Source organism: Colius striatus, chromosome 1, assembly GCF_028858725.1.
Source record: "Colius striatus isolate bColStr4 chromosome 1, bColStr4.1.hap1, whole genome shotgun sequence".
NCBI classification, from domain to species: domain Eukaryota; kingdom Metazoa; phylum Chordata; class Aves; order Coliiformes; family Coliidae; genus Colius; species Colius striatus.
The window spans coordinates 60,849,544-60,965,776 of NC_084759.1; the positions used below are offsets into that span (position 1 = coordinate 60,849,544).

The window sequence follows — 116,233 nt, forward strand, 5'->3', positions numbered from 1 at the left end:
GTTTCTCTCAGTCCTGATCTACTTACAATCATCTGATGCTTATTACAATCGTGATTTGTCTTTGAGCAGATCCATCCAGTTAGGATTAAGCTTGGACAACTAACCTAATTCAGGCTTGTAACTTAAATCAGGGTTTCTGTATAGATTTCTTGTGAAATGAAATAATTCTTTTAACTCCTGACCATTAATAAATCAATATAAAATATTGAGAATGTTTGTCACTGTGTTTCTGGGAGATACTGAGTTTGTTTGTAACAGCTTTTAGGTTTGGTAGGACATGTTTCCATTCATATCTGTTTCTGAGATTTCTCCCCACTCCAGCTTCTCCTTATATGTCGTGGGATTTTAGTAAATGCAATTTCAGTTAACAACTTCTCTAAATTACACTATGGGAGCCTTTTCTAAACTTTGTTAGAGAGAACGTTCTGATAGAGTAACCTGAAAGTGAAATATAAGCACACCTATCCAATTCTAACAAGCATAAAAATGATGCAGGCAAAAGATTGTACCTAAACTTTATTCTCATCTCATCCACATAGTAAAAGTAAGATTCATTATTTTCTTGTATTTCATCATAGAATCATAGAATGGTAGGGGTTGGAAGGGACCTTTAGAGATCATCTAGTCCAGTCCCCCTGCAGAAGCAGGGTCACCTAGATCAGGTTGCATAGGAACATGTCCAGGCAGGTCTTGAAGACCTCCAAGGAAGGAGACTCCACAACTCCTCTGGGCAGCCTGTGCCAGGGCTCCCTCACCTGAACAGTGAAATAGTTTTTTCTTATGTTTAAGTGGAACTTTTTGTGTTCCAGCTTCATCCCATTACCCCTTGTCCTGTTTCTATCTACTATAGAAAAAAGGGATGTTCCAACCTCCTGACCCACCCTTTAGATATTTATAAATGTTAATAAGATCTCCCCTCAGTCTCCTCCAGACTAAACAGCCCCAGTTTCTGCAGCCTTTCCTCATATGAAAGATGTTCCATTCCCCTGATCATCTTGGTGGCCCTGTGCTGGACTCTCTCCAGCAGTTCTCTGTCCCTCTTGAGTTCTAATATTTCAAGAATACTAGAATATTCTTGGACTAATTGTGTATTTCATGGAGTTTTGGACAGGTTTTCTCTCAGCATTTTTCCTCTACAAGAGCCCTGTGGAATCTGTGGGTGTGAAAAGACCAAGTTCTGTGTCTTTAATGTCTCAGCTATAGTTACTTTTCATTTCAAATCAACCTCAAGCTGACTCTTTACTGATTTAGCCTAGTGACTACCCTCTGGCGTGGATTAATGTTTGACAACTTGTTTTTGATAATCAACACAAGCAGCTTGCCATAATTCAGCATTTATGTAGGGTTCTAAGAAAGCTCAAGACTAGCTGTACCAGCTTAATCAGCAGTCAGTGCTACCTTCTTACAGTATATGGATGTTCAACACTATAAAACAGATTACATTCCAGATTAGAAGCAGCTTTTATGTTTATTTTTAATATGTGCAAAAAGGTTGTTTTGTTCAATAATGTAGCGTGAGTCCAATTTAGCTTTCTGTTTGTACTACCATTCTGAACAAAATAAATAAGTGATCAGAGATATTTTATGAAGCATACTTTAAACATAAAAATCTAAACAACATTTTACTTTTCTTCCCCCTCATTTAATTTCTACTGTTGCTGCTAATATGCTGACACCGAAAGATACGTGTGGCACTTGCACTTTCTTGAAGAGACTGAGATTTAGTTTGTATGTACCTGTTCAATGCAATTCCCCATATAATTTTGCTAGACTTTTATATCCTTCATGTGAGATCTCTCCTGCTGTCCTCTAAACTTTTATTGGGGTTTCCCTGGTGCTTCTGATACTGAAATTTCTCTGCAGAAGCTCCCACCTGCTGGGACTCCAGGGAAAATTATGGTAGATACAGATCCCACAGTTGGACTCCTGTGTGGTGTGTATATGGTGGGATCTTGAAGAGCTAGGCATGGAGGTGTTACATTTTCTTGTCTAGTAGATGCACTTTTTTCCTGAAATACGAGATGACGCAGAAACAGCTATAGCAGTGGCAGCGGCGCATCAGCAGATGTGAAGAATAACTTGTATTGACAAGCAGAAGAAGTAGAGGAGAAACACTAAAACAATGTTGATTCTGCTACCAGAGCCTCCTATACCGTACAGTTAGGAGGGATACATGGCCCTATAATGTGAACCTTTCATTGTTGCATTGAATGTGAAGATGTAAGGAAGGGCCAGTAAATAATTGTTAGGATTTGGAGGAAAAATCACAGTAGGAGGTTTGAGAGGTCCCATAAAGATAAGGCTCCTGTACAAACAAAGAGATGAAAGAAGCAGTGAGAACACTCAACAATGATGAGAGTGATAGCAGCTTAATTTAATAATTCACAGGAAAACTTAAAGTTATTGTACTAAAATGCTGTGAGAGTTCCAGAGAACAAAAGGAAGAGTTGGAGAGAGCGTACAGATATAAGTCATCACTGCTGCTTCTGTGGCCAGTGCGCAACACCCTGCCTGCAGTCAGAAACAGACCTGGAAATAAAACATGAAATAAATAACCTCTGTTTCATTGTCATGATTTTGTTGATTCTGTCAGGCTCTCTGCAGTCATTTAAAGATAATTGTGGAGGTGTTACCCATTGAATGTTACTGTTTATGTGATGTGAAACGAGAGAGAGGAGCAGTCTACTTGGTTCTGCCAACTGATACTCAAAGAATATTACCATCTTCAAAGTGCTACCTAATTTGCTGATGCTGAACAAAGCAGAGAAGAAATCCTTCTAATAGGAGCTTTTATTATAGTAATGCCAACGGCAAGGGAAAATATCCAGATTATTTTCCTGGAGATAGAGGCTGCTGCTGTTTGGAAAACACAGTATTACACCATCTGTTTCCTTCTGATTGTGCACTGCCATAGCCATTGTTGTGATTAATTTCTTTGCTTCTAGGCACAAATTTGCCTACTCAAAAGAAGATTAAAAGCTTGTTTTGTGGACAGAGATGTAGCTAATGGCTAGCTTTCAGTAGGATTGTGTGTACTTAGCAACTTTACAACTCAAGTCATCAATCTTTTGTGTGCATTTGATACATGAAGAAAGCAAGGAGTACATCCTCTTGCTTTATTGTAATAATCCTCTGCACAAATTATTGGTCGAGTTTCCATGGTGTGTCACCACACACTCAAAACACTGTTGGAACAAAGAGTCCGTTTGCACAAAATCATAGAATCATTTAGGTTGGAAAAGACCCTTACAATCACCGAGTCTGTAAACTCAGCACTGCCAGGGCCGTCACTACGCACTGTCCCTATATGCCACAAGTCATTTAAATACCTCCAGGGATGATGACTCCACCACTGCCCTGGCCAGCCTGGTCCAATGCCTGACAACCCTTTTAGTGAGAAGATTTTTCCTGTTAAAAGATTTTTCCTAATATCCAATGTGAACCTCCCTTGGCACAACTTGAGGTCGTTTCCTCATGTCCTGTCTACCTCATTTTCTGACTGGTGGCTGTGCTGCTGGGAACAGATGCATAGTTTTGTCAGCACCCAATAGATTGTCAAATCAGATCCTTGGGTTGTGAGGCTGATGTGCCCCAAAAGCCTCAAACTAGTAGTACCCTGCCAGGCAGGAGGAAAGCCTTGATGGTTGGGAATTGCAGTAGATGACTCCTGGTGACCTTTGGTGCCTCCACTGGGAAGCTCAGCAGAGAGGAGCAACTAGCAGTGTTATCTCTCCAGATGCTGTTAGTCCCCTGTATCTGACTGGAACTATTTGTGCCCCCTAGTGACGAGCAGCACAAGAAAATGTGAAATTCCTCTTTTGTTTGTACCCTGAGTATCTAGTATAATGGCAGTGTGTATCATGGTGGTTTTCCATCACTAAGCTGTTCCTTTCCTTCCATTTAATTCCTTAATTATTTAAATAAGCCTGGTAGGCCTAATGGATTTGGTGAACAAGTGATATTTACCTGAAGTGCATAATCCCATCTTTATTTTGATACTTCTCTTGATCATCACAATTGAAGATTGTCATGTTTGCCTGTGATTTCATGTGGAAAGTTGAACATTTTCCAGCTAAAACTGTTATGATTCTGCTCTTTTAACAAGGTGTGTCCAAACTAGTATTTTGTGGTAAGTTATTTAATATTTACTTCAGTGGGAATTAACCAAAGGTTGTCTGTTTAAATTTGCTTTCAGCGTAACAGTTGATACACTGTATTTCAAAACACTTCTTCAGTTTGATCTGCATAGTGGTATGTATTGGGGCTGTGGCAGATCTGTGGCCATACAGGACATAGTTAAACAGAACCGAGAGGAAAATGTTTACTGCCAAGTAAAGCAGCATTATCAATTTCCTCTCTCCTGCACTGAAAGAGACAGGGGGAACAGACAGTGTAGGGTTTCCTGATATGTTTTAAGAATGCCTGGGATTCATTTCCCCTCCCTTCCTTCCTATTATTTGTTAACTCCCAGGAAGATTCAGGTTTTTCTTCTGAGACCTCTCTGCTCACATATTCTGGAAACAGGCTTTGCCTTTGAGAGACTCGGTCCTCGAAGTGCAGGGGGTGGAAGAGGAGGTGGATTCACAGCGAGAGTCTGACTTAGGGCAAACAAACTGGAAGTTTTGAATTGACAACACTGTGTTCACAACGATATTTTCATTTGCTGGCATGAGCCTAGCACTGGCCTCTGAGGAATACAGGGTGCTGCAGACACAGATGTAGGAAATGCAGCAAGTGTCAACGTGAGATTTCTGCCCTTGGAGTGCTGAGTTGTGAACTTACAAATGAGACGATGAAGTTATAAGGAAGACCTTCAACTTGCCCTTCTTCAGGAGAAACCTCAGATGCCTCTTTGCAACAACTGAACATCCAGGTTAAGGAGAAGGATGCGGAGACAGAGGTGATAGTACCAGCTGCTTGGGTTGAGCAGCAGCTTTGGATTGCCGTGTGCAGCTGGAGCGCACGAACAAACGGGATGTTTTGTGGGGGCTTTTCCTCATTGGAATCAGCTCAGGGCTGTTAGTTTGGCAACAGTTATTTTTAATGAAAGACTGAAAAACAGAAGTTTTCACACTTTTATTTCATGTCCTAGTCTGACTTGCTTACGTGAGAAGCTGTGCCTCCTTTATTCATACTAATCACACTGAAAGCTGACTGAAAGCCGTGGCAAGATGTCCTGTCTGCTGGGTGCAGCGTGCTAGAAACTTTGAGGGTCTTGCAGCTTCATGAAGTAACTGTCTTGTCATTTTCAGTCCGTTAAGTACAACAGATTTTCTTTTTTTCTTTCTAGTAAAACTAGCTATTGGTTTCTGAGGAAAAGCACATATAACACAAATAACTGCACTGCATCCATTTCCAGCTCTTTAAATCTGCATCCTTTTTAAATCTTTTTTGGTAACATTTGAATTTGACAAAGAAATTTTATGTTCCATTGACATTTAAAAACAAAACCAGAGTGTCTCTTATTGCATTAGAAGAGTGTCATTCTGAAGAGCTGATTTCTTAAATTTGATAAATAACTTGGTGAAGATAGAGGGATACACATCCATGTCTCAACGCCGTGTTTTAAGGGAAGGACATGAAAGTCATTTTAGGATCCTACCAAGATTCATCCAGATCCTTCATGGCAGACGGCACTTGCGAAGTAACCAACGCCAAATATGCTCTGGTGAGGTGAATGTATAGGTGGTCCTATAGCATTATCTGTATCTACATACTGTTGTACTGAAATCTGAGCAGTATGTTGAGGTGAATATGAGCAGTAAGTAGCCTAGTATAGGCATAACAAATTTTCTCAACTGATGATTCTCACAGGAACAAGTATTTTTTCTCAAAGCATACTCATGTAGGGAACCAGCAGCTATTATAGTTTAAAAATATATATTTTTATCCATATTAGATATTACTTGTGGATAGTGATTACTCTCTGTCACCAGTACTTACTGGAGAAAAAACATTATATCTTGTTTTTCCTTGCAGTTTCAGGTGTGTGATGGTATCTAATGTAGATTTGAATGCTTTACAACATCCCTTTTTGATACTTTAAAAAAACTTGACAGTGCTCCACTCTTAAAAAATATAACTAATATAACCAATTAGACTGAAAAATATTTTTAACTGTACTAAAAAAATCAGGAAGTCTCCGATCTTTTAAGTGTAATGTACCAAATTTAGGACTTGCTATCATTTACTCAGTATCGAAGTGGTGTAGTAATATGTTAGCTGACTGATAATTAGATAATCTTTGTGTTTAATAAAGCTATGTTTGGTTGATTTTTTTCTCTAAAATAGATTAACCCTGACTGGCTGAGATAAGCTGAAGCATATTTTTCAGTAATTAATTAATTTTTTTTTGGTTTTATATGAATTTTATATTTAAACTAATTTGAAGCGTATGAAATTGGAACCAACATAAAGCTACGTATAAAGCTACTTTTACAGGCCTGTCAATATTCCTTTCTTTAATGTTGACACTCTTAGAAAACAAAAATAGGAAGAGACAAATGCCTTTCTGATGGTTACTTTTTATCATGCCTTCTTTTCTACTGTGCTCAATGTGTGTTTTGTCATCTATTTTACCTGGAATGAAAATTGTAAGGTTTTTTGATAACCTGTTTTTCATAACTTCTGAAATGAAAAGATTTCATCTTTTCTGACTTATCACTTTTAGGCATTCATGAGGCCAAGGTTTGGTACATTTAGTAGTGGTGGTTAATAAATTATCAAGATTTGATATTTGATTCTATTTGTCTCAGACTAGAAGAAGTTTTGATATTAATTCTGTTAATCACAGTCAAGACAGAAAAAATAATTGATTGTATTTTAAACACTTGGGATGCATTCTTATGAAGGAAAGCAAAACAAAGCCTCTACAAATTTCAGTCTTACCTTCATGTAGGATTCATCCATCACTTGGTAGTAATCGCACTGCAGTCAAGTTCAAAGTGTGGCTGTGAAAGTTACCACATGCACCAATTATTTTATAACATTTAGATACTTTCCTATTTTTGTTGCCTGCTACCCATTCATGGATGGATTAGAACTAATTCCAGATTTAGACAAAGTCTTGACTTCATAGGAGAAAACAACAAACTTTATGTCAAAACCAACGAATTTTATGTCAAACACATTCTAATGTAGTTAGTTTTCCTCATTTTAGTCTAATTTCCTTCAGACTCAGATCCTTAATATAAATCTTGTAATGCTGTGTGATCCTTTTGCTATATATAGCTGTGCATAGTCAGAAAATTGTGTGTTTCTGTAGGAAGCTGTCTGTCTTCTCTCCCACCCAGCTTTATTATTATTCCTAAACTCCTTTTGATTGTGTTGGAGCCTTTTCTGTTTGAAGTCTTCAAGTATGCAGAAATTCTGTTTCCTTTCCTTCCTGTTACCCATTTTATGTTGACAGTAGGAAATCAATTATATGCTTCTAACATTAACCTTATATATACAGTAAGAATTATTCCATTGTTTTGGTCAAAGCCATTTTATGGCCTTTTCAACTTGATAAGAGTTTTCCTGCCTCCCTGGTGGCAGACCTCAGTTAGCATTCAGTGGCACTTAGAATCATAGAATGGTAGGGATTGGAAGGGACCTTTAGAGATCTTCCAGACCAAATGTTATGCAGAAGATGAATCAAGGGTTTAGATTGTGGAAAGGGAGAGATATTGCAGCTGAGTAAAATTACTATTTTGGCAAGCATATATTTCCAGAGTAAATGTGCTTATGATTCTGTGAATCCTATGATGTATGCATCTCTCTTCTCCTTGTGACAAAACTAAGCCACTCTATCCTGTTGTCTCAGGTCTCACAGAGCTTTGTTCTCTTTTCATTAGCATCTCTGGAAATTGCTGAGAGCAGGTTTGTTTGCTGTCACTTTACCCTTTCCCTGCACATTAAAATCTTTATCACAGAATATAGAAATCTTTAAATAAAGAGTAAATGTCTTAGTTCAAATATTGATTTTACATTGTCTTATTTACCTTCATAAGAAAGCTGGGCTGGCTTTCAGAGTCTTCACCTTTCATCAAATTCATCTGTTTTATTTTAATATTAACAAAGCAGACTTTATTTACTTATGGCTTGTGGACGGTTGGATCTATCGTCCTTGACTCAGTCTTCATTGTGCTGCTCTCTGCAGGTGTCTTTTATCCAGGGCAGGCTGTGTTACCTTTATCCTCTCACCCTGGCTCTGGCAATGCTTGCTCTTTGGAACGCAGAAGTTTGGGACCAGGTGCTGTGTGGCCCCTCCTGCCTGGGCTGGCAGGGCCCAGGCTGGTATTGACAGGCTTTTGTGAGACAGCATTGTGGTTTCTCCATCCATCCCTGACTGTACATCTTCTGTATGCTTCTGCATCTTTGACTACAGGCGGGTGAGATGGCAATTGTAGAGGATTTCAGCCCTGTAAAGTCATGGCTTCTGTGAGGATGCCTATCGCCCATCAGCAGGGGAGATTTTCCAGGGTGCTGCCCTGCTCTGGTCCTTTGCGGTGGGCTTTCTGGCATAGTGCTTAGAGACCATCCTTTGTGGTTTTCCCTCTTCTCAATTTCTCTAAGCAAATGAGAACAGTAGGTCAGCTTGAACTGAGAGCTGTAAAACAAGTCTGGCAAGTGGAGACTCCAGAGACATCCATCTTCAGTCTGTGCTGAGCTTAGTATGGACAAGGAGTATCTTTGGAGGCATCCTGTAGTCTGCATCTTTTCATGCTGGATTCAGGTTGGTTTTCTGATGAAGATGACTGAAGGTCTGAGGTGGTTTACTCTTGTGTGTGCGCTCTAAATGTGTAGTGGATGGATGGATGAGGAGACTGTCCATGTCTGAGTCCTTCCAGGGCAAGTTCTGAAACAAAGTACAGGGAGGCAGAACTGTAAAATACTAACAGAATTGTAGTGAGAGTCACATGAAGCTTAAGTTAATCCACAGCCTCGGTAATCCACCACAAATAAGAGGAGACTAGAGGAAGAGCACACTTGCATCTTCTGTGTTGGCTGAGGGGATGGAAATGTGGTGCATATTCTTCTAGAGTTCTCTGAGTATTTCTGTTGAATATTAGGCATTCTTGTACGGGGAGAGGGTGTTATCTTACAGGCAGGATAGCCAAATGCATGGATGCAGGAAGTGTCAGAATGTGAAAATAGCAAACATACTTAAGTTCATGAAGGCTTCAACATAGCCAAAGCCTGCCTGCAGCCTGTGTAAACACTGAGATCTCTGGTCAGTGAAAGTCTGCCACTGCAACTTTACTACTGTTAGTCTCCATGCTAGACAGGTTCAAGTATAAAGCTGTGTTTACTGCTTGATACATGAACACCTTCATATGCTGGCTGGATAAATGTATTGAACAGGGATTTATTTGAGATTTGGAGTTTCCATGTTTGAGGTTTCTGTTACCTGTCCTGCTGGAAGTGCTTTTGCACTTTTTCCAGCAGAAAGCTGGAGAAGAGAGTTGAGTTTGAATCCACAGCAGAGGTGATAAACTGCACCAAAATATTAAACTCGTGAGTAAGCGTTTCTATACAACTAGTTCCAGATACTGTTGTGAATATCTGTGGGAAAAACAATTTTGCTTTGCCTTGTAAATGCCTGATATGAGCATATGAAATTATGGCTAGGGCTTTAACCTGTAGCCTAGACATACTGTATCAGACACTGGGTATATCAGCAGTCTGTAAATATTCAGGGTGGGGACATAAAGGACGAACACTATAATTAGAGAGATAATTACAAGAACAATGGCGTTACTGGAGGAAAATATATTTGTAAAGCCATCTTGTGCCACCTGTTACATTTATGGAACAAAGTTCAATTAATATGGAAGCTCTTACCTTCTCAGGATAGTCTCTTCTGAGCAGAGGAAGGGAAAAGTGGACATTTTTCTTCTGTAATGATGAATCAGAGAGGAATTTCTGTAGCAGAAATGAAGAGCTTTTATTTTTTCTCAGAATGGTGTTCATGGCTGGATTTTGTGGCACAAGGTAAGTTGCCCTAACTTGATAATAACTAGTAGATCTTATACATGTAAACAGACTTGTCTAGTCTGCTAAATCAGGACTGTGTAAAGTGTATGGCTTGGGATTACGTAAGTAGAAGCCAAAACCCTGTGCATTTCAAGAATTTCAATATCATTTTTGGTAGCTCATTGAATTTTGAAAATGCATTCTGTTCACACAATGCCTGTTCTTGGAAGAGTCTGAAGGCAGGGCGGTAGTCTTTCAATTCTATTTTGAATCCCCCTTTCCAAACAAAGTAAAATATTAGATATTTTAAAATCTAAAGTTTTATTTCGGGTTTTTTTAGAATTTTCTTCCCTGTCAAATAGCATCCCCACAATTTGTTACCCTATTACATCTGTGATATGCTTAAATTAAATTATTTCTTTGGCTCAATGAAAAGTAAGTACATGAGCAAAAACAATCACAGCTGACATCCTCCCAGCCACAGAAAAGTTCCGAAGCAGTATGCCCATCAAGAACAAGCTGCTTCTTCATCAAACAATTTTATAGAGCACTTTCTGCTGCTGGAATGTGTTCAGTATATGTTTTCTGATAAAGAGATTGTTACTGGTCATGGATACCAATTCAGTGACTCTCGCAAATATTTTTCTTCCTCACTTAGGTGTCTGTATTGACTTATCTTATAAAACTCAGGGACACAGCCTCCTTTTTTAATTGTATGGGGTTTTTTAAAAATGAAAATTGTTTTTAAATTTTAGATTATTCTTTGTGTTAAAAAGTAAAAGTGAAAAAAACCATGATGTGAGGGCTGTACTTTACTGTCGTGCTAAGATGCACGCTGTGATAGGAAGAAGATAGATCTAAAATGGATGACATTATCAGTAGATTTCTGATAGTGGTCTTACTCAAGATCTCTGAAATTGCTTATTATTTAATATTTCTTGTGTTAAAAAGTGGTTTGAATTCCTTTTTAAACAGCATAACATTTTAATATTCTAAATTACAACGTTAATAAAAGTTACTATTTAAAAATCGTAATGCCTTAATTTGAGGAGTGGGAAATGATATTTTTCCAGCAATGTGCATAGCAATGAAAGGAGTATGTAGGCTCTGGGATACTGACATACAGGTCACCACTTTTATTCCCCTGGATGATGATTCCTCCAAGAAAACAAGGGCTTTGAAGAATCTTTCCAATTAGAGAGACATGCACACAAAGTCAGGGGCAATACAAAACCTTCCTTCTAGGCTCCTATTGCAATAGGTCCACTGAGTCTGAGCTCCCTGAGCTTTCTCTCTTGTCCTTTGGACGTTCCCAATCTCTGCCTATGATTTCTTTTTAGTTGGTGCTTGCTAAGATTTAATCTGAGTCTTCTTACAAGGAAGTCTTCTAATGGTTGTTGTTGTGTGACATTAAGGGTTATGCAAGTGAATGGAGAAAAAAAAAGTTAAAAATACCTGTGTTACTTCAGTACATGTAAAATAAATCTTCAGAAAACAAAATCTGACTGGGCCTGCAAATCTTGAAATGAGGGAAAAAAAGGTCTTCATGACCATTACTACTACTAAAGGCCCATTTAATTAGAGGCACTAGCATATATGGCACTAATGACATAGTATGCAGTGAGTTAGTAGGAATTTGTTTCTCCTGCTTTCGTTGCCGCTGAAGACTATACAAAAAATAATGCAATAGTGGAAAAAAAAGCAGCTTACAGCTTCCCAGATGAATAAGCAGAAATACTTTGCTTCAAGAATTTAGGCAAAAAATGACTATGTTCTTATAGCATGCTTTTGCTTTTCCGTATGGAGAATTGTCAACAAGAAGCTATTTACACTCTGGGCAGAGCCAGTCCTGGAGACAGGATGTAATTTTATTTACTCCCTTTATCTTCTTCATTGTTCTTACAAGAAGTTTCCAATCTCACATGCTGTTGCAATCTCCTTAGGTGGCTGTACTGAAATCATGGTTAGTAAGATGACCCACACTACTTCCTTTTACTGTGTATGCTTGTTGTGTTTAACAAAATCCCATGTGACCTTCAAATAAACCTCAAAGGTTAAGCTAACCAGAAAAGATTGAACCTACAATGGCTTTGTGGTAAAGCATGCTAAGTTAAAAGGATCAAAGTTTGTTATAAGATTTCTAGCACTTCCTGATTGAAACTAGGTATTTATTTATTAATCTTATTTCAGAGCCTCTGTGTTGTCTTCCAAAGCAGGAAGTGAAGACCAACACAACTTGTTTCATTTTTTGCTCAGTGATTAAAATAAAAAAACCAAACAAAGGAGATTCCATTTTTGTCTACAGTGAATCCAACCTCACACACAACTTCTGTTTCTTGTACTTTGAGTCAAGTGTGGTGTAAAACCTTCTTCCATCTTGTTGGCCAGTTTCGTTTTTCTGAAAATAATGGACAAGGACTGCTGACAGTCTTAATTTTCATGTTTACCTGCTCTTCTTTAGTATCTGACAACAGTTCTTGGTGTCATGGATGGTGAATTTGTCAACTTGCACACAATTGGGGTGAGGGACCAGGCCGTTGAATGGTTTTGTTTGTTACTTTTAGAGTGAGGCCAAAGAAATAACTGAAGGACCCTACAGGAATTTTCCAAGAGGTTTCTTCTTATCCTTTTTTGTTCCCCTATGGAAAAAAATAGAGATTTTTCCTCCTGCATTGCCATCAGTATGCAGTCAGTTTCAGCTTCATCTAATTATTTTAATGAGACTTACACTTATTTCTCTTTCCAAAGTTTCAGAGCACTGGAACGGGCTGCCCAGGTGGGTTGTTGAGTCTCCTTCCCTGGGGATATTCAGAACCCACCTGGATGAGTTCCTATGTGACCTACTCTAGGCGGTCCTGCTCTGGCAGGGGATTTGGACTAGATGATCTTTCAAGGTCCCTTAAGACTCCATGATTCTGTGATTCTAGTCAATTTTGGAACTTTTTAAAATAGAAGCTACAAAAAAAATGAGTCTGGGGACCAAGTTAGAAGATGACCTTGAAGGGCTCAGCGGGAGTTGCTTGCAGTTAGTAGTAAGTAGTTTTGTCTGCTGAACAAACAGATATCAGTTCATGGGGCAGCTGGGAGAAAATGATCATATAATTTCAGATGTGAATTTCAGGTCAAGAGTATACTTTTAGAAATGGTGACTAGTACAGATCTAGTGACAATTCAACTTAAGTTGTCCCAGATTACAATAATTCTTGTGATTTGTGAATTACCTACAGTAATCTTAGACTGGATGAGGCTGTATTCTGAAAATTATTAAGAGTTTCAGATGGACAGTCTTAACATAATTGCTTGGTTGCATCAGTCCTAATTCTCCAAATGACTCCATTTTTAAATTTACTTCTCCAAGAAATCACTTTAGAAGTCTCCACAATACGTGACATATAGTTTATATAAATATGTATCAGAGGGCCAATTCAAGAACTTGTTCATATGTGTTCTTCATTTTTGGGAAAGGAACTACTTGTTTTTCAGGCTTTTATCTGAAGGAAAGGTGCAATCTATATTTACCTTCTTTTCTTCTTCTAGGTGAAAGTCATAAACTTTCAAGAAACATGAGCAACTTGTTTCATGCAGTGAGTCTGTGGAGCAGAATTACTCTTTAATTCCTAAACCTTCATGATTAAAAAATACGTATTTCTTTCTGTTTTATCCAAACATTTATCTAATTCTTACCATCTTTGGTAGATTGCAAAGGTACATTTGAGAAAATGGATAGGGAAGAATTCAAGATACTGCCTCTATCCTTTGTTATTAGAGAAGCTTTACCTTTCCAATATTGCACGTCTTAGATGGGTTTTTGAAACAGAAACTCAAAACACGGCCTTCTTGGGAGCCCTTGTTTTGCTATTTGTCTCATATACCATGATGGCTATTAAAGTTTGTTTAAGGACTTGAGGTGCAAGTACAGGTGGTGTCTGCTTCTTCAGTGTAAACTTTTCCCGTTTTGGTTGATAACATTTGACCTTGGCTCCTTCTCTGATTTTTTTTTCCTGGCTTCCAGCTATTGAAAATTATGTTCTTTGTCTGCAAGGTAAGTTGCAATAATAATTTTTGCAGATGTTGTCATGTGGCTTTATAGACTTATTTTAGGGACAGATTCCTTGCAGAAACCAAAAAATCAAGCTACCTACTGAGTTTTTTGAGTGTTTTCTTGTGTATTTGAAAGATATTTCAAAGTTGACAAGCAAAATTCTCTGTTGTCAGTAAAATGAAAACATTTAATGTTATACTTTGCTTGCAGAAGGGTATGGTTTTTTACTTGAATCTGATAAAACATGATAGTCTCCAGATGTACGTTCTGAATAACGATAAAGAGTGCTAACTTAATATTTCATGAAAAGATATCTCTTTTGACTGGATGAAGTATATACGATGCTTGTGAGATGAAGCAGTTCACAGACACAAAAGAATGCCCTATGGCAGAAAAGGCATCAGAGATATAAAATACAGATTTAGTCATCTTTTAACTCAAGCAGCAAGACAAAATGTGTATTTAAGATAGCCTGAGGGGAGATCACTGGTTTTTTTCTGACTGTGACTGTAACTTTTAAGATTTATGATGTCAAACAAAGGGACTCATATTTTTTGCAGTTTGAGAGGAGCTGCTTTGGCTCAGGTGGCTGGCTGTATAATGCTTCTTAACATCATATAAGCGACAGAGGCTCAAAACCACAGAATTATGTAGATGGAAGCTGGGTACATCAGCCAAAAAGTGGGACCTGATTGAGGACAGGAAGGCTCTTCAGAGGCTCTTCAGACCTGGACTCTGGGCCCATGCGATGGGCCAAGGCCAGTTGCATGAGGTTCAAGGCCAAACACCAAGTGCTGCACTTGGACCAGAACAACCCCACGCAGTGCTCCAGGGTTGGGACAGAGTGGCTTTAGAGCTGAGAGCTGTCTTGCAGAAAACGTCCTGGGGGTGTTAATTGAGAGCCGTGTGAACATGAGCCAGCAGTGCACCCAGATGGCCAAGGACAACGGTGTCCTGCCTTGTATCAGAAATGGTGCAACCAGCAGGGCCGAGGAAGTAATTGTCCCACTGTACTCGACACTGGTGAGGCTGCACCTCAAATACTGTGTTGAGTTCTGGACCCCACACTACAAGACGGACATTGAGGTGCTGGAGCATTTCCAGAGACAGGCAATGAAGTTGGTGAAGGGTCTGCTGTACATGTCTGATGAGGAGCAGCTTAGGGAGCTGGGGGTGTTTAGCCTGGAGAAGAAGAGGCTGAGAAGAGACACCACTACTCTCTACAAATACCTGAAGGGGTATTGTAGTGAGGTAGTGGTCAATCTCTTCTCTCTAGTAATGAATGATAGAACACAAGGAGGTGGGTTCAAGTTCCTCCAGGGGAGGTTGGACATTAGGAAGAACTTTTTCACTGAGGGGGTTATCAAGCATTGGAACAGGCTGCCCAGGGAGGTGGTGGAGTCACAAACACTGGAGATATTCAAAAGACACGTAGATGAAGTGCTGAGGGATATGGTTTAGTGATGGGCTTGGCAGTGTGAGGTTAGTGGTTGGACTTGATGACTTTGCCCTTGGACTCACGTAACAGCTTTTTCCCAGAACATGCCTAAGCCACTGTTTGGCAGTGAATGAAGCTCACTGCATGAACAATTGGAGGCTGAGGAGGTTTGAGGATAAAGCTCTTATAGTCACGGGAATTATGGATCCTCCACTCAGTATTTTCCACTCTGTTATGCTTCCAGTATAAAAAAGAGAAAAGGTATTCTGAAGGCCATGTTATCAGATGGGTTTTCAGCCATTTGTCCATTTCAGGTCACTTCAGTTTAGCCCCTTCAGTGTTACAAAGTAACCCAGCATATTTGTTGGGAACAAGTAGTTATAAACAGACTAATAACAAGTGGTTTCCACATTAGATTGCTTCCTTCTTGCAGTTACAAAACCTATTATTATTATTGTTTACATTTAAACAATGAGAATGCTCTGTCCCCTCTTCCCCTGTCCCAACACACGCCAACCTCGAACCTGTATGGTCCACAGGACTTTTACAGATGCTGTGCAATGCAGTTCTCCAAACTACATTGGAGAATCTTCTTCAAACAATGGACTCTTCTCCAAACAATGGGCTTGTCCATTCTTGAATAGTTTAAATTTTTTAAAACAATTTCCATTATGAGACTAAGTTTATTTTAGAAAAGAAAAAACAGAGGTGGTTGTTGGTACCTGAAAACAACATCAGTGCTTCAGAGACAGAAGGCATGTTTTAGAGCATAATACCAACAGTTAAGCAAGTGAGAGTGGCAATATGATGTAAATCAGTAATATAAGAACAGAGAATATGAGACAAAATAGGCTTTTGGGGTACAGATTGCCAAATTGTGGTCACACCAGAAATATACTGATTAGCTCCTAATCTCTACTGCTGCACGGGAGGCAGTAGCACTGCTGCTGCAGATGGGAGCAGGTTCACATTAGGTCTGACTCCCTTGTCCAGTCTCAGTATTTAGGCTTCAGGAGAAACTTTGGTTGCTGGTTTATATCACTACATTTGATCAGAAGACCTGCTTGTAAAAAGAATATTTGCACAAGCTCTTTGTCAGCTAATTGCTGGTGGTTGCACCTGTGAATCTTTAAATGCCTGTGAATCCACCCCAGCTGGGCTGGCTGAAGCTGAATACCAGTTAGCTGCCACGAGGTGCCAGATGGATGCATGCTGCTGCTTTTTTTGGGCAAACTGATGATAGAACAGCAAGTCTCTTCCTTCTTCTTAGGTACAGCAAGAGCTCCTTTCTTCTTGCCTGAAGAAGAAAACATGAAATAAGCTAAATGAAATCTTGGGGTGTTTTGTTGTTGTTTTGTAGAGGTTAATACATGTACATGCTCTTTTTTTATTTGAAGCTGAGCTACTGTTTCCTTCACTAGCTAATCAATTAGGGAGATTAAAAAGAAGAAGTGGACTGGGTTTTTTTCTGCTGTAAGGAATGATATGTAATTAACAGTATGGATTTAAACACATCTTATATTAAAGACACATCAAATTTGTTCATAGTGTAGGAAAAGAAATTCCAATTTAAAAAAAAAGAAGTCTGAATGATGCTGGAAAACTTTTCCAGAACCTCAGGATGGAAAAAGTGGAAAATATTTGGGGGCCTCTTACACCTTACTTCCCAAGGTGCTCTGAAGAAATCTCTACAAGACAGTTCTTAAACAAAAGTTCCATTTCTTGCCCTGAAGTTTCCCATCAAAAAATGTAGTGCAGCAAGGGCCAGGAATACTTATAATGTTACTTTGTTATTGTTCTCTTTGAGCTGTATCTTTGCTCATCCTTTGATTTTACTTCATATATGTATTTGTTATCCTCAGTATTGTGTGTTTCATGTCCTAAAACAAGGTGTATATGCATGTTCACAATTGGCTAGACTGCTGTAATGTGAAGATCAATACAGCAGCAGTCACAGGATGCTCTGTGCTTGAGTAAGGAGAGATGTAGGCTTTTGGCTAAGGACATAAAATCTTAGAAAGACATATTTAAATACTTCAAAGATTTGTTGCAGGACAAGGTCTTAATTGAGAAGACTTTATTTTTTGCTACCCTGTTTCAGGGAATTACAAAGAGTGCCCTCACCTTTAATCCACTTGCCCTGTGTTTTTTGCTTAGTGCAAATACAAGGTTAAGGGCTGAGTTAAAATTGCATTGAACTAATCAGGTACACACTTGATAAGGCAGAAGCTGGTGGCAATGAAATGCAATTTTTGCAGAGGCAGCAAGAGGAAGAGCAGAAAGAATGGCTGCAGGTTGTGTCTGAGTTGTCTCTTGTGAGATTCATGGGCATTAGTTCAGCTGCTTTTTTTGTCAGAACAAGTGGAATTTGCTCTTTGGCCTTTATTTCACCCTTCTTTACATCCTCATTCTTCATCTGGCAAGGAGAGGAAACACAAAACTGTTTCAAAAGCTTTTGGTAGTTAGGTGTTAACCTAGACTTGCAAAAAGAGGAGGTACTCTGGAAGTTTTGCTTTCTGTTAATTACAAAATTCCTAATCAGTGGAAGTTAAGAGATGAATGTGATGGGTTGCTAAGTTTTTATAGGTCTTTCCTCCTTGTTAGCAAAAGGTTTGCATAATTGTATCTCTTGCATGGCTCCTGCATCTATTTTTGTTACAGCTGATCTCAAAATAGTGTGAAGGTTTTTGAGGCATGCTGAAAAATCCTGCCTTCTGAAGTTTGAGGCTAATGCTAATAAACTGCTCTTGTCAGAGGAGTGGTTTCGTTGTTTGAATCCACAACCATGCCTCAGCTGTCACACCTAGGCCGAAAGTAAATATAGTAATAGGGCAAGTAGAAATATTTAATGTGGAAAATGAGGGCAATGCTGCTGTTAAAAAGCTTTGTCTTCATATTGCTATCCTGAATGAGCCAGGAAGCATCCCAGGAAACTGGAAAAGAGGGAAAATGTCTGTTGCTTTAGGTTGATTAAAATCTCAGGGACTGGCTGCTTTTTTAATCAGGTAAGGGTATAGGTTTCCTGTTTGCTTCCTGGAGACTGGAAAGAGGACAAAGTTACATCTGCTGTGCTGCAGTTGTTTATGGATGTCAGAAAAGCTATTTTCAGGGTTAGAATTCTTTTTTGAACTAATATTTTGTTAAAGAGATTACTGCCTTTTTAAAATGATATAGTAAAATCCTGCATCTACAAAGTAAAAAAGTCAGGTATGATTGTGTGTTTTGTCTTTCTACAGAGAGCAAACAATATGATCTTTGTCTTTTCTTCATTGACTAAATTTAACCAAGAACATCACACTGCTAAGTGCAAGGGGTAATGTAGTTTGCAATCTTGTGACAGTTGGTATTTTCTTTATTCAAAGGAATTGAATTTCTGTCAAGAACCTGAAGCAGTTCCCCATGTTAACTGTCCAAAAGAAGCTAGTCTAAGTGTTTTTGTTCTGCTTTTTCTTTTTGATAGTGCAGAATCTTTGGTTATTCTTTGCTGATGTTACGTCTCTTCTTGAGAAAATGATGGAGCTTGTTGAAGCCCAGGAGGGTGAAAGGTTTGGCAATGGGAGAAATTGAGATACTATTTTGAGAACCTGTAAGTGGAGGGAATGATGAGTTTTGAGGATTACTTGACGTGTTTGCTAGTATTTTTTCACAGTTTTCTCATGTGTGGAGACTTGGTGGCTTGCACAGCCACAAGCAACTTGCTGCAGCCTGCATCCCTTGGCCACAAAAGTTCCAAATCATGAGTCAAAATTAAAACTATCTTAAAAAAGTAAGAAGCTGTTAAGCAGACATTGTCATTTTTATCCTGTTGGTTAGGTAGGTTTGACCATTTTCAAGTGTGACCTTACAGCAATGTGAGTCATACCTAATACAGCACTTAAGGTTTAATGCAGACTTAAGGTTTGTGGCCAACTCTGAAGGATTTTGCCTATACTCTGTGATCTAAAGTGACAGATTAACTGAGATGATTTAATAGCCCTATTTTTTTCCATTTCATTTGGAGCTATGAATGATCCTCCTCTACTGAAATATAGCTAATTTGTTCAAACCCACCTCAACTGATTATTTTGGAGATGTGATGGAATTATTATTTTCTGTCTCTTAATTTTGTCTCTGATCAAAAGCAGATTTCTCTTCTCTCTGTCCTGCTTGCTCTTTCAGGATTTTGGGGAATGATGATTTCTCCAAATGTTCTTTTCCTTCCTTTGTAATAAATAGTTTTGCAGACTTTATCCATGTTCATCAGTGTTACAGGAGCATCTGATATTTTTGTTGGAACCAATTCTCCAACAATTTTTGACCTGAGAGATTTTCTGCTTCCTGGCTGTTTTGCTAATCGGGGGGAAAAAATGATTCTTTGTACTTTAAGAGTCATTAAAAGAGTTTCCTATTGCTGACAAAGTGATATTTTATAACTTAACTATAAATATAGTTGTGATTGTGGCACAACAGTTAATTTGTTGTAATGACCTCACTGTTGGGTTCTCCTTTTTGCCACCATTAAACTCCATATCCATTTCTGTTTCTTATATCCTCCACTTACTCCTTTAATCGCATTGCTGCTATAAAAATGGTTCTCACCCTCTTGGTTTTCCCGAATTTTAGTCCTACCTTTTATCTAATGTTAGTGGTGATTTGGTTTCCACCTTTAAGTACAGTTTTCAATTCTTATCAGACTCCAGTCTTCTGTCTCCTGTATTTTGAATATCACTACAGACAACTTCATTGCAGACCCAAGAGTCGTCTTTACCTCACTCAAATGCAGTCCAAGTAGCCACATCTCACTGCAGGCACTGCTTACAGAGTACTGCTGCTTATTGTGAAGTTAAAAAGGTCACATCCATTTCTTTGTTGGCTTTTGCAGCTGTGAACAGGTGGCACTGTGACCAAACATTGCAGGATAAAGTGTTATACTACTAACTCCTGTGTGATTGAATTCAACCTGAAGTACAGTTTTCATGTCTTTGAGATTTCAGTAAATGCTGCAACGTGGTGAAGGAGAGGCCTATGATTAAATACTTGTAGGGGAGCTTGTTTAGAAAGGACATATAAATAGAAAATATAAATACATTAATATTCAGTTTACAGATTGTCAGAAGGATGTGATTTTCAATTGGAAATTGAAACACAAGTGTAAGAACTGCATTCCATGTCCAGGCTTCTGTCATGGTTTTGGGGAGAACCTCTAAGTGTAGTCACGAGGTTGGAGAAGTGTCATCCTTGACAGAGTGTTACACTTCCTTAAAAATTACTCGAGTGTTCTTTTGCTTTACTGCCTGGATACCTAGTGTAGGGATGTGTAAACTTGAAGCTTTCAAGTTTATCATTGTACAGTCCAAAGTGTACTTTCAAGAGGTAATTTCTCAGCACCTTTTCATATGTTTCTTCCTGACCACATCTCTTTGAAAGATAAGGCAGGGTTCATCCTATTAATTGAAGAGCATCCTTAACTGCTAATTATTTCAGCAACTATTGGTACTGCCAGCATGCTCATCTTTGTGGAAAGAATGTCTTTCTTCAGAGATAGCAGTTTTTATTGCTTTTTTTCTGACCACAAGTTTTGGTTGCTTGTGCTTGCTTAAATTTAGGATTGGATGTGATACAAGGATCTGGTTTTTGGTAAACTAGCGTCCAAGTTGAAAAATACTGAAGCAGTGTCAAAACAGGTTACCTTTTGTTGCTGCATGGAATTGTAACAAGCTTCTTTGTATAATTGATGTATACACACGCATATGTTTATATGTGTATGTGTAATGCATGTATAAACTCATTTTAATGCTTTGCAGTCTCTTGATGTAAACCAGACAGATTGGAAATTGTGAATGCTTAATGATTTCTAAAGGAATTGAACTTCTGTTGCACTTTTTTCTTTGGAAAAAAACCATAAAGAAGGATTAGAAAGAGAAAATTAATAGGACTCTTAAATAGTCTAGTATGCTCAACTAGATGCCAACAGATTATGCATCAAATTACTCACTGTCTTCAAAACTCTACTTAATTATAAATTCTGCAGTTACAGGTGTGAGTTAGATGTATTTTGCTAGGTTTTTTTTTTAGAGTATACATTTACATTACCCTAAAGATGATCCTATAAGGATAGCTTTTGTCATGCTGAATCACATAAAGTGCCACATCATTGTATTGATGTGCTTTTTGCTAAGTACCGCACCCCTGAAGTATAAATCCATGGAATAATAATACTACTTTCATGTTGAACTTACCAAACTTTACCATGCATGTGCTTTATTAAGCAGGTACAATATCTTATATATTTAGAGTGCAGTCATAGCTTCCTTCTCTGGGTTTATTAAAACCAAGATGACACAGCCTTTTACCCTCAATTGACTTTGCACTCATCTTTTAACAGCTTTTCACACAGCATTTTCCCCTGCTATGTAGGCTGGGGTATGTCACTCACAGCTCATGCTGATGGGGCAGGGATAGCTAAACCTGAACATGGAGCCTGAGTGGAGTTGAGATTTATTTCCTTACATTTATAAATAAATACACATGTGCCCACGCAGATTTTCTTAGGAGAGCTGTTGCTCTTAGGAATTTTAGTAGAACTTAAATTTGTCCTTAAGTCTTGTTGCTAACATGCATACCCATAAAACACAATTTTCCTCTCTGGTTGCATTTAAAAGTGCATCATGAAGGCCAGGGAAGGATTTTGTGCTTCTACTTGTTTGTTCTTTCTTGCAGCTCTTCTCTCAAGCATGCAGCAAGGAGACCAGCTATTATAACCATGGAACAAATGTTTTCTCCATGCATACACTTCAAAATAGAGTGCTAATATAAAAAGACATTTGATTAAAAAGAGGCTGGAGCCCTCTTTTCTCACAAGAGTATTTCACAGGACCCTGTAGCATCTCTATCCCAGTGAAATGTTAAGCTTTTTCTACTGAATAGAACTGCTAGGGGAGGAAAAAATCCCATCTTTGTCTGAAATACCATTTAGCCACGCAGCTGAAGCCAGTTTCCACAGACACATTCTGCACAGCTGAGGCACAGGGAGCTCTCCCATGTCTTCACATGTATTCAGTCTAATGATATTCAGGTTCCTGAAAGTGGGGGGTGACAGTAGGTCTAGTAAGTTATTATTGAAGGATAGCCGGGTTGAAACAAACAGTGCCATATTTTGGTGCTCTTAGCCATAGTCATTATTAGATCTTGAGTCATCCAGCAGAAACATACATAACTGTGGATTTTGGAGATTTGAGTAGGAAGGAGGGAGTTAGGTGGGAGCTCGGAGGACAGATATGACATGTATATGTTACACTAGGCTGAGAAATTGAAATTATTTTTAGTCTAGTACTTGTTTTTCCCATGAATTACCTGTTCCACTGTTTTGTTCACTGTGAAATCTGAAGGCTTGTTGAGAGGTGATTTTCCACATGTCCTTCATGTTCACCATATGAAGGAGCTCTGGAACAGGCAGTGGTGATTAATACAAGGGTTTATAGTTCCTCTCTGTCTTGACAATGAGAACAAACACAACCAACAGACATAGGTAGTTCTTTTTAATCTTTTACTTTCATGTTTTTATTTTTAATTTTTCTATAGGAAGTAACCAGCTTGCCAAATTATCAGGTTCCTGTCTCTTACTGAATGGATGTAGATGAGGGTGATACCTTTCCAAGAAGGGCGTAGCTCCTCTTTAACTTGGTTTTAATCTCTGACAGAAGGCCATAAAACTTCCTCTTCCTCTCTTTGTCTGTTTGGAAAGCACTCCTATATCTACTTTATCATTGTGTAAAACTTCAGATAACAAGGGTTAGGTTTTCTACATGCTATGTTGCAGGTGACAGCAAAGCCCTGTTATCAGTCATATCTAGTCAGCCAGGCATATTGGTGAGGACTCTCACTAGCAAATGTTTGAGTCTGGCTTGGTGTGTTAAGTAAGAAATGAATATCAGTGTGTATACTTACATATGGTATATCATATGTAGTAGGATTTCTAGCTGCTCTGAGGCTCTTCTTCCTATACACATTTGTTAGGCAGGAGCTAGAACTAAAATACTATGAATTGTGATTATGGAGGACAACAAGTCAAGATATTGATCTAGGAGTGTGCACCTCCACTGAGCTGGTTAGGTGACTGTCCTGGGAAGGAGGAGTATGGACTTAGAGCCGAGACGTAGATCCTGTTTCTGATGTTGCAACAGGTGCTGTTACCTGATCCAAGAGAGGTCACTTACTCCCGTCTCAGCTTTCACATGTGTGGATATTTACATGACTTGTGGGAGTGATGTGAAGACTCATTCACTAATTTTGAACTCTTTTCAAAGTCCAGTATGCTAACAATGACCTTGTAAAATACAGAACAGTTAAAACATTTCTAAAGAATGTTATTTCTTTTAAATGCACCTGTAACTAAAAATATCTGATATTGCTTAAGAAACTCTTGTGTTTTGACATAGTGCAAAATGTAATGGGCCCCAAAATGAAATAGCAGAATTTAAATGAAATTACCTCAATTGTATTCTTCATGTCACGTTTTAGTGCCATGCACTGCATAGAGATGCTTGATACGATGGTAGATTTATTGTACTACAGCTGACTGGTCTGGGATTATCAACAGTTCCTACCCTGTGGCAGATGAGTGCTGAGACCACAAATATGGAGTACTTCAGAGAATAACCTCTGATGTGGTCTGTGGGTGACCTGAGATTGTTTGGGTTTGTTTTTATGGGATTTAGTTGATGACCGGGCATGCCGAAGCAGAAACTGAGCTTTTTCCCATCTGCAAATGGGATTTTGTGAACAGATGTAACCGTCAATCCAAGCTTTTTATCCTCACTGTCCTCTTTCCTTGACCCCTCTTGTTGGGAAAAGGCTCTTATAACACCACAAAGTGAGGAAAAAACAATCCATTTGTTTTCATATGTTTGTTGCTGTCACTCCCACTAATTGGTTTGCTCTTTGTATGAGTGAGTCTGGACTGCCAGTAACTAACCTCAAGTGTATTAATTAACAGTCCACCACTGGACAATTACTTTAAGGGATTAAGTAAAGCAAGACAGCCAAGCATTCGTGTCCGGAAGATCATATGAAATATTTTAGTTGTAGTTGATTTTATTATCTGTTGCCTTACTTAGCATTTTCTTACAAATAATATTTGTGCATATTCTACTGACGTGACTTTGTAAGTTAAAATGTATATTCTTTTGGCGGTTCCTGCTGCTTTGAACAGGAAACAGGTGCTTGATGGGTTTACCACCAAGGAAAACATCCCAGTTTGGTTCCGCCAAAGATATGTGGGTGACAAATCCCTCACAGATAGGAAACGCTGGATGCATTTCTGGGAAACTTTCTAACCAAAGGCTTATTGGAAAATGACATCTGCCCCTTGAGCAGTTAATTTCCCTGTGTGGAGAAGGGGTGGATGCTAGAAAAAAATTACAGTGATGGATTTACTGGATCATTATTTGTTAAAACCAGAGCTCTTAAAGGGAAGTTCTTGACAGGGCACACTTAGGATGAATTTTTTAATGCTCTGATAATGTTTGAACAGTACATGTGTTCACATTTAAAGCAAACAGCTTGCATCTAATGCATGCCAATGCTTTATCCAGGAAGAGAACCAGGAACCAACTAGCCTTTCAGAGGACCTCTGAGCCTGCTGACAGGCACAGTTGCTCTGCATGTAATTTGAAGAAGGGTATTGTGTCCCCGGTGGCTTGGCTTTGACTGAAAGATGGAGTTTTGCGCTCTCATTTTGCACTGAAGACAGGCTCACGGATAAATAGGTCACTGTCTGCCGAACTATTCTGCACTAAATCGATTAGAAGCAACATGACCTTAAGCCTGATCTCCTTGCTCTACAAAGATATTGCTGAATTGTGGCTTCTTCTGAAGAACAGCACAGGTGTGTCTAGTTTTTCAAATTTCCTTAGTTACATGATTGCAGGTTGGGCAGGAGCTCTGTCGGATAACAGTATCCTACTGAGGAAAACGGGATGTGTTTGAGTACAAAGCCAGAAGTTATACTCTTTTTGTGTACATTCGTGCATAAACATAATTCATTGTTATGGGGGTGTGTGCTCTGTCCTTGTGTAAATTTGCAGTGTGTCCTTTTATTTGTGGATATATTTCTTGAATGTATTCTCTGAATGTATTCCTGTATTTTACATGGAAGGTACTTTGTTCAAGATTCACTCATGCAGTGATTACGGTGATCAGAACCACTGCTAAAGCTTACAAGGAGAATTCACTCATTGCAGAGAGCTATTCCGCTGTTCCTGAATTACAGCAGGTTTTATTTTTCAATTCATTGCATTTTGTGTAAATTTCAGATACATAATTTCTCCTGATCTCTATTTGAGATGGAGGAAAAAGCGTAGTTTCTTTTGCAGCATACAGTTTGGCATCCCCTAGTTGTTAGTATAGGAGGGCTAATCTAAAATGCATTATGTCTTAAATTCCTTCAGTCGGAGTTTTCTATAGGAATGTTGTTTCTGTTAAGTTATAATGAAATAGTGGAGATATTATTTGCTGTTAATAGTGGAGCTACAGTTCACTGCAAAACTGAAAGCGTGTTTTGTGGAATGGGGACAAGCAAAAATTGCTTCCTTATTCTGGTGTTTGAATTCACATTTCTAGTTCTGTTTCCTGCTTTTGGTATATGTGGCTACTGCAGAGGAGGACCAGAGAAAGAGCACTGAGTCCATGGACTGACTGGTGTTTAATCTTCCAATATTGTTACTTTTGAAAAGTCAAATTTAAATGAAACAGGTATGTAAAGGGTGTTTCCTAAGTAAAGGGTGTTTTTTTCTTACTAATCTTTAATTAGTTTTACTAATTAAATTATCAGCATGTGGGTCTGAGTACTCTGCCTCTCAGTAGTGCTCTGTGTTACTGGGGTAATACCAAAGGACATGCTGTTTAGGAGAAATGAATGAAAGACTTAAAAAAGGTGAGGCTAGCCAGATGAAAAGGGTGGAGGAATTAAGCAGTCTGAGTAACTTTTGGTCCTTACCTGCATCTTCATCTGAGCTGAGAGGGGAGGAGTGGATATAGGAAACAGCTGATTATTGTTTGAGAGAGTGACTGTGTTTTAAACTAGAGAAGCAGGGCGTGTTCTGTGTCACATCACGCTGGTGCATATGTAACCATGCCAGGACTATTTGAGTAAGTTGCCAAGTTTGAAGCGGGACTTTGATTTGTATTTGATTGTTGTGAAATAAATGACCAGGGCTGCTTTTGTTGCAAACTACCAGGGCTTGATTCTCATCTATTGACTGCCATCACTTCATGTGGGCATATGCAGTGTGCCTAAGATAGTTCCTTTCCAGAGAACTGTTGAAGGATTTTTGTGTTTAAAGTTTACGGAAGAGTCAACCATTTCCCTGACACTGTTCTTTCTTTTGTCTCTGGAGTGTTGTATGGGGTATTTTTTGTGTCTGCAGGCAACAGAGGGGAGAAAATTCTCAACCCTATGAAAATGCCAATGGAAAACAATGTCATCTTGGGGAATTCCTTTGTCAATCCATGTCTGGGAGCCAGGGTAGGGAGATGGCAAAAAGGATAGGCAAACTGAGAAGAGAGGACATGTTTGGGATATGGGTGCAGCACTTGAATCACTCTCTTTTACTTTAAGACTGTGTAGGTAGTTGTGAGCAGTGCTGGTTCTGATTTTCAAGATCCATATGGGGATGCCATCTTGTAGGTACATTGCAAGACTAAAAGCCTCTGACATGATTTGAGTGTTACAGTAGTGGGATGTGAAGCCAGTGCTGCTCATCTGTGGCCATGGATCCCCAGGAATCAGCAGGCTCTCTGCAAGGTATGGGATCTCATGGAGGATCCACCATGGAGATTCTCCTACTTTTCTCTGTAGATAAGGGAAATGTGAAAAGAGAATTACCAGCAGAAGTCTTTTATGTGAGCTTAGAATTGAGGGGACTGTTCTTAAAATCTGGCACTTTTGGCCTTATTTGCAAAGAAGGTGCTCCCTTCAGCTGCCAGAGTCAGGCACCACACTTGGGAGTCGCCTGTTGGGGAACAAATGGGGCAGTGGATGAACCACAGTTAGTTACAGCTCAGTGTTAACATGCCAAAGCTGTATCTGAACAGAGGAAGGTAAGGCAAGTCAGTATCATGCATATTTGCCTATCGAGACAGGCATGATGTGATCTTCTCAGAGCTACAGTATTGCAGCGGAAGGAGTCTGCTACTAAATGATAGTTTCTATTCCTATGAAGCTGTTAGTTGTTGACATAGGGCCCTTCTGGAAGGATTTGAACAGCTCTTGTGAAACAAATTACTAGCTGGATTTTTTTTTTTTACAATCAGAAGAATTTCACCATGACCCTGTGATATTTCCTCTTTGCTTTGGAAAAACGTTTGCCTTGGTTTTCTAGTTTGTTTTACATTTGTTTTCCAGAAAAGTCATATAATGTATACATGGTTGTAGACAGATTCTACTTGCCTGAGATTCAGCAACTCTGTCATCATAACTGAATTTTACCCTATCCTGTATTCATTTTAAAAATCAGTATACTGAATTTAGTACACAATTTGGTTTGTGGGTGTTTGTTGTAAGGCCACAATATCTGTGTTGGAAAATTCTCTTTTCTTTACAAGATTGTGAGACCGATTTAGGAACTTCTCACCAGGGAATTCCTTCAGAATTACAGAAAAACTTAGATTGGAAGGGACCCTGGGTACCACCTAGTCCTGCATTTACTCCAGGCAACATGAGCTTTAAATGAAGTTTCTCAGTCTGAGTTTTGTATATCTCCAAAGGTGGAGATAGTTCAGCCTTGCTAGGCAGCTTGTTCCAGCACTTGGCTCTTCTCATGGTGATTTTTTTCCCTCGCATCCAGCTGGATTTTCCCATGCTGCAGCATCTGACTGTTGCCTCTCATCCCTTTCCTGTGCAAAGTTTCAGTAAAGACACTACCTCCCTTCTAAAAAGTGTTAGTGTCCTTTAAAATAAATGTTCCAAATTTCTACAGAGCACCTCGGTGGTGTCATTCACCCTAGGGCCAGTTTTTTAAAAGTAAATCCCCATCTTAAAACCACTAATATGACTCTTTTTTTTTTTTTTCATTTGGCTTTTTGTTTCTTTATTCTAACTTGACTTCAGTCTCAAAGGAGCAGATTATCCAGTGAAGTCAGATGAGAATACCCACCAAAAGAGAAGCTCAAGGTCAAAAGTTGCTCTTTCATCTCTTCACGTGGCGTATGAGAGATTCAGCCTCTCATCATTACCATCTTACCTTGAAATGAAGGGAGCCTTTAGGGTTGTTTCCTCAAATGCTTTTATAGATGCTATGTCTCAGGCATTTCTTTAAGCATCATATATTCAGAGATTTGTTTCTCATTTACATGGCTTTTCTCTTCAAAACGCAGCCCTACTGCATTTCTGTTTAGTGCAGAAGACACAAAGACTTTGAAAATGGAAGAACAGTCACTCATGGTGTTTTTTAAAAACCCTGGCTTTTATAAACCTTTATAAAAGGGTTCCACAGAGCCTGAGGAATTATAACAAGCAAAGTTCAGTCTCACTTTCTGTTTTTGTGCTCAGTTACATGAGAATAAGGTCATCTAATTCAGAACCAATGATGTATCCTCAGTTTGAATATGACAGGGTTTTGTTGGTTTTAAGTTCTAAGCAAGGACTTTGGGTTTCACTGGAGACAACTTGTGGACCATGGCTTCTCTTAAAAAACAGCAAGTTGTAACTATTTTAATACATGTCTACTTTGTATTTGGCACACACAAGATAGAGATTTGTTGTTGTTATTCCAGGAAGCTTAAGTACTTTCACTGTATGTGAAAGCTGTCAATCTTTTGACTTAAAGCCCAGCAAAGCAACCTCTCAGTACGGAGGTAACATCCAGTTAGACTGTTGCATTTATGGAAACAGAATCTTTTTTTTTCCAGACAAGACACTGAAATAAATCCAAGAATTCATATCTTCCTTCATTTTGTTTACACAATCACTTTCTGTCAAAAATAACTCCTTTCTTACAGGGCCAGAGCTTTATTTAGTAAAATTTAATCAGTCATTACAGCTATGAGCCAAATTCTCAGATGAGATGTGAATGGATGCTTAATTTGAGACCTAAAACAAGTGAATATGGGGATTTATAAGGCAATGGAAAGGAAGGCTCTAGCCAAACCTCTATCATACTGCCTGCAAAATGCTGGATGTGAGCAGCAGACCTGACTCTTTAGCTGCCCGTGAGAGATACCAAACCATATCCTGCCTCTGTAATACCTGAGGCAGTTAATATCAGCATTACTTTAGAGAAACATGTGATGGATTTCATCTCTTTAATAGTACTGGGCAGTAAGCCATGGTACTTCAGACTGCATTGTCAACAACTCTCTCATCTGTATAGTAAGGTGGTATAGCCGGTTTAGTTATGAACTCATGACTTCCTTGTAAGTCATCTGTAGTCAGAGTTCCAAGAACTGGAAAGTTTGCAGCAGCTGCAAGTAAATGGGTCTTAGCAGAAAACAAGTGCTCAACTCCATCCATATAAGCCACTTCATGAACACTTAGCTCTTCTTTCTCTTACACCCATGAAGTGCTTCACATCCCCTTCCAAACATTAGCTTATAGATGTACACATCTATGGAAAAGTATACTTATATCAGAGCTCTGTAAAACACATTATTTGTTAGAAATTGTTATAGCCATCCTCCATATTGTTGAAATCATAAATACAGGAAAGATTTCAGCAGGGCCTGCAGTGGCAGAGCAAGTAGCACTGATTTTAGAGTGAAAGAGGGTAGATTTAAGTTAGATACAAGGAAGTTTTGGGGTTTTTTTACAATGAGAGGATAGTGAGGCAGTGGAACAGGTTGCCCAGAGAAGTTGTGCAGGCCTCATCCCTGGAAGTATTCAATGTCATGTTGGACAGGGCTCTGAGCAACCTGATCTAGTGCAAGATGTCCTTGCTTATGGCAGGGGGATTGGACTAGATAATCTTTAAGGTCCCTTCTAACCCAAATGATTTAGTGACAACTTCACGATGGTTAGTGCTGCAACCTAATGCTGTGATTAACATCAAGTCATTTCCAGTGTTCCATGCAGTGTGCTGTGTAGGCTTGTACTGTAACTGTATGTATTGGTAATCCTTTTTGAGTAAAGGAAGTGTAATTTTTCTCCAGGATAGATATGTACAATGAGCAATTAGATTTTGCCACCTGGTTGTTTAATAACAGTGATTTTCATTTTCAGATTGAGAGTAAAGTCAAGCATTGTTTAAAATCTTACAGTGCTTCCAGAAGATGACAGAAAAGCAGCATTCTGTTTACTAGAGTTGCCAAGTATTCATGCAGCTGGTCCTCTCTCTGTATTGAGTTTTCAGTCAATGCTTTGGGACATGCTTTGAGATACGTGTTTTTATGCAGAAAGAGGATTGAAAGCAAGTGGTTTTGGTGGAGAAGAATCTTTCATCTAGTTGCCCGCAAAGATGTCCACTTTAGCATATGTGTTTAAGCTGTGTGACTGCATTGTTAATTCTTAAGCCACACTGAAGACGAATCCCATAATTTGCATACAGTTCTTCTATTTAGACTTGATCTTTCTGATTTCCAAATTTGTAAGAATTCCCCTTCTTTGCAAAGCTTAAGTACTTAGAAAGCAAAATTCCCATAATAATTTTCTCAGGGCATTAAATCTTATTAAATACACTTGGCAAAATCTAACATTTTTGTTATTTCCTAGTGACTCGCTTGCTCTAAGTACTGAGACACATCTGGGTCACTTACCTTCTTATCATTTGAGTGCTGACTAGGGGAGCATTCTCTGCAATTTACCCTGTATCTAATATTCTCCATTAAAAAAAAAGGATAAGTCTTTGCTTTTTTACTTGTCGGTGACTAAATATGTCTAATGCTTTAGAAATATTTTTATACTGTGTAGTCAGCATGATTTGCAGTATTAAGGAATTAATGACACTGCAGTTTTGGCAATATTTTAACTCTGTTTTGGGGATGTGGTTCCTAGCAGTCTGAAGCTATCATGCAAGAATAGAAAAGTGTTTGCCAGCAGGCTTGGCTTTCTTCAGGATGTTCTGAAAAGAAGATGAGAGGAATAGTATTGTTGCAACAGTTAAGAGCATGCTATACACACCAGGTTGAGTGTTACATTTAGGTAGTAAGTATATAAGACAGCTTTGCTGACTTTTAAGTCCTCTTTGTGGCTAACAAAATCCCTGCTATAATATGGCTATGTGGCAAAGTTCTCCTTCCTTCTCAGTTTAGGATAGGAGTAATTATTATGACTTGAAATAGCATAAAGAGCATACCTTTTTCACCAAAACAGGATGGGTGCACCTGAGAACTGTATGGAGCAAAAGCATGGAAAAACAGATTAGATGCTACAACTGTTAACACTTTCAGATTTCTTACAAAAGTTGCAACGTCTTCCCTTCCCCTCCTTTCCTTTTTGAAGACTTTTTTCAATTACAAAGAAATAGTAGCCATTGTTGTTGATCCCAAGATTGACTTCCCAATTTTTACATCCTTCTCTTCTAGTTACATGCTAGCTAACATTTGATCACTTTTGTAAGCCATATCCAAACTTAAAGCTGATCCCTTTATTAGCAGCTGTGGGACTACAGAGTATGTGTGTTAAATAGATGTGACTGATGAAGCACAAGAGGAAGAAGCTATGGTATTTAGCACTCATAGTATCCTGTGAGTACATCTACTATACGTGGAAGAGAGAGGATTACATTTCTTCTGCTGTTTATGCTTTGAGGTGATGCTGTTTAAGTCAACTAAAACAAAGAACTTGGTGATGTTTTGCAAAAGAGGAGTTGGAAGAAGGAATAAGAAGAAAACCAAGTACATTCTTTGACATGCATGCAAGTGTTCAAATCAAAAATTTTAGAGAAGACTTTGAAAGAAACAAAAATCTTAATTGGCCCTCAAGATACGCTTTTGAGCAGGAATTTTGTAACTTGAGTTAAGGAAATGTGGACTGTTACACTTCTTTTCACCTTGTGCCAGCCAACAGCACTACATTTGCTGTACACCTCCATTATTTTTAAAGAAGGATCAGTGGTTAATCTTCCTGCCTGAAACAAAACCATCATCCTCGTAGATTCTGCTGTGCCAAATCTTTAAGTCTGATCTCAAATAAATAGATGGACATTTTTTGTTTTGTGAAACTGTGATTACAGGAAGCAGGAATTACCTGGGTAAAGCAGGTGGTTCACTAAGCATCTCTATAATACAGAGATTTGTTTGTTTGTTTTTCTGTTACCCATGACAAGTTCCTGCCCCTTATATTTATATTCTGTAATTGCAGCCTTTTGGGATTAATTTATGTGTCTTCTAAGTAGTTGTGTTCTTCAATTTCATTTCAATGGAATAATTTAAATATTACCAAAATTTAGAGATTATGAAAAATGCTGCAGAAACATTAATGACTGTGAAAGATCTGAATGGTCAGGACTTCTGATGTATGAGGCATCAAAAACACCACTCAAACAATAGATGTCTCTGTCCACTGTGCATGTGCTCAAAATAGAGGGTACATCACTCTTAAGGTTTTAGATTGTCTTTGGCAGTGCTGCTTCCAAGTCTTGACTCAACTAGATATTTAATATTGAAAATATATGGGGTTCCAGCCTAGCCTGTTGTAGCAATGAGCTACATAGTCACATTGTTCCATGAATGTGTGACAATAGGCTAGATTGTCCCTGGAAATGAGTTGATGTGAGTAATGCCACAAAAGCCAGGTTCACTTAAAAAGGATCTCAACTTGATCAGGTTTATTTACTGGGGTCTTGAGAGGAAATTGTCTCTGCTGACTGGGAGTGGAAATGGGAAATGTAGCTTGACTACAGGCTGCAAAGCTTTTACAAGCAAAATTCTGATGTAATTGTTTAAAATGTTTATTGGACACCCAGTGACATATGAAGCTGTCTGGAGTGCTAGGTTGCTTTACTTCTATTTGTGTTAACAATTGGGATGCTGGTGGTGTTTCCTGCTTGCTTGGGATATTTTAGCTCACCAGAAGTGAATAAGATGTGAGAGCGCAGTTTTATCCAGGTGATAATTTCCTTCCCCAATACACTTTAGGAGAGAACAACTGAGTTTTGCATGAAAATTCCAGAGGTTTAATCACTCATTTTTCCTGGCACTTTGTTTTGATGTCACTGCAGTCAGATAAAATAGAATTGAGTCCTTCCCAAAGGTGTTTCAAACTGGTGAAGTTTTTAATACTTGGTTTATGAATATTTGCAGGAACTTCTGTCATCAGCCCAGTGTCTACAAGTAGCACATGGACCTGAGGAGCTCCGTCTGCAGCTGTTGCACCTGAGCACAGCTAGCACAGAGCTTGCAGACATCATCACTATTTGGCAGCAATTTAAAAACCTCAGTTTTAAAGCTGGAGAGCTCTCTTGACATCTTGATTAGCTCATCAGTTTCATGCAGCTTAGTGTGGAAGAGAGCTGTCTTTACCAGCTCTGCTGCTCTGGCCCTTCTTCCTTCAGGGGCTACACAAAGGAGCTGACTGTTAGTGATGGTGGTTGGGGGGCAAAGATTAAGAGGGAAGAATGAGGAAATGAAAGGTTTGCCTTGGGGCTGAGAGAGATGAAGGAACTGCTCTGAAAGTCATTATCTTGCATTTATAATAACCAGATGGGAGAGTGCTTAAATGTAGAGATTTTTCAAATGAAGACGACCACCCCCCCCCCCCCCCCCCCCCCCCCCCCCCCCCAAAGAGATTCAACTTTTGGAGTGGGTGGGCTGTTCCAGAGCAGAAGCAAAACAGAACTGGATGAGAAAAATACATTGTGTCTTAAATTTTTGAGGCATGAATTTCATAGAGAAGCCATAGATGCATTTTCAAGAAAATCTTGCTGCCTCAGCAAGAAGGCGGATGGAAAATTATTTGTGTTTGCTTTATGGTGTGCTAGTGGGATCTGTGCTGAAAGGCATAATTGTGTCCATATGTGTACAAACAGGTTGGCTTCCAAGTTGGAATAAAGTAATAGCCGTAGAATTTCATGCAGAATTACTGAAAGGGTGGTGTAATTCCAGCTGGCTTGGTGGGAATTAGATTAAACCCTTAATGAGAGGATCATAAATTGTCTCTGGAGACTTCCTTCTGCATGATGTAGGTATGGTCTGTTCAGACTCTCTTCTAGCGTTGTCTTCAGTGAAAAATGGTTTTGCTTTGACATGTCTGGCAAACTCCAAATGATTATTAGTTTTGGTTTGATTGGAAAAGAGGAGCCTTTTACCAATAAGTGAGAATCTTGAGTGACATTGTTTTATCAGATACAGGTTTCTTCAAGGCTTATTGGCACCAAGTAAGTCAAGCAGAAGTTACCTTTGTGCCTTCATGCTTAAATCTGTTATCCTAGTTCATTTCAAATTGCTATCAGGTGCTTTGATGGGACAGGATCGGGCCCCTCTAAGCCGTCTTCCCCCATCATAGAGACAGTTATCGAATCAAGATTTAAACCTGAATTAGAATATGATATAACTGTAAGACTGAGGTCCACATTTTTAGAGAGAAAGGCTTTTTATTAATAAGCACTGATTGCTTTCTGTTAGTAGGATGACACTTCTGTTACACACAATTTAAACGCTAACATCTGTCATCTTTAAGAACCTCCAGTCATTGACTTAGAAAAAAAATCTTAGGAAAAAAAATGAATTACATGTATTCAGTTTTTGAAGATAATAAAAAAGCAGTAATAACATTACAGAACCTTATTTTATTGTTTATTAGCACCTACAGTTCTACATGAACTATAAATCCTGGAAGCTTTCTTTTAAGCAGACTACTCTGGAAAACTCTTTACATGAGCTCTTCAGGAAAGACTGGATATTCTAGCATGCTTTGATATATGCATCTTTTTTTTCAGCTATGGATGTTGGATACTGTTCTGAAAAGACTATGTAAAGCAGTCAAGGTAGAGCAGGGAAGATCATAGGCTGTATAAATCTTAATCCATGTAAGCAGAAGTAGAGTTTGAGCCTATAAAAATTTCTTAGAAAACAATGAAGAGATTTTCAGTAATTCTTATTTTAGTGTGCATTTAATTAGCTTTACTAAAATGGAAAATTGTCTCTAAGGAATGAAGCAGGTGGTGGATTCTCTATTTAAAGAATATTTCCAAGAAAATATTTTCCCCAGAGTCCAGGAGTGCAAGGATTGTGTGCCCTCACAGTCTATTTATCATGCGTGGCTTTTTTCACCTTACCTTGTTAAGGAGATAGCATGTGCAAGTAATGGTGAACAAATTTAAAGTGAAATCAGATTAAATCCCAGAGAAACTGTGATGAGCTGTCTTTTCTAGACGAATGCTAAATAAGAAGGAAATGATGCATCTCCTCTGAAATGAAACAGAAAAGAGATTTCTGGATACATCTGTGAGCAATGATACTAGATTGAACTGTGTTCAGTCAAGCTGCTGGATGTGAATTGTTCTGCAGTTCTAAGAGTTGTCCTTTCTTGCTTTTTGTGTACTGCAATTTTTATCTCAGTTGTTTTAAATTATTGAAAATCAGCTCTGATTTTAATGCATATTATGCTTCCAGAAGGGTGTCATGAAACCAGATCAGCAAGAGCAAGGTAAGAAGTGCTTTGGTGAAGGAGAGCACAGGAGGAAGGGCTTCTGGGGGCTCTCCATCTGTAAACAGACATGGTGTGCTTCTCCTTCAGTTCCTAACAGTCTGGCAGTTAAATTTTGAATTAAAATTGGGAGTGGAAAATAGTGTCCTTTCAGCAAAGCATTATTTGACTGCAGGGTTGTGGGGCTGCCCTGTGCTGGTTACAGGAGATAGTTGTTCCTATCAGAGGGAACACTGGAACAAGTCTTCATATGGCACAAGTCAGGATCAAAATGGGATTGATCACATGAATGCATGTGGAAGTAGTGCTCTTAATGTATCTAGGAAACATAAACTGTTACCCTAACTTAGCATTCTAGCAGGCAAGACATTACTATCTGTCACATGTGCAAAACATGCCTATTTTATTACATGTTTTGGCTGCAATAATGAAAATTATTTCTGCCTGTGACTGTAAGCAGGACGATGTATTGCATTATATATGTCTCTTCCCACGTCTCACCAAAAATTAAGCATTTATATTCAGGTAAGTCAGTAGACTGTCAGCAGGCATTGGTTTGCAGAATCAGGAGTGTTTAGTTTCTTAAACAGTGCTTATATTGAAAACTTATGACAGCAAAAATGAAATCTAAAATCCTTTTTTTTCTTTGGGGACAGTGTGTCTCCTCTCTTCTGAAAATGACTTGACATTGGACTGTTGGACTTCTGAGATTGGACTTCTGAAAGATCTGTGTTCAGTTTCCTCTTAAAAACATTAAGATGATGACATAACTGAATGTCTGGGTAAAATATGACTTAACAGTTAAATGTATCCACTTATGGGTTTGACAGCATGGTATGCAGAGATAGTAGTTCACCGGATGCAGAAAAATAGCTCTGATCAGTGTGTGACCTTGAAAGTGATCATAGGTCTTCCTCTGCCAGACTGGCCAAAAGAGAACAGAGGAGTTCTGTTTCCCTGTATAAGTTGCTGCTTATGTGGAAGATGAAACTAAAAGTGGGGGTTTTTTTGCTGTTCTTTATATAATTGCAGTTCTCAGATTTTTACTTACATGTGAATCTTTCATAAAAGTGAGCAGCATTCCTCTCAAGATCTAGCATTTGAAAGATAACAGTACAACAGGTCCCTTTCTTTAGGGCCAGAGCTCTCCTTCTGTTTGATCAGCTTGCACTTCAGGGCAGGTGACACCCTTACATCACTTTCAGAATTCTGTTTACTTTTGCTGTGCATGTTCACAGTTCTGAGTGTCAGATTTGAGTCTTTCTTAATGGCAATTCATTGTACATTAAAAACCAAAGCTGCTTTATCTAATGGCAAATTAAAAGAAATGTTCAAAACTGAATAATGGAAATGCTAGGTTATCCCTTCACTGCTTTCCAATGAAGGTAAAAAGGTAGAAGAATTAATTTTTAGGAACTGCAAAATGGCAAATCTTCTTGTTTCCTTGTTAAAAAAAAATGAGATCATATTTTAATGAATGAGGTAACTCTGTCATGCAGTCTTTGTGGTGCTCAGCAACACATAGGTTTCTGTGTGACCTCTGGAAATACACTGTGGGAAATGCCTCTGCTCAAACACTAGCAGAAAATGAAAGACTCAAAAGCACTGTGTTTGTCATGAAGCTAAAGCAGAAGGACTGAGATGAAAGATTAAGCAGTGCTTTTCACAGTGGAAGTATGAATGTGTGTGTATTCAATGTGAGGATGTACTTTCAAGTCTGTACTTTCTACCTACCTTATTGAATGTTGTTGCTTGTGGATAATTACACGGTAGACAACAGCACAGAGGGATCCCACATTTCTCTTTTTCACATGGATTGAGAAGATTTTTTTAAAATAATTGAAGCTGGTATGTAAAAACCCCAATGTTTAACATAATTCCTGAGGAATGTCAGCTCTACAGCGTTTGTTTCAGTGACATCCTGCACTGCTTCTGAGTGTCAGCAAATCTGCATTACTTTATCAATATGCTGTTCAAATAAAAGTTTGCTCTTGGCAAACACTTGAAAGACTCCAAATGTTTTCACGTATTTTTCAAAACTTAGACAGTTTTCTGGGGATTTGTGTTCTAGGGATGATTTCTCTTTTTTGTCTGCTGTGAAATTTTACATAAAATGACTTTGCAATGCAAATCTTTTTTTCTCCTCACAGATGAAATCATGCATCAGGATATCATTCCCCTTTATGCTGCAGATATTCAGGACCAGTTAAAGAAACAATTTGCTTACCTGTCAGGTAAGATTATAGCGTTCTCTCCTATAGATGTTACTTAGATGTATACTTTGGATTGTTCTGCTTTCACGGTGTCTGAGATCTCATATAAGAGAAATTCATATTTTATGAGCAACTCAAAGTAGAAACTTTCTAGAACTGTTATTTAAGGAGTTATAAAAAGAAGATTTTAATTTTCTTTAAAGTAAATATAAACTGTAAATTATAGTTAATTTTCCAGTATCCAGGATAATGGGATGGAACTGAGGATAGGATAAAATATTGAATAGATCAAAATAAATAAGGGAGTATTGATAAACCTGGTTGCAGGAACATACAGTCTCCTGTAGTGAGTGCCAAGGGAGCTGTGGGTACTTGTACTGATACACAAGTAACAGCACTTGCAGCTAGGACATGCCTCAAACACTGATCTAGAGCCCTCAGAGCTAACTAAACCCTCACTGAGAACTGGAAAATGCAGCATGGATGCACCGGTAGTTGCTGTGGTCTTGCAGTGGCTGGCTGTGCTGTCAGGTTTTATACTGAAGCACAGGTTTGACACTTTGGTCTTGACCAAAGTGGTAGAGCAAGCACCACATTACCATGTTCCCCTACAACCTTGATACTGGAGACAGACACATGTAGCATCAAGTTCTGGGCAGGGTTTTCGGCTTGGTATCGCCACCTGCACTCTGCAAAAGAGCCTGCTTTCAGGTGTAAGCCATCTCTAAAAGCAGCACAGCCATTTTCACACAGAGCAGAATATCTTTACCTCTGGATAACCTGTGCCAGGTAGTTGATGGGGGCCTGTGTGTGTGCCATGCAAATGTTGGTTGTTGAGCTTGGTCCATCTTGATGCTGTGACCAAAGTTGGCTGATAGTAGGTAAAGGGAGACAGTGCCTTTGCTTACTGATCAGGCTGTGACAGGTGTTTGATAAGCTTCTGAGTTTATTGTCTTGCCTTCCTTCCTATAAAGCTCTTGCAGGTGTGCAGCAGCCAACTTGCTGGACTTACTGCACTGCTTTTCCTCCTATCCATAGAGAGAGGCTTTCCAGAGCTGCCCTGCCTCCTTCAGTGTGAAAGCCATTTACTTCTCTAGGCTGAAGATGGGCTATAGAACTGTTCTCTCCGAATTTGAATCCTTCCCTGCCTCAGATCAAGAGACACAGGGGAATAAAGCAATGTACTGCTTAACTTGGCAAGAGCTCATTGTGTCTTGTTATACTCATAATTACCCGTTAATTATGATTTATTCCTGCCATACAAACTAAACTAAGTGTGGATCTGCAATAGTGATTGTGTTTCCTATGGACTGGTGGTAGCACTTGGAAATAATGTTAGTTATGAAGTTGACTGTTCATGCTCCATTTGAGATGATGGTGTTAAAGCTACAGTTCTTTTCTGTCAGTTTTTTTTTTTTTAACTTTCCAAGCTTTTCCTTCTTATTGAGGGACAGAAAATGGCTCATAATAGTGTTATGCAAGAATCAGCCTATTTGGGAAACTGTAGGCATGGTTTATTTTTTGCCCCTCTGAAGTTAGGAGAAAAATTGGTGGCTGTAGCATATGAAAAAAAATCTCATTGAGTCCAACTGGAGATTGCTCATGTCTTAAAATTGAGTTTGCACAGTCACAAGCGTGTTCAGCACTTAGTACATCCACTGTGCAGTAAAGCTTAGTAAGAGCAGCCATTCCTCTTTCTATTCTATTTATTCACCCTCATGACTATTAGAAGTCTGTTTTGTTTGCCTGAAATAGTAGGACAGCTGCATTACTGTGAACTGTGACTGTATTCTCTGTTGTATTTTATTATTCTTGGCCAATTTGAGTGTTAGGCATTTTTGTTTCACTTTGGACTTCAGTTATTTTATCCTGATATTCTCTTGCAGGCCACTCATGGTTAGTTTTCTGTGCTGTACCAAATAGTAGTGTTACAGGCTCTGTGAACAAAAGAACAGAGCTAATGTTTTGGTACTTGATTCTTTCACAATTTGTTCTCATTTTCATGCTTACCAGCAGCTTTGCTGTAATGCCACTTAAGATATTCACAGTGTATGTGAGGGGACTTTTTTTGCTTCTTACTAAGTTGCCTTGGAAATAGAATTTTAGGATATGTCATGAAACTCATTAAAATTGAAGTCCATAGATTAAGAATACTTCTGGTAGACAGCATTTTTGCAGGTATGGTGAATTACATAATATCTTGGATGCATTTTGGTTTTCAGTTTTTGTCTTCTTAACAACGAAACATACATGTGAGAACTGCAGTAATTTATCTGATAGAATGTATCTAGGTCTTGTGGGCTGCTTGCTAGAATGAAACCTAGTCCTCTTCTGTGACTAAAATGCTGCTTTCTGTGTTTTGGCCTAAGTAGGGGTCAACTTTCTCTTGGTCTCTTTGCAGGTATGAAGTAATTCATGTCTCTCATTCTGGTAGATTATAACAGAAGTGGTACAGGGGCATCCAAATTAGACTTCAAATGGAACGAACTAAAGGAAAAACATTAATGCTTCAGATTTTTAGTAAATATAGCAAAGTACAATGAGATTAAGGTGCTAGCTGCTTCTACAGATATTGAAGGCTCTGTCTCTTGCTCAACAGTGAGTATGCAGCTGTGTCTTTATCTTAACTCTAATGGAGGGGCAAGCTGTGGATGAGGTTTGTAATTAATCATTCACATAACAAGTTTATAAACCTCAAAGTTAATGTTTTACCTTGGGCCCAGCTGTTTACTTTTTGCTTTGAATTTTCTTGTTTCTGTGGAACAAAGTCCTTACTTTTGCAGGAATTGTTACTCTCTGTTGTTGCTAGGCTGTGTTAAATGCCCTCTATAGATGGTTCACAGTGTCGCCTGTCCTATTTTTTTCTTCCTTTCGTTAGTATTTGTGCAACCACTTTTTCCTCTGCATTGCAGAAGGTCTTTTGCCTTTTTTTACTTTGGATTTTTTTTTTAATCTTCACGAAGGACATTGGAAGGTCCATTTAAAAGTCTCTGGAAAATCTATTCCTTATAATGCTTCATTCATATTTTCTATTTGCTTTCATAAGTATTTTAATTTTTCTTTCCTTGATTGGAAAGTTGCTATCTTACTTTCATACCCAACTTTGCAACTATCTGCCATTGCTGTATGCAGGTATGTTAAAATAAATGTAGATGAAGAGGAGAATACAGACAGGTGTGTATGTTTATATGCATCATACAAGCTATGTGATGTGTAAATGAGACTCTCGTCCACCATGAGTACTGAACCAATTATTTCAACTCTCTTTCCTTTGAATGCTTCTTTAGGCATCAAACAACTTCAAAGTATTTTCATTAAAGGAAATACAAGTTCACGCTACTGGCACTTTTGCCTATTGATTCATAGTTGGTTTTCCTGTTGAAAAAGTTAGCATTGGTACCAGCTTTCAAAATGCTTATATCTTTGTTCCTTCAAATTATCTTTCCAAATAATCGCCTTTCTCTCTGTAACTTTCTTTACTTGGCTGTACTCTTGCTCTCCTCTGTGGAAATGACCTGAAAATACTTCACTGGTTAAACCATTCCCTTTGAAGTATCCACAGGAGGTGAGTCTGTTTGTAAAACTGTGTTTGAGAACTCCTGAGTGTGTCCTGTGCCACATCCAGGTCAATGCCTATGTTGTGTACTGACAGTAGAAGAGGTATTGCTTAGCAATTTCTTCTTCCACGAGTGTAAGTTTAACTACTGTTTTATATTCACTGTGCTAACCTCACTGTAGGGATTTTAAAAAACCCACTACCCCAAACCCACAAACCAGTAAAGAAAAAGAGAAAGGGGGGGAAAAACCAAAAAAGAGATCTCCAGTTGAAATCCATTCAGATTTAAATTTAGTTCTTGCAATCTGATTTTTAAGCCAGCATACTTGCTGCTCATCAGGCTAAGCAAAATGCAGCTTGTGAAGTTATACGAGTAAAACTTCTCCCTCATTTCAAGGAAAGAATACTTTAATAAATTCCTCTTGGTTCTGTTTCTTCTTTGCAAGGATATGCAATGAAGCTTTTATCCACTACCTCATTGAACTCTAGACATAATTTCAAATACTCCAAGTACTCCAGTACTATGCAAGTAGAAAGGAAAAATCCTTTATCAGAAACATACAAACAGAATACCCAAAATGCCACAACAGTAAAGCAAAATCTGTAGTAAGCCTTTCTTCCATTCATGTGAGGATCTCAGTTTTGACATGACTGCAAACAAGATTACTTTTGCTTAAGATATACGTAACAATGGTGCTGTTCTCAAGTCTCATGTGTGCATATTGACCAACATGGAGATATTTATTCTTTTGTTTTGGTTTGGTTTTCCTTATAGTCCTTATATTATATTATTATATTTCCTTATATTTCATTCACATTATAGAATCAGGCTTGAAGACCTACCTCTGCTCCTTCATCATCTAATTATATCCAACTGCCTTGTTTCCTCTTTGAGGAGTTGGGCAGTACGTTTTTGAAACTATTTTGTCTTCTGCAAACAGAAGCAGAATAATTAAGGAAACCTTACAAATGCTCTTTTTTCTTGGAAATCTGAGCAATCTCATTTGTGCTCCCAGATTTTGCTGGCTATACCAATAACCTTAGAATATCTTTCACGAGGTTGTGGAGAATTACTTTTTTCCCTATGTGTGTTTTAGCAGCTGTACAACTCATAGTTGTTGTAATTTGTGCTCTCAGTGCCATTTAATATTAAAAAGAATACTAATTCTTTCTCATTTGAGATTGGTATCTAAAAAACAAGTCACTAACTTGCCCCTTGATTAGAATTTGGATATATCAGTGTTGCACTTTCCTTGGCTTGGCACTTCTTTATCACCCTACCTGCTTAATTAAAAAACCTTGAAAACAAACCTGAAAGAGATTGCAGTTGTGATGGGAGAAGTCAGATGCCGCAGAATATAAATAATCAATGCTAAATTACTTAGAATTAAGGTAAACTTTATCAGTCTCATCACAGAACATCACAATTTTCCAAAGATTGTTTTTTCACTGCTTTCATACATGAGATTGCGATGCTCTGTGTCTGCATAATAGTAATAGTTGGTCCTATTGTTTAAACGTTTGTATACAAAAGTTAGGAACATGAAGTACAATTTCCTAAGCATAGTTAAGTAATTTTGCTACCTAACCTGGGAGCTCATGCGATTCAACATGTTTTTAAAAGGTTTGTTTTTCCAAAACACAGGACTGCCACTGTTGTAAAAACTGGCCTTAGACCAAGGTGCGTAGATCTATTTAAAAGAGCTCCTCCTAACTGGAGTTTACTAGAGTTGTAGAGGTTTATCCACTAAAAAATTTCCATTTTAGAGAGGTGATTTGTATTTTAATTGATGCTAAATCTGTTAAAGAAATTTTAGTTGAATATATTGCCAAAGTTACTTATTTGTAAGTTAATAACAGAGTTTTCCTTTATTGGAGGCTCACGAAAGTAAGATGGAGGAAATCTACTTAATTTTAAATGGTGTTGTGTTTTAATTGTTTAATTGATGATATCTGCTGCTTCTTCTATGGTGTTTCCATTTTCACACCAAGAAGTCATAATCCTTTTACTTGGGGAATATTCCTTACAGCTGCATTTTATGAGGCAAGTCTAAAGTACCTACTGGGAATCATTTCAGGTAAAATATGTGCAGACTGATTGTAACCACTTAAGGAATGAAGCCTTCTCATCTGATCTTTGCAATAAACAAAGCCTAAAGCTGGCACTCAAGTGGCCATTTATTTACTGTTTCAAACAGAAAGAATACTGAATATTTGTCAGCATTTTCATAGAATCACAGGATGGTTTGGGTTGAAAGGAACCTTTAAAGATAGTCCAAATCCAATGCCATGGGTAAGAACATCTTTGACTAAATCGAGTTTCTCAAAGTCCCGTTCCACTTGACCTTTACATAGTCGCAATGGTGTTCACACTTTTAAACAAAAATAAGGGATTTCAATATCCTTTCAGAAACTGAGATTTAAAACAAAACAAAAAAGGGCTAAGTTTAGACTAAGAAAAAGTGCTCCCAGTGCTTTCAACAAGATACTTGGTTGTCTTAGGAACACATAAAACTATTATATTTTATTATATTAGTTCACTGTATCCCTGCTTAAGCCTAGAATTAGGAGAGTGAGCTTGTGTGTGCTATTGTGGGCAGAACTTGTCCAGCAAATAAGTTTAGGCTGTTCCACCACCGTGGCTCAGATTTCAGGACTCTGAGCTAGTGGTGAAGAAGAAAGAAATTACTTTCTAATAGTCGTGACATAGTCATTCTGCCAACAGACCTAATTTGTTGAAATATTACACTTAAATCACCACTTTTTGGATAGCAATTAAAATTCCAGTCTCTCTTTTTAAAAACTACTGCAATCGGGTGTATATAATTCTGAGATGCTTGGAGGTTGTGTGAATTAGATTTAAAAGATGTTATGGATTTTTTAAATCCATGTCTCAAGAAAGATGAGAGAAGTAAAATTGTTCACTTTGTCACTTGAATGCTCTTCCTCTCACTGCAAACAACAACAACAAAACCCATCTTGGCTTCCTAAACTTTCCCATTTATCTCCTCTCCCTAAATTCTGTGGCTTGATTTACTTCTGGGAGAAGGGATGGATATCACATATTACACGGCTAATTTAGGAATAAAGTATGTAATGCTGCTTTTGCTGGGGTTCAAGTAAGAAAAAGTGATTCTGAATAAAAGAGAAAAATAATTGCTTGTTGCATCAGATTCATTATGAAATAACGAATGCTTTGAAAAGCATTCTCACCTGCTGCTTTTATTAAAATTTAATACAAACGCAATTTAGATGTAGGATATTTACTTTGTTTTAATTCCCACGCCCTTTTTGAAACTTACTGTGGCAAACATCCATTTGTAAGTAGTGACTGCTTTGCTAGGGTGGCCCATCTTCCATTGATGACCATGTATTTGCAATATAGGAGACTTCTGTAGGTTAGCAATGTTAAAGCTGAAATTTTACAGGATTTATTATGTGTAGCACTTCAGGTCTACTTAGCACTGTGCCTTAAACTCTTTTAAGCAGTGAGGTCCTAATAAGGAAAAGTAGTTGTGCAGCATTTGAAGGTATATGTGTGGTTAAGTGTCCCAGTATGAAGATACTGGGGGAAAAATACAATCAGTGACAGCTCGTGACAGGACAGAGCCATCTCCACCCAAGATAATCATGGGTGACTATACTAGAAACTGAAAATTCATAGACAGTATTAAGGCAGGATGGTTCTCTTTGCCCTTGACAACCCATGGTGGTCTGGGAACTTCCTGAAGGTCATTGTCTGGGCTTCTGCTTTTAGGACTTGTCCTGCAAGCCTGTTGTTATTCTTTTGTTTCATATGCCCTATTTATAGAAATTAAATAGAACAAAGCAAGTAACCAACAGGGATACAGCAAATACTGTATAATTGTGCCTAAAAATAGATATTCTGGAGAGAGCAGTGAGCAATAGAAATAATCATCATGCTTGAAAAATGATTTTAATGAGAGAGGAAAATAGTTTGGTCCTGAGAGTCTGAGCAGAACAGAAAGGAATATAATCAAAATTGATCTTAACCTACATTTGTGTTGTAAACATTTATATAGCTAAAGTTACCTCCCTTAGCTTAACAGTTGCTACTTTTGGATGTATTGTAAAGGTTGTGTTTGCAAATTTGTGGTATTTACATAATAGTTGCATATTGTTGTTGTTGTTTAAGTGTGTCCAGAGCACATTATTTTCTGATGTAGTATGATTTCAAGAGCTACAAAGTGATAGCACCATATGGCCTACAGCTTATGCTGGTAGATTGAAGTTATGTTTACCATAAATTAACATAAGGTTGCTATCTGAGCTTTTCTAATTATATGTGTAATTGGAGGGAAATGGTGGTTTCTTTCATCAAACAAATCTGAACTCAAATACTGCTTTTTCTGATGAGGTAAGGCAATGGAACTGTACACTCCTAATTTCACAAATCACTGTTGCTTTCATAATCGGTGTTGTTAACACAGTTTACTGTTGATTTCTGCACAACTGTGAGATTTCAGGGCTGGAAGAAATACCATTGTTATTTTACTACAGTAATCTTTGGCTGGTTTATTTTCCTTTTGTTGGAACTGTGAAGCAAATGTAACTTTCCAGCAGTGTGTACCTGCCACTTCCCAACTGTTACCTTCATGCAGTTGCTGGGACTCAACAAATGCTTTGTTCAGACAGTCTTTAGGGAAATGTACTTGCTTAAGACATGAAATGTTAACATTGTCTTAAAAAAAATACATTTTGCATATAAAAATATACGTGAAGGACCTTAAAAAGCATTGTGGTTATGAATTCTACTCAGTGCTGCGAGATATTTAGCTCATCAGCAGCCATATTGCAGCATAGTTGTTTGACTCTGCTTTACCTTTTGTGGTTAAATCTTGCTTAAAACACCTTTTCCTATTCCTTTTAATGTTCTGCCACTTCTTTTAGTCTCTCCTGGAGGCAGAGCTGCCAACTGAGCGTGGGGCAGGGAAGTTGCATGAATGAGTTTAAACTGCTAAGAAGGTTGAGTTCAGTTCAAGATGGAGATTCACCTACTTAATTCTAGATTAAATTTTTTCCCCTTAAATTAGTGGCTTTCTCCAAATACATTTACAGTCATTTATTTTATTTATCAAAATACACACTGCCATCTGGTGTCAAAACTGTGTTCATATGAGCAAAGACATTTGTACAGAAAAAAACCTCATGTGGCATAACAAGTTCCTTCTTACAAAACTTCCTAAGCTCTTAAGAAGAGACTAGACTGTTCAGAATAAACAATGTCCACCAAACCTCCAGAGAAACATGGTAGTTTCATCACTGGAAAGTGGCAGGCTGGGTAAAGTGACTTACATGTAAACATGCCTGCTGCTTGTTTCTTTTGTAGGTGGAAGAGGAGGAGATGGATGCCCCGTTATCACCTTTCCAGACTATCCAGCTTTCAGTGAGATCCCAGAGAAGGAGTTCCAGAATGTCCTGACCTACCTGACGAGTATCCCAAGGTGAAGACTTGTCTAGGAGAAAATACCATTTTTTTTTCTGCTAAGCAGTTTTTCACATTGTCATTTACATGATGGTATAAAAGTCAGGCTTTGTATTTAATTAAAGAAAAGGAAAATGCAGCCTATGGTGCAATGTCCATAAGTGATTAGTGACAGCTGCTTCACGTAATCATTAGATGAATTATATAGTGCTATTTCTATTTCATCAGAAAATTGCTTTCTGGTATGTATGGATGCAGATTCTATGATGGACATTGTCCTCTTGTTTCTTCTTTTTGCTGTATCTTAAAGTGCAATGATCTCTTATTTTAAGTGAAACCATGTATCATTTTGGCAGAATATCCTAATTTCTGGATGCTACTCAAGATGTTACTCACTGTGAGGGAATATTCCATACTTACATACTGCTTGTGCTCTGTGTCCCTGGCTCAGCTCAATGTATAGCCTTGGCAGCGTTTTGACTGAGGATGCTGAGTAGGCCCAGCAATTAATCCTGCCTCTCTTAGAACAGCAGTGTTATCAATGAGCTGCTCAACAAAAATAGTGATTTCAGTGAAGGTCTGTTAGGGAATGAAACAGTGGGATTCAAGATCCCGATGGAGGTGAGAAAGGCAAGTAGCAGAGTAAAGTACAGACCTTGAACTTCAAGGAAACTTCAGGGAACTGGTAGGTGGGATTCAGTGGAAGGCAACTCTGAAGGGTAAATCTCCTGAGGAAGGCTGCAAAGTTTTTAAGGGCAGCATCCTTCGAGCACAAGAACGGTACAGCCTGGAAAATGGATAATTGTAACAGGAGATAGATGTGGCTGAGCAGGGAACTTGTGAGCGAGCTGCCATACAAAGCACACAGTAGATGAAAGCAGGGACAAACTACAAAGGATGAATATAGAAATATTGTCCAAATGTAGAGATGGTTTTGTGAGAGTCAAAGCACGCCTGGAGCTAAGGGTCACGAAACAGCAAGGATCTCTCAAAAGAACTTGTGTTTCTTTAGCAGTACTGGAGTAGTCAAGGAAAATGTGGACCTGTGCTGAATGAACTGGGTAAATTAGTAGCAGCCAACACAGATCAGACTGAGACACTTGAATTCTTTGCTTCAGACTTCTCTGACAGTGTCTCCCAGGCCTATGTGTAAACACACATTTGAATCCTTGAACCTTGTGGGTTCAAGGAGGAGAATGACTAGCAACAAATGAAGATTAAGTCAAGGATCTCTCGAGGAATCTGGACCCAAATCTAGTCTTTGGGATGTTACATTGAGAATGATGTGGAGGCTGGCCAGTGTCATGGCGAGACTGCTCTCTATCACCTTTGAAAGGTTTTTTTTAAGGTCAGAGATGGACCGTAATGACTAGGGAAAGGTAAATATTGCATTCAAGTTCAGAATGGGCAAAAATAATGATCTGGAGCATTACAGGCCAGACAACCTCAATTTGTTCTGTGAGAAAAATAGGGAGTATGTTCTCTTAAAACAGTTTTGGACACAAGAAAGAAGGTCTTGATAGGGAGTAGCCAGCATGGATTAAGCAACAGTAATTGTGCTTGACCAACCTATTTCTGTGATGAAATTACTGGATGCATGAAATGAGGAGGGGAAGCTGTTCATGCCTTTTATCTCACCTTAAGGTGAGATAAACAGATTTCCCCCACAGCACCCTTGTATCACCTTTGAGTTGTTAGATTTTGGCAAGCGGGCTGCTGGGTGGGTAAGAAACTGCTTGGATCATCTTGCTCAGAGTGGTGGTTAATGGCTCATGCTCTACCTGAAGACACAATTCCTCAGGGAACCACACATACTTGTGCTACCTGACATCCTTGGCAAGGATCTGGAGGAGGAGATGGAATGCACCCTGATTGAGTTTGTGAAAGAGAAATTGATTGACCAGTCAGTCCACTTGAAGGAAAGACTGCCATTCAGAGAAGGCTAGACAAACAGGAGGGATGAGCTGACAGGAGTCTCATGAAATTCAGCTATGCCAAATGCTAAGCTCTGCTGTTGGGATGGACTAACTGCCTGTGAGAGTGCAGGCTGGGAACTAGCTGGCTATGAGGCTGCTCTTCTGAAAAGGTCCTGGAGGTCCTCATGGTCAGCGGGAGAGAAGGCTGATGGCTCCAGGGCTGCATGAGCAAGAGCATGGCCAGGAACAAGTGACAGCAGGGGATCTCATCTACTGTCTGGCTGTCTCCAGACCCACCTTCAGTGCTGAGCCCAGCTCTGAGCTGCCATAGGGCAGAGATTCAACAAGCTGGACTGAGTCCAGTGAGGCCCCCACAGTGGTCAGGGCTGGAGCTGATGTGCAAGAAGTGAGACTTACTCAGCATGGGGAGGGAAAGCTATGAGAGGGCCCAACAGCCACCATTCACACCAGCTGGGGAAGATCGTGGAGAGCTGACAACAGGCTTCTCACAGAGGTGGGCAGTGGGGAAAGGCAGACCTGGGTGGCAATGGGAACAGAGAGGTTCTGAACTAGATGTAAGGAAAAAAAAAACATTGCTGGGAGAATAATGAAGCATGGAGACTCTGTCCTTGGAAATTTTCAAGACCCAGCTGTACAAAGCCCTGAACAACCTAGTCTGAATTTGGAGATTGGACTAGAAGCTTTCTGAGATCCTTTCAGATTAAAAACTTTTAGAAATACAGGTTGTGTAAATGGTTAAATGTTGGTCTCAAGCTCTATTTTGCATTCTTTTTGCTGACAGCATTCAGCGCAGCTCAATGTGGATTGTGCTGAATTCACATTTGGAACTAGTCATGGCAGATGTCCTTCATGCACGTGCATGGTTTTACTTACTGTACATGCATGAAGAGAAAAAGCAGTGTTCTTGTAAAGGACTTTCCTTTTACTTATTTTGTAGGGCCTGCTCCCTTTAAGGGAACACTGTTTATACACATCTCAGTACTGCCAGGTGCCCTTCTGGTTGTACTTGTTAATCCCTAGTTTATCAGGGCATGGAACTGTGAAGCTAACAGCCAAGTTTTGCATTTTCGTTGTTTATCTTTCTGTTGGTTAAACTGCCTGGTCCTAATGCCTCTCTTGATGGTATCTTTCTTGGACACTGTTACTATGAATAGCTCTATACTGAATTCACATCTGCTCCTCCTTTTGAAAGTCCTTGGTGGTGTGCTTCATGGTGGCCCATTGAACTTCTGCAAAGAGTGGGCTTCATGTGAGAAATTCTCATCAGAACAAACAGCATCTGGTGCAGTGGGAGGTGCCCATCCCAGAGCATCAGTTTGGCAGGAGCACGTTTTTACTAGTTAAAACCCTGGGAACAGATTTTCTGGGGATTTTTTTTTTCTGTTAATTTCCCCTTCCTGACCACAATTATTCTATGTGTATTGAGCCAGAAGTGTCCATTCCTTGTCTGGCTGTTCTTGTAGGATTTTCTTGTTTCCTTAATTTATATTTCTTTAGAAAGAGATCTCTTTTCTATGTAAATGGAGATAGCCCAGCTGGCTACATGTAAAGAGGAAGGTGGTAGCTACTGTAAATATAGCTGAAGAGATCCCCGACGTCTTTGCTAGTGGTGTTGAGCTTACTGTGTAAAATTGTGTTTATGAGTCCTTGTGCAGGTTTATATGAATAAAGATATGGATATGCTACTAGCTGGATGTCAGCATACATCCCCTTAAAAAGTATGTTTTGCTAATGATAAGTTATTGACTGTGTATACTCCAAAGTTGGGCAGTATTGCACTTTTGTTTGAATTTCTAGTGCTGTTAAAAGTGTCCTTAAGGGATGGTTTTTACTGTTGTTTTAGTCTTCAAGAGCTAAAATTGCCAAGACTGTCATGAATGCTTTGAAAACTGCTTTTGAGGGAAGGATAGGCAGTTAGTTAATCATTCATTTATTGGGAAAGTTTATTAAAGAGGCATAAAGGGTACAGAATTAGAAGAAGGATAGAAATGCAGCCCACAGCTTTTATGCATGACTGCTCTCTAGTGTAATTTAGCTTATGAAATGCATAATTCTCTTTCGGCTATTCCAACTGACTGAGGGGAAAGGGACTTTTCTATGAAAAACCCAGTAGAGGATGGACAAGTCTGGAGCCACAACAGTTCCTCAGAAAACTGCTTATGCTACTTGACCCTAAATGAGATTCCTCTCGCAACAAGGGGATAGCAGCAGTAACTCAAAATTCATTGTCTGAGTGCCCGCAGCTGTATGTTAAGGGAAATGATGTTTCATGGAAATGACAATGAGGAGCTACTAAGAGCCTCGTAAGAAAGGACCTTTCTGTGTTCTGCAGTAGAGTTCAACCAATAAAATATTTACTGGTATAATGAATCTTATCAGTGGCATCAGATTTTCAAGATTTGTTCCCAAGAAGTAGTCTTTGTAATAAAACTAGCTTAGGACTTTGAGAAAGGAAAAACTGAAGCCTCTTTACCTGCTTTTATTATTCCCTCTAATTTTATAGGTAAGCATGTCCTTGTCCACTCTTACTGCATAGTTGTTTTATACTATCCAAACATAAGGTTTCACAAGTTTTTTCCTGTGCAAACTTTCTATTTTTTCATAGTGAACTTTAATCATGAAGAAATAAATGTCTTGTGGAGCACCTTGCTTTTAGGAATGGAACTGTTGTAAGTTACGTGTGACCAATTTAGATGACCATGAAGCAGAATAGTGCAAGTAGTAATCAGCATGTGCTCAGATGTGGAAGTGCCGGATACACGAGGATGTTAAGAAAGGAGACGGTGGAAAAGGAATACCTCATCTCAATTTAAGACATTCAGTTAACACTGGTGCAACTGTATATCATTAAGCAGTGGGCTGAACCATCTTCGGGTGGGTGTTGTTAATGTTACGAGGTAATTTTGTGCTCTATAGACAACTGGATAAAACACAATGTCTAATGTATGGTTTGTAGCAATGTCAAAATATTCAGTGCACATTGTTGACATAGTGTGGGACAGTCATGTATCATATGTACGTAAAGATCATTGCTTTACCAGGAAAAAATGATGGATTAAGGATGAGTACTACAGACAGTGGAAGATTAAGATTAATTCTTTTATAGCTGCCCCTTGGTAACAAGATGTATGTTGTAAAGATGTACATGTAACACTTCTAAAATGGGTTTTTCTTTTTTTCAGGTAGTATTTTTTTGTTATTGCTGAAGCATAGGATAAAGTTTTATTTAAAAGGTAGGGATTCTCCTAGAAAGATTTTTCTTAGATCAAGTGATTTTTGGTTTTATACATACAGTACCCAAGATGAAAGAGGAAAATCCATGGCAATATGTAATGTACTTAAAGCAATAATTTCTTAGAAGAGTATTTTAACTAAAATGTTGGATTGGTAGAAATACTTTACATATGAGCATTGTTCCACAGGAATTAATAGCTCTTGTCAATGGAGTGGCTGAATAAAGTCATATCTGTAGGTAAGAGGTGAACTCTTTCAATTGAGCTAGGTTTTAGCAGAAGACAGCAAGCCCAAGTCATGCATCGATGCTTCAAGGAGGTTTTATAATGTCCATGTAGCTGGTCTGATTCTGCAGAAAAGAATGTCTCCTATTATTTCACTGGGTGAATCCTTTGGGGGTTGCTGCTGAGCTGTGTAGGAAAGGGAGGTCATGCAGAACAAAATTGTCTCACCTCCTAGCAAAGTAAAGAAACTAATGTCCATCATTCTTACTGCAAAGTGGGAGAGGCACCTGTGAGTTTTGCCTTTTACATCCCACATATGCCAGCGTTGAAGGAAGAATATTCCACTTAGGTTTGCAATAGGCTCCTGAAATAGCTGCCAACTGTATTCTTAAGAAGTCATCTGAGGACATTCAGTATTCTCCTACTTTTTCTCCGTTTTGAAAGTATTTTTACCCCTTTCTATTTATCATAATAATCAGACTTCTAAGATTTGCAATGTACCTTGAAGGCAAGTGTTACTCATACGTACTTCTATCTATCACAGCTGTCATTCTAAACGCATTTTGACTTAAGTGTGTACACATCCTTGGAACGTGACTTTACCAAATGTGGGGTGTAGCATGGGAACTTGATCCAAAAGAAATTAACAGTTAATTGCAATGGTTAAAAAAGAAGACATCATTTTTTAACACATGGTTTTACTTCTGGTTAATTAACAGTTTCTACTGCAATCAGAAAATAATATGCTGTATGAGAGAACAAAAGGATGTAGCTTTAATGCTTTTCGTTGTTGTTCACGTAGGCTTATACTTGAATGAACAAAGCAAACTAAAATTCTTGTGTTCACAAGTGTTTGGAAAACTAGTATTTTAAAAGGCCAAAAATGAGTCTTAAATACAAAGATATTTTCAAGAGAAATAAAGAATAGTGTAGATTAGAAAATTAGAAACTGATTTTAGTTGAGTCCCACACTGCTGATTAAATACAGTACATGGGGGTTTTTTACATGTATTCAGACAGAGTAATGCTCTTCTGTCCTACTGAACGATCTTGAGCACATCTCAGGTTCACTTGGCGTGTTTGGCAATTTCCTGTTTTGTAAGCTGTTCCTGTCGGTTTCCTGCCTGGGAGAACGTCCCCTTCTTTAGGATCCTGATGGTTTACAAATGCTTGAACAACACGTGGCCTTCTAAGAAATCCTATTGTTTGTAGTACTGTCTGGTGTTAGAAGCTAGGGAACCATCCTGTACGGATAACAAAACAGAACAAGATGACCTCTGAAAGTGTCAATGTCCAAGAGTTTGAAACTCAGTTGTTAAGAGTTTGCTGAGATTAGGGTAGGCCTGCCTGTGTTAACTATTCCAGCTCCCTATTGTTTGGGATAACACTGGAAAAGTGAAAAAGAAATGTCTGTGCTAAGCCTTCCAGAGGGTTCAAATCCAAGATGATGTCATTAGCATGGGGACAGCAATACATGACAGGATGGATTTAGGTAGGGACCAGAAGGACATGTCGCAGCACAGTATGGGTGTTGCTGAAGTTTCTTAGCACAGAGCTCACAGACCTCAGGCCCGGCCCATCTCCTCAGCATAGATCCCCACTGCACTCTGGAAGCAGCAGTGTTGGGGTCATGTTGTGTTTTGAACTGGTAAGTCCCTCCAGGTCCAGGCTGACCTTGTGAAGCGCCAGCATGAGACGGTAACCACATATTTCTTCATTTATCTTCAAACAAAACAGGCAGCCCACCACTAGCTAATAGCTAACCACATTTGTTTTGTAGAGTGCCAGGGATGAATTTCACCACATAATGGGTAAGAACTGCCAAAAAACAGATGCCCTGACAGTTCGTGCTGACACACTGAGCAACAGCTTTGCAGCTTCAGAGTTTATTTCTGTCAGCTGTGTTCCATTTCTGTTCTCTCCTCTTTGTTGGATTACAATCCAGGCTGAAGATGTGGAATCTGTACCCTGCTGTTACCTTGGCAGCCCCTCAGATCTATCAGTGAGAACATCCCAGGACTTCTAGCAAAATCTGTCATGCTGTGTGTGCCCTTCCTTTCTCAGAGCACAGCTGCCAAACAGTTGTAAATGCCTTATGTTCCTGTAAGCAGAAAGGAAATGTAAAGACTTAGAGTTTGAAGTAAGAGCATTGCATCTGAAAGTTAACTGGTAGTCTGAAGCTTTTGTGTCAGAGATGTAGTTTGACAAGATTAGGTCAAAGCTCTCATATTACTTAAGAGTCTGAATTTTTACTGCATTTGGTACAATTTACACTTGTTTTGATGTCCACCTTGTGAATGTCTTAAACTTGTTTTAAAGCTCAGCCTTGTACAGGCAAAGCCTATAAAGTCTTTAAATCTCACTTAAACCATCAGGGCCTAGAGGATTTAAATAGTATGTATGACACACACTGTCCAGTGGTAAATTTAATCTGCTAATGAGACAAAGTAAATTAAGCACTGTAAAATTATGAGAGTTAATTACTGAAATGTTAGACCTCATGCAGTTTTCATTAGTCAAATTCTCTGAACTTAAGATCGAACACCCTATTTAAGTGTAAACTCACCTTTCTAAGTCAAAACAGGCAACATTACAAAATGATAAATCTGTGCTTATACTTTGTGCAGTGGCATTAGTGGTTGTTCCAGTGTAGTGGAAATAAGTCTAATTCTGATGTAGTTCTGAATAGGCATAAAAATGCTCTTATGGAGTCAGACTTAATAGTTATAAACTGAGACCATGTTTAGGCTTTCTGTTGCTTATATTAACTTAAGCTTAACCAAGGTGGAGCCCTTTTCCCTTTATTGACCTATTTATCCTTAATTGTCCCTCAAGGATAACGTGGCCTACTTCAGCCATCTGTAGTTAAGTCTAAATGAGTCTTTAAAGTTGTTGTCTTTCTCCAAACAGTCCTTGCAAAGGCAACTCTGCATGACCTGGAGAAATTACATTTTTTTCCATTAGGAAAATTAAAGCTTTTCCTTTAAAAACCCTTATTTCAGTTAATTTCGAACACCAAAATAGAATTTGCTAAGCAATAACTTTGTCTTTTAATGATTATTTCTTTTACCTGCAGAAACGCATCAAAGCCCTTCTGATTTTGGTCTGTGAGGTTCTTTGGCAAGATAAAACCTGCTATCTTATAATGAAAAAAGGCTGATGAGTAGTACAGAAAGGAAATAAGTGTATGTGGTACAAGCAGATGTCCAAGCCCAGTGATGCCTGGGCATTTTAGTTCTTATTTTTAACACTGGCTACATTCCCTCAGCTTCCCCCAACAGCAGCATAAGCTTTTTGGAGCAGAAAAAATGTCAGCATATACGATGGAATATAGCCAGCATTACTGTATTCTAGTCAGTCCTGTTTATTTTAAGAAGGAATTGGCTTGAAAGTGAGAGAGAAAGGCTGTTCTCAAGACCTAGAGCAGCATAGGAGATAAAGAGGAGCTTATAGGGACTAATGAAGAAAGGTACTGATGACCATGTTGGGAGGGAAAAGATAAACGTGACTCTATATGCTATATAAATGTGCATAAATACTTCAAAATAAATAAGGTAGGTACTAGTGCTGCTTATTTGACTGAGGAACACAAGCAGTGCTTGAGACAGAAGTGCCTCAAAGTAAAAATGTTTGGATTTGTATCCCACCATCTTCAAGGGACCTACTGCTCTGCACAATAAAGACCTGTGGTTGCCTTTGGGACCAAGGCTTGAGAGCAGCTCTTCTGGTTGTCTGTTGAGTTGTCACTTGTCTCATCAACAGTACATCTCTGATAATAGCCCATCTTCCTTGAAGGTTCTTGCTTTGTGGGCAGATACAGTGGGCTGTTGTTGTCATGATCCTGCAGTGACTGAAGAATTTTCATATCAAGCGTAGGCCTGTATGTAACCACAGATGGTGTTCTGGGCAATAGTCATCAGGAAGTTTGGATGAGACTTCTAAAGTTTTGATTATCAACCCCTTAGACAAAACTCTTTGAGGTTGCTTTCATTATTTGGTCTCTTGTTTACCTGGCCTGTAAGATCTCCTGTTGCTGAAACAACACCATGTGTGATTACTTTGCCTGTGCTTATAGAACTTTGAAGAGACATTTTCATGGGATTGCTATTCCAGGCTGTACAATTCTGCTTACCTTTTCTGTGCCATGAGCAAATTATAACCATTTCCCTGTTGGGGCATTTATTCACGCCACCTCATAACCCAACATTCATCTAAATTCTTCTGCCCAAAATACAATCCTAAAATACAATTTTGTGTACCTGATTCCCCAATCCCAAGGAAACTGAAATGCAGTATAAGGGGTTTTTTTTTTCAGACATACCTGAGGTAGGAACCAATAGCAGCTGAGACCAAAAAGCAAACATAATAAGAACATGAAGAGATAAGTGATATGCTGGATAAGATTTAGGAAGAGTTAACTGGAATGTGGAGAAGGAAGAAAAAAAGTGCATAGTGCAGGGAGGGAAACAAATTTCTTATCTGAACTTTGATGATGAAATTTTGACAGGTCCAACTCTAATACAAGGGCTCAGATTTTCTTCGTTTCCTGGGCAGCTTCGTCTGTTTCTCTGAAGAGGAGGCAATAACTATCAAAAGAGAAGGTCCACATGATGTGTTTTGAATGCACATTTAAAAATCCATCTATTCATAGAATTTCAAAGTACAATGAAAAAGATGGTAGAATAGTATTCATGTCGTATGTAGAGTGATTGAGTTGGAGGAGGCAATTTTTCGTTTCAAAATCAGATTATAAACATAAGAATGAATGACAAATGGTGCCTCCTTACCTACTGGTTATACTCTTGCTATGGAGTGTCACATCAGCTGTGTTGAGTGAAATACAGCTGTTAGCACCAGAAGATTTATATATAATAACTTGGCATTCAGTGATTTTGGACAGACCACTAGAGGCTGCACGTGTATAGCAGCACTTCTGATGGTCTCATTTTAAATTTCTTTTGCTGGAATTCCTTCTTTCCTAAATTCCTTCATGTGCAATGAGCAGCCTTAGTTTGAGTGGTGTAGGTTTTTTTCTTCCACAATTCATAGTTCACTGAGCTGACTAGGAGAGGGCCCAATAATAAAATATAACAAATTCTTCTAGATCAGTAGCCTTTTTGTTGAAGCACAATATAGGCACTTATTAGTTAAACACAGTAAGGAGTTAGATAGCAAGTTTTGGATCTGAATCCAGAGGTTTGGATATGGAGAGGTAGGTGCAGGGCAGTAACATCCTTACCACCAAGCACTAGCTTTTAATTCAGCCCCTCAGGAAGTTTCAGGTGAGCCAATTCCTTGAGTCTGTTCTATTTTTCTTATAAATGTTGCTTGAATAAGAAATGATATCTGGTAGACTACCTCAATTGATTCTTACAGGAATCTGAACTGAGATGTCAGGTCCACAGTTTGAATCAGAGCCAAAATGTCATGCCAGTTTGCTTTAGAAACTTAGAAAGTCTGATGGGTAGGCAAAGAGCTTCATCTGGGTGTTCATATATGTTACCCTTCTTAGGAACAATTCTGTTCTCAGATATTCTTTAACTTCAGTTAGTCACGTATATGCATCTGCAGCAGAACTTGGCACCAAACAGCTGCTTTCTGTCTAATCATTTAAATGTCATGACAGCACTGTGCAATTGCTTATACAGCCATATTTTGGGAGTATGTTTTCATTATATTTATTTTCTTGGCAGATTGTTCTTTGCCACTGATAACTCAATCTGCATGCGAACCTCAAATTCTCTGTCATAAAAACAGAAAACATAATATTCAAGTTTACTGATTTAGAGCAAATGTAGTTAGTGGGAAGGTTCAGCTTTCAGAACTCTTCCAGCTTGTCTTAGCTATTTAATCACTTCATCATTGTACATTTCTTTTGCAAATTTGCAAGATCGTTTGTAACATTGGTGGCATTGTGGTGGTTTAAGCCCAGTTGGCAACTAAGCACCACACAGCTGCTCACTCCTTCCCCCCTGCCCTGGTGGTATGGGGAAGAAAATACACTTTTTAATTAAAAAAGTAAAACTAATGAGTGGAGATAAGATAACATCCTACGGTATGGAATATCTCTTTGGCTAGTTTGGGTCAGCGGTCCTGGCCATACTCCCAGCTTCTTGTGCACCTCCTCACTGGCAGAGTGTGGAAAACTGAAAAGTCCCTTAGTTGTTACTAAAGTAGTGCTTATGCTAAAATATCAGCGTGTACCAACATTATTCTCACACTAAATCCAAAATGTAGCCCTGTACCAGCTACTAGGAAGAAAATTAACTCTATCCCAGCCAAAACCAGGACATTTATGATGGATAAATTTTTGGTTTTCAGACTGTTCTTCAGTTGGATGCTTTTAGGTACTAATTTAAGTGCAGATTTCTGGAAAACATGTAAGATCTGAAATAGGAGCAGCATTAAAAAGCAGCCTTCATAGAATAGTAGGGGTTGGAAGGGAGCTTTAGAGATCATTTAGTCCAACACCCCTGTGGAAGCAGATCCATCTAGATCAGGTCGCATAGGAACATGTCCAGGCGAGTCTTGAAGACCTCCAAGGAAGGAGACTGCACAACCCCTCTGGGCAGCCTGTGCCAGGGTTCCGTCACTCTCACAGTGAAATAGGTTTTTCTTATGTTTAAATAGAATGTTTGTGTTCCAGCTTCATCGCATTACCCCTTGTCCTGCTGCTAGATACCATAATAAAAAGGGATGTCCCAACCTCCTGCATCTTAGATACTGGAAACTAGAAAGTTCATTGTCCAATGTAGAGCTCAAGTAATGTCTGGTTTACAGGTCTTTTTCCATTCCTGCTATATCTACATTGATCTAATCAGGCATCTTTTACAGTGAGACTGAATATTACAGACTATAAAAGCCTGCAATATCTGAAGCTTTCAAACTGGAGCTTTGTGGAGTGTGGTATATCCTCTTATTCCCATCACCTACTTGAGAAAACCCAAGACCACTTTATTCTCCTCAGAGACTGTGATTTCCAATGTTAAAAAGTCCTTAATCTTAGTCTCACTTTGATAATGAGAAAGAAGCTGTCATAAGATCAAAATACTTAAAGATCACTTAAGTACAAAGATATTTTAAAATTAACTCAAATGCCTTTTAAAATGAAGGGAACATACTAAATATGTTTGTTTGTTTGTTTCTTTCTTTTAAAAAATATCCAGCTGGTAGATTTGTTTTGGTATTAAGTGTTTCAATTGGCTAGTTTTGAAACAAAGTAAGCTTTATGATAATAAGCAATCAAGAATTGTTAGAACATTAAACTGTCAAATTGCTCTTTAGTATCTGGGTACTAGATTTTGTTTAACGTCACAATTGAACTTTAACTCTTTTTTTGTTGTTCATAAATCACTGAATGATTCTAGCAAAAAAAAAAACAGCTGCATCCTCTAGGACTTACCTAATGATAAAGAAGTTTTGGTTGTCCTACATAAGGGATGCAAAGAGGAAACATATGAGGCAAGCCCATGCCAGGTATATTATTCCTGCTCTTTTCTGGGAAACCAGCATAAAAGTGGTACTGCAAAATGTCACACAGAATTATAGAATCATTTAAATTGGAAAAGTGCTTTAAGATCCTTCAGTCACCATGGGGCTTAGCAGAATTATTTTCTTTCACAGTTGCTGTACTTGAGATTTTTGTCTTATTTGCTAATACTATTAATACCACGTTCTTCACTGTATTATGAGGAGTGGCTGAGCTGGAGATGTTGAGCCTAGAGAAGAGGAGGCTGAGAGGAGACACGATTGCTCTCTACAACTAGCTGAAGGGGAGCTGTGGCGATTGATCTCTTTTCTCCAGTAATAAGTTATAGGACACAAGAAAATGGGCTCAAGTTGCTCCAGAGGAGATTTAGATTTGACATTAGGAAGAACTTTTTCACCATGGGGATTGTTAAACCCTGTCACATGCTGGCCAGGGAGGTGGTGAAATCACCATCCCTACAGAAAGTTGAGGTGCTGAGGGATGTGGTTTAGTGGTGGGCTTGGTAGTGTGACGTTAGTGATTTTACTCGATCTAAGGATCTTTTCCAACCATAACGCTTCTGTGATTATTTACCTGTATTCTTGAGCATTTAAAGGTCACTAAGGAGAGATGGCTCTTCTCTGCTTTCATTCATTACTAGGGCATTAGTGGCTTCATCTTTTTCTGTGAAACACTTGGGATTAAGAAAGACCTTTTTTCTCCCCCAACAAAGAAGTCATACCTTGCAATAGCAAGAGAGATGGAGAGAAGTGATCTTTGAAGTGTCTCAGGTTCAATCAGTTGAAATGCCTCTGTAAAATGTAGGATGCAAAGATTCTCTTGGGAAACAACAGAATGGCCTGTTTCTAAACAAAGTAACAGACAATACTGTTCTTGATTACCCTAGTTACTTTGCTGATGACTGATGATTGACTTTGCTGATATAGGACGATTTCTGACTTCAAAGGGTGATGGCTGCTAGAAACATTTTTTTATCACTATGGGAAGATGGGAATGCTCGGTGTTCAAAGGTTCCTTACGACTGTGCTCAGGCTACTGGACTGTCTCCTTGTATATGCTGAACCTGTTTGAGCTCCAGCTTGCCCTTTTTTTCACACTGGATACGATTCTATCTTTGAGATTTAGTTTGTTTGGTTTTTTTAAGTGCTGGCCCATACAACCCTTGTATCATGCCTAAGAATAAACCTGACTGCTGCGTGGACAGGATAGACAATACCATTCCCAAGGTGATCTGTCATTGTGTCTTGTATGTTTGTCCTTTTGTGATACAGTAGCATGGCCAGTGATGGATGGACAGGCCATTTTCACAGTCCTTTTCTGCATAGCATGCCAAAAAAGATCAGGATTTATGAGCAGCCTGAGACTTCGCATCTCTTCAAGTGGTGTGTGCATATCAGTGATGCACACTGATGGTCAATGGTGAGCTACAGAGAGTAAGCTGTAGTAACATGTACCAGGGATCTGAAGAGAACTTCATCTGCTTATAATGCAAATGGCTGCAGACATTGCCTTGGTGCTCTGCTCAATGCAGTAGTTCTTCACTGAATGTCCTAACATTAAAAGAGCTCTTCAACTGTTGAGAGTAAGAGTTTCTAGTCTGTATGTATAGGCAGAGGTAGTCTAGGTGGGAAACAGTCTTGAGTGTAATATAAGCCAACTGTTTAACAATAAGGCTTTAAGACTGAAATTCATTTTTATTAAACTGACATTTTTTAACCTGAAATGCTGCACAGAATTTCAAACATGCAAAAGTTTTATGCTATTGAGTCTCTGCGGTGAACCTGAACCTGCTTTAATTTGTTTGTAGTAGAGTGCAATGTATACAAGCAGTGTTCACACAGCAGTGTAGATGCAATAGGAACTTATTTGTGTAGCAGTTGTCACCACCCATACCTTAGAGAAATGCAAGGATCTTTCAGATGATGACTATGTAATTGCTTCCACATAGCCCAGAGGGAAGTTTCTTTCTGAACTCCTATGTACCATAAGCTTTCCCACCCTTTCCCCCAGGTGCATGAGCTCATAAGTCTTGTAAACAAGAGGGAGATGTCCCCATAATCTACAACTGAGGACTTGCTAAGTGGAAAATTCAGTTCCTGCTCTACCCTCTATGCAGAGAAGTCAATGCTTGTTGGGCAGGTACTTCAACTTTACTCTCTCATCTTTTCCAAATGGTGTTACACTGGTTCACCAAGATGGAGGGACTGAGCAGAAAGTCCACCCTCTCCTCCATTTTCTCATGTTGTCTGTGTCCTCTGCTCCCCTTCCACTGCTTTTTACCTTTCTGACTTGGCTTTTGTGAGTTCGCTGGACATATTTCCTGCAGAGTAGGGATGTTTCTCTGCCTTTCTAAAAATGTTCTGTTCTTTGTGCTGGTGAATAAACAGAAGAACAGAGCTTATCTCATGATTATTTTTGTGTGTGTGTTAGGAGGGAAACAAAAGAAGGAAATACTAAATTTTAATTACAAGCTTATATAAATTATGTTTCAGAAAGTACACCGGATACAAGTTAATGCATTAAAGAAAACAAAAGTTGTAAGGGAAATGTCAAGAAGCCTTAACAGGCAGGTGCTTCTGCTATGGCTGTCTACTGTTTCTCCCTGTAAGGGTTGGTTTACAATCATTCACAACTCTGTCAAATTTTCTTTCCATTTGTGAGATATCATCTGGGTTTTCAGTTTAAAGCCTGGCCAAAATAGCAGAGTTGTTCCAAGGAGCCAGGAACAAATCCACAGTGCTTTTCAAACACTGAAACGACCTTTTGTTTGAGAAGCTCAAGTGTCTCTATCCTTTGGTCAAGGACTTCAACTTGACACTTAGAAGAATGATGGCCTTTGTGTGAAAGAAATACCTTCAGAAAAATCTGTCTAAATCCCAGGTCTTAAATGCTCAGTAGCTACTCAAGTCTGCAGTCAAAAATGTCCTACTTCATCCAGGGGCTGAGCAGGGCTTCTCTGGTTGCAGCATGAGCTGCTCTAGAGCCAGGTTCAGTACCAGAGCTGGGAGCGGGAAGACTGTGTCTTGTGGGTTGTGAGAGCTGCATGTTGCCACGCAGGCAGCACATGCAAGCTACCTGACTCCACAGGCAGGGCTGCAGCCAAGGAGGAAGATAACTGGCAGATTGAGCAAGACATAGGGTAAGGGAGACTCAAGCTGGAAGATGAGGGGACTGCAATATTCAGGAAGTAGTGAGAGCTGATTTGGTCATTTATCCCGACAGCATAAAATAAATATAGTATAAGTTAAATCTTTGTGACATTTTGAGCTGTTCTTGGGACAAAGCAGCAAGGAATGAGAAAGATGTGGGTGGTGAGAAGGTTATTGGAGAGTGATACTGAGTGAGAAGACCCAGGCTAAGCTGATGATTACGATGCAGTTGGAGCAAGGCAGGAGGTAATGCTTGGTGAACAGGACAGACCGTCTGTCAGAGAAAGAGGGACAGCTGGCAGTCACAGTTCTATCAGGAGCCAAAGGAAAATTGAGTACTTGCTTGTTACCAAAGTACTGTTCATCTTGTGCCATCAAAGAGAGAAGAGTCTTTAAAACTGTCTTGTAACTACACAGGCAGGTGTGTGTAGCAGCAAAAAGAGTTCAGTAGAGCAAGGGTGCATTGGCAAAAAGACCCATTTCCAGTTTTCACTTTTCTTGAATACGTGACTTTGTTGTCTTCATAATGTTCTCAGCTTTGTTGTACACAATGTTTTAGTTTGGTTTGTTGCTTCCTGCCTACAACTTGCTGGAGCTGGATCCGGGACTCCATAGCCAGCCCTTTACAACAAGACACTGTTGTCAAGATGATAAATACTTTTCCCAGACGTAATCATTTCAGAACAAAGCATTTAACTTGTTTTTTTAAGCAATCTGTATTAATGGAGTGTTAATGGTTTGAAGTCAGGTGCTCAAGACTTTGCTAGCAAGTCTCTTCTAGCCAGCAGTCGGGAATCCTGGCTTTTATTTCTGATCAGGGAAGGGGGCCACATTCTGAATCATACAAACACCCAACATATTTGATCCAGTAGAAAAAGAAGGCTAGTTAAAGACAGCTTTTGGGCTATCATAGACATATGCTTTCCTTTGTCAACTTGTCCCGTGTTGGGTTTGTGTAGAGCTATTTCTGGTAATGGCAGAGGTGCTGCAGTGATGGTCGCTCTAAGAAGGTGCTTGAAACTTCCCCCAGCTCTAAGTTGGACTTTCTTCTGGATTTGAGCCAGTTTGGTGCCTCTGATTACTTTTTGAGGAGAAATTATAAGACGGGGATGGAGAGGGTGGAAAGAATTGGATGAGGGAGAAGTGACCATGCAGACCCCAAGGTCAGTGAGGGAAGAGAGGAGGAAGTGTGCTGGAGCAGAGATTCCCCTGTATTCAGTGGAGCTGAGATCTGCTGGCAGGTTATGGAGGACCTCAAGGCAGAGAAGGGTGCCTGTGCCCGTGAAGGGCTGTGACTCTGTGAGGAGGAGGCGTTGGAGCAGAATGTGCCTGGAGTTGTGCTGCCGTGGAGGAGACCCACGCTGGAGGAGTTTGTGAGGATCCGCAGCCCCAGGGAGGGACTCACTGGAGAGATTTGTGAGGGACTGAGATATCAGGAGCAGGTAACTGAGCCTGGGAAATGAGGAGAGATGAGAGAAGGAGATCTTAAAGCACTGTTTGTATTTTCTCAACATCCTGCTCTGATTTTGCTTTCTGTTTGTTCAGTTTTTAGTTGGTGGTGGATTAAACTGATCTTGTTTTCTTCCCTAAGTTGAATAGTAGAGTCTGTTTTTCTCAGGACCACAATCAGCAAGTGAGCCCTTCTGTCCTTGTCTGGATCTACAAGGCCCTTTGTTATCTTTTTTCCTCCTCAGCTCACTATGGGGGTAGGAGGGGTTGGGGGGGGGGGTGTTGGGCAGTGAGAAAGCAGCTGCATGATGCTTTGTTGCCAGCTGGGCTTAAACAACAACATCCACTTAAATAAGCCTTGCCTTTTTTTTTTTTTTTCTAGAAGAATTATATTAAGCTGTGCTTATTGCCAGGTGCTGAGGCAGATGAATAACTATGGACTTGCCATCTAGAACTTCTCTGGGATCCCAGCTGAGCCTGTCTTTCCCTGTGCTCCTGGAGAGAAATCTGCTCTGTCAGAGGCTTTAACTTTATTCCTGTTATGCAGAAATATCATTAGTTTCTTGAAATATGATAGAAATGTTGCATTGAGGTATTTTGTGAGATGTGAGATCATGCCTCCACTGAGAGAGTGTGCAGGACTCCCTGGGATGACTTCTGAGCAGGAAAAACAGGTGTTTTCAAAATCTGCATGAACTGCTGTGGGTACAACTGTAGCATGTTTTTGACTCAATTCATCCACGTTTAGACTGTGCAACCCAAGGAGTTTGTTTTGCCACCTGAACATGGTTGCTGTTATCATTTTATTTTGCTCAGATGCTAAAAGTTAAAATGGTGGGAACTTCAAATGGAGAATAGGAAGATGCTAAAATCAATCTGGATCTCTCTTCTCCTCTTCAAATAAAGGAGGAGGCAGAAGAGGGTAAACTTCAGTAAATCCTGGAAATTTACTGTAGTGGGAAGAATATTTTTAATATAAAGCCCTGCTTGTCTGCAAGGGTAGTTCAGGCTTACAAGGCAAGCACTCAGATGTTATCAGTGTTGTCCTAACCCAGAGGCAAGAGTTAAGTAACTTGCCCTGAATGTGAGCCGTGAAGTATTGTTTCTAATATTCTCCTATGTTAAAATGACTGTTTAGCTGCTTTTGAAAGAAAGCAATTGTTCCTTTGCATTTCTTATGGCTATTTATGTTTCCCCATAAATATTTAGTCTGTAAATTTGAGAGATATTCCAGTTTGTAAAAGAGAGAAAATAAACTGTGAGTGGTGTAATATTGAAAAATAACTTGAGATGACATATTGTGGGTACCTGTGTTCTTAATCCTCCTCAACATCCTCTTGTTATTATGCGACTGAAATAATCTTATAAAGCAAAGCTGGTGTTTTCATGATTCAGCAATCTTGAATAAGGGATCCTAATAACAAATCAAGGCATAAGATTTCTAAACGTTGCACAGTGCAGACATTAGGCCTTGCAGTAAATCGTCTGGACTGAAAATACAGCACGTAGAATTAAAAAATGGCCAAAATTATGAGAAAATAGCAAATGCGAGCCCTTCTCCCTTGTATTTGCCTGTCATTTCTGTTTTGATTGTGATTGGCTGGCAAGGGCTGCTGCTGGCATTGCACAATTGGCTTAGACAGAGAATTACAAAACAGGAGCAGATCCCTTGGTCAGGACTCGGTAGCACATGCAGCTGAGCACAGCCGAAAAGGAAAGGTCACCCATACGCAAGGATTTGAGCGGAATCTCTCTCACAGATGTTTCCGTTCCAGAGAAGAGCATCCGATCTCATTTTCCTCATCTATGACTTGGAGTGTTTCAATGCCATGGGGATTTTTTTGTTTCGGTGAATGTAAAAGTGCACCTGGGAACAAGTTTGCAACCTGGAGGCATATGAGAATTTCATGCGTGCGGAGCAGTATCAGAGAATGATCAGAAGGGGATCTGCATTTTTAAGAAGTTTTAAATACCAGGGGGGAGGAAGGCGATTCAAACAAGCTTAAAAGCAGATGCAAAAGGAAAACAACTTTGTTTTGATCCTGAAATGGTACTGAAAGCAGCATGAAGGAGGGGTCATATCAGCACCAAAACAATGGAGATTTGAAGGGGTTTTATTTTTCTCTGAAATAATCTCTGTACAAAGAAAAATGTAAAACCTATCTTTCACGCAAAAGAAAAGTTCATGATTGGTTATGGTTTGATGCTCTGGGAAAAGTATTTGGGACTGCTGCATCTTTCCAGTGGTATATAGTATATCTTTAAGATGTTTAAATGAAGAAGATTCTCCACCAAAAGGTCAAGCTACTTTTTGTTTGGTCTTTTTAACTGCTTTTTTTTGAGCAAGACAACCACTAAACTTTTAACTCAACTGTTTTTTTTTCTTCTTTCCTCCTCCAAACTTAGTCTACGAGATGCTGGAATTGGATTTATTCTTGTCATAGATCGCAGACAGGACAAATGGACCTCCGTGAAAGCTTCTATACTGCGGATAGCAGTGAGTACTGTTTGAAATTAACTCCTTAGAAAGGGTTTTCCGTGTTAAACCTTCCTCTTACGCGTAGAAAAACAGCAAGTCTTTTATTTCTTCAACAAAAGGTTAGCTGATAGAGGACACAAAAACTATCCAGTAGTTCTTTTGTATCTCAGCTGATTGGGACTGAGTATCATGTGTCCGGGATGTGCTTTGAAAGCAGTTTGCAGCTCAGGACATCTTCCTGAGAAGGCACTTGGAGACTGTATATGTGTGTGTATGCATGAGAATATGTGCAGTGTGCAACTCTGCTAGGTGGTAACAAATATTTTCATGGACATCCCATGCATTTCATAGAACTTTGGGTCCACTTTCACTGCTCAGGTGAGCTTCCCTTTTAAGAAGAGTTGAGGATCGGGGTCCTGTTTTTGTTTACCACTTCTGAAAGGAATTCAGGTATAAAGGCTGCTTTTTGTGGTATTTCAATTAAAACAGGATTGCTTGTAAGCCTGAAAATGATATGTACCTACTGTTACTTTTTCACGCTCCTTTTTAAGTAATATTTTTAAATCTGAAAACTAAGCTTGTTAGAGGCTCTTTTTTTTTAACATTAGTAGGAAGAGACAAATTTATGTTTATCACATGCTTATACTACTGCTGGTTTAATTTTTGTTTAATTTTGAGTTTTTCTCTTGTTATCCTTGCTTGAAATGTCAGTGTGGACAGTCTTTCCAGACAGTGTAGAAAAACAGAGCTATAAGCATCTTTAATTTTAGATGGCTGAAAATTTATCTCTGTAAGAAAAGTCAAGCCAGAACAGTAAATTTCATTTCTGTGTAGGCTCATACTGACCAAAGAACTAGTTTTTGTTGTAAGTTTAAAGGTATTTATTTAAAGGTAATGTATTACCCATTCTGTGTGACTTTTTTATGAATTAATATTATATGTATTATATGTAATGTCATAAAACTCCCACAGTACAACTTTTTTCCATAATTAATATGTCTGGAGTGTTAAAATATTGAAAGCATACAGAAATATCAGCAAAATTTGCTTTCACAGCTCTTGTATTACATCTCAAAATTTCATCTTTCATATGAGGAAAGGCTGCAGGAACTGGGGCTGCTTAATCAGGATGAGACTGAGGGGAGATCTTATTAACATGTATAAATATCTAAAGGGTGGGTGTCAGGAGGTTGGGACATCCCTTTTTTCTATAGTAGCTAGCAACAGGACAAGGGGTAATGGGATGAAGCTGGAACACAAACATTCTATTTAAACATAAGAAAAACCTATTTCACCGTGAGAGTGACGGAGCCCTGGCACAGGCTGCCCAGAGGGGTTGTGCAGTCTCCTTCCTTGGAGGTCTTCAAGACTCGCCTGGACATGTTCCTGTGTGACCTGATCTAGGTGACCCTGCTTCTGCAGTGAGGTTGGACTAGATGATCTCTAAAGGTTTCTTCCAACCCTACCATTCTATGATTATTGAGAGCATTCCAACAGTGGAAATGGAAACCAGCAGTGGAAACCAAGACCAGCATATATTGGGGTGGTTAAAGGAAAAAGGACTAGATTTCTGGAGTTTGAAGTATTTTTCTGTATTGAATGCTGTACTTTCTGCTCAAGGGCAGGTAATTATCCCATAGATGACAGCCTTTTTATTTACATAATTGAGGAAGTGGGGGGGGGGGGGGGGGGGCAACTACAGACAGGTTGCTTACAGGAACCTTTCTCCAGTGTGTGTTACTTTGCCTAGAAGTACAATATGCAGAACCTGATTATGTATTCCCTGTGATAAGGGATCCATATTTGTAGTGATGGTGTTGGTGCTTAAGGGTTTTGCCTGGAGAAGGGTGTTAAGTGCAGGGAGAGCTGTGGTTGCGGTACTGTTGTTGATGACTTGTTTTCCTTTTTTATTCTTTTCCTACTCTGAGTTTTATTTAAAAGATAAATCATATTTCCTGGCTGAAATCTAATCTGTTAGAGGCATGATCTTTTTTTTCATATTTGTTTTCTTCATTGAAATGGCTCAGCTTTGGCTTTGTATTGCGTCCATGGGTGTTATGTGGCAGTCCTCTTCGTCTTCAGCAATAGTCACATCATCCCTGAACACTTGAACATTTTATCTTCATACTCTGAAAAAGACAGAGTGAAGAATTGTTGTTTGCTATTGTCCACCAATTGTTTGCTATAGTATTTGGCATAAATGAACTCTAAATACATTTCCACTGTCTGTTCCTTAAAAAAAGAAAGCCTAAGGTACGTGATATGTATCTTGCATCAAAGTCATGAGGATTTCTCTGGGTCCTGATGACAGGTAAAGAGTTTTTTAAACGTGTCAAGGGATACTGGAGGCTTAACTTTCACTTGTTTTGTTTTCTTGATAGTCAGAGTTGTTTTTTAAGGAATCACCTGAGTGTCATTTGTGCTGTACAAACTGAACCTTATGTCTGAAAGCCTGGTGTCTCTATCAGTTTTGATTGCTAGAGATTATTTCTATGTGAAGAGAGGAGTCTCATTTAAGAAGTTTTGACTCATTTGTTGTGGTTCTTGCAGTATTCTCCCTGACGTCTTTCCTGATATTCCTCTAATTGTCCTGAGGCAGTTGACCCTCTTGATTTGTGAGATCAGAGGTGCCAGTGTAGGGTACTGTGGCTGCAGCACTGTCCAACAGGAACATCCTGACTGGAGCATCTGTCCATCCCTAGTATCCTGACAACTGTAGGAAATAGATCTGTAAGCACTGAGAAGCTGCTAACCGGAAATTCCTACTAGCATGTATTTATTGTTATTATCATCATTATTCTATGTTATTTTCAAGACTCTTCACACAGAAACGTTTGGTTTGGACTAGTGGATGTTGGAAGTATGTTTTGAAACAAAACTAACAAAGACAGAATGTTTGTTGCAGACTGAAATAACGTGGAAAATCTTTCTGTATTATGAAAAAATTTTAGGCTTTGCTCTTTTTTTCCTGTGTTGTTGAGGATCATTTTCTTTCCTGGGACAGAAAATAAGCACTGACAAGCTGAATCTCTATTTCATGCTGGTACTTTAAGGTTACTATAGACAGGGAAGGCTGAGGACAAGATAAATCTGGTTTTGCAGCCATAGTGCAAGGGCAGTGGCTGTACTGTTCACCCAGGATGACTGCTGCTGAGGCATGTGCAGAACTGAAGCCAAAGTCAGAGGCACTGGGCTGAAAGGTGGCTCATCTTCTCCTGGGATATGACAGATGTGGGGATGTGGCAGGCAGATAGCCAGGAATGCAGGTTTTGCTATTGTTACACTCTCCTAGACAAAGTTACACTGAGCAGGCAGCTGAAGAGACTGTCCTTAGTGCAGGCTCTGTGACTTAAGAGAGACTACAAACAAAATGAGGTTTTTATTTTTCCCTGATTTAGCTAAAGTGAAGTTATGAGTGCAGTGAGACATGGTGTGTGTTTGGAAAGTAAGTCATCCTACCTGACATAAGTGGGATGGATAGCCCACAGATACTGTCAACTGTATGGAAAGCTTAGATTTAGATGACTGTAAGTTAGATTCATCCCTATTGCTGAGTCTCTAGGAAGATCTGGCCTACTGGGGTAGCCAGGCTGAGAGGTGGAGTTCTGGTAGAGACGTCAAAAGCCAAGCTTTATGTTATTAAGTGTGAAGTCTTGGCAGTAAGCAGTCATGTTCTTAGAGAGGCTATAGAAAACTGAAAGGTGTTACAAGAAAAATATTGAAGTTAGACATTGCAAATTGTTATCTCTTATTACATTGGTGTTTGAAGATACAAAAATTCTTAAGGTTTTTGCCTTGTCAGCCACTGAGATTCTACTATATTTGTATTACAATGTTTTGTTTTCAATTAAACACAGTATTAAACTATTAAACACAGAGACACCTAAGACCTTGCAGAACTTTTTAGCACCTGTGGCTAAGTGGATAGTCTCATGGAAATAAGGCATGACTCCTGAATGACAGTGCAAGGAGGAGCAGTCAAAAAGCTTGGTAAAACATCTCCATATTGTCCCAACTGAAGTCAGGTAAATGACAAACACCAGATGAATTGATGTCCTTTTGCTTTCCATGCGATCAAAAATTGCTCTTTTTTTTTTTTAACTCCCTTCTTTTCTCTTCTAGTGTTACCATACTTAAGCAAGCAATATTCAATTCACAGTTGTACGAGCAAGGCACATTACCAATCAACATTTTCTGGGGCTCCACACTGCTCTGTTCATAGTTCAAGTCTGTTTTCTTAAAAAAAAAAAATAAGCATATGTCATTACATTACATATCATTACATTGTATTTGTCTCTGATCCCATCGTCATTGTCCTCCTCTATCTTGAAGGAGATTAGTGAACTCAGCCTTTTAGACAAAAAACAAACTGCACTCAACATCATTAAAAGTTTAACCATAGCCATCGATTAGCCCGATATTAGAAGTTCAGAGAAAACACTTCCTTAAACTTAGTGCTTAGGGAATAACATATGTGTGGGTAACTGCTCTTGAAGAAGAAATTGGTATGGAGATCACTTGGGGTGGTACTGAGAAAGTTTTACCCAGCTGTAAAACTTCCATCCCTTTCTAAATGTGACAGGAATTGGGTTTTATCCAACCTCCTGGAGAAGTTTGCATTGTGATTTGCCACTTTTGACTTAAGGATGTATTGCATGTAGGTTTCATGCCTTCAGTTTTGTCCAGAGCCCTGTTTTTCTTAGCTCTTCATAAATCAAAATGTAGTCTTCTCTGTAACAGAGACATAGTCCATTAGTTGCTTTGAAGATTATTGCCAAGATCTTTAGCTGGCAGGAGGAAACCAAAAGCCAATGGAGAGACTGGAGTGCTAATACCAGCCTAAACCTTGCTGGAGCCAGGCAGTCCTATATTTGTGCCATCTGGAGTCTTATCATTGGTTTTGCATCCAAGGTGAGAAACAGCAAATTACAGCAATCAAACCTTGAACTCTTTGGCCTTGTTTGTAGAGAGATGGTTGAGTTTCTTAGTGAGTTGTTGATGGAAAAAAGATGGGTTTAGTAAGTGATGCTCCATGAAAGGCACTATTTTATGTTATAGGTATTTCCTGCTAGCTCGGTTTCTAGCTAGCTCCTTGTGTCATGTCCTGAAAACTGTAATGATATTTAACAGTTCCTATGGGTTGCTTGAAAAACTGCTTTTCTTTCAACCCTCAGTCATATTTCTCATTTTTCCTTGGATCCAAACAATAACTTGACAGTATGATGAAGCTGGAACAGTATTTATATTAATTTTGTGACTGTTGTTATGAATAGATAAACTAAAAATATTATTTTGACATGTTGTATAGTTTTGTCTGCCTGCTTTGGAAGCTTTGAGAATATTACAGTGCATACACTTTTGCAGTTGCACATAGGCCTTTTTATTACACAGGGGTTTTTAATACATAAAAAATTAAGTGAATCACATAAACTGTCAAAACAGAATCATAACATCACAAGCTTTAAAGCCAGATCTAATGTAAAACAGCTCAATGTTTTTAAAATAGATTTTCAAACTGATCCTTTTATGAATTGATTTAATTCAAGGTTCTTTCTTGACAAGAGGCCTGTGTAAGAGACTTCACCCTAGCCAGGAATAAACAGTCTTTTAAAGGAGCTAATAAGTACTTTACTTTTTTAAAGTTCCTTTAAGTACAGAGGTATTTTGGAAAGAAGTACCCTGTGGCTTGTGGCATACTAGTAAGTGCAGAAGGGAAAAGTAATGTGGGTATATTGAAGCTCTTCATAAAATGAAAAATAAGGTTGTTCCAAGTACTTTAACACAGAACTACTAAAACTGAGCCAAGCATTAGCTCTTTGATGGCTCACATGGTTCAGCTGTCTGTTTACCTGGGAAGTCAAAGAAAAGGGGTTGTAGGTTCACTGTTCAGCAGAACCACTTTTCTTTGCTGTGTAGGAGTATAAAAGACTTCTGAACACCAAGGCAGCAGAGTGAATTGCTCCCTGAGATTGAACAGCAGACTACAACTTCATCTTAAGTTATCGCTGTCTAAAAGGTATACATGTCTATCTGAATAATTCCTTTGTGTACTAAATAAGCCCTGGGAGGAAAACTGAGATATGAGAACTCGGAGGTGTCTCTTTTCTTTTCTAAAAGCTCACCTTTGGATATTCACTGCTGAAAGCTGTAGTGACTGGCAGCTGGGTGTAGACCCCAGGCACCGCTCTGGTCTTGTGCTGCATCTTTTAGGGAGAAGCAGCCTGGGAGCGCTGCACCCTGGCTCAATGAATTTAATAAGACTTATTGCTCCCTCAAAAAGGCCATCTGCCCAGTAGCCTGCTCAGCTTTTTCTGGGTGCTTTCTAGCTGTTCAGCATCATATCACCTTGATTTGAGGAATGGCCTGCTTCTCCTTACTTCTCCCTGTTAGCAGCTGCTTAGTTTCAAGGACAGTTCTGGTACTACAGACAGCCTCTGTGTCATTAATACTCTGTGAAGGAAAGTGATAATTAGGATTATATGCAGCTAACTTAATTTTACATTTTGCTCAGAATCCACATGAGTTCAGTTCTGTAAGTTCCCACTTTCCAGAGGCCTGAAGCATGCAATGGAAAGCTCCTTAACCCTAAGAAACAGAGGCCTAAAAGCAAGCAATTCAACCTTCTCCTGAGTATTTGTAACTGTTTTCCTGGAGGATTTAAGGTAGCTTTCGTCTTGTCCCTCCAGTGAAGGTTCTTCCCATGTTCCAGGTTTGGAGTACTCTTAAGGCAGCAAAGATCTCTGGATTAGAAAGCTTTGATTTAAGGGCTGTGCTGTATAGAAATTTCTGTCTTGGTCAGATTTATTTTGAAGATGATAACTGCATGCACACCCCTATCTTTTTCTGTATCTTTGGAATCATCACTGACTTGACTGGATGGGGAGGTGAAAGAGACAAGCAGATAGAAAACTAATCTAAACGACTGTCATGGAGTATCAAACAAGTTCCAGAGCTGATGCAAGTGAGACAAAGAAATGTATAGATTGGGCTACCCGGATTTTCATAGAGGACAGAAAAAACATGACCCTTGGTCTTTTTGCATAGGTATTAGATGATTTGAAGTGCAGTATTTGAGACAAGATGTTAGGGGAGCAGTTAATATTAATCTAGTAAGGAAAGATACATTTGGAAAAAAACAGGTTTCAAGCACACAAACCTTTCTTCAAGTCACAGTGATGTTGGTTGTTCATTGACTTCACTAAAACAGTCCTTGAAGCACTTTATTTTCTGACACTATTAAACATATATTAATATTTACTTTTATGCTTAAGATTTGGCACAGTGTTATTGAAAAGTCATTGTTTGCTCTGTCTGCTTAGCACACAATGGCTTCAAACTAATAAGCTGCTGGACTGAAATGGAGATCTTTTTGCTGCTGTTCTCTTATGTTCAGAGTCAAGTCGACTGGTTGGTGGAGTTCACACACATCTTCTAAGGAGTGTCTCTTCGTCTCTGCAATTCACCAGGGCTTCAGGAAAAAAAAAACCCAAACAATTAGGAGAATAGTAATATTTGGGCAGTACAGATATAAGCTCAGATAAACTGGAACAGCTGGCACAGTTCCAACATCGTTTACTATAGCAGTCTTCCCTTTTATTGTTTCAAGAAGATCAATTTGTAGATTTGAGTGCTAGCCACAGGAAGCAGAGGAGGTAGTTTTTTAAGACTTGGCTTTTTTGGAAAAAAAAAGAAAACCAAACAGGAAGGCTAGGAGACAGACTAGTGGATACAAGAACGGTGTTGTAGACAGAGTTGGAGTAACCTAGAATTTGAGCTTTTGTTGAGAGAGAGGGAAAACTTCTGTCAAGCCACCAATGGAACTTCAAGTGATACAAGAATGTTGTGACTTCGACAGCAGTCTCAGTGAACCTACTGAGATGGAAAGTAATTGTAATGTCTATTCTCTGTTTTCTTTGAATTAGAGACATCCTACTTAATTTGATCATGCAATTAAACTCTATATTTCATATGAGCTAATACACAGTTTAGAAAAATGTACTATTGCATTATATTTGGCTACCACTGTCTGCTTTAGTAATAGCCTAAATATAATAGAGTCACAGAATAATGTCTCAAACTGGGAGGGACCTTGAAAGATCGTCTGGCCCAGCCTTTCTAGGGGAAAGGAAGACTCATTGAGACTATCTAGCACCCTGTTCAATCATACCTTGAAAAGCTCCAGTGATACACTTATCACGTCACTGGGGAGGTTGTTCCAGTAAATGGTCATTGTTACTGTAAGAAAATTCTTTCTTACGTTAAGAGGAAACCTCTCCACATGGCAACTTGTGAAGAGAGAGCCTCTGTCCTCTTTGTTGCCACTTTTTAAGTGGCAGATGGGATACTGTGATGAAGTCCCCCTTGAGTCTTCTCTTCTTCAGGGAGAAGAGACCTAACTTCTTCAGTCTTTCCTCATGGAACAGGTTCTCCAGTCTTTTGATCATCTTTGTGGTCCTCCTTTGGACCCTCTCCAGTCTGTCCCTGTCATTCTGGAATTGTGGGTCACAGAACTGGGCCCAGCACTCCAGGTGCAGCAGGACAGGTGCTGGGTAGGGTGGGATGGGAGAGAATGGGATGGGATGGGATGGGATGAGCACATCTCTGTCTCTGCAAGTAATGCCCCTGCAGATGCAGCCCAGGATCCGACTGCTGCAGCAGCACATGTCAGCTCCTGTTCACCTGCTTGTCCATCAGCACTGGCTCCTTTTCAGCAATGTTTTCGCTGAAATTGTACAGTGAAAATCTAGACTACAGTCCTGAAGTGTAAAAGTGTGAATTTAAAGTTACAATGAAGAAATTTAATACTCATAAATGTAGCAACTTTAGTTTTTGTCTTTGGTGTCTCGCATGCTTTGTAATTTCATGCCATTGTGTGTTTCTAGTGTACCTACTCAAAGCTAACAGGATAGATGTTTCCCAATATTCTGGGTAAGGCTAAATGAGTTGCAAACATGCACTGCCAAAAACAGTATGTCTAGATGTCATGTGGCAGAGTGGGTATCTCACTTTTTTCAAAATGTGTTACCATAAATGATATTTCCTCTTGGAGCTTTTTCTTCTGAAATATTGGCATTGCCATTGAATAAACTTCACATTTTGGAAGCTGAAGGTGAAAATTTACAGCTCAGTCAGTCTCTGAATACACACAGTCTCCGTTACACAAAATAAATTGACAAATGTCTGTCAAATGTTTGAAATTATTAGACAGTGGGAGTAATTCTAAAACTATTAAATTTAATTTAAAGTCTTTTGTCTATTTTTGCAATGTTCCTTAGTATGAGTTAAGTAATTTTCTTAAAGAAATTTGCAATTGTCCTTGGTACAATAATTCAGGGGAAAAAAAAGGTAAATTAAGAAAAGATTTTTTGGGTTTTTTTCCTCTGAATCCAATCAGGAATTTTCTATAAAGTTTTTCTTCTGATCACTGTGAGTTAGTAAGTCCACGGAGTGTACTATTCTTACTACACAGAGAAAGACTGTTTACACTGCAAAGATGAGGAACTGATATGAGTATTCAGAATTACCTGGATTCTGTTCTCAGCTTTCAGACAGACTCCACTGATTGAACCCACTGTGCTTGCTAGAAAATTTGAACATCACTAAAGTGGAGGCAGATTTTGAAGCTCAAGTCTTTCAGGTTCCTCAATCAAATTGAGATCTCAGTTGCATACTAAATGTCTGGGAAACCACAGTGAATCTGTGACATCTTCCAGAAAAATTTTAAACTACTTTTGTCTTTAAAAGTTTGTAATTTCCAATGCTAAATACCTGAAACCTTTGGGAACCTCTAAATTAGTATTAAACCACTCTTCAACCTTCCAGATACTAACACTTTCGCTAGGCATGGAAACAGAGCAGAGCAGAACAGCTCCTTCAGTCAGTGTTCGGGTTTTGCTTGGCTTTTTTTTTGGTAGTAATTCAATTTGCTAGAAATGTGACATAATTTCCAAGAGTATAATAAAGAAAATTACTTAATCATTTTAAGGATAATTTCTTTAGTGAGCTTCACTGCCTCCCTACAGTGGAAATACTGAATAGTGGAGAAGAGTTGCATGATTTCAAGAGTGACTAAATGCCAAGTATGCAAACCTCTGCCACAGCAGAGGCTGATTTTTAGTAATGTAACTCTGTTTCTTTGCTTTCCTTCTCTTGTTTTTTCCCATCACTTATAGAACTGGGAAAGACTAGTAGTTGGTAAGAAAAAACACAGCTGAGAGTTATGTTTTGGTTTTGTCTGCAAAATTAAAGCTTATTTCTAAGCTACTGCTTGAGAAACTCAGTCTTACTGGCAATAGTTTGTGTAGGCAACTGGCAAGGTAGTGTACGTGCAAATTAGGAATGTGTTTTGAGGTGTTCAGACAAGAATAGGTGTTTCTTTTGGCACCTTCTATTAAAGACAAGATAACTGGCAAGGTACTGCTGTTGAAACGGTACTGAACTACCACCGTTTGTTCTTTAACCTCCTTGGCTAGGATGTAATTTTACCTGTAGTTTCTATCATTTGAGCAAACAGTACAACTGATGCCTGTTTTTACATTGCCAGTAAACTGACTATACTCTTGTTTAGGAATGTACAGCATTTCTATTTGAAAATCAGCTTTGAAACCATATGAGCTAAAGTTATACAAGTTACTTTACTTGTCAGATTTAAATTTCAGAGGTAAAAGCCAGCCCTGAAACAATCAATCCAAGCAAATAGATTACTGTTCCCAAAGATGAGTAAATATCTCTTTGAATTAAGCTCTTTGTGCAAGTTTTGCAAGTTTAGGATCAGCCACCGTCTTATGGGAGACTTTTGATACAGTTAGTTTGGGGTTTAACAGGGGCTTCTCCTTGTTCAAAGGTATTTTCTGGAGCTGAGAGACAGAAATTAATAGACTAAACTTGTTTTGCAGGCATCTTTTCCAGGAAACCTGCAACTAGTCCTCGTTCTGCGCCCAACAGGATTTTTTCATCGAGCACTCTCAGACATTGCTTTCAAATTCAACAGAGATGAGTTAAAAATGAAAGTACCTGTAAGTAATCCTCAGTTTTCACTTTACTATCAGGAGTGTGTTGAAGTACTTAATGTAGCCAGCAAGGACCAAAAAAATCCCAAGAAAGAGCCCTGCTTAAAGGAAGTTCCAGCCATTTTTGCTAATTCATGGTTTATTCTTGAGAAGCAAATTTTGAAGCAAATGCATTTCCCATGGACAAATACTGTAGTTTAGATAATTTGAGCAAACATATAACTGAAGCCTGTTTAATACATTGCTAGTAAACTGATTATACTTTTGTTTATGAATGTACAGCATTTCTATTAGAAAATAAACTTTGAAAGTATATGAGCTAAAGTTATACAAGTTACTTATCAGATGTAAATTTGAAGGGTAAAAGATAGTCTTTAAGTTAAGATACTTTTCCCTCATTCCTTGTATATTTTGGAGAACCAGTTCTTTTGTGCCAGATCCACGGAGCTGCTATTGTTCTCTCCCACAGACACAGGGTAACAAGAGAAAGTGAGCAAGAAATTAGAATATAGTCATGTATGATTTATCAAGATATAAAAACCTGATGGAGTACTTTATGTTGGATAATCTATAAGCCTTTTTTTAATATGCCTGGTGCCACATGCACAGTTATTTAGATTTACATCATCTTCAACTGAAATAACTGTGAAGTTTGTTTTTCTATACCCAAAGGAAATAGTTCCATCACTTCCTCTGTGTTAAACTGAATTATATCTATCGGAGGCAGAAGGATGGAGCTTAGAATCCTTAACAAGGGACTCCTCACCACTGATCACTGTTTTTTCTTTGCTGCTCCAGATCATAATGCTGGGCTCAGTATCAGAACTGCAGGGTTACATTGATAAAACACAATTAACAGAAGATCTTGGTGGCACTCTGGATTACTGCCATAACAGATGGCTGTCCCGTCGCACTGTAAGTCTTAATTTTTGTTTCAACTTTTCAGTTTAATCAACTCTTCTGTTTTATACCCTGTCATTTATGAAACAGATTCCAAGTGATGCAAGTTGACTTGCTCGGAGTGAGAAGATGTTCCCAATGGTACTTAGTCATCTTAGAGAAATAATATGAGTAATAATTTGGGAGTGGTTTTGTGAACACTTGGAGCAAAGGAACTACAGTGTATTAGATTGTGTTGAGGTTTTTTGTTTTTGCTACAAGAAGGAAAAAGTTGGAAAATAACTCCAGATTATAAAAATATGAAGATACACCTGATACGATCCTAGGAAAAATATACAACTAAGGAATTAATGGTGACGGTATCTGTTGCTTGCAAAATTATACTCTGACCATTTCTCAGTCTTGTAATTCATCTGCTCAAATCTGAATGTTACATTTTGTGTGTATGTGTCTGTTTGTACATGTGCATGTGATGAGCGTGAAACATCTTTAATGGTTTTTATTCCAAAAGGCTATAGAAGGTTTCGCTCAAAAGGTTAAGGAAACAGCTCAGATTCTTCAGTCCTTTGGGACGGAGCTGGCTGAAACAGAACTACCAAATGATGTGCAATCAACCAGCTCCCTTCTTGCAACACACACAGAAAAGAAAGACAAAATGAAGGTATGTAATTTTTTGTAAAGAGACTGTCTTCTAGTTAAACTGTGCTTTAATTTGTAGCCAATAATATTAATAGAAAAGCTACTAGACAGTAATAATTTCAATAAACATTGAAATCATATTGAACTTGTTTTCCTTGATTTGATGTTAAAAATCCTTTATTATTAAAAAATGACATTTCTAGAGTCTCAGTTTATGTATGTAAAAATGCATGAAGATTTGTATGTGGAAACAAACTCTTTAGTGGAGTAGTAGTGTGTTTAATTTATACTTTTGTTTGCAACAAATTTGATTGTATTTGCATGCATTTGAAAATACATGACCTTTTGAAGAATGGACAAATGTGTTCTTTCAAAGCAGCTTAAAGAAAAACTATTTGGAGGTTTCAAAACTGTACATCTGTAAAACTGTAAATATTTCAGTCTGAGAGACTAGAAGCCTGTCTATCATGAAAAGTCAACTCAGTTACACTGGGATCTTAAGATGGTAAACATATAAAAAGATAATATTTAGCATTTAGTGTCAGTATGTGTTGTTAAAGAGTGCTTTTAATCTAACTATGCTTGCTCTTTTGCTATTAAAATCCCTTTTCCAGTTTGGTCCCATATGACGCCTGCTTAAAAAAAAAACAGCATGCAATGACAGTGTATGGAGTTTTTTGTTCTCTTTTGTAGGAGGATATCAAATTAGCAGTAGAACAGGGAGATGATATCCTTGGAAGTATTACAAAACCAGTTACTGAGAATCCTGAATACAAACTGAATCAAGATCAGCTAGACAATCAAACAACAGTAGAAAGGTGAGAGGAGTAAAATACTGAACAAGGTGCTTTTCTGGTTTCTTGCTTTTTAACCTCTCCCCAGCTCTTAGTTCCATCTGCATGCTTAGCAAATAAACAAATATTTCAATATCAACATATAAAAGGTACTTGCAGAAACAACTCTTCTTTTGTCAGATCTGTCCTGACAAAAGTAAACCCCTGATGTCCATTACCAGATCAACTGGTAATAAGGACATAGGGAATGGGGTCTGAGTTCTGGTACCAACAAAGTAACACTGAGGGGTTTTTTTCTTCTATTTTTTGTCAGATTTGGACTATATAGTTGAGCAGCTTTTCCTTATTTTATATCAATGTTTTGTTTAGTGACTGAGGTGCAATACAAGGAAATTTTGCTGCTGTATGGAAAGCAGGAGGGGAAAACAGAAGTGCTATATCCTTTCTTTTCAGTAAATTTGTCCACTTTCAATAAGTCCTTTTGAATTAAAGTGGGAGGGTTCTTTTTCTTTAAACTTGCCCAAAGGAGCTTCTAGTATTGCTGATAGCTTATAAATTTCATTACTAGCCTTTAAGGAGCTACTAGAGAGCACACTGCTCTTGAGGTATCTATACACAAATTTCTTATATACTTCCTTTGGGCATGTAAATAATAAATGCTGTTTTCCTTTGCTCCCTGCTTACCACCCTTTCTTAAATTATTGCCAGGTTTGGAGATATTATATCACCACAGCACAGATGTAAATTTGCACCAAGCTATGAAAGCATAGCTCATTTCCCCCAGGCAGTAGTCTGCATTCTTTTTTTGTCTGTCATTCCGTGTTTCTGTGACACTCAGGCTGACTTTTATTTCCAAAGAGCTGTCTAATCCAATCCACAAAGATTGACAGAAATCACTTTTTTTTGGTTGTTGCTGTCAGGTCTCTGAAGGACAATTGGGATGTGGTTTGTTAATTTATCCAAAACTTCCCACTTGATACCATATCTGATGGAAGTTGGAACAAACTCTGTGTGTATCCCTGCCTTTTTTCTAAATCAGATATAACTTGTAAATTCAGGCTTCATTTCTGTGCTATTGAAGACAAAAGTTCATTAAGATTCTGGTGTATGCCACCTGATCGAGGTGAATCTACTTTAGCAGGGGGTTCTAGATGACTAGATGACCTCTAAAGGTCCCTTCCAACCCTTACCAGTCTGGGTGATTCTGTATGGCCTTCTCTGGATGTAACCTAAGTGCACCAAAGCACCCTGTAAAGATAAGTCCAGAGGATGCCACACTGTCAAATGCGATATTGGAAGATGAGTTGAAAAGTAAAAGCTTTAAGGCATTCACCAAAATTATAACGGAAGGAGACTCTTTTCACTTCAGTACTGCAATATGCTTGCCTGGGATATTTAAGTAGTAAATGCTCAGAAGAGGAGCAGCAGTGACCTTCAGACTTAGTATAAGCCTTGCTCCAAGGAATGAAATGTAAGGGCAGCTGGCTGGTCACAGCAGTACAGATTTTTGCCTTCATTTTTCCTTATAGCCCAAGGCTTGTATTCCTCTGAGTCCTAGCCCACACACATTTGCATGTTTTATTTATGTTTATTAGCCCCAAGTCCCCATGTCCCCAGGCCAGAGCTGAGAAGTAGTATGTGCAGCAGCTAACTTCAAATCAACACTTGCCATTTTTTGTTCAGAATTCAATGTTTGTGTTGGGTTTCAGTTTTACATCAATGTTATTCTAGGAAACAATTCTGTGCAATACTAAAAAAGGTTTCCTGTATTCAGTTTATTTTTTCTGGAAAACATTGCTTTGGGGAGGCTTTTTGTTTACTGTGTGAGAATGTATTGTCCCTTGAAGATTGCACCCACCATTCTTACAGTACTGCTACTTTTGGGTTTTTAAGGCTTCTGGCTCAATTGCATGAAACAGAGTCTGCCTTTGATGAGTTTTGGATTAAGCATCAGCAAAAACTTGAGCAGTGTCTGCGCCTTCGGAATTTTGAACAGAATTTCAGAGAGGTGAGAACTTCTTGGTAGCATTCAATATTTGGTAACATAGAAGGGGTTCAGAAAAAAATGCTTTCTTCTCTTGCTTTTGCAGCTCTTAAGTGTACTTGAAAGCTTTCTCCAACCTTGTTTTTGTTATGTGTCCTTACTTGACCTACTGCTATCTTTACTACCTTGAATATTTGCCTATAGAGACATAATAGCATCTCGTCTGACATCTTAGGATTCTTTTTGCACAGGCCCAGCAGTGTATAAGTGTTCAAAAACTCCTTTGAAACTGATTCTGCACCACAGAAGCATAATGTGCTGGCTGCAAAGCTTTCATCTTGCCAATAGGCCCTTTTATGGAACCAAGACTTACCTAAACCTTCGGCTGAAATTTTATAAAGCAGTATCCAACACTGTGGGTGGGAAGTTGCAACCACACTGTTAGAAGCTGGGTGGAGGCTGAACTACAGTTTTTACAGCCAGTTTCTGATCTCATGTTAGTTTAACTCATACACTTGACGGCATCTACAGTCTCTTTGCACTGGTGTAGCTGGTCTCAGAAGATGGCTGATGTGTCTTCATGGGTTCAGAAACCTTCTGACAAGTGTGCGTCTGTCTATATATCTGTCTCTCAACCAACTGTTAGGGTGAAGACCTCTCCCTCACAATTTGCTGTTTATGTTAAAGTTGCTTTGTCATCTGGTAAAGGCAAGATCATAAATGTTTCCTGAGGATTAGTGTTCTTGCTTTTTTTTTTTTCCTTTTAGTACCAGGAAATGTAATTACTTCACTTTGTGTTTATTTTCACTTCAATTGTGAGTAAAGGTAGGCTGACAAAAGAGCAATTTGTTTCTGTGCCCTAATAACTCCATAATGTGAGTAACCTGATTGGAAAGAGTGACTATCAGCTATTTAACTGGTGGGTCTTCAGGAGTGGAATCATCTTCAGTGATATGTAGCTGTGTCTCATTTCAGGTCAAAGCAGCTTTGGATATTGTGTCCGAGAGACTGTCTGCTTTCACGGATGTGGGAAACAGCTATTCACATGTGGAGCATATTTTGAAAGATCTTGCCAACTTTGAAGAAAAATCACATGTAAGAACCCTGCAAGTCTTCTTAATTTCTTGTATGACAATGCGTGTGTGGAAGGGAATGGTGTTTGGTTATTGAGTATATCTTCTGAGCAGAGCTTAAGGTGACAACAGGGCAGGGCACAATCAGTGTCTCAAGTAATGTGCAGGAGGAATTTGGAATAGTCTTTAACCCCTGGAGCAGCCTACTGCTTGAGCATCCCTCAATAAAGAGCAGAGTAACCAGTCACAAAGTTGATGTGATCCATTTGTGGAAGAATTGCATGAAGTGTCTACATAGCCAAGTTCTGTACTTAGTGATCAGGGAACCACTTCCCATCCCATTAAAGCCACTTATTTCATGAAATCTCAGAAATGTGAAAGCTGTATGTTGAATGTAGAATGTTAAAAGATGGTCAACAGAACCATACGCTCTGAACAATGTAGGAAGAGAACCTTGTTATGATGTGTGCTTCACAATAAAATGTGTAACTCGTTACTCTTGAGGCTGAGGTGCTGGACTTAGGGTTTTTTTAATTTAGGTTCAGATTTCTGCTATGCTCCAAATGGCAGACATACACACACAAAGATGCTGATGAATAGCTAAGGCATAGAAAGACAATAGTGTTTCCCTCACAGGGAGCTGTATGGTTAAACTCTGTGTTTCTAAAATACTCTGATAGAATAAAGGAGGCGTAAAATTTCTGGGGCATCTGGGATGGTAGGAAATCACTTTGAGTTATTAAGCAAGGCAGCTATTAGCTAAAGATGTCTTCTTCATCAATATCTATATTTTACTGTGTAAAAACTGATGTTAAAATCTTTTTTTTCACTGATGATGATCCAAGGAAAGATGTACCTAAATTAATTCTTGCTTTCTTAGGAAACTATAGCAAAAGCCAGAATGCTGGCCTCAGAGGGTGATGAATTTATTCAAAGCAATCATTATGCTGTGGATTCTATTATTCCAAAATGCAGTGAACTTCATCATCTCTGTGATGTCTTCACCACTGCAGCAGAAGGGAGGAGGAACCTTCTTAACAAATCTCTAGAACTGCATGGCTTACTAGAAAAGGTAAATGTTATATGTAACAGTTCTGTTTCCTGTCTTGTTTGGCAAAACCTCAATCAGCCAGTAATGGCAGATAACTTCCAGTACACTCACAGATATTTTTTTCTCCTTAAATAGCTGAATACAATACAGATAAAGGTATAAAGTGTTTTAGACCTATTGACATTCTGAGCCTGTTCTTTTCTCTGTTTCTAGTCTATGAAGTGGTGCGATGAAGGAATTTATCTGCTGGCTTCGCAGCCTGTAGATAAGTGTCAGTCTCAGGATGGTGCAGAATCAGCATTACAGGAGATTGAGAAATTCCTGGACACTGGTGCAAGCAATAAAATCAAAGAGTTGAATAAAATTTACAGAGAGTATGCACATATCCTCAATGAGGACCTAAAGGTACCAGAAGACTTCTATGTGTATCTATGCATCCATTTGTTGATTTTAGAATTTGTTCACTTAAATGGCCATTGATAAAGCTAAATAATCAGTACTAGGAGTAATACCTGGGAACTGGAAAGCCAATACAATTCCCTGCATGAGATACTAGTCCTGTCACATATCATATCTCAGTTCAAGAGGGAAAGGGAAGTGCTGGAGAGAGTGCAGCGTAGGGCCACCAGGATGATCAGGGGAATGGAACATCTTTCATACAAGGAAAGGCTGCAGGAACTGGGGCTGTTTAGTCTGGAGAAGAGGAGACTGAGGGGTGACCTTATTAACATTTACAAATATCTAAAGGGTGGGTGTCAGGAGGTTGGGACATCCCTCTTTTCTATAATAGATAGTAACAGGACAAAGGGGTAATGGGATGAAGCTGGAACACAAACAGTTCCAATTAAACATAAGAAAAAACTATTTCACTGTTGAGGTGAGGGAGCCCTGGCACAGGCTGCCCAGAGGGGTTGTGGAGTCTCCTTCCTTGGAGGTCTCCAAGACCTGCCTGGACATGTTCCTATGAGACCTGATCTAGGTGACCCTGCTTCTGCAGGGGGGTTGGACTAGATGATCTCTAAAGGTCTCTTCCAACCCCTACCATTCTATGATTCTATGAAGTATCCAAGGGCTTTGGAGTCTTTTAATAGCTATTTTATTTTCTCAGATAGTATGATTGCTTTAATAAAAAATTCTCATGAATTTTTGAAATATCTTTTTTTATGAAGCAAAAACATTATTTTCCCTAATGCTCTTATGACTTCTGCTTTGTAACTGCTTTTTTTTTGTTGTTTAAGAACTTTAGAATATGTCCCTTTTCCTCTTTGTTGATCTCAACATGGAACAGAACCATCAGACACAGTCAGAAAAATTTCCTGTATTTTTTTTCCTTTAAATGGAACCTGAATCACATTGTTTCCTCTACAGCAAGCACACAAATGTTTTATGAAGTGATATTCTTACTTTTAAGCATATTCAATGACTGTAAATTATGCTTTGTTAGGAATGAAGAGCGGGGGTAATATTTTATATGTGGTATAAACGCAATCACATTTCAAATCAATGTGCTTGTAAGTGGCAGTGTAGCTTGTTGATAGATCTCTGACAGAGTTTGTTTGGGTTTTTTTTATTATTCTTTCTGTGGCAATGGTAGGAGCATGTGCAAAAGGTTTTCCAGAAGCAAGAAAGTATGGAAGAAATGTTTCAAAAGAGACAAGTAAGTCTTAAGAAGCTGGCAGCTAAGCAGACACGTCCTGTTCAGCCAGTTGCACCAAGACCTGAAGCTTTTGTAAAATCACCTTGTACCTCTCCAGGTAAGTAACTCTAGTAGCCTCTTAACTATTTTTTTTGAGCTATGCTGAGAAACTTAAACTTTCAGCTGTAATTTGTGGTTGAACAGACGTCTGTGTCAGATCTGTGTAAATTGTAACTGCTGTTTGTTTCTGGTTTACATGCTTAGGTCTTCAAAGAGAATACATACCCAACTCTGAAAGCAGTGCACTCCGAAGGGTAAACTACAGAAGAGGAAAGGTAACTCCTTTTTTCCTTTGCGCTTTTCCTGCACATACTGCTTGAGAAAGTTGGAATACAATGGGTTATTCAAGAACCTCGAGAAGAATGAGGCAAATCCACTGAAAAAGTGATATTGCCCCTATCAAAGTATGTCTAGTGAAGCAGCCGTGTGGTTTAAATAGAGGCTACTTTGTCATTGGACTGGGTATGAAGGAAGGTAAATAGTTGCCTATATTAGAAAAAACACGTTAGGGGTGGCAAAATGTAAAATCTACTAACAGGAAACATTTATTTGCCAGTAGTAACTGGCTACTCTTAAAACTGGCAAAAGTGAAGAGGTAGTTGTCATTGGCTCTAAGACAGCTTCACCTGACCTAATGGGTTGCCATTCCCAAGTGGGGATGGTCTTCCTGCCTGCTTCCAGCAAGGAAACTAACCTGACAGCAGCAACAGAAACCAGTAGTTTCCCACTGGGTTAGAGAGTTGAATCAACTCAGTGAAGATTCAGCAAAAGACAATGCAAGGAGGAAGGCAGGACACCATGACCAGTAGGGACAACAGTTGGAGGAAAGTTAGTTCAAGGGGATATTGAAAGCAGAACCCCCTTTTTCTTTTTTTTCTCCAGCAAGTTATCATTAGGTCAGCCATTAGAGCAGAACTACTAAGAGTGAACTTCTATGGCTGGAAGTTACCAGAAAGTTAGAACAGTACCTCATTTTTAGTTTGGAAAACATACCAAGGACAGTTTTGCCTCCAAGATTATGCCGATGCTCTGATGTTGTCTTCTTGGAAAGAGGCCTCGAACCACAATCTTTTCTAAGCTGATCTTTCATGGAAAACTCCCTGTGTCTAAATGTTCTTGTGTATTTCAAGACCTTCAGATTGACTTGGATTTTTTGGAGCATTCTTGCAAATCACCTTCATTTTTAATGGAGTACAGTCTTTCCTGTGAAAAAGCATGCAAGTAGAACTGAGTGCAGAGCTCTGTATTTTGGAATGTTTTTCCTCCATCTGTGATACTCTGATTTTTGAGGGTTTGTTTGTTTGTTTCTTTAGAGTGAAATGACTGAACTTCATCAAAGCAGAGGAGGCTCCACAATGGATGATGAAGAAAATCTAGCTGTGTTACGACAGTAAGTATATTTTGATAAACAAGAGATGCTTTTTCTCTGATTTGGTTCCAGCAAAGTCTGAGTTTGGCTAAGGATTTGATAAGACAAATATGCTTCTCCATATTAAGCCTCAGTACTTTTTGAAGTGCATTGATTGTGCTCTGTACACAGTGGAAGATACTTCAGTCTGTCTGCAGCGTTATTTATGGTTTATATATTACCAGACTCTATCTTTGCTGCAGCAAGGTGATGTTATGTCAGGATAACTACATATCTAATTTCAGAGGTAACATAGTTTTGACAAATAAGCTTCTTTACCTTCTCTTGGAGGTTTTGGTCTCAGTTCAGAAGACTATCTTTTTATAAAACTCTTTTTAGTCCTTGTTTTGATGAATGTTACGAAAAGTCACTTTCTTCTGTAAAAACTAGACAATATAGCTTAGATTAAAAAAATAACTTTGTACCAACTGCAATACATATAGCAGAGCTTGCACTTCTACCTGTAAACTGGATACTTCTGGCTTTTCACCTCTATAACCATATGTTAAATCATCCAAAAACACAAGCAGGGAGGGGGTTGGGGGAAGCATGCCTCCTTGACCATTAGGGAAATTAAGCTTAAAGCAGCACTGTGATATTTAAAGTGTGCCCTAAATGCCTCTAATTTAAAATTACTGGCATAACTTTAAGTCTATATTTGATAATCCTATGCAGCTCTAATTCTGGCTCCTGTAATATCTGCAAACACAGTATAACCAGATTTTGTATGTACGGTGGTAAAATGCTTCACTGCTTCAATTGAGTTACTAGAGCACTTAAAATGCCAGATTTTCCTTTTTCCTGTTTAAAAAATTCCTTTAAATTTTAAAATGTTTTTAAAATCCATGCTTCTCAATAAAGAGGTATAAACTGTTGACAGAAATATCCATGAAACGTCATATTGTCCATTACCTGGGAATTGTTCCTTTATTGGCTAAAGTAAGGTAGAAGCATATACATAAAGTAACGTTGCCTCATTGCTTTGCTGAAGTGAATGGACCTGCCTTAAGTGTCATTCTTTGTCTGTAGGCATGTGATTAATGAACTTATTGAGACAGAACGAGCATATGTGGAAGAACTTCTCTGCGTTCTTGAGGTAAACATTAAATTTCACTATGACTATCAGTGAATCTATTTATCTATCTCTTCTGTTTCATGGATGCTCTTATGCTTTTCTTACCACTGTAATACTTCTGCTTATCCCATCAAGCAGTGTTGATTTCATCTCTCTTATCTTTTCACAGAGGCAGGAATGTGCCTTTTTTTCCCCTAGAAATATTCATGTAACAGGGACTTTGTATTAGGAAACCAAAGAGGGAAGAAAATCAGATATACCCTAACTAGATGGAACATAGCATAGGGATTTGTAACAGTCATTCATTTCTGCAAAAGTTCATTCCAGAGTCTTGGATCAACTTTCAGGAAGTTTGTGGGTCACATGGGAATGTCAATCTGCATCAGGAGAATCTTGTGTCAGAGGAGAAAATGTTTTCCTTGCATCCCTGTTTGCAAATCTTCCAAATGTCTGGAGTACAACCTTGGGAAGAGGGTGCCTTGTTATAATATCTTCATTCAAAATCATAAAGGAATCAAAGATGTTCCTTTTAGTCCACGCTTGTGGAGGCACAATTGCAATACTCTGGAATTGCTTGTAGAAATACGCTGCACTAGTCTGTGTTGTTCTTCAAGTTTGTTAAGTCTTCAGACATGGATGTGTCATTTTGCTGTAGCCCAATTCAACTGTAGATGATGAAGTTGCCAGTAACTGAGGTTGCAGTATTTTAATCAGGATGACTTGGAATTTAACCAAGTGGTATTCTTGCTGTCCATGACAATATTAAGTTCTGAAATAGGAGCTATCCTAAGTTATAGACTGGAAGTGGTAATTTCTGAGCACATACCTTCAAGTGAGAGTACTGTATGAGAGTTTTAAACTCCAGTCTTGCTTTTGCCTGGTTTGTGATCAGCTTCCCATACCATTTACATCTTGGATTTGGTTTCAGTGCTAGGAAGTATTGATGACAGTAGGATGGTTGCCTCTGTGTGATAAGTCAAAGATCACTTTATTCTCTGTCATTAAAATCAAGACTTGACTTGTTGGAGGATTTGGGGTCCTTACTGCTGCTTCTGGAGAGTTGTTGCAGAAGGTACTACTCTTGTTTTGCATATAATACAACCCTTGTCTTGCTAGGCCAAGCTGCTTTGTTTTTTCTGCCAGTGTGATAGGCTCTCCAGTACTCTTGGCTATGCCAGGCACACTTCTCTGTGCCTCCTTGCAGTTTGGGATTCATCTCTCTTGAACTTGGATGATTGGGAATGCCAAGAGTAATTCTGGATCAGATAATTGTTGAGGTATGGTTCAATGGCAGTCTGCCAGCTTTTGAGTAATTCTAGTTATAAAACTGTAACTCTGGCGATTCTTCCAAATCCTTCATTTCTTTTATTCTATTAATCTTCCTATTTTTTCCTGTAAAATAATCAGTAATTTCCTGTAAAATAAGCAGTATCAGCTGACAGTATCACCCTTTCTTATGTCATATTTAATTACCACGTATTTTCTTTCTGCCAAGGATTCCAATAGAAAAAAGCAAGGTAGCGCCCAAGGCAGATTATTGGGAAACTGCTGTAGCTGCTATTATCTGAGCTTGATGGTTTTCCTTTCCTTAACAACCATGGTCATCCCACTTCAATCCATGAAATCCAGCAAATTTTACTGGGGAAAAATGCTGCTCTGGTCTACTTTTAGGCATTGTATTTGACCCCTTTTTCCATTTACTTTGATGCTTTTAGAACGTCTTTCAAATGAAAGACTAAGCAAAGCCTTATATGTACTAAAAGTAAGATCAATAATCCCTGTGGCTGCATGGAGAGACTTTCCCTCTCCCTTCTTGAAACACAAATGCTGCATAGGTGGTAAAACATGAAAGGTTTTGTATATTATTTTTTTTTTAAGTATTGTGTCAGTCTGAAGTAAAAGAAAAACTGTCAAAAGCTTTTTGTCAATGAATGGAGTTCACGCCTTTTTTTTTCTTTCAATATTCCAAAGTACTGAGCTCTGTCAGGTTTGTTTTCACCTCAGCAGTGTTAGGTACCACTTCTTTATGCAAGTGCTGGCTTTGCTTTTATATTCAGCATCATCTTTACTTTCAAGTGGAAATGAATCATTCTCTTCATACATCTCTTCACTGCGTCTAAACCGTGTGGTGGCTGCAGTTTTTCTTTCTCTGTTATTTTTTTAGCTCCATTGTACATAAATGATTTTTATCTTTTTAAGACTGTATCACATGGTATTTCAGTTGCTTGGGGTTTTTTTCTCCGTCTCATTCAGACTCTGCCTTTTCCTGTTTGAGGGAGAGGTGTGGGAGGGGGGCAAATGGTTAGCTATCTGTGAGCTCCAGCATCTTTTCCTCAGATTTTAAAAGAATGTTTCTTATTATTATTAAAAAAAAAAAAAACTCTTCTATCCAGATACTTTAATTCTTCAGGCTAACTGACTTTACCAGCTAGTTCTCCTACTTGTTGTAGCTTGGACATCACTTTGAAATTGAAAGTCGTAGTTGTCAGTACACTTTTGCTTATCAGAGAATCACAGAATAGTAGGGTTGGAAGGGACCTTTAGAGATCATCTAGTCCAACCCCCCTGCAGAAGCAGGGTCACCTAGATCAGGTCGCATAGGAACATGTCCAGGTGGGTCTTGAAGACCTCCAAGGAAGGAGACTCCACACCCTCCCTGGGCAGCCTGTGCCAGGGCTCCCTCACCTGAACAGTGAAATAGTTTTTTCTTATGTTCAAATGGAACTTTTTGTGTTCCAGCTTCATCCCATTACCCCTTGTCCTGTTGCTAGATACAACAGAAAAAAGGGATGCCCCAACCTCCTGACACCCACCCTTTAGATATTTGTAAATGTTAATAAGATCCCCCCTCAATCTCCTCTTCTCTAGACTACCGCAGCGTTTCCCAGAAGGAATATGTTTCAGTCCCCTGATCATCTTGGTGGCCCTGTGCTGGACTCTCTCCAGCACTGCCCTGTCCCTTTTGAGGTGGGGAGCCCAGAACTGGACACAGGACTCCAGATGAGGCCTCACCAGGGCAGAGTAGAGGGGGAGCAGAACCTCCCTTAACTTGCTGGCCACACTGTTCTTGATGCATCCCAGGATGCCATTGGCCTTCTTGGCCACGAGGGCACATTGCTGACTCATGTTCAGTTTATTATCAACCAGGACTCCCAGGTCCATCTCTGCAGAGCTGCTCTCCAGCAGGTCAGTCCCAGCCTGTACTGGTGCATGGGGTTGTTCCTTCCCAGATGCAGGACTCTGCACTTGTCCTTGTTGAACCTCATGAGGTTCCTCTCTGCCCAACTCTCAAGCTGGTGGAGAACCCACTGAATGGCAGCAGTGCCGTTTATTCTAAACAATGTCACTAATGCAGTGATCGCCTTGGCCATGACAATTGTGTTTAAGTAAAACAGCCAATGATTGAAACAAAAATGAGAGAGTGAAATCTAATTCAAATCTAAAGTAGGTCGCATCATCTTCCTTCAGTACCTGCACACTAAGAAATCCATTGACATTAAGAAGCCTGTTTACAGTACAAGTACTTGAACATTCTTGTAGTTTTTCTGGTTGAGGCCACCTGTGTGCTCTCTTTTCCTTACCTGTGCTAGATAAACACAAGAGAATATGGCCTTATATGACAAATGGAAGATGTCAACGTTAGGACTTTAGGTACCGAAGCTAATGAAAATGTCTTAAAGATAGAATGTATTGGTTTCTGTTACCTGCAGAAATATCTACAGGCAGCTTGTTCCTTCATACTAATAGCTAAGACTAGCACGAAGTTTTGTGTGTCTGCAGGAATTGTACCTCTAAACCCAGATGTGTAAAGTCTTGATAGAAGTAGTACCAACTACAATTTGTAAGCAATATAGGAATGCTTAGCCTTTGCTTGGTGGATATAATTGCAGACTTTGTTTCATCCTTGCATAACTGAAATGGCTGTAATTATTCAAGTGTCTTTCTAAAGACTGTAGATGTGTCGTACTGGATAGATGGAAAACCACAATTTGTATACTTTATTCATGATTAATACTGAGTTTTCCCTTTGTGATCTGTCAGCCTGCAGGCCGGCTGCCTTGTCGGAGAGAAGTACTACAAGTAAAGGGACATAATCAGTGTGTCCTCCTCCTGTATTGCAGGGTTATGCTGCGGAGATGGATAACCCCTTAATGGCTCACCTCATTTCACCAGAACTCCAAAATAAGAAGGATATCTTGTTTGGGAATATGGAAGAAATTTATCACTTCCACAACAGGTGAGGATTTGCATGCAGATCTAAAAATAGCATTTGCATGGGATTCTTTACTCTGTTTTTGAATCTGATTTGAATTACTACAAGATCTTTATGGAGTCCCATTTTCCATCATGTCAAAATTCATATTGCATGAAAGATATGAAAAATATCTATGACAGACAAGTAAATCTGTGTGAAACTTTATTAAAATGTTTACAGTACACAGGTAAAATTTTGCATTATTGTCTTCCTCCTGAAGAAAGGTATTTGGGTTTGATTATAAAAAAAGTTAAAGCAAGGTTTGTTTGGTTTTCTTTTAATTTTTTTTAATTTAAGTTTATTGTGGAAAGTAAATTATTATTCTAAACCACAAACTCTCAGCTCTTATATATGGTTCAGGCTGGTTAATTTTATGCTTGAGTGACCTTTCTCTGAGGTTTGAATCCTTGCTGCTAGAGAGGTATTTCTTCACAGGATAATATTTAAATTGGTAGAAAAGAGAAGTATTTTCAGGAGAAGTTAAACATATTAAATAGTTGTTTCTTACTCAGGCAAAACTAGACTGAGAGTTTGCCACTGATTTTTCTTTTTTTCTTTAGAGGGTTGTTTTTTGATTAAGGGAGGTGGGATTCGATTCATTTGTTTTCTGACATTTGATAGATTTTAGAAGGAAAACACAAACTCAAAACTGTACAAATCCTACTGCTCAGTACATAAGGCAGAGAAACGAAATCCCCCTTCTCTCCTCAATGTCATATTTGATTTCAGTTGTAGCAACAGTAAGCTAAAAGAAGTTGGTCAGAATGTTTTCATTTGCCGTTTAAGTATGTGATATAGAAGAGTGTTGTTGAGCTTGTGGTACAGAATTTAAACCCTTTTTCTAAAAGTTAAGAAAAAAAATTGCAAGAATGTGAACATTAAGTACAACTTTTTAATGTGTTCTAAGAAAATCTTCTGTCTCGTAGAATATTTTTGAGAGAACTAGAAAACTACGTAGAATACCCAGAACTAGTAGGACGGTGCTTTCTGGATCAGGTATGTGTCACCTTTTGCTGGCATTTCATTCATAAGCCTCTCTAGGGCTACAATGTATGAGAGTAATTGCCACCACATCCTCTTTGTCTCAAACAGGGAATAGATTGAGAATGTAGATGTTAATTGAGAGTTGAGAGATGTATTCCGCTGTGTGGGATAATTAGTTTTGTTAGAAAGAGCTTGCTACCTTGTTGAAAGAAAGGTGCTTTATTAAAGTGACAGTTGGGAAAACATGAAGAGGAGTCATGAACTGCTTCATTTCACATCACTATAAATTATTGTTTTACTTGGTTGGATTTCTCATCTGGATTTTTTTGTGTTTGAATTCTTTTCTGTTTTCTTTAAAGAGTACAGCTCAACAGAATAAGTACAAAATAGTTTGAAAACAGGAAGCTATGACAAAATCAAACTTTTTATTGTGGGATTTATTAAATTGTGCATTTCATCTGTAAAATATTAAAGACTAAAGAAGAATCTTTTTATGAAAATAAATTTCCCGTTGTTGCTACTTATTGAAGCACTAAAACTCCCGGCAGGAGCCATCTCTTCCCCTCCTATTTACTGGGTACATCCATGGAGATACTGCTTCCTGAAACTGGGAGACAGAAGTACTTCTGTGCCTGCTGATTTCCTTACCTAGTCTTTCTTTTGTATCTGGACTTACTGTGACATTTTCAATCACCTTATTTCCTTTTCCTCTCATCAAGTACTGAAGTCATGCTGTTTAGTTGCTGAAGTGATAAAGAGCAAAAAACTGCTTGGTCTATCTTAATGCAACCCCCAGTGAAAAACACATTTATAATATGACAATGTATAAAGACAAAAGGACAAAGACTTTCAAAAATCTTGCACAGAGGGACTCATGTTTGGGCATTCATAGAAGTATTTTTCATATTGTAAAAGAAATGTATTTTAAAATATAATACACATTTTTCACAATATACTTAACACTCAGCTGAAGCAAAAATTAACAGGAACATTATAGTCTGATGTTCCAAGTACAAAATTAGTAGCCATTACAAAATCAGTTATTTTGAACAACTGTTTTTCGCTTAAGATGCCTCAAGGAATTGCATTTTGTTGTGGTTTTTTCCTAGTCATTAATTATGAAAGCAATTCTTAGGAACTTTGCCTATTAAAGTCAGAAGAATTCATTAACTTTTTATTTGCCTGTCTAATTTCAGATGGAAGATTTCCAGATTTATGAAAAATACTGTCAAAATAAACCTCGATCTGAAAGTCTATGGAGGCAGTTTTCAGATTCTGTATTCTTTCAGGTATGTTTGCTTGAGACTCTGTAATAATTAGGGGTTGGGGATTGGGAGGGGTGTTTTGTTGATTTAATCATTTCAAGAACAAATAACAAAAATGTTTGATCAGGATCCTAATGAAATCTAAACCTGATTACAGGAATGTCAAAGGAAACTTGATCACAAGCTCAGTTTGGACTCATACTTGCTGAAACCTGTTCAAAGAATAACCAAATATCAGTTATTGCTAAAGGTATGTGTTACTCAAACTGTAATGCTAAAGTACATTTTGTGCATTTGTTGTTTTTTTTTTTAAATGCTGCTTCTCTCAGTCTGATGGAGACAAATCTAAAAGTTAGCAGACAGATGTGTAAATCAAAACAAATACCAATCTATCGCCTTTCTACTCAGCTCTTTCCTCTTTCAGCCAAAAATCTACTAGTGAACAGGCAAATGTGACTCAGAGATACCTTTTGTAACTGGTTTTGCCCTTATATTTCTGCTGAAGAGAAGAATTAAAAGTTGATTGGGGGAAACAGAAGGACCAAGAAAATTTGGCCACAAAGATAAGAGAGTATCTGAAGTACCTGTTACTCTTCGGTTGTAGCCATTTTGTGCACGTTGCAGGAATTTGCCTTGCTGTGTTCTAGGAAATGCACTCTTGATTGAGAACAGTGCATGTTGTTTCTATGAAGGATGCTTCTTGTGATTCACTGAAACATGTTATACTGACAGAGCAAAATGAGAGCAATATACTGTTGTAATTTTTTTTAACTAATGTATAAGGTTTTGCCATGTTGAGAGTAAGAAATGTTTCCCACATAGACACCCATTTCAATACTTGTATTTAACAGTAGCTTAAATTTGATCCAAGGCAATTTGTTTTTAATCTTGAGTTAAAACTGAGCTGAAGTTAACAGCTTTTAAAGAATTAATTACTTTAAGCTTGTGTAAAGAGATGAGTATTAGAAAGGCGTTTGAGTTAAAGCATCTTTTACTGCCTGCAGTCCATGAATAAATGTTTATTCTTATTCTATGAAGTCTGAGGGGACTTGCAGCTGTGTTTATCTGCACCAAATTGGAATTGCAACTTCAGCAAGAAACCCTTTGGAAAAGGGATGTCTTTTTAATTGTGTAGACAGGAATTAGTGCAGTAAGTTTGAGTCTATTACTGGCATTCCGAGCCTCACTGTAATTCAAATAATAAATGAAATTAGCTTATGTTTTTACATTTGTTCACTTCTGAAAAGTAACAAATATTTTGAAGTCCTTTCTTTGTTTTTGTTTCTGGGCTGTTTGGGGTTTTTTTAGCAATTGTGATGACAAACATGTTGGCAAGTGTAGTGTTGTAAAATTCTTAGATGGAGTTTACAAAACTTCCAGATGAATGAAAGGTATTTGGCTACTTATCAGCAGAGAGGAGGAGTAAAACTTTAGAGTCTTCTGTGTTCCAGCCAGCATTTAACTCACTAGATTATATGGCATAAAACTTTACTGAATGACTTTAAAAACTTAGCCCACATTCAGTGTTAAAATCTGAACGTTCCTACTTGTTGTTTCCAAAGCTAAGAATGTTGTCATTTCCCTACTCAGGAAATGCTGAAGTACAGTAAGAACTGTGAAGGTGCTGAAGATCTTCAGGAGGCATTAACTTCTATACTGGGTATTCTCAAAGCAGTTAATGATTCTATGCACCAGATAGCCATTACAGGCTACGATGTGAGTAACAGTATTTTTATTACTTATTGATTTATTTTCATTTTTTTCTTACATATATGTACAGCACAGCCTATACTGTGTGCTAGTAATGAGAAGAATGTTGTACAAAAAGTACTTTTAAACTGAACAGTGTACTGAAAATAATGCAAACTGAATCTCTCTATACTCTTCTGAAGTTTTCCTGGTGTGAATAATATTTTGCTCTGTCTGTCCAAGTCTTTTTTTTCCTTTCATCTACTTGACACTGAGTTAGAAACTGAAAATCATAGTGAAGATTCTAGTGTAGGCTGCTGCCAAAAGAGTCACTATTAAGTTTTTATATCTATGTGTAAAACTACACTCAAAACTTCCAGGTTAAAAAAAAAAAACAAAACCAACAAAAATCTCCACAAAATAAGCAGCTTTGGAAACAAAAAGATGCAAACAGACAAATCACCAAATACATGTTTTTTGCCTGCCTCTCCCTCTATGTGTAGATGTCTGTATCTCTACTCCTGGTACTCTTGGCTGTAAAATCTTGCCTGATCAGTGTTGGGGAGAGAAAATTATGTGTAAAAATCCAACACTGACTTTATTTTTATCACATATCCAAACCAAATATAAACACTAATGTGAGAGAGAGAACGAGAGAATTGGAACAAGAGAACTTGTAAAGATGTGTGCATTTTAGTCTGATGTTATCTCTTTGTAGTTATAAATAACACTTGCTCTTTTTTTCTTCCAGGGAAACCTGAATGAGCTAGGCAAACTCTTAATGCAGGGATCTTTCAATGTCTGGACTGATCATAAAAAGGGTCACTCGAAGGTGAAAGATTTGGCACGCTTCAAGCCAATGCAGCGCCACCTCTTCCTCCATGAGAAAGCAGTGCTGTTCTGTAAAAAGCGAGAGGAAAATGGGGAGGGATATGAGAAAGCACCTTCTTATAGCTACAAGCACTCCTTAAATGTAAGACACTGAGCAGTCCAGCAAGGACAGTCTAGTTTTATGTCTGTGAAGCTGTGTTAAAATTTTTATGTGGGGAGCTTTGACCTTTCAGGCAGACCCAACTGGTGCTGCAGGTCTGTGTTACCCGGTGTTGCTGCCTTTTAGAGAGAGATGGTGGGTGGGAAATTAGTCTGAGACAATCCAAACCATTCTAGTTTAGCTGAATGGCAGTTATATTAGTCACATAGAAAATGTAGAGCAGGGCAGAGTGTAGCCAGCAGGTCAAGGGAGATTCTCCTCCCCCTCTACTCTGCCCTGGTGAGTCCTCATCTGGAGTCCTGTGTCCAGTTCTGGGCTCCTCAGCTCAAGAGGGACAGAGAACTTCTGGAGAGAGTCCAGCACAGGGCCACCAAATGGTCAGGGGACTGGAGCATCTTCCTTATGAGGAAAGGCTGTGGGAACTGGGGCTGTTTAGTCTGGAGAAGAGGAAATTGAAGGGGGATCTTATTAACATTTACAAATATCTAAAGGGTAGGTGTCAGGAGGTTGGGACATCCCTTTTTTCTGTGGCATCTACCAACAGGACAAGGGGTAATGGGATGAAGCTGGAACACAAAAAGTTCAATTTAAACATAAGAAAAAACTATTTCACTGTTGAGGTGAGGGAGCCCTGGCACAGGCTGCCCAGGGAGGGTGTGGAGTCTCCTTCCTTGGAGGTCTTCAAGACCCGCCTGGACATGTTCCTATGTGACCTGATCTAGGTGAACCTGCTTCTGCAGGGGGGTTGGACTAGATGATGTCTAAAGGTCCTTTCCAACCCCTACCGTTCTATGATTCTATAAAAATACATGTGGAATTTGGTGGACTGCATTTTAAGAGATACTTTGTCAGTCAGTCCCAATTTATTATGCCTAAACCTTTCTTCCCTCCAAGGTAGTCAAACTGATACAAACCACTAAATCTTTTATGTTCATTGTGCAGATCATATGTTATTAGATATTCTTTACACTGATCTAGAAGTCAAATGTGGTTTTCCTTTTCAGAAGTAGGGTACCAAAGAATACCAATAGCCTCCTGCTTCCTTTGTTACTGTAATTGCAATGTGGTAGGTCAGCTTCTCTTCTTTTTGATTCCAGATGGCAGCAGTTGGAATAACAGAGAACGTCAAAGGTGATGCAAAAAAATTTGAAATCTGGTATAATGCAAGGGAAGAAGTTTACATTATACAGGTAAATAACATGCCATTACATTAAAGAAAAGACAGAAAAATTGAAGGGGAAGTTGAACCCTAAGAAGCTCTGGAGGTTTGTTCCTCTATCGCTAATAGGCAGTGATGAGAAAAAGGGGGGAAAAAAGCAAAAAGGAAAAAAAAATAAAGGAAAAAAACCTCCAAACCACCACCAGGAGATTAATTCATAAGGTAGTTTCATAATATGTTTCAGTTGCAGAGTCTTCTGGGAAGAAAAATAATGAGTTTTGTGATATGCATGGAGAATATCCTATATACACTGTTTCTGTCAGTCTTGCTGGAGTAGTGGATGGCTTGGGAGCCATGGTTTGACTGTAGCACACGAACACAGACTCTGCCTCTGTGTGTTGCAGTTGTCACAAATAGTTTCTGCTCACAGACAGACTCAGAAACTCTGTCTGTCCCTCTTGAAGGGTTCCTCTGAGGCTCTGCTTTACCATGCAGCTTTTTATGTAATAAGTATCCTACGCTCCATGCCTTATACTATTTCTTTTTGGATAGGCACCAACCCCTGAAGTAAAAGCTACCTGGGTAAATGAGATAAGAAAAGTGCTGACGAGTCAACTGCAAGCATGCAGAGGTAAAATATTTACTGTATATATATTTTTTAACCTCTTAGGTCTTTGGACTTCAAAACCTGCCCTGTATAGGACTATAGAAATGAACAGCACAAAACAAATCAGTGTAATAGGTTTTTTTCTTTCCTCCATTACAGAAGCTAGTCAGCACAGGACACTAGAACAAACACAGAGTTTACCTCTACCAGCATCATCTTGTACAAGGTAAGTATGTTTGTTGTGAAATCAGCTTGACTGTCTTGTAATTATGCCAATACATCAAGTTTGCAGTACATTGCTCCTGCCCCTTAATAACAGCCCCTTACATTTTGGGATATTTTTACATCTCTTCCTCCTCTAAAGGCACAAAGCTCGGGGTTACACATCTCCAGAACCCAAACTGAGCAGCAGTGGCATGAGTTTTGGCAGTTGGTAGAAAGTCCCTTTCTGTACCAGTCAAAATCCTGGTGGTATTATGGCTCTGTTGAACAGCTAATTACATACTTTACACCTCAGATAGTTACGTGGAGCAGCTTTTTCCTTCCTTCTCTGTTCTTTTCCTTCACCTGGTTTATTTTTTTCTTCCTTTTCCAATGTCATGTTATTTGCCTTTGTATCTTTTTCAGAGCATTATCTTACCTCTGTCCCTTGTTCTTCTCTTTCAATTTCTTTATTTATTTTTTTTAAACTAAGTGATGTGTTGATTCCTCCTTTTCTTTTCCTATTTTTCTCCTTTACCCTACCAACCTGTATATTATTCTGCTCCCTTGCTCTTCTGTTCTTCTCTAACACCACTTTTTAGTCCTTTGCTACTCATTCTTCTTGTTAATGCTGTGTTTATACACCTGTAGGCCCATGTGCTCATATCTTCAGTCATTTCTACATGGCTTGTGCTTGAGTGTGTATCAGTAGCTCTCTGCCATGTCTTTTTTGTGTCTACTTATCACTTGCAGAGAATTTCCCAGATGTATAGTATTTGTGGGATGTCTTTCTCCATTCCATTCCCAATTGCAGATGTGATGGCAATCCACTCACAAGGACCAAGCTATATTCTTTGATCATCCTTCATCTATTTCTGTGTTAAGAGCTTCCGAGGGACAGAGTTTATTCCTTTCTTTTCCCTGGTTTTTTTTCCCTTAGTATGTTCATGAGGAAACTGTCAGCACAGAATGTGTGCCTGTAGTTGAGAGCAAGTTGAAGTTGTCTTGAGCTGTCATTTCAGTAACTCCCACTACCATAGTACGTGTGACTGTGGTCCTTTTCTCCTCTGTGTGTACTTAAAATTTTCAAATGCACAATCACCAGTGACTTTTTCAGTCCCAGAAGCTATGATCTGAGTGATAGCTAATAAATGATTTTCAGCCTATGTATCTGTTTGTAAAAGGTAGTCTGTAACCAAAAGTTCAGGCCCAGATTTACTGGAGATTGATTTTATGTCTTAATTTTCTTCTAAAAAACAGTCCTTCACGCAACCATATTAGAAACACCAAAAAAATGGAGGAGAGAAAAGTTGATCTTGCAAGTCTAGAAGGTTATGGAACCACAGCAGCACCCAAGTACCCAGAGAAAGGCAAAGGTGAGTTTGTATGTATATATTGTTATCTTTAATTGCTAAGAGCACGCCTGCACTGCAGATGCACAGGCAGATCCACCAGCTGAGTAGCCACTGTAGTACAAGGAAATTCTAGAATCATAGAATAGTAGGGGATGGAAGGGACCTCTAGAGATCATCCAGTCCAACTCCCCCGCTAAAGCAGGTTCACCTAGATCAGGTCACACAAGAATGTGTCCAGATGGGTTTGGAAACCTCCAGAGAAGGGGGGACTCCACACCCTCCCTTCCTGTGCCAGGGCTCCCTCACCCTCACAGGAAAGAAAGCAGCATCAGACCTGAACCCAACAGGGCTTTGCTGCTTTCAGCCCTGAGGCAAATCTCCCCCAGAAGTGCTCCCCACACTGCCCAGGCCTGCCAGGCCCATCTGCCCTTAGCTTGGGGTTTCTGCATTCCACTGTGTAGTGTGAACAGGCCTTAAGCCCCCTCAAATGAAGGGTAGCCAAAGGGAGGTGAGATCTATGTGTTAGGAGGCCTGAGGCCACAGTAGGTCTTCTCTCAGAGCTGCCCAGCTTTTCAGAGTTCTCTTCCCATGGATAAATTTCTCTGTATTACTTGTTCTGAAGAATTTTGTTAATGTATGGTTTTGTTTGTGTGGGTTGTTTGGTGTTTTTCTCTCTTGAATTTTGGTTCTCGTCATGGAGTTCATGTACTGAACCAGTGAGAGTAGAAGCACCTGCACAGTGAGAACAACTGACCACTCCTCTATTCTTTATTGTACCTGGACTTTCAATTGTCCATTGTCATAGAATCATAGAATCATCATACAATCATAGAATCATCATAGAATGGTAGGGGTTGAAAAGGACTTCTAGAAATCATTTAGTCCAACTCCCTACTAAAGCAGATTCACCTGGATCAGATCACACAGGAACGTGTCCAGGCATGTTTTGAAGACCAGCAGAGAAGCAGACTCCACACCTGGGCAGCCTGTGCCAGGGCTCCCTCACCTGAACAGGAAAATAGTTTTTCCTTATGTTTAAGTGGAACTTTTTGTGTTCCAGCTCATGTCCATTACCTCTAGCTCTGTCACTGGACACTACAGAAAAACGTGTTGCCCTATCCTCCTGACATCCACCCTTTAGGTACTTTTAAGTGTTGATGAGGTTCCCCCTCAGTCTCCTCTTCTCCAGGCTAAACAGCCCCAGAACTTCCAGCCTTTCCTCGTAAGAGAGATATTCCAGTCCTCTGTTCATCTGAACATACAGATTCCCTGGCAGGACTGCAAACAATTTTTTGCCTTGATCTTTTCACGGCCTTCTCCGCTGTCTTCCTGTGTCTCTCTCTTCCTTTGTAGATAACAGTTACTCTACCTCAGAATGCTCTGTACTGTCAAAAAAACTTTTTACACTGCAGAGCTTTACTAACCTCAAAAGTCAGAAAGATAAATTTTTAAAACCAAAAAGCTAGACTGTTTTCTGTTTAAGGCTGTAACTGAAGCATCACTTTGTGTGTGTGTGTGTAGTGTAACAGGTTTTCAGTGTAGGCACTATCTTGTTCTCCGAAGTTCAAGCTAGGTTCCTGAGTCACAGACCCTGAAAGAGAGATTTCAAGAGAAACTGTGTCCAGCGTGGGAGGGGGAGATGCAGCTGGGAAAAGCAGAGCTGTTGGGGATGCAAGAGAAGTGCGGTTTCCAATTCCTCCACTTTTACTGTCAGGGCCAAGGAAGGAGTTTATAGAGCCTAATTCCTATAGAAAAGCTAGTGGGAGGAAGTTGTATTCAGTCACCTGGCCTGCTTCTAGCTTCAGTGGATCTGCCCCAAATGCACTTGTACTTGGCAAAAAGAAATCAAGATTTTCTAGAGTATTTCTATATTAGCATCCTTACTAACAGAACTCTCAAAGGATGACAACGGGAAAAATGTGCGTGACAATGGTGTTTTGCTGGATACAAAAATAAATTATTTCTCTGTGCTTCCAGAAATGGCCTTTACATTTTTTTCCTGAAACAGGCAATAGGAGCCTGAGAGCTTTCTTGCTTCCTCCTGCCAAGTAATTGCACTGGTACATTCACTTCTTGCTTTGAACAGCTGTCTTTGAATAGTCTGAATTGCATTAGGATGATGGCACTTGTTCAAGAGCATGATTGGGTTGGTTTTTTTCCTTTCCCCAAGCATCTTTTCACAATGCCTCTTTAAAACCTGACTACCTTTGAGTTCTTTCTGGACAGACTTTAAAGTTGTATATCCAATGCTAATGAGGTGAGCACTAATATCCCGTGCTTGCCTTGACAGAAACTCCACCTCCTTCTGCTAAAAGCCAGACATTGCCAATGATCCTTCTTACAGGACCAGGTATTGCTGTAGCAGTAGATTTCTATAAAAGTGATTGTTTAATTTGGTGATGTTTGTCTAAAACTGAAATTAATTGTATTCAATTGATGTGTAGTTTGTTTAGAGAGGTTTCCATATACTTTCATCTGTTTCTGTAAAATCAATTTGTCAATTTATCTTCAAGCAACTACGTGTAAATAATTAATTCCTTCTGCTGTAATTGACCAATGACAGCTAAAATTAGAGTGATTACAGAAACCCACTTGTTTTCCAGTGTAAACTCAAAGGTATTTAGCATGCAATCCACCTGTTCTCTTTTTTCCAGTTCTTCAATATCTCTCTTCTGTGTTTTTTGCCTATTCATCCTTCTGCAGCTTCTCCTACCAGTCCTGACAAAAAAGCTAAACGACATGAAGTAGTGAGTGACCCAACTCCTTTTGGTTTAAGAGGTATAGTTATACCACATCTCGTACTCCACAAATAGCTAAACATCCCTCATGTAATGTGCTACATCAGACCTCTGAGGATACCTGTATGATGCTGTTGTGTGTCACAGTATTAACATCATCTGAGTTTTTCCAAGTGTGTCTGTCAGCTTCTGTATATATATATTTTGCATTTGATAGCACAAATGATTGAAGTTTTACCTTGGCATCAAATTAAGTAGCATATCATAGAATTATTTTGGTTGGAAAAGACCATTAAGATCAAGTCCAACCACTATGGTAAATAGTTTTTAGGAGAGGGCAGTGGGAAAAGGATCTTCTGCTGAAGAAATAAGCAGGAGCTGGATGTTCAGTGGAATTACCAGAATGTTCTGTTGCTCTGAGACAGACACATGTCACTGCCTCTTGTGGGGAGGATTTAACTTTTTTTAAAAGGTTTAAGAAAAATAATCTGAATCTCATGTGCTGTGATCAGAGTGGGGATCATCACTGTCATGTAGAGTTTGCATTTTAGGTCAGCATTTATTGCTGTAGTCACAGTCCTGTTGCATCTTTTCTTGGGCGACAGTAGGCAATTTTTACCACCCTATGAATTCCAGATGATATAACTGAGCTCCTTGTACAAATTTGCCTCCTGTCCTCCCAACCCTCAGCTAATCAAAGAACAGAGAAGTATTTCAGTTAAATGACCCATTTCTAACCAGCAAGGCTGTTGGTGAGGGCTTGAGTACAAATCTCTGGGGATAATTAACTAGAGTACAAGGAGAGCAGTTCCTCTCTTTCTGTCTCTCTACCACCGTCTCTTTTAAGAAATAGTACTCTGCAGGTGAAGCTGTTTCAAGCCCTACCATCATCCTCTCCAGCTTCCCACAGCCTTTGGCTTTGTCCACACGTGGAAACAGTGCAGATTCAGCTGCTGTGCTGGGGAAACTGCAGCATCATTCACCTTATCTAAGTAGTAGACAGTATGTAGTCCTAGGCTGGATGCCTGCAGTGTCCATCTTGGGACTACACAAGTGTGGGTGTGGGAATTATAAGGTTAATTTTCTGTGAGTACCAGTCAAATTTCATGATATCTGTAAGTATCATGGAAATCCTGAGGGCCTGAACATGCTATCAGAAAGCAAAAGGTAGGTTTGTTGGCTTTTCCAGAGGGAACACTGGAGGGTCCATGCTCATTGCTAATTTCCAGTAAAACTGTTGAGTCCTTGGGACAGTCTTTTCCTGTTCAGCAGCCTTTCACTTTATGAAATCACTGAACCAAATAAATCAACGTTGAAACATCTAGTAACTCCTCTTTCTGTCTTGCACCTTCTGGTCTCTTTTCTTCTTGCCCAGTTCAGAGGGTTAAGCAAGGAGTTGACCCCAGGCATTTTGGGACAAAGCTGCACTAGGTGATGGTCACAGCTCCCCAGTGCAGAGCATGTTGCTCGCACTCATTGCCTTTCACTGATAGATTGCTCCAACTTACACCACAGTGAGCTCAGGGAGAATGATATAGTGACGGAATCCCATCTTGCAGATTGATCTTAGCTCTGTGAAGAAACCTGTGGGCTCATTTCTGAATATAAGGGGTTAATGAATTTGTGGTTTTCCTGGGACCACCAAATCTAAACTCATTTCTTCACAACCTTGTCTTTTCTCAAGACTCTCTGCCATTTTCTTACCTTTCCTGCCTTTGTAGGGAGCTCTCCTTTAGTGACATCATGCAGAATACACACAGGCACACCAGAAGTGTGTGCATAACTTTGGTGCCTGTAGTTAGCTAACAGGAGTATGACCATAGTGTCCAGTTCCCTGCCCAACCAGGATAAGGTGAGCTTTTATACAGACTTGTTAATAGCAGAGTACCAGCTTGTGTAAGGAGTTAGGAGTACTGCTGCTATGGCAAGATCAAGTCTGCTCTTACGCACATCAACACAGTATATGAAAAGAAAGAGGCTGAGGAACAAGAGCTGTTAGCCAAAATGAGCTAGATGAGCAGGCTAGGGAATATGATGCTACAGGCAGAGCAATTAGAGTAATTTCACTTTCTTTTGTGCAACTTGATAATTCTGTTTCTAATAGAGTTGGAACAATTAGGAGAAACAGAGTTTTCTTTTGTTGCACTGTTCTTAACTTGGAAACAATGGAAGGGGTTTCAGCTGTGTCTCATGAGCCAACTAGAAGATGTGAGCTTCCAAGGAAATTTGCATGGAATACAGCAGGAATTTATTACTCAGTTTCTTCACAGATGGAAGTTGATTCTTAACCCTGGACAGGGCCAAATGGGTCAGTACTACTCACCTTGTGCAGGTCATCCAGCAGCGCAGGCGAGGTAAAAGTCCCACTCTGGTGTGCTCTGGGTGTGATTTGATTCTACGATTCTTACATTGCTTTGGCTTTACTCCGACAATGCTCAGGGTTTTTTCTTCCTATTACACTAGTCTGTTCACTGGTCATGACACCAGCCGTGTGCCAAATGCCTCAGAAGCATTGGCAAGAAAAAATGCTGGTGCTTTCTCAACTAAGAGTTACATAAAAATTGGGAGATTTGTTCTTTCTTTCATTGTTCTTACCATTTGGCTCAAACCAAAATCTTACTTAGAAATATTTGTCTCTTTTCTTGTGACTTTCTTTCGTTATAAGCTCGACACATTTATTAGCAGCTGCTCACCTCAGTGAAAAGCATCCCACTAGTAAAGCCAAATGTAGTTTGATTTGGAAAAGGATTTTGTGCACTCTGGATGTGATTCAGCTTCGTACGTAAATGAAATGCTTCACCCTGAGAGAGAAAAGGGAACATTTGGCAATAAATGACAGGCAGGACATGGTCCTTGTGGTGTTTGTTTGGTGCAGTGATTTAACACCAAGATAAGTCAAGCGTGATTAAGTATCCTTGTGTCTGCATGAATACCCTTAAATAATAAGCTGCCTTGCCAGATGAAGTAGAGTGCTGGTGTTGAATTTCCTGACAAAGTGCTCAACAGTTTGAAGGAGGCAGCTCACATCCATCCTTTGTTCCAGCAGGCTGGTGAAGTTGGTTTGGGTGACAACCCTATGTGTTCATCCTCTTCCCATACAGTGTATATTCTTGTCCTCTGCCTCCTTCCAAGAAAAAGACTATCTGTCCATCGTTCATCTGTGCATAACGGTGAAATGGCTACTTTTTAATTGGAATTTGCATTCTTTACGTCTGTTTTCCTCTCAATAAATCCAAAGGGCCAAATTCACTGCTGTGCATTGCCACAGCTCCACGTAATCTGATGGAAACAGACCATCTTTCACCAGCTGTGAATTTTACCCAGTAGCTGTAATAACTTCAGTTTTAGTCCTGTTTATGTTGAGCACTTAAGAGCTTTTCAGTGGGAAGAACATTTCTCCCAGTCGGTGGCTCACTGCTGTGGAGGTAACTGTTGGCCATTTGTTCCCCAAGGTTGGGCTAAAACCTCTCATTCTCTTGATGCATCTGAAGAAAATGACGGCTGGTCTAGTGCTGAAGATCCACTGAATTCCTCAGATGCGGAGGAAGAAGGAGGAGGAGGGGGAGGCGAGATGAAGCTGGTAACCAGAAATGCTTTCCTATTGAGCTATGTGTTGTGTGTGACAGTGTACAGAAATGCTTTGGAAGCTTGGAGGAAGGAAAGAACCTCAGCCGGGCAGAATTCCTAGGGCAATGGAAAATAGCCCTTTCTCTTAAGTCACTCTTGTGTTTGTACCTTGGAAAGGGTCTGTCTGTGCCTTCATATACCTGCAGACCAGCCAGACCGTGCCTGCTTGTGCCACGTGTGGTACAGCAGACAAGTGATGGCACGCTCAACAAATTTCCACACAGGCATCATGTCACTAGTTTGCCAGCTTGGATTTGGTGGGTTTTTTTCTTTCGCTGTTTTTTTTTGTTGGTTTGTTTGGGTTTTTTTTTCTGTAGAGACTTAAATTAATTGTTGTAATGGGAACATTTCACTGAATATTTTGCAGGCTGTGAAATTGAATTTGCATGTAACTGAACAGCAAAGTTTTACTGCTGCTCAGTATGTAAACATTTACACCATCTTCACCTGTGTGTGCATGAGAAAGAAGAAGGGAAAGTACTATAACTTCATAACAAAAGCTGCAACGTACCTTAAAGTACTCCATAGAAATAATTTGTTTCTATTTTTCCTCTGTGTGCATTTAGACTCCTGGTAAATACACAGTTGTGACTGATTATGAGAAAGGAGTTTCTGAAGAATTTACAGTGAAAAGTGGAGATGTAGTTCAACTGATTCGTGAAGGAGAGGATGGACTTTGGTACGCAGATCTGTGCTTATACCATGTTTGGAAAGCAGATGTTTAGGGCAAAACTTTCAAAGGCATCAACTTAAAGCAATCTGATCTTTTTCTTATACTTTTTTTTGTTTTGTTTTAGGTATGTAAAGAACCTGAGCACTGGTAGAGAAGGTTGGATCCCAGCAAACAATCTCCTGATGCTCATAGGCAATTCAAAATCGGCTCAATCTTTAAGCAGCTCTGGTAGGCCATTTATTTTAAATGAGATGATTGTCATCCTGAAGATTCCTGTTATCAAAGAAAATGATGAAAGATAACCACCATATCATATTTTCTTGTGTGTTTGTTGTTTTGTTTTTCTCTTTCCCAGAATCAGGGACTGCCTCCAGCACTTTGAGCACATCATCAAGTTGCAGTGATAGCAATGCCAGCAGCACCAGCTTCTCGGACATTAAGGGCTGACACTAAATATTCACCTCAATGGAAGGTAAATCTGGAGTTTGTCGTTTTGTGCAGAATTCTGGATGTTGGGACTCCCAACAGAGAACCACCAGTTCTGTGTTACCAGCTCTCCTGAGTATTTTCAGTGGTGATTTTTTTTTACAGGTTCTCCCAGAAGATCCCAATGAAAAGTGCATGGAATGTGAAATAGTAAATAAAAAATAAACAGTTTGAAATAGGATCTTGTAGAGGCTTCTGCTCTGAAATCTGAAGCTGCAGAGCTGTTAGCATGAAACACATTTTCTCCCTTGATCCACAATCAGATTTCTGCAGAACTGTGTCATTTTGTAAGAGCCAGAATATGAATGTGAGCAAACAAAATGTGTTGGGTGCTAAATCCTCAGTGCAAACTAATTACAGAGCAATCACTGTGCAGGATACATATGAGGAAAGTAAATACAAGTTTACAATTTATCCTCCCTGAAGAAACCCTGTCTCCAAGGTCTTAACCTCAGTCAGTGCAGTGAATGGGACTCTTAGAGCAACCAGGAAGGAGGTTTGATCCAGTCCTTTCTCTTCTCTTGGGTCTCCAGGATATTCCTCTCCCCAGAGGCAGACATTGGCCAATTCACTGACCACAACAGCATAAAAAAATCCTATTCTTTTATCCTTTCCAACCTTTTAATCAATGGTGCAATGGAATACCTATTTTCTGAGGTATTTTGGCCTCACAACCAAATTCTTTACCAAGATCACTGTGTTTACATAACCTTGACAATTTAGTAGTGTCTGTTTTCCTCACAGGGGTGCACAATAAACTCAAATGTTCTTATTCACTAAAACATTTCTTAATAAATGGTAATGGCACGGTTACCTTCAGCTCTCACAATTAACATGCATTTAGAGGCAGAGGAAACTACTGTGGCTGCATTCTGGGTCAAGAGCATTCCTTCAGACAAACCTATGAGGGATAGAAATCAGACATAATTTTAGTCAATAGTCTTTGTTGCAAATTTATTCCAAGAGTAAGAAAACAATGACATAATTTTTCTATAAAAGGAGAGCACAGGAGAAAATAAATCTGTATTACAGAAGAGTCAGATTTATGCTACAGACAAGTACTTTAATTTTTTTAAAGAAGTGATGCTAAACTTGCCATTTTCCAAAGTATGATGTAAGCCAACGTTGTAAATTTCTATAATCAGGACATTCTTTGCATGTCATCCTTACAAACAGTCCAAAACTATGTGCATGTATGGAATATTGTATTAATTCCTATCCGTCTCTCAAATGTTTTTTACCTATGTGGAAACAGGTTTTTAACTGATTCATGTACTGTATTACTTCAAAAAGAACGTGGACATTAAGAGCATAATTTTTCAGGAGCACTAAGCACAGCAGATGATGTCAACGGGAGCTGCTGTTAGTCATCAGATCCTCTGACAACTGAGCCCTGAAGTTCTATCTTTATGCCAGAATTTGATATTTTCGAGGCTGCAGCTTAGAAAACTTATGCAACAGATAGGTCAAAGGATGATCTTACTCTTGGGTTTCAAAAGCAACCCTGCTCCAGATGCAATCAAAATGCAGCTGACTCTGTAGTCAGTACAAACTGAAACATAAATATGCACACGCATGTGTATGCGCATACATATGTGCATGTATGTGCTTGTGTGTGTATATATGTGCGTGTAGATATGTATATGTGTGTAGATATAATGTATCAATGTAAAAGATGTATTTATAGTCTTCATGCTGCTGAATGTGTCACTTTACAATTCATAAATACTTAGGTTTCTTGCAATACTGCAATATAAAGGCTGATCAGGGTTTTACTTCAGGCATCTTTTCCAATGCAGAAATCCTCTGATCTGTTTTTTTATCCCATATAATACTGTGCTGACCAGGAATATTTAGTCTGATATTTAACAATGGAATGGCAACATGAGATTCAGCTTATCTTCGTCTATGTAAGTTATTTTGTAAATTATCTGTAACATAATTTACTTATATATTGATGTCATTGCCAGGAGGAGACTGTCCTTTCACTTTTCACTGCAGCCTTGTTTGTGTTATTTCGATGGTTTTCCCCACGTCATTGCACTTTAATACAACCCATTTCACCATTTCCCTTTTTTACTGCTGTTGTGAATTAAAAGTTCAAAGTCAGAGGTCTCTACTGTAATTAATTTGAATAAATTTCAGCACTTCTTACTGAATGCCTTTATACAGATGTGCTCTGTGTCTTTTTTTGTCTAGCTATGTTAAAGGCTTCTTATGACTATCATATAAAACCAGAGATAGACTGAAGGATTTGGAACAGAAAATCAGGTCTGTCTAGCAGATGCTTCTCAGGGTCCATGTGGACAAATCCTTTGCCTACTCATTCTGGACCATCTCAGCAAAAACACCATTTTACCTTTGTAATCCTGTCTTGCTTACTGGCACACTGAGGAGTTGGAATGTGTCTGCAGGCTGGGGATAAAAACTGAAACTCATTCTATTAAAGGTAATTGGATTGATTCCCTTTCTCCAACTCATCTTACTTTGAAAGACAGCCCATTGCTGTTGAGTTTTCCTGGAAAAAGCTGTGTATCCCACGGTTCCCTCCTCCTGTATGCACACTCTTCTTGCTCCTGTGGTCTTAGCTGCTGTGTCTGGCTGCAGCTGCATGAGAAATGTGGAAACACATTCACCCTTGCAGCATCTGAGGAGAAACGTGTTTGTGCATTCACTTGATCAATGGCCTTAAGGACCATCATGCCATGGAAGGAGGTGAATTCCACACTGACAGGAGCCATTTGGGCTGAGTTGGTGGCCACATGCAATTACACGACCCAGCTAAGGTGGTGTTGGGGTTTGATTGCTTTATTTACCCTTGTTAACATAACAGCTACCTCTGTAGTAAGTAGTCCTACTTTTCTGAGCAGAGCCACATTGTACTTGGCAAAAGAACAGCTGAATTCCTGCCCAGATTTACGTTAGTGGAAAGTAAAGAATTTTCTGTATAAAAACCTAGTAATAACAATTGATTTATGTTTAAACTAAAGGATGTTTGTTTCCTCTTACAAACACTAAGGACTCATCTTGGGTTTCTTATCTCCTAGATAACTGTCTCAAAGTTGGAGCACAGTCTCTCCTAGATACAGAAGCAGTTTGCTAGTTGGAATACAAAACCTTTTTTTTGTTCTGTTCAGATGTTGTCATGAGCAAAACTGAGGACTTGGGTTTGTAAGTCATTTATTCACTTATATCTCACTTATCTCAAAATGTCCCAAAATACCTTTGGCAAAGGTATTAGATGTGCTCCACTTAACTTTGCTTCAGGCAACTTCCAGAAGCCATCTTTAAATGCTAATATCCTTAGAAAATTTCCCCATCTTCCCTTAATACATCCAGAAAGTCTCATAGAATCATGGAAACACAGAATCATTATGGTCGGAAAAGACCTTTAAAACTGAGTCCAACCGCTAAACTTACACGGCCAAGTCCATCACTAAACTAAACCAAACCATATCCATCCCTCAGCACTTCATCTATGTGTCTTTTAAATATATCCTATAAATGCCTATAAGCCTTACAAATGTGAAACTTTGAGCTTGTTACTGTTCTACACAGGAGACTGTACAATATCCTTTTCAAATAGTAGTATGGGAACCAAAGCACCAGTTTGGCTTAAGTGGTTGAGCTGTTGCATAAAAGGCAGCTGGAGCTACTTCTGAGGTTCAGCTCTGGCCCAGGCTCTGACAGCTCCTTTACCAGCAGGAATGGATCTAGTTTCCCCACCACGTTTTTTTTTTGTTCCTTTCCACATTTCCAAGCTGCTGCACCTGAAGCTGATATTGTCAGGGAACTATTCACAGTGGCTTAAGGTTAGAGTTGCAGCAGTGTGTGTGCAGTCTTCACAGCTCCACAACTGGGCACATTTTTCAGCTTCATCCATCACTTGACTACCTGGCTCTCCCCTATCACCAGCTGCCTCTATGGTTCTCTGCAGCTGCAGACATGATATCCTCACAGATTCCAGCTTTTACTCCAAACCCTCTGCTATCATGCCAGGAGGTACCTGCTGCACTACTTCTTGCCCTGCTTTGTTGAGCACTAGAGTTGCCTCACCACTCTCCTGCCCCAAGCAGACCTCTCACCTGGCCCTTTGAACATCTTTCTCCTTGCTTGGTGGATGATGTCCTGTGGATAATCTAGCTGAGTAAAAGCATTTTTAAGAGTCACTATCTAACAGCACTGAGGAGGATGACCAGAGGTCTTTATTTTCCAAACTGTCTGACAATTTACTTGAAGCATCTTTCTATCTCATTTACCTGGAGCTGTTGTTGCTCTGCATCACTGAAAGGCAGGTTTTAAGTGTGTGAATGATAATCATCAGCCAGCCCACCACAGGTTCCTTTCCACCCTGGCCAGGTGCCTTCACAGCTGCTCGCTGTGGCAGCCTGGAGGGATGGAAGCCATGGGACTGACTGGCAGGTAGGATACTGAGGGGTGAGGGCTGTAACATGTCAACCAGAGATCAAAAGGCAGAGAGGGGAGAGTGCAGAGAGGGTGGGTTATCTTTTGAGGAGAGCAGATAGAGCTGGTGGGTGCAGTGGCATGAGAAACATAGGACACTAAAGAATTCTGAGCTCAAAAAAATGCTGCATGTTATATGTGGAAGTAGAAGCTGCATGGAGTTGCTGCCAGTGCAGCAGCAAACTCTACTCCCTGCTCCCCTCCTGCTCTCTAAGCACTGCACCCTTGGTCCTGCCAGCTCCAGGGAGTGACTTGATTATTTCCCCACTTTCCCCCTGGTAATTTATGGCCAGATAAGCTCCCAAAATGGGCACAGCATTCCTTATCCTGAGTGGAAGCACCCACGCTTGCTCATCCCACAGCCACAGCTTCTGCAGTATCCCCCTTTGGGGGTGATCTCCAAAGGCAGCAGAGCAGGGGCAAGGGCTGCCCAGGGTGGTGAGGCACTGGAGGGCTCTGCTGGACCCTAAGGCCAGTACAGCTGCTTTGGCATCCATTCCCTCACTTGGCTGCTCTTGTGCTGCTGTACAGGGTTAGATCAAAATATCTTGTCCTACATAAATAACCACATACCCCCCTGTGTCAGTGGGCTCTTAACTGTTTTGCTGAGTCTGAAGGTGTTCACAGTGAAGCAACCTTACCTAAAGCCTTTTGCTTGAGAAGTCTAGGGGCAGCATTATGTCTAGACAAAGCCTGGAGAGGAAAGAGCAGCATGGTGTACACTAGAAAACAGGCTGCAAGATAAGTTGGCAATGTTTCCTTATCTAACCCCACAGCGCAACAAGATGAGACCCTCAGCCTTTCATAAAGAGAGGCTGAGTCATGGCCATGAGGAGCTCTACCAGTACCTCCAAAGCTCCGACCCTGCAGAGACAGGCCAAAATCACCCATGACATTAAGTCCCTATAGAAGTAAAAGCCCTATATGTACAAGAAGAGATGATGTACTGTAATACACTTGTTGGACGTATTTGCACCTCTCTGGAGTACTGCTGTGGCCACTGCCTCCTGTACCAGCAACAGCCTGAAGATGGTGGTAGAAAATAAAGAATCAAGTCTTGTATTTTTATTCTGAAAGGCTTTTACTCAAATTAGCTGCTGAAATATTACCTTTGACAAATGATCAAAGTGAATCGATTCATCACCTGCCAGGTTTTTATATTTACTCCACGGCAATTGACAAGACAGCAAAGTGCCCAGCTGCATTTAAAAGACTATGGAATTATGATTGCTGTTGCAGCTGTGATGATCTGGAGACACAGTCAAGAGAAGGTCTGTTGTAGAGTTATTATCTCTCCTTACCAACTGAGATAGGTGGCATTAAACAGACTTAAACTTTGAGGCACACTGTCTTTATTGTAATTTTTTTACACTGCCTTTTCCATGTCTTTCGCTTCCTTTATTACCTAGGTGTCTTCAGATATCCTCCTCCTCAGGCAGCAAAAGAAGAGAAAGCAATAAGCCACATCAAGATTAAAAAAATTAACATGTTAAGCACTTGTATTCAGAGCTGTTGACAAAACAATTAGCAAAAATATCATGTCCCCATCTTCTGCTTCCTCTTGATGAGAATAATTGCTGTATGGGGATACAGAACTCAGTCAAGCAGGCAAGTAATTTTCTTCTGGAAAGAAATAGCTCTTTTGAGGTCTAAACCCAAATAATTTGCTTTAAAGTTTACCAGCATGATATTCATATATTTACAGATTAGTACAGCAGAAATGAGAAGTTATTAACTTGACCATAGGCTGGACTTGCTTTTAATTAGTTTGATGAATGACGGCAAGGTACTATTATTATTGGAGATTTAAATTGAATTTTTCATGAATCATGAGGCAGCTTATAAACCTTTCTTACTGAGATACAGCCTTGTCAGCTTACTCAAATGATTTCTTCTGGCCTCTTTGAAATAGAAATCATTAATTTATTTATTTTTAAATTGTTCCTGAATGCTGGCTAGAAAACTCATGTACAACTGACCAGTGGCCTGTTGGATCAGATCAAGCTGCAAAGTTCCAAATAGCTTCCAAACCTACCATCCCTTCAACTCAAAATATGAAACTAAAAATAGCTAAGTTGGAAGAGTTTGTCTTTGAAAAGTGTCAGTAGGAAACAAAACAAAAATTAAAAATGATGTGTTCTGACACATCAATTCATCATGTCTTCCAGGATAATATTTCTGCTTTTGATTTTTTTTTATTTCACATTCATAGAATCATAGAATCATAGAATGGTAGAGGTTGGAAGGGACCTCCAAAGATCATCTAGTCCAACCCCCCTGCAGAAGCAGGGTCACCTAGATCAGGTCACACAGGAACATGTCCAGGCAGGTCTTGAAGACCTCCAAGGAAGGAGACTCCATACCCTCCCTGGGCAGCCTGTGCCAGGGCTCCCTCACCTGAACAGTGAAATAGTTTTTTCTTATGTTCAAGTGGAACTTTTAGTGTTCCAGCTTCATCCCATTACCCCTTGTCCTGTTGCTAGCTACTATAGAAAAAAGGGATGTCCCAACCTCCTGACACCCACCCTTTAGATATTTATAAATGTTAATAAGATCTGTTAATAAGAACTCTTAACATTGTTAATATTTTTCATGTTATCTTTTTAACACACTGTTTTTGGCACATCCAAAATGTACAGTAAAAAAACATCCTAAAAATCATGTTTTCTGAACAGCTGTCCCCAGATTGATTCCAGTATCACTCATGAACAGCAAGGGTACATGTTTGTGTGGATATATATTCACTTTGAATTAAACAGGAGATTATTTTTCTTGGAGTTGCTCAGAAAACATGAGCCAAAGATGAAGCCTGCACTGGCAAGGAGATTTATAGAGCAGAATACCAGGGCATTTCTCATGAACTACAGCAAGACCACACAAGAAGAAAAATTAAGTCTTAGAGATCTTCTAGGGAAGAAAAGCTAATGAACTGACATTTGC

General features: G+C 39.1%; 1 protein-coding gene across 5 annotated transcripts; it reads left to right on the forward strand.

Moving 5' to 3' along the window:
* The first annotated feature begins 4,484 nt into the window (after positions 1–4,484).
* MCF2L (MCF.2 cell line derived transforming sequence like) lies at positions 4,485–110,996 on the forward strand. Of its 5 annotated transcripts, XM_061996932.1 has the most exons (33): positions 4,485–5,668; positions 38,145–38,228; positions 47,114–47,228; positions 67,098–67,188; positions 78,066–78,185; positions 78,978–79,094; positions 79,591–79,740; positions 80,412–80,536; positions 82,406–82,520; positions 83,472–83,591; positions 84,450–84,641; positions 84,834–85,025; positions 86,215–86,374; positions 86,521–86,591; positions 87,630–87,706; positions 88,754–88,820; positions 92,921–93,036; positions 93,981–94,050; positions 95,235–95,327; positions 95,461–95,553; positions 96,894–97,019; positions 97,744–97,965; positions 99,081–99,173; positions 99,695–99,773; positions 99,909–99,975; positions 101,211–101,326; positions 103,596–103,655; positions 104,009–104,083; positions 107,496–107,623; positions 108,237–108,349; positions 108,468–108,571; positions 108,699–108,815; positions 108,935–110,996. In XM_061996932.1, exons 1-32 carry the CDS (start codon positions 5,548–5,550, stop codon positions 108,788–108,790), a joined length of 3,564 nt encoding a protein of 1,187 aa, XP_061852916.1. In that variant the 5' UTR covers positions 4,485–5,547; the 3' UTR covers positions 108,791–108,815; positions 108,935–110,996. The 5 variants fall into 5 exon arrangements, with proteins under 5 accessions (XP_061852916.1, XP_061852884.1, XP_010199412.1 ...); XM_061996900.1 differs by lacking the exons at positions 103,596–103,655; positions 104,009–104,083 and having other exon boundaries at positions 4,486–5,668; XM_010201110.2 differs by lacking the exons at positions 103,596–103,655; positions 104,009–104,083 and having other exon boundaries at positions 5,603–5,673.
* The last annotated feature ends 5,237 nt before the right edge of the window (positions 110,997–116,233 follow it).

Coding starts and splice junctions, on each gene's coding strand:
- MCF2L (XM_061996932.1), top strand. CDS start 5,548: ATGTCTCAACGCCGTGTTTTAAGGGAAGGACATGAAAGTCATTTTAGG. Junction 78,186..78,977: donor AGTTAAAAATGAAAGTACCT/GTAAGTAATCCT, acceptor TTGCTGCTCCAG/ATCATAATGCTGGGCTCAGT. Junction 95,328..95,460: donor CAGATTCTGTATTCTTTCAG/GTATGTTTGCTT, acceptor ACCTGATTACAG/GAATGTCAAAGGAAACTTGA.